This window comes from Lathamus discolor, chromosome 1, assembly GCF_037157495.1.
Source record: "Lathamus discolor isolate bLatDis1 chromosome 1, bLatDis1.hap1, whole genome shotgun sequence".
NCBI lineage: Eukaryota > Metazoa > Chordata > Aves > Psittaciformes > Psittacidae > Lathamus > Lathamus discolor.
Genome location: NC_088884.1, coordinates 59,440,602 through 59,584,780, shown reverse-complemented (window position 1 = coordinate 59,584,780; position 144,179 = coordinate 59,440,602). Strand labels below are relative to the sequence as shown.

Genomic DNA, 144,179 nt, shown 5'->3' with positions numbered 1-144,179 from the left:
AAGCTTAGAGGTCTAAGTTGCGAATTTTCTCCTGAAGATGAAAAGGACACCAATAGATTGTATCTGTCTAAGGAACTTCCACTTTTGTGTGCTCATAGTTGGAAAGTTTAGCTGAAGACTCTTAGGACAACTGGCCCGGAGTTTTCCCAGCCTGATTAGTCGATCATATCTACTCCTCTTTGACCCATTAATAATGATCAAATGAAGGTAAGCCTGACTTTTGCAGTGGGGAGAAGTCAAGCCATGTGATGAAAGCAATCACAGGAGGGTTGCAGTAAGGATGTGGTAGACCAATTAGGACTGGGTTTCCTGGTGGAAGATCTGCAAGCATATGTGATCTCATGTCTTGAGCTATGGTCTAGAATATGCACAAGCAGGTTAGAATGGACAGGTGAGGTCCTGGGACAGTATCTGTTCTTGCAGGATGTATTTGCAGTGACTCAGCTTCCACCAGAGTCTCTCCTGAATGACATATTCATTCTGGTGCCAGGGTTTAGTCTTCCAGAGTGAAACTAGAACTGAGATTTTGTAGTCATTATTAATAGCAAGAATGCTAACATTAGCTACCTAAACACATAATAATAGCAAGGAAGAATGTAATCTTCCTATATGTCTTCCCTTTTAAATTTCAATAGGACATGGTATTCTGCCTTTTCATTAGATGTGAGGAAAGCATACCATACCCCACCCAAGACATGGCTGTATTTAGCTCTGCTGAATGTGTAAAGATTTTTATCAGTTCCTTATGAACTTCATTAAGATGCTGAGGCATCTTATTGTTACTGTTTGTGAAAGCCTGTTGAAATCCTGTAAGGAAAGACAATACAGAGCAGTGTTAATTTGCCACATTTGAAATGATTTTGCTAAACTTAGAGAAAACTGCGTCAGTTTTGTTTTATTTTTTGTCATTTGCCTGTTTAGTATTTATTCTTTCTACATTTCAGAAGAGTATTGTGATTGAATTTTACCTATAAACTCATATTTTCTTTGGAAATGACTTTTTTTTTTTTTTTTTTTTTTTTTTTTTTTAAAGCAGGAGAAAGTATCCAGAATCTTTTTGGCTTTAATTTTTTGTTTGTTTTCTAGCAGCTCTTATAAGAAGAGCTACATTAACAAATCATTTGGCTAGTCTGTTTGTGCTGGCTATGTCACATCACTTGTACAGCTCTGACAAATCTCTGACCACTAACATACATACAGTTCCTCTAGTATAATTTCTTCTTATCTGTACTCCTAGATAATTTTGTTCATATGAAGCACATTATTTAAATTGTAAACAGTGGTATACCTGAAGCAACAAATGGCTTTGCATTTATTAAAACTGGGAAAAATTTCTAGCAGAAAGGGTGGGTTCATGGATTCCCTTCTTCCTATTCTTTCCTTGCCCTCTGTAAAATCGTTATGGATTCGAGTGGCAAAAGCTACTGGAGACCCTGGGGAGATGCTGAGGAGGTGGCCTCTTCTGAATGCTGCATTGCTGTGATCAGACTTCTCCCAGAGCCAGAGGCTGGTCAGTATGAAGGTGTCTCCATTATCTACAAGGTACTGCATACAGTGCACCGTCATGTCCACAACACTGGAGCAGAGAGAAGTGTTCACACTGGAGAGAAGCCATGAAGACTGAGAAGTGGCATGAGGCAGCAGCTCTAAGGAGAAAGTGGAAACATTCAGCTGAAGTTTCTGCAAAAGAAAAGCTGTGCTGCAAATCATTACTACCCCACCTGAGAGAGATGGACGTGTTCACTTTTTGGAACACCTCACCAAGAAGTACCCATCTCTACAGCAGAGACAGGTATTTCAAAGAGAAAACTAGCCTCTGAGCCACAAAAAAACCAAAAAAAAAAAAAACATGAGCATTCACCAAAGGTGAAAAGGTATTTCCACACCAGAGAAGGATGAAAAAATAATGGATTTTCTCACGAGCAGTGGAGGCATGCTAGTGTCACTGTTAAAACATGAAGCACTACAGCTTCTGACTTCCTCTTTTGTCTTGTGGAAAGTACTCCAGCTGCAGCCACAAGCTGGGAGACAAACAAAATTCATAGAGCTTGCAGTATAGGCAAGGCTTAATTGGGCTTTGGGGAAAAAAAACTTCTGAATAATTTTTGTTTCAAGAAAATCAAAACTTACGAATGACAAACTTCTTCAAAGTTTATAGACTTTACATCTTCTTCCATTTTCGTGGATATTCAAAACCAGAGCATTTTACAATAAGTTTTTTTGTACCATCATAACTAAGAATCACAACGTGCTACTCTCAGATTCTTCATCAGAGGATAACAAAGCATTTTATGCTTGAAACCAGTGTAACTACTTGGGTTAGAAATAGGCAACTCTCCAGGCTCCAACACAATAGTAACGAGCTGGGAAGATTATGGGTATGTCCAGCACCCTGGCCCAGGGCTCTACACAGCGTTACAAGTCAGAAAGAATTTTGCTCCGTTTTTGTCTCTGGGCACTGGTTCCTTGTGTGATGGAAGGCTGAAATAGGAACTGCATCTATGTGTTTGATCTATAGTGACAGTTGTGGGTAGCTGTGACACTTATGGGCAGTTGCTTATGCCCCAGTCACAGCAGGCATTCACAGCTCTGTAGTTCTTCAGTATCTGATCCTTGTACCTTCATTCTTCTTTTTCTCTTCATTGCTTTCTAATGGTTAGATTGAGCTGAATGTATATTTCACGGATTGCAATAAGCAATAAGGTTAAACTGAATATATATTTCATGGATTATAATATTTTTATTTCTGCCTGTATACATAACTGAAAAATAAGATTTTGGAGATACTTGCTCATCCATTAGCATACTGTGTCCAGCACAGACCTCTTTGCTACTCTTCCCTGATAAGCAAGCCACCAATGCCACTTTAGTCATAATGCTCTTACAGGCAACAAGGTATATTTGTTCCTTTTCATCAAACAATCTGCAATACTGGTCAGCTTCCTAGAAGAGGTCAGTCTAAAGCTTTCTAAAATAAGGTCATTAAAACTACTAGTTTAGTTTTGTTCTAGCCTTGTGACTGACAATGCCTTAGGGGTGAGAGGACTTGACTTATTTCCAACATCCTAGAAAATACTACCCGAAAGCTGTCCATCTCTCTGTCTTGAAAAACTTTGTTGATTGGCAATTACATCATGTAGGCTATGTAGCTGCTTTGTCCGCAATGAAGGAGCACTGTAGTAGTCACGGTCACTCCAATTCCTGTTTCCCAGACATCTGAGAAAAAAAGTAGAGTAATGAAATCACTTGGTCAGTTTTCAATGGAAAAGAACATCTCTGCTTTGTGCAGAGGTCTGCTGGAGACATTATTTAGTTGGCCCGCATTTCCCCCACTTGTCTTTTTCTCCAGGATCTTGAATCATGATTTGCTTCTCAGGATAAACTCTTCAACTTTAGGAACACTCTAGGATGTCAAGAGTTATCAGTGCTTTGTCTTCCACAGCTCCTTTATATGATTTTTGCCTTGTTTGTTCAATTTGTTTCAAAGAGTCCAAGTATTCTTGAAAGACAAATAGGCATTTTGACCTACTAGCATGACATCCTGGGCATGAACTTCTGAAAATCTGCATTATAAATGATTCATTCTGACTCCTGCTATGAAAATGGCATATAACTGGCTTATTTAAGGGCATCAGATAAAACTTATCTTATACCTGTACAACTGTGATATTTCTGTGCTGCGTGTAGCTAACAGTAAGGAAGCGGAAATGCTCTTAAGCAGTGCATTGACAGCTCAAGAGTATACATCAAAGGCACCCGGTAGGAGATGGCTTTTATAAAATCCCTGTGCTAATTTACAATAGCCGCTCCTTTCCTCGAATCACATCTTTGACATACTAGTCAAACTTTGGGTGTACAACTTTTTTACAGATACCCCTTTGTTATTTTGACTGGCTCTTTTGACATCAGTGATCTACATGTATAATCTGCTCTCCCCTGTGAGAGATGTCCCCTCTCACTGAAGTCTTCTTCTTTAGCTTCTGATGAAATGGTCTTGCCACTACTTCATTGCTATTACTAAGGGTTGTGTTTATTTAAACTAATTATATCAGAAAACCTTCATCTAGGGGTTGCTTCAGTCATCACACACATTTAAGAGACTCTGGAGATGTTGTCAGATAATTCACAAACTCCAGTGGTCCCTAACTGATTTAGTATCATTAAGTATTGAGAACTGTTCTGCAGTTTTTAAGCTGGAGGGGGAGGAAGAGGGGCTAAAACATAACATGTAAAAGTGAGCCAGAGTGGCTTTGTTATACATTTTGTTGCAATTTTACCGCTTCAGTTTCTGGTTAGCTCTCCTGGCTCTTCTGTGGGAGAAGTGGTACTATGATCATGACCTTTTGTAGTTTCTGCTCCTTTTTCCTGTGTTTTTCGACAAGAATGTGATAAATCATGATGCTGATATCTGTGAGACCTATTAACAGATCTTCCTGGCAACTCTTGATAGTCTTCTGCTGACAATTTGATCTCTAAAAACACTTTCAACCATCTGCATGTACCGAGTGCAGTCCAGATTTGATGATATAACACTTTTTGGCATGAACTCTTGGCAATATTCTGGTTTGAGGCGAGTTATGCAATACTCCTTTGACTTTTAGGAAAGAGTAACTCAGAGTTGATTGATCTTTGCAGAGGTGAAGCTTTCTGATGCCTCAATATCTAATATGCTGTTAACGTTGGCCATAGCACTTTGGGAATACTTCTAATTATTTCACTGGCCTTATTACTCCCATTACTTACTTCTTTGCATGTAGTTGTTATTTTCAGCAGCAGCTGTTTAACCGTCTGAATCATTTTATCCCAGCTGAAATGTATTTGGAATCTATCTTCTTTATGCAAAAACATCCTGATAATCTTTCAGCAACTCTTGCAAGGATGTGACAACGCATGGTCTGTTGAGGGCACATGTTTTGGTTTTGCTTGTGCATCCGTTCTATGACTCATTTGTGCCAGTTTCAGTGCCACCAAATTAAAGAGTTCACTTACTTCAGCTGTCATCGCTAACTTCTGTGTTGTAAGCACCGAGTGAAATCTCAGCCTCTTTTCCAGGTAGCTTGCTTGCAATTTGAAAGGCTGTAGGAATACTGTGAACACGCAGCCTCATTATTTTAGCTCGGTTTGACTGGGATACATTTAGTTTTCTTCTTTTGCATTTTGCTGGGAAGTTTGCAGCTTGATGTGACTACACCTGTATTTTCAGCATCCTGCTTGTTTGCATGCTGCTTTGTCATTTCAGCTGGTGTGTATCTCCTGTTGTAGTGGTTTAAACCCTGTTGGCAAGTCAGCCACACAGTCTACTCCCCCTCCCCTCCTTTCTTCCCTCCCCCCGCTTCTGGAGGGATGGGGAGGAGAATCAAAAGAATGTAACTCCCACGGGTTGAGATAAGAGCAGTCCAGTAACTAAGGCATTACACAAATCACTGCTGCTACCACCAACAATAATAATGATAAGGGAGATAACAAGGGAAGAGAATACAATACCACCTGCCAACCAAGCCCAATCGAGCAGTGAGTGCCCTTCCGGGTAACTCCCAGTTACATCCTGGGCATGACGTGCTGTGGTATGGAATACCCCTTTGGCTAGCTTGGGTCAGGTGTCCTGTCTTTGCTCCCTCCCAGCTTCCCCTCCTCTGGCAGAGCATGAGACTCACAAAGTCCTTGGTCTGTCTAAACATTTGAGCAGTAACTAAAAACATCGGTGTTATCAGCGCTGTTCCCAGGCCAAAAGTCAAAACCACAGCACTGCACCAGCTACTAAGAAGGAGAAAAAAATGACTGCTACTGCTAAATCCAGGATATCTGTGCATCATTAGAATGGGCTGAAGGAACAAACAGTTTTACCATCTCTGCCATTGTTAACTATTTTTGGAAAATTCCTTCGATATGCTTCATGTAGTTAAAGGTTTTTTTGCGAAGCAGTAATCAGTGATGTGCTTTGGTTGAGGGGTGTGCGATGGGAAAGTCGTTCTGCCTTTTTCTAATTTACTGCAAAGCTTTACAGCTAAGAGCAACTGCAGAAACCATCTATTTCTAATATTTAACATATCCAAGAGCTCATTCTCTCAGCCACTTTCTATCTTAGCATGGTTTGGTAAGCACAAAAAGTTTGGAAAATAGTATTGTTTAAAGTTATAATTTGCTGAAATACTAGTTCAAATATAAGTGATAAAACATTTGTTAAACTTCAGAAACATTTTATGTGAAATTGAGCCTTTGAAGACTGTTTTAGGGAAGTCAAAACAGGAAGTTAGAATTACTGAGTATTTTGCAATATTAGCTATGATGCATTGTTTGTTAATAGCGAGAGTAATAAATCGTATTTGTTTACGAAAGCTTGGTGGCTTTCCAGATCTCATGAGCTGTGGGGCTCTGTAATTTGCTTAAATTTTCACTGTAGTAGTTTAGATTTGACTTTCAGTTCTGCTACAATGAATACCTTTATGCAAGCAGAGTAATAGAAGACTTTCTTCTCAGCATGTAGTGGGAAGAAAATTTGTCAGAAGGCAAAGTCTGCTGTACTTAAATGCTGAGGCATCAAGAAAATAATTCCTCATGGAAGCTCCTATTTGCTGGGTTACACTGCTCATAACCTTCCAGCCTGTCGTGTTCAAACCCAGTTATCCCCAGGAAATGAGTTTGCATTTTGTTTTTCCATGCAATATAGGAAGGAAAGGGAGGGTTGGATGTGGAGAATCCTGAGCTTGCTGAGGTGAATTGAGCATTAAATCCTCAGTAGTTCTGAATTTCAGCTAAACAAGTGTTTTTGCTTGTTTCACTTTACAAGTTGGTTTTTTTTAAAGCACTTCAGGTTTTCCGGTACATGTAAGTCCCAGGGCTGGAGGAACTGCTTCATGGGTGTGATCTACACTCAAGACTTTGTAAAAGTCTGCAAATTCAAAGACATTCTATGTCTGTTTAATACTTAGAAAGCATTAGTAATCAGTTTGCTACTGGTTTTATAAAGGAGCCATTTCAAGCTCGTGTTTATGAATATATAACGTAAAAAGGAGAAAATGTTATGTCAGCTCATTTGTAATAACAGACATAACTAGATTTGCAGGTTTACAGGTGTGAAATTTTTACATTGCTTCAGTGCCTTCTCTTAATTCTGTGATCCTGGATCCATGCAGCGGAAGTGGATCAATCCACAGTAGGCCTGTAGGGAAATGCAGTTGTACCTCTATTCTTTCAAAATTAACATAGCAGAGGAAGAGAAGAGCTGCTCAAATGCCCAGTGCTGTCAGTGTAAAAACACCCCTTGATAAGATTTGGAATTTCTCTCTTTTCTGAGCAGGAAGTTTTCTTCTTAGTTTAAAAATATATTCCTTCCTTTACAGCATGCAGTCCTACATCAAGCAAAAAGCACGAGAAAACACTAGACTAGTTAGATGCAGCAAAAGAGAGATTTTGTAGACATCAGGAGGTTGAGAACTATAATGAACATTTTTGGGACAGCATTTTTGTTTCTCCTAATTTGATTAATTTTGGCTGCAAGTACTTGAAACGTGGAAGACAGTATGTAACGAGATCCATCTGTCTAGTTTGAGAAAACATAACTTCCCAAAGAGCAATCAGATTGTTTGTGAGATTGTACTTCGCTTTTTGGAGGATGTCCTTATATGTCTAGTAGAGAGGGGAAGTAGGAAGAAGGATGGAAGGACAGACGTGGTATGTTCAATAGAACAATCAGCCTTCTTCATCCTATAAGCCACATGTCAAAACTCTTCATATGGCTAACATCCCTAGGACCTGTGCCATGGACCTGCAGAAGTATGCCTAGGAGTAATGCACAGGCGGGCAATAGAGACAGCTCACAGATCATCCTCTGTGGAAGGGGGACAGACGTGCTGTCCAAATAGCTTCCCATTTTTTTCTTCTTCATTCATTTTGTTTTCTTATTTGTATTGTTTTCATCTAAATACTGGTAACTAGTTTCTCCCTTTTCAGGCTTTTCCCAGCCATCCTGACTACTCCAGAAAACTGTTGTGAAAGATAGATAGATAGATACATATCAGCAGTACTAATCTGTCCCTAGTTTTTCCATCTGAACCCTAGATCCTCAATATGTAGCCTGCAACATTTGTCTGTACACAACAATAGCCATTTCAGCTGGCTGGAGTTGGGACCAATGAACTGAAGCATCAAAGTTTGCTTGCCTTAGAACAGTGGATTTTTTGAAACCTGAACAATCAGAAACTCAGAAGCATAAGCACATTTACCAAGTAAAATCATTAGCTGGTGTCATTTCAGAAATAAGTTTCCATAAACACACCAAAAAGTTGATTCTTCTGCCTCAAGGGGCATGAGCAGGTAGGTATTTTCCATTTCATTCTATCTTTGCTTTGGTGCTCAGAAGTCTCACCAGTGATGGGAGAAAGGAAATCCACAATAAAAAAGTCTGTGATTTCAAAGAACTAATACTATAAAAGCTGGATTGTTTAGGAGAGGTGAATGAGTTGCATGGTGGGAAGTGGTTTCACACAAGTCTCTCAAGACTGGTGACAGAAAGAGACATAATGTCTCCACAAAAAGTCCCATGCTCTTGTTTCAGGACTATGGTAAATGTTCGTATGCTTCTGAGTTGCTGAATCTTGTCCCTCTTCCATTCATTTCCTGGTAGAGTCAACAACCATTTCTTCAGGACTGTGTTTGATGGCTGTTTACTGAGCCAAGAATAACTGAGGTTTTCTCACTTGGTTTTTGACTGCTAAATAGGAGGTATCATCTTGAAACTATCTCAGTTTTCTGATTTCAGCAGTACTGTTTTTAGATGTTTTTGATATAACTAGCTCAGCTACACTGCAATTATCCAACTGCATTGTTGATTTAGTTAAAAGAGTTATGATTAGATAAACTCTGAAAAGATGCTATCATGAATTGGAGCAGGAGTAGTGAAGCCAATATTTTGCATGAAATAAATGTCACTTTTATTAGCCAGGTAAATACTTTTAAATTAAGCAGAAGCATATACTGCAAGAGTCTGGTTTCTTCAGGTGTCTGATTTATACTAAGAAAACAGAATTGATTTTGTATTTTGGACTTTCCAAAATCACATTGAGAGGTGGTGAGGGTGTGGCATGGCCTATGCTGCACTCAGCCCCCCACACCAGGCTCCCCTCAGGGTCAGTCCTCTGGCCTGTACCCATTAATGACTTTGGTCATCATTTTAAGATAGTAGCGAGCGAGTGCACCCTAGGCAAGAGCCCATGACCCCCACAGTGGGGCCAAGAGCACTTTTCTGGTGTGGGAGCATCCTTTCTGGGAGTGACATAGCCTTGGAGAAGGTTCCCCAGGTGGGAAGCCATCAGCCCTCACCACCACAAAAGGACACCCATAGGCCAGCAGATGCTGTCACGGGGCAGAGTTCAGAAGGATCCCACTAGTGTTGGGGGATCCCACCAGGTACGACACCCCCAGTGGCTTCACTATGTTTTCACTACCTGCTGTCCCAGAGTTGTGACCAGGACATGTGGTGAGAGAAGGCTCACACTATGAGCCAGAGAAAGACGGAGGAAGAGGGAAGATGGGAAAGCTGTCTGGGAAAGCTGTGTCGCTCTCCTTGCGGCCACCACTGCTATCACACAACACATGCACATGGACCTCCCTGAGCATGAGGCCAAAGGCACCAGGGCAACCCTGTATCACTCCCTGGCCTACTTCTTGCAGCTGGGCTGCAACATAGAATCGTAGGATAAATTGGGGTTGGAAAGGACCTTAAGATCATTTAGTTCCAACCCCCTGCCATGGGCGGGGACACCTCACACTAAACCATGCCACCCTGGCCTTGAACACTGCCAGGGATGGAGCATTCACCAATTCTTTGGGCACCTACCCATGGGAGACAGAATACGGGCATGTCCCTGCCATGTCTCCCCTCCAGCTCCAGATGGGGACAGAGACATTGCCCAGGAATGGCTCTCAATACCCATTGCTGCCTCAAGGCCATTTTAACAATATATAATATACTGTATATATTATTATGCAGTAATTGCCAGTTTATAGCTGGTCATATTTTTGTATGTGTATCACATGCATAGTAAGTTGTATTATTCTTAGTGTGCAGTTACTCATTGTATTCTGACAGCATGCTTGTTCGGGTACCTGCAAGCTAGACACTGTCCTGGAATTTGTTATGAACAACGTGCATCTGACTTCAATGCTATGCAAGGACAGGTCTTCCCCTGAGGAAGAGTTAACAGCGTTAGAATGAAAGGAAAATGGACTTCAATTTATGGAGCAAATAAGTCTGCAAATACTGTTTGATTCTTTTTGAAATCAGGTTAGCTGAACAGTGGTGTAGAATTGTTTGTCCAGATCATAAGACACACGTGGGAGTGCATAGAAAAAGAATGGGACTGCATGCACTATAAGCACTTTTTGCATTTTAAGAACTGTTGTTCAGAAATTTGCAAACACAAGAACAGGTTTTTTATTGTGGATTGCTCTGTTACTAAAAGTGATGATCTTTACCATCAAAAATAATATTTTGTCTTTATAGTAATAGAGTCACTACATATCTATCTAGCGATAGATATATCACTAGATAGTCTAGATATCACTAGATAGAGACTCAAACTTTTCTAATCAGAGCTCTGATATTATTTTCTCATCTTTTTAGTACATTTCCAGTCTAAATAGCATAACTATCCATTTACTTCTGATATTCAGTAAATAAAACTACCCTGAAATGAATGACACTGGGCGAATTTGTATTGAGATTGAGTTTTTTCATAATGTGCCACCTGGTCTGAACTACCACCATGTTCATGGGAATGAAAGGGCTTCCCCAGCCACAGTCAGTAATGCCAGGCCACTTCATTGCATCACTTCAGAATGAGGGAAATTTGGAAAAGGACTTGAACAGTGAGTCCTATTTTACCTTGCTGAAAAAAGATAGCCACACCTTGGCGAGAATGGCCCTTGCATGGTGACCCAGAGTGGCAGCCATCCAACACCAAGCTGTTCCAGTGCCTGCTTCTCACTCTAGCAGTAGATGGGCTTGGAAAGAGTGGGGTCCTGCTAGCCTACTTCTTTGGGCACAGCTCCTTAGCACTTCCTGACCATTAGGAAAACAGCTGTATGTTTGTGTCACTGCCAAAAGCAGCTCAAATTCAAAAGTCAGACTGCCTTCAGCTCTGCACATCTTGAGAAGTAAAACTGGGGCAGTAGGAGGGAAAAGGAGGAAGGCGGAAAATGTAAAAGCACAAGCATATATGACAAAATGAAATGGCCTGGAGTAATATGATACTTCACACTGGAGCTGGGCATCAGGGGAGTGAAGAAACATTCCTCTTCATCATTAGGTACCTCGGTGTCCATGAGCTAGGATACACCACTATTCATGACCAAGCCACATGGTCCAAGGCCTCATCCTAAAGACCTTCTCATACCACCTCAGTGGGACTGAGAAAGAGGGACTGGAGCTCCTGGGACTTTGTGTGGGCCAGTCTATATAAAGCAAAGGGCTGTACCATACTAAAGGAAGCCATCAATACCTGCGTCAGGCTAAGAGTGCAATGCTTAGCACTTAGTCTACCCTAATCTTGAGACGAGCAGTCATGTATTTGGTTGTGTGGGGTGAGACATTCAAAGCATTTCCTTCCCTGGTTTTATTATAATGCTGTCACATCCTCTTCTCTTCCTCCAAACATTTGCACTGGTTCTCTGTGCAGCTAGGCAGCTCTGCTGAGGTTTGTACCCTGACTGATTCACAGTGCTCTTGCCCTGGCTCTGCTGTAGGGCAAAGTCGCCTGTCCTCTGTTTGAGTTGTGGGTGGACATGGTTTAGGAGCAACCTGAAAGTAACTCAGCTGATGTGTTGGGCTCTTGCCATGTACTAAGAGTATTCACCTCCCTGTGTAGCAATCAGAGCTCAAAGCTGAGGTCTCAGGCTTGATATGGCCATGAAGCCAGGTTTGCTGGGGCCATGGCTGGGAGGTATTTCAAACACCAGAGCTTGGCAGTACTCTAGGTCCCAAGGGCAGTGTCATCAGTGCATGCTGGGCCAAGGGAAGATGATCCTCAGACAAGGACAAGGTCTGACACTGGCAGGGCAGTAATAACGAAGAAAAGACCTTAGAAGAGTCTGGAGAACCACAGTCTGTCCATGATGGCATTCAGCCTGGGGTAGCAACCAATTTGAGATGCTGCCTTGGTTTCCTCTATAGCATGGCAGTTGCCTCACAGTATGGCAGATTGTGCCCTGAATTCCCTTAAAGGTGAAAAATCAAAGCTGGGTAGGATACTGGCATATTTCAGAGATAACAAAAAGGCCTTAAGAGAACAACATAAGCACTTGGCACAGATGAAGAAACTCATCTCAGTGACACCAGATTTTTGTAGAAAATTGATCAATTTAGTTAATTTTGGTTTGAAGTCTGGTGATAGTGCACAGAATGGGACAGATTATACCTCCATCCCTGGAGAAAATATTATGGGATTGTTTTATTTTTGCTCTTTTTGTTGATGTTTGATAGCAAACAGTTCCTTTTGATTGCTCTCAGCTAGTCTTTCATTTGCTTAACTATGACAGGCTGTGACTGTCATGCCTATTTCTTTTCCTCTGCAGCAAGCAGAGTCTTGTAGCTCCCTGGTACTCTGCAGTCCCTTATATTTGTTCAGCAGCATTAGCTATCACATTCAGCAGCTGTGGGTTTTTTTCTGACACTGGAAGGGTTTTTAAAATGTCCAAGACCTCATGCCATAAACCTGTAGGGTTTTCCCTACTGGCTATATTGTTTCGGTGTTACATCCTAGAGACAGCTATAATACCTTAGTTGCCAGAGGCAAGGTTTTCACAATGAGACAGGCTGGCATGAGCTTGAACTTTACACACTATGAGATCAAAAATGGGTTTAGGCTGTTGCAGAAGGTACCTCCATAAAATTGTAATGACAATAGCCCATATTTCTGTCTTGAGCACTAGCACTTGTTTTTCTTATGTTTACATTGAAATAGCTTGTGCAAGTGAGTTATCCCAAGGCAAATACAGCTAAGACAATCCTGGTTTTATTCAATACTGCTTCCAGAAAAGCAGAATCAAGGCAGAGGCACAGACTGATGTCAAAGACTTGTCCTATATCAGAGTGAGGCAATGGTCTTGCCAAGATGGGAAGGAGAATCTCACCTGATAATTCTCTGTGATCTCCATTACTCCTGAACCCTCTAAACCATCACACAAAGTGACAAAAGAAGCCATGGCAAGAGCCAAACTATGCCACATATTTATGCTCAACCTTCTGTTCCTTTCAGTTTGGTATTGAGCAAGGACAAGCTCAATAAGCATTTAAAAGCATACGCATGTTCCAGATCCTTGTTTTATACTTAAAGAAAATCCAGAAAGAATTTAGCATTCCAGTAGGTCTTTCAGTCTACAACGACTGTCACTTCCCGAGTCTTTGTTGTAATATTTCCACTTCTAGACAGAAAGCAGTTCTTAACCCATGAACAGTTTATTCATCTTTCCCTGGAAAACACTTTTAATCCCATTACAATCCTATTAGGCATTTCAGTGGAGTGGTACCTTCAGCAATGTGTTTGCTGAGTTTGTTTTGTAAATGGTTTGAGCTCTGTGACCTGATCTTTCTGACATCCTTTTTCAAGTATGTTTAATGTTCCTAGGAGTAAAATTATTCCTCTTCACTGGCGTTCTCATTCGTTTGCTTTTTCCCAATTTGCTGAAACACTTCAGTCTGCACCAAAGATTTGATCTTCTTACTTCAGTGCTCTATTTTCACATTTAAGGGTGGCTGCAACTATTTTGGTCAAATATAGACAGTAAAAAATCTTGGGGAAAATCTCAGCATTCGTCACCATTGAACAACAATGTTTTTTTCAGGTATATACCCTCCTTCCCTTTACTTTCAGTTATCCTTTGACTTTTCCTGAAACGACAGGCTTTGTCATCCACTGTTTCACTAACTGTCCCCAGAATGAGAACCAGCCGAGAAGCTTAGATCTCAGCAGCTGAGGTAAAGGAGATCATAGCTCCTCAAGGTACTAGATAGGAAAAATGTGGTGTCTAGGACAGAATCACAAAGTCAGGACCACTAAAAAAAATCAGGGAGGTCAGACTTGAGTATACAGATTGAATCACCAGAATCACACCTGATGGCTGAAGATAAACAGACCTAGGTCTTGAATGAAAGACCTTCCCTCAAAATCTTTGGACCCAGGGCATTAGCTGGGAAACTTGACAAATGCCACACCACACAAATAAAATCTGTTGAATCAGTATTGTGCTGCTCTGGTAAAAAGGAAATGGGACTCCTTGACTGCCTACCTTCAGATGGGAAAAATATATCTAATCCTGAGTCATCTAATGATACACATCCGCTTTTGTCACAGCCAAGTATCTTTGGCTGCTTTGCATCTGAGTTACTTGCATTATCAGTATCAATTCATTTGGTACTTCTCATGGCTTTTGCTTACAAAAACAAAACACTCAACATTTCAGTGACTGATAAATTGTTGTTTGAATTTTGGTATAAAAATAACAACTGGAATTGAACAAAACTTTGAATTAGAATTTCAATGAGCAAAAAAAAATGGGTAACCCTTTTGACAAGAAGTCAAATACTTTTGCTTACTATCCCTGCTGCTCCCTTTAGTTTCAATTAGCTTGCAATCCAAATCTTTTTATGCAATTCCATATGTATGGCAAGATCCCATAATAAGAGGTCTCAGGCTTCTCTTTCCACTCACCTGGACCTCAACCCACAGAATGGCTTCCTGGCTTGACCTTAGTCCTGCCTTGTCTCTGTGGATCTGCCATTGGAGATATTCCTGGGAGAGATGGACTAGCAAAATAGGAGTGAGCAGCACTGAAGAAACAGCTCACGCCACCAGACCTTGGATCAGGTCTCAATACCGAGTGATGCTTGATAGCCCAGGCTGTAGAGCATTTCCCACAGGTAGAGCTGGGAAAGAAAACTTGATCACAGCAGCTGTCTCTCCAGAGAAAAGAGCTCTGGGACACAGCTGTACTTGAGAAATTAACTGTTGTGCATCAGCCTGCTTGGTCTCTCTGGGGGCATGAGGGATAGGACTGGCTCCTGAATAAAACATGAAATCAACAGAACTAGAATGTTTAGTTTAACTTCCCCAGATCTCTGGATGAGACTTGAGCCAGTATTGTATTAGGGATACTTTAAAACCTGATCTGCAGCTGTTGCCTCTAATGAAGTGCTGGCAAAAAGCCTGTATAAGTGTACTAAGAGAACATCTCAAAAAACTTAATCTGCAATTGACTTTCCTTCAGGGGATGTATTTAAACAATGACTTTTGCAAGTTTTCAAACAATTTATCCAGAAAAGAATGACCAGAGGTGTTAAGGGTGATTAGATGCCAGACATCCCAGAGGCAATAAAGCAAATATAAATTGGGTATATAACCCCTACTTATCTCCTACAAACTCTCCAGCTGATAGCACTGTGTTCTAGCCAGCTTGTGTTCTCTTTCTGCAACTGATTCCTACCTTTGTATAGGGAAAGGCTCTGGAGAATCAGTCAATGTGATACTCCTGATGTTTATGCAGAGTGATGGATTTGTCAGGTGTTTTCACTGTTATAGCTTCGTCTTGCTCCCTTCCCACATCTATTTCTGCTCCAGCCAGCTCTGCTGAGTACTGCTGACTAACTCTTATATGGGTGATTCAGAAGAACTCATTCTGGTTCAATATTTCACTGTGTAATTATAGGGTACCAGAGTTGTTATTAATGCTGGTACAACGCAAAGATACTATCTTCATTTTCCATATGTTCTGTCAGAACAAATGTTATTGCTTCAAGTGACATTTCCGTACCAACTCATGCAAATGTAGCTGTTTTCTCCTGCTACTGCTGTTCATTTTTACCTTCCAAATAACTGTTTACACTTTAGAAGATGACGTGAATCCATCTGTGTTTGCAACCATGTGTCTGGTAGAAGTCAGCTGTATGCATTATGTGAGACCATGGGAGTCAAGAAAAGCAGTAAAAACATCAGCCACCACACTGTCTTAATGATGACAGACATCTAATTTGATGTTTAGCCAAATACTTGTTCCAACATTTTTGGAAGGAAGTGCCAATGATTGCCAGAGAGCTCCTCGGAAAGGCAGAATGCTTCATCCAGCCAAATGCTGGGGACGTTTGATTACTTGCTGTAAATATGCAACTAAAGGGAGTGCTAAAGGAGGTAAGTGAAATGAACAAAAGGATGAGGCAGAACCACAGCTTTCACACTTGTGCTGCATTACAGGACTCTAAATTTGGCACCAGTAGAGTCCAGATTTTCTTCTCCTTTCCTCTAGGCAGAAGTCTATTTTCATTTAATAGGGCTATAACTGATTCCTCACTGATTCTCCATTCCTCATTTTCTCCAAGTTGAGTCAGGCATCTTGCTCACCCCTTGCATTCCATTCATGATCCAAGTGTTGTGTTTCTTTTGGCTTTTGTCTTAGGCTTACTGAGCTTATGGCCAAACTTTCAGTTCTAGCATCTTTGTTCTGTGCTTCCAAACAGAGGTAGGGTAAATTATTTTTAGCCGACATTTCCTTTACACAATACAAAGTAACATTCACAACTTCACCAGGGCACTACATCCCACCGGCTGACTCTCAACACTTTCAACAGCCTGATTGTCTTCACTAAGCATCCAGAAACTGCAAAACATTTAAGGTAAAAATAAGGATTTGAGGTCTCTTGGCTATCTATCACTAGTCAAAATGCAATGCATCAGGTTTAGCCTCAGAGCATCTCGTATATATTCTACAGCCTTTTCATATTGCCATGGTGGTTCTAGAAGTTCTGATATTCACAGCCAACTTCCTTTCATGGATGCAGACACAGGAAAGATGTGTCAGTGATAATCTCATGTACTTGGTGCGATCACAGCTACACTGACATACACTGTATGCTACTCATACCTCACTATGTCCATATTATGCAGTATCATCATTGTGTGGCATGCAGGCAGACAACTCATTCAAAATTCATCTGAATTTCAGCCAAGACAGTAAAATTGAATTTCTTATGGATACTTGTCACCAGAGTTGCTTTTTTCTCATAGGTGGGTTTTTTCGGTTTTGGTTGTTTGGGTTTCTTTTGGAAGAAAAGAGGATGAAGTCTCTTTGTCTTCTTCAGAGCTCTAATTTTGGGCAGCCAGAAATCTTCCAGAGCATATCAACAATGACCAGTGCAAAGTGAAGTAGTGTAAGTCACAGTTTAGTTAATCATGCGGAATTTATCAGGTACACATGGTTGTTCATTGTTAGGTGCTTCTCTGCTTATTTTGAGACTGTCCTGATATGAACTCTTAGAAAAATCAGTTTGAAAATAGACAGACATTTCTAGAAAGGCTTTAAATAAAAGACAATATCTGCATATATTACATGCAAGTCAGTCATAAAACAGGTGTAGCAATTAACTTTTAATTCACATCCTTGAAAATGGACTGAACACATAATTCTGCATTTCATTTTATAGATGAATGATGAAGAAATTAAACCTCAATGATATAGATTTGTTACAACCGTTATTTCTGCAACCCAAAGCAGGGTATTGGTCTTCATTGGTGTATTTGCTAGGTGTGCTATAGCTCAGAGTATCAGCCTGCTGAAGGCTGGTTTTGGTCACAGACTGCAGTATAACAAAAAGCCTTCAGAATATGTGTATCAGCAAGTATATGCATACAGGTACCCCTATTCACCGTAACCCCTGCCAAATCAAGTTTGTGTACAATATACCTCCTTTCTTTTTGGAGAGCACATTGTATGAAATCCAGATTTCATATAGAATTTCATCCCAAGCAGGGAGCAGAAGACTTTCTTCATTTTGTAGAAAGTCCTTTCTTTTGTGATTCTTGAAAGCTTTGTATCAGCAAGTGTTATTGTTGCTGTTATAATGTAGATCATACCTAGATTTCATTTATCTCAAATACTTGCCTCTCTTCAGATAAGTAGGCATACCCTCACGTCATCTAAATATTCCAAAGGGATGAACAATGCAACCTTTCAAGCCAATCAAAGTCAGCGCTCCCATTCACAATCACATTTCTTCTTTGCTTTTCTCAGTTTGTTTTTTGCCTACTCTAACGACAAACAGCTCAGGTGAAGAATGCATTTACTTAGCAGAGTTTGGAGGAGCCCTGCATGAAGTGATGTAGGTCTCCTAAAAATATATCTTGCTTGTTTCATCTGCAAATCTTTCTAAAAGAGGCAAGTTGGAAATGGGGCAGCCTCAGAGAGAATTCCTGTGAATACAGGAAAAAGCAAAAAGCTGGCACATGTAAAAGACCAGTAAGTGTAGCAAAGATTTAGGAATGTCACTTGCCATATGTACTTGCCAAGTAAAGAAACTCAGTGAAGTGCTTCAGCCTTGTTAACTATGGGGTTTTTTTAGGACAAATACCTTTACTGTCTTCTCTTCTGGTACATTTGTGTTTTCAGCCATGTCAATTTTTTTTCTTTAGAAAACGATTCATTAAGCCCATTGCCCTCACTGATTACTTGTCTTCTTCCCTAGCAGAAACAAATGCAGGTAACTGTGGAGCAAACAACAATTATTTCACTGAAATATAGTTAGAATTTCTACTCTGGCTGCAGATGCTTTCAGGTCTTGTGGCCAAGCAGAATAGCCTACTCTTTTACAAGAGGATGGATCAAAAGTCCTCAGTATTTTTCAAGTTCACAGCTAGTACTTATATAACCTACAGCTGCTTCTCCTATTTATTTTTTTGTCAGTCTGTGAAAAGCATGCTGCCCTCAGACTAGCAGAAGATAAAAACCTAGCAAACCTGTCCTGTCCATGCAATGTGATTCTTTCTGAAGCCAAGAAGATGTAAAGATTACACGTTACGAATCCCAGCCAGGAATGTGTCTTCATCTTGCGCCCAGAATTCCCTGATGAGCTGAAGATATTGCTTCTTGGTAACGTTAGGCTCATGTTTGCCCTAGGAATATTTCTGAATGAGCCTGGCCCTCCCTGTACTGTTCATTCAGGCAAGGCTCCAGGCCTGCCCCAGTCATCCCCTTCCCTAACAGTTCTTCCCATTTATTTTTCTGACATGCTTTCTGTGTTCTTCCCCCTGAACTCCCCATTATTGTTCTATTTTTGCATGTGTGTTAGTGTGATGCCTATGCAGCTTTCTTCCGCTGTAAGCCTAATTAAATCTAATTGCATTGCTTGGATAGCCTTCTACAGAGTTTTTTCTGCAACATCCCATTTGGTTTAGCTCAAATATTTACTAAATGTGCACATGCCTTTCTTAAAGCATGTCAAATGAAACAGAGTCTAAGCTATATAAAGCAAGTGTGGTTCTAGCATGTTCATCTTAATAGTGGATAACATGGAGTAAAATGGAACTCCATAGCTGCTCCGTCTTCAACCTCTCCTTAGCTAGAAATTGTAAATGCAGGTAAACACTGCAATTCTGGTATGGTTGTCAGGGTTTTTTACTGTGTAAGGATTCACATACTCCTGAAGGGAGGTGGGGGATATGATGAAGTGAGAGAAAAAGCCCTTCACTGTTCAGAAGGTGAAGGTTAAGGGATTGCAAGTGCTGGAGCAAGGTGAGAGCTCAGTTAATGCTACAGGACATGGAACAAGCTCCAGGAGAGCTGCTACCCTCAGTGCATCGCTTTACTTATGGGGAGAGGCTTATGCAGAGTGTTCACCATCCATTTGGGGCCTGGACAATGCCCTGCTGGATTTATGAACTTACTAGTATCTCTATTAGTAATCTTAATCTTTGAACTAAGATAATGGTTGTTATGCTAAGGTACAATGAATAGTTTAAACTGGTTTGATGTTCTTGCTTGTATGTTTTACAGCGACAAGGTGCATGCAGTAGGTACGATGTTAATGTTAATCCAAATTATCTAGCTGACCAGAGCAAGGGGTGGAGTATATAATAAATAGATTTATGTTCAGATTGTGCACACCCACCCCTAGAAAGAAGAAAAGGTCTTAAATGTTGGCACTCCTTTTTCCCCCTCAGTGAATTACATGAATTAATGATCTGAAATTTTTGTTAGTAGGCAATAGTTTGAATGAAATAAATAAAAATTCCCTGAGTTGAGACTTTTGCCTGTGACTTCTTTGAAGGACCAGGTATACTTAAGTGAAATGAGCTGTCAAAGGGTCACAAGAAAAGCTTTGTGTAGGAGACCCTGGCTATCCAGGGGACCTAGGTCCAAACTAAAGAACACACAAGAGAGCAAAGAAGTCGGGGCAAGGATGTTTACTGGACTTACTATTTTATTTAGACCATTTCTTGTATTCCTTGGCTACAGTCTAGAAACGCAGTAGTCTTGTGAGATTCACATGACATTTCTGTGTATGAGACTATGTGACTGCATGCATATGTTTACACCTATAACACATCCAGAAAGTTAATTGTAAGCCAAACAAATCACATCCCAGTCATGTGTTTGGGGTTGGAGTGTGCTTAGGTCACTGCAGAGTGGGGACCTGGGAGGTGATGTCAATGCAGTAGTTCCCTAATTGGTCACCATTCATACTGGTGTGATATGTTAAAAAAAGACAAATGTCTTTTGTTTGGCTCTGAACTCTTTTAGCTTCCAATCAATGCATCTTGCAGTACTATTTGCTACTAGCTTAACCATCCTTCTGGTATCACAAGTCTTTTCTGTATGGAGCTTGTTAGGAGATCACTATCAGGTCTCCTCAAGCGTTTATCTTGTGTGATGGAATGAAGGCAGGCTTTCCAGCCTTTAAGCCATCCATCTTATCCTTACACCTTTTTTTTTGACATTTCTAAAATATGGACACTGGCAGATAATCTGCTGCCATGTAATCTGGAAAGGGAAGAGTCAAGACACACTGACCACAGAATCACAGAATCACAGAATCCCTTGGGTTGGAAGGGACCTCAAAAGATCATCTAGTCCAACCCCCCTGCAAGAGCAGGGTAACCTACAGTACATCACACAGGAACTTGTCCAGGCGGGCCTTGAATATCTCCAGTGTAGGAGACTCCACAACCCCCCTGGGCAACCTGTTCCAGGGCTCTGTCACTCTTACAGTAAAGAAGTTCTTCCTGATGTTAACGTGGAACTTCCTATGCTCCAGTTTACACCCATTGCCCCTTGTCCTATCACTGGATATCACTGAAAAAAGCCTAGCTCCATCATCCTGACACCTACCCTTTACATATTTGTAAACATTGATGAGGTCACCCCTCAGTCTCCTCTTTTGCAAGCTAAAGAGACCCAGCTCCCTCAGCCTCCCCTCATAAGGGAGATGTTCCACTCCCCTAATCATCTTTGTGGCTCTGCGCTGGACTCCTTCAAGCAATTCCCTGTCCTTCTTGAACAGAGGGGCCCAGAACTGGACGCAATATTCCAGATGCGGCCTCACCAAGGCTGAGTAGAGGGGGAGGAGAACCTCTCTTGGCCTACTAACCACTCCCTTTCTAATGCACCCTAAGATGCCATTTGCCTTCTTGGCCGCAAGAGCACATTGCTGGCTCATGGTCATCCTCCTATCCACCAGGACCCCCAGGTCCCTTTCCCCTTCACTACTTTCCAGCAGGTCAACCCCCAACCTGTACTGGTACATGGGGTTGTTCTTCCCCAGATGCAAGACTCTACACTTGCCCTTGTTAAATTTCATCAAGTTTCTCCCCGCCCAACTCTCCAGCCTGTCCAGGTCTCGCTGAATGGCAGCACAGTCCTCTGGTGTGTCAGCCACTCCTCCCAGTTTTGTGTCATCAGCAAACTTGCTGAGGGTGCACTCAGTTCCCTCATCCAGGTCATTGATGAAAATATTAAACAGCACTGGTCCCAGCACCGACCCCTGAGGGACTCCACTAGTCACAGACCTCCAGCTAGATTCTGCGCCATTGACCACAACTCTCTGCCTTCTTCCTTTCAACCAGTTCTCGATCCACCTCACTACTTGATCGTCAAGCCCACACTTCTTTAGCTTATCTATGAGGATGCTGTGGGAGACAGTATCAAATGCCTTACTGAAATCAAGAAAAACTACATCTACCGCTCTACCATCATCCCTCCACCTAGTCATTTCCTCATAGAAGGCTATAAGGTTGGTCATACATGACTTCCCCCTCATAAAACCATGTTGGCTGTTCTTAATGACCCCCTCGTCCTTGATATGCCTAGTGATGGAGTCAAGAATAAGTTGTTCCATCACCTTTCCAGGGATGGAGGTAAGGCTGACCGGTCTATAATTACCCGGGTCCTCCTTCTTGCCCTTCTTATAGATTGGTGTGACCTTTGCCATCCGCCAATCCTCAGGCACCTCGCCCGTTTCCCACGACTTACCAAAGATGATGGAAAGTGGCCTAGCAATGACCTCCGCCAGCTCCCTCAGCACCCGTGGGTGCATTCTATCTGGACCCATCGATTTACAGATGTCCAGATTGCATAGCTGATCCCTAACCCAATCCTCATCTACCAAAGCAAACTCCTCCTTTGTCCTGACTCCTTCTGGGGCTATAGAAATCCGGGGCCCTCGGCGAGAGTCTGCAGGAGTAAAGACAGAGGCAAAGAAGGCATTCAGCACCTCTGCCTTCTTTATATCCTCTGTCTCCAGGGCACCCACTTCGTTCAGCAGTGGGCCTATATTGCCTCTTGTGTTTGTTTTATTTGCTATGTATTTGAAGAAGCCCTTTCTATTGTCTTTAACCCGACTAGCAAGATTGAGTTCCAAGGAGGCCTTAGCTGTCCTAATTGCCTCCCTACATCCTCTAACAACTGTCCTATATTCCTCCCAAGAGGCCAGCCCCTCCTTACATAGTCCATAGATTCTCCTTTTCCACTTGAGTTTGCCCAGCAGCTCCTTGTTTAACCACGCCGGTCTCCTAGATCCCTTACTTGATTTCCTACTCAGTGGGACGCTCCGATCCTGAGCTTGGAAGAAGCGGTCCTTGAATGCTAACCAACTATCTTGAGCCCCTTTACCGCCTAGTACACTTTCCCATGAGACTTCCCTTAGCAGTTGACTGAAGAGGCCAAAGTTGGCCCTTCGGAAATCCAGAACTGTGGCTTTGCTAGGTATTCTATTCCTCCCACACAGGATCCTAAACTCCACCATCTCATGGTCACTGCAGCCAAGGCTGCCATTGACCGTCACCACTTCGACCAAACCTTCCTTGTTGGCGAGTACTAAATCTAGCAGCGCTGCTCCCCTAGTTGGTACGTCCACCATTTGCATTAAGAAATTATCATCTTTGAGCCTTTTCATTTTTTGCCATTGAATTTGTCTTTTTCTTTCACATGGGAATCTGGGTAATTGGATAATACCAGATTTAGGCTAGAAATATCCATGGTTCTTAGATTTATTTGTGTCTCTGTGTGATACAATGCAGATACGTTTTTCTAAGAACATTTTTGATAGTGGATAGGTTCTTCCTCCAAATGCTAGGACCTATCTGTATCTATTCAGTGTCGTGAAAGATCCTGGTCCTTCACAGAACTTTAGTTAGATGGTTTTGGGAAAGGCTAACCAAATCACCTGCTTTTGGTATTAAACCTCAATGCTTTGAATCATCCTTTTCCCCCACCAGTAAATCTAGCTTCTGTTATTCACTAGCTACACAGGCAGCATAAGCATTATTCTGAAAATGAGGAACTTAAGCTAAACGCTTGAAGAAGCTGGTGAGAATTTTCCCTTTGGCTATATCTGCATGGCATGGTGCAGTGCTGCATAGATATTCTTATTTCCATGCAGAGTCCCATTGAAGTCAGTGGTTCTGTATTTACAGACTGTTTGCAGCATCAGGTCCTCAGTTTTGTTTGTTAAAATGTATGCATAAGGCACTGTATAGACAAATTCATAGATAAGACACTTCAGCCTAGGCTGAAGCAAGATTGATATTTTTGATATGAGCATAATGATGCAGCTACAGTTCACTCTTCTGAATTCTTCTACATTTACACATTTCTGTCAGTATGACCTAGAACAGAAACACACTGAAGTGACTGCAGAGCACGAAAATATTACAGATATATGTCAAATAACACATTTCTATCGCAAAGATTTAATACATTACCTGGTGTGTATTTAGGGGAAGAACGCACTGTGGTATTGTGATATAAGGCCTATCCCATTGAAGTTAAATTGCTGGGGGAAAGAAGAAAGGAATTGAGAATGCAGAATTAAAATTAGCTGTTGTGGAGCTCTTTCGAGCTGGAATGTGTATCAGCAATATGATACCTGGAGCATAGAATTTCTGTGATCTGCCTTGTTGAAGGAGAGGAGCTTCATCCAAAATATCTCTCATGAATGTCACAAAAGTCACATTTACTATTCTGGTATATTGTCATAGATGTGTCTTAGATGCAAAAATTATATTTGATCTCTCTACTTTCTCTGCAGATTCACTGTAGTGGGAGTAGGATCAGGCTTTCGTTAGATATTTTGTTCTGCACTCTGTCTATCTGTCTGCACCTCCCTCTCTTGTGCTCTCTTTTATCTTTCTGAGCAATTTTCTCTCTTCCTGCAGGGGTGATTGAAATGATCCTTTGAAGCAACCAGCTTTGACATTTAGAAAAAAAAAAGAATCAAAAATGAAAGAATGCTCTAATTAGGCAAAACATCAGCTAAAGCTCAAGCAAAAATTTAAGATTCTGATAAGTCCTTTCATGTATGCTTAAACTTCACTGGTTAGCAGAGGGGCTCATTAGAGGGTGCTTCCAGAAAGTCCAGATGATCAAGCAGAGAGACCCATGAGTGTCCAAGACTGTGTGTAGCAAAATTAAATATTCACCACCCTTCACATAACACATTGTGACCTACGGCCCAAGCAACTCAGGAAAAGAGAAACCTCCTGTTTACACTGGGGCTATAAAACACTGTTCCAAAAGTGAAAAGGGGCTCAGAAGGGTGTGTATATTCTCCACTGTTGGTTTCACTGAGAACTGAGCCCTCTGGGTCCAGGCGCTTGCACACGTGTGTGCTTAATTGTACCTGTGTGATTTAGCAAATATACGGCAAGATTTAGAAAAACATCTTAGCAAGGCCATGGTCCTTTGTTCTTCCACAGTGTTGTCCCCATTGTAGTTACACCGTATGCTGAGAAAGTTCTGAGAGTAAAGCTTTACCTTATATCCTCATATCTTATGACCTCCTGATATAAAAAGCTGAATTTGGATGCTGTGAGAGCTGAGGCTGGCACTTCTGCACACAGAGCACCCACAGGTCATTGTTTCAGCTGTAATGCCATTGTTAGGATAGCGGTTGCTTTTGTTGTGAAAAGGGCACACACGATATAATGAGCTGTTCTGAGCTTAACCTCAGAGACTTTCAGCAAAGCAGGGCTGGGGAGGATGTTGGGAGCCAGCGGGTTCAGCCTCTCGGTGCCTCAGCCAGCCAGTTCACAGAATCCACTTCGTAACAGTAGTGAGATAAATACAGCTTAAAAATGAATAATTGTGGCATGCCCACACACCGCCCTTTGAAAAGCTGTTTAAGTGGAATGATATAAATCGTTCACATTGTTTTACTCACTTTCCTTTTCTTTTTTTGCTGAGCAAGGAATATTTTTCTGCAGTGAGGTTGCGTGCTGCTGAGGTTTTTCCCAAAGCTTTTTCAACTCATTTAGTGTTGTCGGGTGAAAATGCTGAGGAACAAGACTGGTGGAACTCAAAGAAGCCTCTGGTCTCAGCTTCCCTGACTTTTGGGTATGCCCAGTTTCCATCATGGCTGATTTTCATTTAGTTATGGAGGTTTTAGCTCCGGGCCTGCAGACAATTGAATGCCTCCTTAAAAGTACCACCACAGGTCCTCCCATTGGAAAACTGCACACCCACAGAAGGCAAAATGGATGAAATGGGCACAGTGGCAGGAGGAAGGTCACAGCACTTAGTCAGGACTGGGAGTTTATTGCCTGCATTAATAACATTCTAGCGTGTGTATGTGGAACTGCTTCTATATGCTTTGCATTTATCATGGCGGTGCTCCAGAGATTTTCATAGCATAGTTAAGAGTTGACAAAGAGGTGGATGCCTGGGTGGGAATTATTTCCTCATGCACAAGAGAAGTATAGTAAAAAAAAAAAAAAAAAAGGGTAAAAGAAAAAGAAAAAAGTGCTTTTTGGAAAACATGGGCTCAGAAGTACTAAAATCTTGAACTGTTGGCAGAACAAGGAAGAGCCTGTTCTTTACTCCTTCAGTCATCAGGCTTTTGTTGACAACTACTTTGGCATGTATAATACACACACACAGACACACACACACACACACAACATTGGACCATATATTTATGCAACCTCCTGAAAAAAAAACAGAAGAATGTGCTGGTGTTTGCTTCTGCAGCCTTCTCTTAGTGTCCAACGTGACAGAAAATAACATTTAATAGAATAAGTCTTGTATTTCTTTACATTTATATACACGTATTTTAGTTTTATATCACCCTCTGAGAACGCTTACTGGCAACAGATATGGTGATACCATTTCAAAGTTGTCTCCCCTGATAGCTTCAATCAGATCTGACAAGGAGTCTGTTCCCAACAGATATTTGTTGGGGCTTCTTGGCTAAAGAATCTTCCCAATCTTTTGACAAATTCAGTGTCTCAACACTGTGAATCTCACACCCACCACCCCCAAAGTACTGTCAAAGCAAGTGGTTTTCTTTAGAAATGTCCTCTTTCCAAGTTTTGCTTGCTGAATGTTCCTCTTCAGATTTACGAAGTCTAGCTTGTGGGAGGATCTGATGACGTCTTCACTTTTTATCTTCATCTGCCTCATATCCGTTGCCCCACAGACTTGAGGACTGATTCCTCACTGCATGTGCCCCTCTAGCCTGCCTGTGTGTACTAAAGAGGCTGGAAAGCAAGTTTCTCAGTGCTGGTCCTTAGAGCAGGTCCCTTGAGCTGAAGCACCTGTGGTGCTACCACAAGCAAAGGCCAGAAAGGCAAGTCGTGTCACCAGATCACCTAGCACAGTTCAAAGAGTAACAAATATTGATTACCATCTGCTGACTAACAGTGACAGCTATTCATTATGAACAGTATCTGTTTTTCTTGCTCTTGCTTCATAGATTATCTCCCTGTAAGAAGAGACCTCTGGAAGGAGAAGGGATGCTCTTTCCCTTAGGCAGCAATTTAATCTGCCCAAGGGAAGGAGACATCTGGATTATGAGGTGGATCAGAGGGAGCAGCAGCAAGGCTTTAGCAAGGCAGCAATTTGCAGCACAGCAAGGAAGCGAGAGAGCACTGAGAGATGCAGCAAGCACACTTTGAGCTCCATGTCTATGTAGAGAAAACTCCTTAGAGATCTGAGGAGACTCAGCAGATAGTTGCAACCCACCAATAAACTCCAAATGGTATCTTGAGAGCAAAGGACTGACTTTCTAGGGTACAATGGGCAGCGAGAGATTTATTTATATTTATTTATACTTATTTAAACAAATATATATATTTGTTTATACTTATATTTATTTGTTTCAAACTACTTCTCTGTCTTACTTTCTTACCTAGTCACTTGGCATTTTCTGATCTAACAGGTTTTTGGTCTAATAAAGACTGTCTTTTTCTAAACCTTAATGCCTTCTAGGTTGTTGCTGAGCTTCCTGTGAAAGAAAAGATCTTGAGATTCGTATCAATCCTTGGACTACTCTGAGATTCTATCACTCAATATGGTGGTTTTCATGGGATGAGTTAGTGATCTGGCCTGATTTCAGTTGAATCACATAGTAGTAAATGACACTTTGTTCTCATGTTACCAGACTTGACAGAAAATCCTGAGACTGAATCATCAGATCACCCTGAAGATAAGGTGCTTTTCCATTCACTGTGACTGGTCTCTGCAGATCTGCTCTGAAGTGCACGATTAGGCTGCCTCTGCCTGGCTGCAGGGACTTCACCTTTGCAGAATAGTGGATGTTTCAATTACCTGCTGCACATCTCTACCACTGAGAAACTGACTTCCAAATATGTATCTTCAAGTTTTGTAATGCTTTGCAGTAGGTTATGCTTTCCTTTGTCCTGGGGGTAGAGGGCACTGGCAGGGGCCTGGACTAGTGGTCAGATGAAGTGTGTAATGGAAAAATAACACTGCCTTGTGTGGCTTTTTTTCTGCCCACCTCTGTTCAGCTGGCACACCTTGGGGCAGGAGCTGTCTGACCCTGCGTAATTGTAAGATGCACCTTGATGGTTTTGCTCTGCACTGAGGCTGCTGGAAGATGCCCTGAAGAGGAAAAAGGAGCAATTCTTTCCTCTGACTTTGTTAGATCAGGTGTACTGCTGTTGTGCTGCCCAAGGTGGGCCAGGTGTATGCATTAGCCATACTGTCTCTTTCAGATACCCACCAGCACATCAACCCTGCACAGCAGAATTGAATGTTAAACCTCTCCAAAAGCTGGTTCAGCAGTGCTGTTCTCCCGTTCTCCACAGCTCCCTATGGACTGAAAATGCCTAATCTGGGTTTAGGCTTAAGCTTTGGCAAAGGCAGTGGAAAATTTCCTGGGGAGGAGCAAGTTCTTTTCTGCCCAAAATTCACAAACATGCAGGTGTATATTAAGTCCACACTGTCCATGTGAGAAAGAAGCACATTAAAAAGAAAATAGGTACCTCCCACAGGAAAAAGAAACATCATCAGTGTGCAGCTGAACTTGAAAAATTGTTACACGATATCACTCTGAAACTCTTGAGTAGGTTTGTAGCTGGTCTAACTAGTCTTTTACATCATGGAATCTTCCCCTACGTATTATTCATTAAACAAAGGTATTTATTAGAGCAGAAACTGCAGCACATGGCATAGATAACATCTCTAGTGCAAGGGGAAAAAAGATCTAATCATTCTCTAGAACACACCTTGCTTTTGTGTGAATGGCTGGTAATGCTCCTTCAGTGGCAGGGACAACGTATTCCTGAGCAGCACGTGGAGGATTTACACTGTCAGAGCAGTTGGGAGCCAGCAAATGCCCTACTACCCTACTACTGCTTCCTCCCACCTCATTCATCTATGACTCTTGCTTTTAGTATGCTTTTCTACCTTGTTTTCCTGTGTTCCATGCAGTGAGATTCCAGCTGCTCCTAAGGGGCAGCCTTCTGAATTGGTGCCTTTTGCTCTTTTTTGTCTGTGTGTGCTTATGAGAGTCTCCAATCTTAAGGGGTCCACCCAAAGGTACAAGCAAAAAAAGCCATCCTGCTGGCAAGTGGGCTTACATTTGGCACGTGGGAGGCTGTAGAGTCGCTTGGAAGGCTTTACAGTTGCGCAGCTAAAAGAAGACTGAAAATCCCAGTTTAGATGAAAGCAGAAAGGATTATTATACTTGCACCCATGTGTGTTTTGACTGCCTGCTAAGGGCTGAATTGGAGCAAAGTCCTTCTCCAAATGAACTGAATTACACAGGGAGTGTTAATCATTCTGGTGGCATACAAGCCTTTTCCAGTTACTTGCATAGGTTGTTCATCTTTGTGTATTGATAAGTGGTTTTCTCTTGAACTGGAACTGTCTCTCTTCAAGGTTTCAACAATAAAAACTCCTTGGTGACTGCACACTGCTCCATGATCAAGGATATTTCTCTTTCTGCAGAGCTGTTCTTTGGAAATGTGATGTTTTGACAAGTGAGCTGAGTTGCTTGTGATAAAAAAGCTCTTCTTTAAATGCAGGAACACTACATACCTACGTCTGTACCTATCTACGTAGATATGCCACTTGACCTTTGAAAATATAAAGGTCATCAGACTTTGGATCTTGACTGAGTAGCAAACTACCTTCTGACATTGTTCTATATAATTCCAAAAGTCTTCAGCCATTCCACAAAAGAGATAATGCTCATGAATGGCTGGATTTTTCTCAGTCTGCCTCTATTGCTCTTCCACCCAAGGTGAGTCATATAAAGGCACCTGTAATGACACCTCACTGCCTTATTCAGCCAGTAGAGGCCAGCAGCTTAAACCCAAACTCCTAACCCACAAATAGATAAGGTAAGCTACAGTTGCTGCTGCAAGCATTAGCCGAAGTATAAAGAGAAGGAGCGGATCTAAACAGTCCTGGGCAGACAGTCATTGTGCAATGTATCTGGATACATTAAAAGAGATCAAACACTTCTTTATTTGGAAACAGCAGAGGCTGTGCAAAGACAAATATGATAATGCTGTTGGAGGCTTACTGAAATTTCAGATCTTTTTATGGTAATGTTTCTGAAAGAGCTGCTAGAACAGTGGGCATCAGGGAGCAAATACGTATGAATTAGAATTTTATTACTTTTAATCTAGCATCAGATTTGTCATGTCATTTATTAAAGTCATTTTGGTATATATATTTTAAAGAAGATATTATTATTCCCTACGGCATTACTAGTATGCTGCTATTAATATTTAAAATCTGTTACATAGGACTACTGTGAGTTTGATCTTCACGGTATCAAAAACACTACTTAAAAAAGAAAACAGACCCTCTTAAGGAAGAACCTCAGAAGTGCAATAAACAAATTGTTTAAACACACCCGAAAACACGAAGTGAAAAACATTAAAATGAAAATATTTTTGTAAAACCCCCAAATCACTGTAAATGATACGTACATGCTCTTTAGCCAAATAGTTTTTCTTGAAGTCTCTGTATCATTTCATACTTGCTTCTGAGTGTCTCGTTGTCCTGGGAAATTTGTGGTAATTACGTACCATCTCTTCTTTGACAAAGACCATTAGCACTTAACAAACTTTTAATGATATGAGGTGTAAGAATCACTTGTGCAGTCAGGGAAACACAGCCAGCACTGGCATGGTGTGTGGTAATCGCTCAGTAGCAAGGTAAGTGTGATACATGGCATCATGGTAATGGAAGGAGTAGCTGAATTTGATCCAGTGATGAAATAAACAGTGGTCCCAACTTACTGATCACCTAAAATCCTAGAAAGGATGTCCAGAGATATCCTGTAACCTCGTTCCCTTCTGGACCAGAGCGAGTTACTGATTCAGAAGCATGACAGCAGCAAACCACCTGCAGCATTACCTGCAGTACCTGCAGCAAAAATGTGCAGACAGTTCAATAGCTTCTTGGACAGATTCCCTTTGCTGGCAGATATCATATGCTAGGGATGGAAGTCATCACTGTGCAGTTCCCTGATGTCCAACAGGAAGTTCACTGGGCAAAAGCCTGTTTCTTTGCCCACTTCATAGCAAATGATTCACACTGAACAGAATAATTCCAAAGAAAAGACAGAGACAGGTCCTCCCTCAAGCATCCAAAGTCACAATTGTAGTCTTACTCCTACAGAAGCTGTGGAAGACCCATTTGCAAATTCAACAGTTGAAGCAAAGCAGGAACCTGGGTCCCTGACATCCTGGACAAGTGTTTTCAGTGTATCATGTATTCTCAGGGTAGCCTCACTAATTTTGATCAGAAGTTTCAGTCTGGATTTGAGATTCTTTCCCAACAAAAGCTTTATTCATAAATTACCCAATCCTTGTTAGCAAGATAAGATAAAAAAAGGAGCAAGGTAGTGTCTCTCTTTTCCCTCTGTGGTTCATAGCCATCTCCTATCTGGGATGGGGGATTTGGGACTGCCAGCTCCTGCCAGACTTCACCCAAGTGTGTGTTTAAGCAATGCTAAGTGTACAAAAGCAGAGATCCCAGCCAGTAGCTCTGCAGAGCACTGGAGTACCACTACCAGTAATTGTGCTCAGGGCTGACATTGCACTGAACTGCTTCATCAAAGATGCTCTTTTTCGAAGTGTTAGCTGAACTGTGGTTAATTTTCTTTCTCTGCTGACTCTCAAGGTGAAACTTCTGGTTTATTTCATATATGCTCCGATGTTGGCCCAAACAACTCCAAACCAAAATATGGTTCTAATGTTCAAACCCATTTGTTTATGCGGAGTCCTTGGTGGCAGCCATCTGCCCGTGTCCTTACATTTAACTTAGCAGAACACTTCGAAATATCTTGAGATCAGAAAGTTCTTGAACCACTGAGAAGCACTATGAGATGGGATGTAGGATGTCTAAGATACATATCAGTGATGCATTGCTGATTTGCTACATGCCCTTCAGCAACTCACACCCGGTTTTACATCTGTTTTGGTGTAAGCACGCTTAAATGTATTTTAGTGTTTTACCTATTGCAGCAATTTTGCCAAATAGCTATCAGTGCCTCAACAGAATGCTTGAGAGAGCTAATTAATGTTAGTGAAGCATTTGGTATTCTTGCATAAAAGACACTGCAAAAACCCGAATTATTATCCCTTATGCTGTAAATCAGATTTCACTCCATTCCTAAATACTTGCTTTATCTAAGGCTGATAGCAAAAACTAACAAGCTCATAAAAAAAAAGGGAAGATGGAGTTGCCTGAGGGTAGCCTTAACCAGAGAAGATCTTTCCTTTTCAGATGAAAAAGACATCTACACTGAACAATTTCACTAGCCAAAGCAACAATAAAGAAAAGGCTACCTGCTAAGTTAAATAGGTAATAATTACTCTGGAGCTAGAGAAGGGGTGTGAGAAGAAGGCCAAGACAAGCATCCCACTTCTGCGCTGCTTAGGCTAGGAAGGAGGTCAAACTCATATGGCTCCATTAAAAATCAGAAGTTAAGAGGTCTTTATCCCTTGCTGTCCCATAGCTGAGACAGTTATTTAATCACCTCCTTGTGCCTTGGTTGCTTAGGTAGGTTTCCTTTTCCACTCTTTGCAACTGTATTGTTGTGCTACGAGCCTTATCTGAAATGATGTGATTATGGTTCATTTTCACTTCCCCTGACCTTCCCATCCTCAGCTTCTCTGACAACAAACCCTTGTGTAATTTGAGGAGATACAACAGCAGGGACATGTAAAACAAGTGTGCACACAAAGCCCGTAACTGTGAGCAATAAAGTAAATCCGGCCTCGTATTAATTTTAACCAGCTGGTGAAAACTGAGCTTTGTTCATGCTCTTACTTCATTGTTTAGAAAAATGGTTGGCGAGGCACTGTTCTTGCAGATGGAGGGGAATGTCTGCCTTCAGTAATATCTGTGGAATGAAGTTGCCTGGAGTGGGCATGCTACGGCTTAACTGAGGACACTCTCTGGCAGTCCTACACATCGACAGTGTGAGCTGGTAGTTTTCCACAGCCTTTACACAGTATCAGGACACCAACCTTTTTTCCATTAACTCATCCTTTCTGCAGCTCTGTGGTTTCCTGTGCTTGTTCTAGTGCGAATTTCCTTCCATCCACAAGTCTGCTGTACAGCTTTTACTTCATGAGGCAAGAGGTTTGCCCTTGTTTTGACAACTGTGAATTGCTGAGGGCACAAAAAAAAAAATGCTAACAGCAAACACCCTACATTTCGCAAAGGCCTACATATTCTTTCTGCTACCAGAGCTGAGACTTCTAAAAAACGTGCCACCTCGGCATACTAGGCACTAGGAAATGTCTGCTTAAAATTCACTTTACCAATCTCCTGTCTCTTTTGGCAGCCTGAGGATATGAGCACCAGAGTCTCCAACAACACATGGGTGACCATGTCGCTAGCAGACCTGTCTCAGAGCTTGGCAGTCCAGCTCAGTGCGGCTTTTATAGATGCTCTTGCCATTGCCTCAGCCTTTACTGCTGCCACTCAGGCTGCTCCAGTGATTAACATGAATGGCAGCAGTGGCCATGCTCCTGGCAGATATTCCAGTTGACTTTTACTATCCAATTAAGTCTTCTTGGTGACATCACCAGGGGAGGAATAAGGAACTCATGAACCTGGTGGTCTAACTTGAAAGCTGCTGCTGTCTCTCTCCACATCTTAGGCTACTTGTGTGTGCTGCTGCTGCTCTTTTAGTCATCTAGTACAGGAAAACAAGGTGAGATGGAAGTTAGATACAGTCTTGTCAGTAGGACAGCCCCAAGGACCTGGCCCCTCCTGTGAGGTTTAATTACCTTGCTGCTATTGCGCAGGTCCCCTCAGGCAGAGAAACCTCCTACTGTGGCTGTACAAACTCCTGCCCCCCTTGACAGCCCATCAAGAGCGCATCTGCACATGCAAGGCAGCAGTTTGGGCTTCGGCAGTGTGAGCGTGTCCTGCCTGCTCTTGTGTGCAGCCTGCTAGCAACGCTGTCTCTATAAGGAGGTGAAGAGCAGCGAGGGGATCCTCCTGCATTACCACCCAGCCGGCTGGCTCCACGCACTTCCTGCTTTGCTGGAAGCGCAATTTTGGACAGCGATACAAAAGTGACTCTGAGAAGGGAGGAACTGAAATATAGAGAATAGGGCTGAGCTGCCTTTTGATTTGGTTTTGCTGCTTTCCTGAGCATGCATTGGTTGATCGTTTCTAGTTTTATCCAGGTGCTGAAGAGGGCTTGCTTTCTCTCTGGTTGTGTCCTTTAAGAAAGGGGAAAAAATTAAGAATTGGTTCCTATGTACTGATACAGTTATGCTGCCTATATATACTGTATATAACTGCACCTGGGCTGACTAGTTCTAACACTTCTAGTCTGCTTCTTGAGGTACTTATATTGGTATTGAACTGATGGGGAGCAATAAAATTATGCTTTTTCCGAACCTTTGCTGTCTTCATGTTAGAACTGTGACCAGGGTAGCTATGCTGTCCTAAACTCTGCCCATCATCTGTACTCACACTAGTAAAACTTGTACTTAGGCAGATTAGACCTTAGTAGGAAGATGCTGTTAGTGACGTGGTTCTTTTTCTGAAACAACTGGATGCTGTTGGCTGCTAGCAAAGGATCTGAGCATATTCTGACTGACGTTACTCCGTCTGGCACTGAGAGTGATTTGAATCCTTCGGTAATTTTTGACTTTTGTGAAATAAATATTTCTCACACCAAGATGCCATATTGGGGTAGTATTTCACCTACCCAGAGTACTCCCAAATCAACAGTGCAAAACAAGTCTCTGATCCCTTAAGACGTGCTAGTTTTGACAGAAGTCAGGTGGCCCCTGGCAGGATGCAGAGAGGTTGCTCGTTGGATGAGGCTTAAACCTGGCAGTAATTGTTAAAATCATTGTAAATATCAATTCTCTCATTTTTACTTGCTAGGGAGAATGAGTTTTTTAAAGCAAAGCTTCAGAAAACTTCCAGAGGGAGAGCAACCTGTGTGGTTTTGCTTTGTTAAATAAACAAACGAACATATTTAATCATAGAATCATAGAATAGTTAGGGTTGGAAAGGACCTCAAGATCATCTAGTTCCAACCCCCCTGCCATGGGCAGGGACACCTCACACTAAACCATCCCACACAAGGCTTCATCCAACCTGGCCTTGAACACTGCCACTCACAACATCCCTGGGCAACCCATTCCAGCGTCTCACCACCCTAACAGGAAAGAATTTCCTCCTTATATCCAATCTAAACTTCCCCTGTTTAAGTTTTAACCCATTACCCCTTGTCCTGTCACTACAGTTCCTGACGAAGAGTCCCTCCCCAGCATCCCTATAGGCCCCCTTCAGATACTGGAAGGCTGCTATGAGGTCTCCACGCAGCCTTCTCTTCTCCACCTGAACAGCCCCAACTTCCTCAGCCTATCTTCATACAGGAGATGCTCCAGTCCCCTGATCATCCTCGTGGCCCTCCTCTGGACTTGTTCCAGCAGTTCCATGTCCTTTTTATGCTGAGGACACCAGAACTGCACACAATACTCCAGGTGAGGTCTCATGAGAGCAGAGTAGAGGGGCAGGATCACCTCCTTCGACCTGTTGGTCACGCTCCTTTTGATGCAGCCCAGGATACGGTTGGCTTTCTGGGCTCCGAGCGCACACTGAAGCCGGCTCATGTTCATTTTCTCATTGACCAGCACCCCCAAGTCCTTCTCTGCAGGGCCGCTCTGAATCTCTTCTCTGCCCAAGCTGTAGCTGTGCCTGGGATTGCTCCGACCCAGGTGTAGGACCTTGCACTTGGCATGGTTGAACTTCATAAGGCTGGCATCAGCCCACCTCACAAGCGTGTCAAGGTCCCTCTGGATGGCATCCCTTCCCTCCAGCATATCAACCGGACCACACAGCTTGGTGTCATCAGCAAACTTGCTGAGGGCACACTCAGTCCCACTGTCCATGTGGGATTTTTGATACATTGTTTCTGATGACAGCTTCAAATAGAGTTCCTACTAAAAAAGCATCACTTAATAATGATTCTGTAACACTTCTGGATCAAAGACCCAACTCAGGTTCCTTTGCGTGTTAATTAACTGTGTTTTAATCATGTGGTTCAGATTTTCTAAAATGGAGGTAACTTGGAAGAAAACAGAGATGAAAATGTCTCTTCCACGGGCTTCAGTTTGTCCTAGAGACCTGTTGTTTGAAAAAAATGCCAGTAATGGAGAAGAATCTGCTTCCCAGTCCTCAGATTAACTCTTATTTGCATTCAGGGACAAGCGGGGACATTCTTTTCATTCTCTCACTGCAAGTTTAGAAAGGCAAAGGTGTCTTCCGCAGATTTCTGGGTTAGTTAAGGTGATAAGAAATCATGGTTTGCTTCTGTGCAGGAGTATAGTTGTATAGATTACATGACTCTGGGACTATTTGTCATGAACTTGGCTGTTTCACCATTTAATTGCAAAACTCACCATTGAATTCCGTCACTGGCTATAAATGCCCAATGACAACTCATGCACTGTTGTCTTTGCAGTCAGAAAACAGGCTGGTATACTGGAAAATGGTATACTTTATTAACAGCTTTAAAGTGTAACCATTTGCCCTGAACAGTGCAAAGGACTTGTTTGCATGATCCTTACTTTTCCTCTATTATATTCCTCCACCTAGTGATACCATTCAAAGTCATTATAGTCTGAACACAAACCGGATCAAGTCAATCTACAAAGTCACTGATGTCCAACTTCCTCTGAAATGGGAAGAAATGAAGTGTGAACCCCTTCTGAGATCAGAAGACCATGTACTTTGAAGCCTAGGGTGCTGTGACGTGATGTTGTGGCATTAGCACCCCAACACAGCCATCATTCGAGTCTGCTTCTTGGCACCATCGTTCCTGCAGATAGAAATCCAAAGCAGTGTGCCTGCCAGATACCCCAGATGAGCTGCAATTTGATGTGGCTGAAAGTCGTGGTGAAACTGCTTTGTATAAAACTTCCTTTGGTTTAGATCCCTGCAGGGTGCTCTTTAAATCCCATAACTCAGATCACAACTACTAGCTACAGACCAGGCAAAACCACAAGTTTTGACGGATACGTAGCCACAAAGCAAACATAAACCTGCCAGCGTTGTGCTGCTGTCCCTGCCAGGGACTACACGCTTCACACCACCCTGGCCTGGGACCTCGTTACGTGCGAGTGCTTATGGCACAAGGCCTGGTGCGTCCCCTTGTGCTTCCAGCTCCTCCCGCACCGGAGCGCCTGGAGCAGCACCGGCTCTCCTCGAGAAATGACACCTCCGCTTGACACAGGTGGAAGGGCTCACCTGCACTCCTGCCTCCACCTGCACCTTTCCCTTCTCTGCCCGCACTCTGCTCCCCGATTCCTTCCCCTCCCTCAGCCGCACCCCAGCACCTCGCTGGTGCAGGGAGGGGGCTCGCCAGCCGGGCTGCAGCCGCGCTGAGCGCCCCGGGGGCTGAACGACTAACCTCGGTTTGGAGCTACCACGCACCGCCCGCTGCTCCCGTACCAGCCACCGCTGGCCAAGACCCGCTCCCTGCCGGGGGGGCCCCTGCCCACAGAGCCGCAGCGGGAAGGGGCTGCCCATCAGCACACCGGCGTGTGACTGGGCGCGTTCGGGGTGTCTGAGGTCCTGCTCTCCCCATGGCTCCCTCCCTCCCGGCAGCGAGGCGGGCGGCACCCCCCGCCCCAGCCCCGCTCGCCCCGCCCGGTCCCGCCCCGCCGGAGCGGCTCCCGCGGCCGCGCATTGTGCACCGCGCCGCTGCCCCGGGCGGCAGTGCCGGCATCGGCTGCTGTCCGCCGCGGAGCAGCCGGGCGCCCCATCCCACCACCCTCCCCAGCCTCTGGCTCCCCCCGGCCCTGCTGCGCCGGCCGGGGCTGCAAACGGTGAGTGGGGGGCGGCGGGGACCGGGCGCCTCAGCCCGGGGCTCGCCCCTAAAGCTGGGGGAAGGGAAGGCAGGTCTGCCCCTGTGTCCCCGTCCCCCGCGGCTGCAGGGGGGTGCTGTGGCAGAGGCTGGGGGGCGGCTCCAGGGACTCCTTTTGTCCCCCGAGGGCTGGGCGGCGGAGGGGGTTAGTGAGAGGGGCGAGTCCGCAGGGACACGGTCCGAGGGGGCTCCGGCTTTGTCTTTTCCTGCGAAGTGCGATGAAATAGCAGCTTTCGTAGCTGTTTAGGGGTTCTCTGTTAATTCTAAACCTCGGGGTAGCAGTTTCTGCACCCTGGGGGAATGTGAAATCAGCGTTCGTGCAGACACTCATCTCCTTTTTTTACAGTCTGAAATAGCTATCTCAGGTAACTGGAGTTGACTCTAAATGTGATTCCTGTGGGTTGACTGCTCTAAGCCTTATTCACGCAAGTAAGATCTATGTGCATGAGTAAGATAATTTTTTTTGCAGAATGATTTTGCATGTTTCCACCCTGAAGTGCATAATCTCTCGTGGCTTTGGCAGAAGATGGGCTTGTCCGTATCAATGTGCGTGTGTGCAGTCGCTGTGAATTTTGGCAGCTCGTAAGTGATCATTGGTAAAGGTCCGGTGTCTTCCCTTTCTTCAAGAATACATGAAGTGGGATGTGTGCCAGTGTTTTAATACTGTAGAAGCAGCAAGAGTCTCTCTTAGAGAAAAGATCGAGGAAATGATTTAGCTTTTGCGATGGTCGTCATTTCTAGCCAGCATACTTTTAAGCATTTAACTTTAAATTACAGGAAACAGACAGGTTTTGTCTTTACCAGGATGTTGATTAATGATGCAAAGATAGGTCTGACACCAAATTTTGATGCTTCATGTAAAATAACCACTTTTCCTTCTGTCTTCCATATCTATTAGCTTTTAGGAAAAAGGTGACTGTTAGGTGATGATTAGGCAGCTTTCTTACAATTTGAATAAAAAGTTCAATATAAGCCAGCTATAGAAAAATGGACATGCTTGGCATGGAGGGCATAGCTGGATGTGGAGCTGTAGTACTGCCTAGCAAAACTGTTCTTTGTTCATAACTTCTCTCATAGCCAAATCATGGCGTCTCTAAAACTTAGTTCTGGGAGTCACATGAATACTGCATATAACTATAGTTAGTCTATGGTAGACTATTCATTTATGACTTGCTGCAAAACATGTATTGACAAGGATTTCATATTTATGATGCTCACCATTGACCAAATGACTTAATGCTTCATCTTTCTTTTTCTCATTAATAACCTAATTAGGGGAAGACTCTGGAAGGAATATGGAATTGAGACACATTCCCAGTGGACTTGCAGTGAAAAAGGCACTGCAAAGTAGGCAGTGTAAGAGGAATATCCAGAAGTGCTCATCACCCAAGGCAGAGCCACATTTTGGACACTCTTAGCTTGTGTTTAGGCTCCAGAGTAAATTGCTCGATTTTCAGGTCTTTCTTTTCAGTTCTCAGACTTTTATAACCACAGCTCTTTGGGGGACCTTGAGGGAAATGTGTCTGTGAAAGCCAGGTTCTGAGCCTTCAACGCTTAAGAAAATCAAGCCCTGAGCACTTCAGAAAACCTGATCCTTGGGTTACAGTCATCCCTCTCCCTATTTCCATTATAGAGGCTCTTTTAATTTTTACAGCAGATAGAATTATAGCTGTAAAATGTAGCCACAATAAAGCAAGCCAGTAAAATTACTTTCATTAGGTATTTTTTTCAATGTAGGATCCAGTGGGGTTAATGAACAGCTCCATAAATACGTATGATAAAATGCAAGATTGGTGATAGAACTGTAAGGGGCGCTTAATCTTTAGACAAACATAATAGGTAATGGCTAAAAATAGTATTTCCTCTTTCAACAATAGAGTTAAATATTGTAATGGATATTAACTGCAACAAGGTAGATTGGTCTAGAGCTAGAGCCTTTGACCATTTATACCTGCTGAACTCCTGGCCTATTTCTTTATTTTCCTTTAGGGTATCACTCGTGCATGTGTTTTTGACAGTAAACCACAAATGCAAACCAAAAAGCTATTCTTTAAAGGGAAAATTAGAGCACAGTTGCACTGTAATTCCTTGAATGTATCCTGATCTTCCGTAGCTTGGTGCAAGCTGCTGAGCTGTGTTCAGGTTGTGCCTAGATTTACACAAGGGGTTGGTCTCGCATGTGGGCAAGAGCATCTGTGCACTAGAAAGAAAAGAATTAGGTCTGGTTCTGATCCTTTAACAGTGTTTGAAGTGTTTCAACATCACTGCTAGATAAATGCTTTCATATTAAGGTCAACGAAGATTTTGCCTCTCTGAAAGCCCTGATCGTGGCCTCTTAAGGAGCTGTTGAATTATAAGAGCTGGTAATTATTTGTCTGCCTACATCTGTGGCTCTGGACTCATTGACACTGAGCACAAAGGAGAGAAGAAAATGACAAATGCTTGTCCAGAAGCACATCCTCTTGGTGGCAGTTGCTTTCCCCCTGGTTTATTAAGGCAAGACTGGCAAGTCTGGGGTGTGGAGAAGACAGTGGTTAATTAACTAGTGCACATCTAGCCCTTAGAAGGTGGAAAATATTGTATGGGGATCATTTGAATTAAGTGCTGTTACTCCCTGCTATTAAAGAAATTACTTGCCTGCTCTACTCAAGTTGGAGTCGTAGGCAATTTTAAAGCATTATTTAAACTATAGCTTAGGTCTGTTTAAGCAGAAGGGCTAGGGAAAGTCTTAGGAAGAAATAAGAAGTAAAGATTTTCTTGTTTAAGTCTTTTAGGGTTGGGTGTTTTTTTGGTGGTTGAAAAATCTGTGTATATGAGAGGGAGGAAAAAGGAGTCGAATGGAGCCGAGCAAGAAGCTGTGGTGTGAGGTAAAATTCTGATACTGTTCTCTTGTGCCACCCTGCAAATACATTTGCATTTAAAATTTCCAGGCGAGCCAAACTGTAGGACCAGTGCAGAATGCTAAACAAAACCTGACAGCTAGCTCAGGAAACTCCACATAATGATGCCGGGCATTCCCTTGCTTGGACAACTGCCTTGAAGATTATTTCTTGTAATGATTATGGATCTGAAACAAAGACAGGTGCAGCAAAGAAAAGAAACATTGGTTTCATTCCAAGCTGTTTTCACTTGAAAGTTGTTTACTTTTTGTCGCATTACTCGGTGACTGCTGGAAGACACGCAGGAACTGTAAACCCCAAATCCTTCCTGCCCATCAGCTAGCCACAATATACTCCTTTGTGTCACTTAGGCTGAAATTCAATCTGCTCAGGAGGCTGATGAGTCCTTCGGGGTGCAGTTGTGGTCTGAAAGATATTGGGTATCACCACAGCGTACCCTTTATGCTGCTTTTTCAAGCAGACAAAGCAGCAGCTCCTTTGGGGAACTTGGTGATGCATGTCCTTTCCAAGAATAAAATGTATATATGCTCAGTGATGGTGTGATGTAGAAGCCAGGATGATCACAACCGAGGAAGGAACGTGAAAGGCATCAGAAGAGCTCAGTGGGTTTTACCTTTCCATCTGCTTAATGATACCTACACTTGGGTCTGGTTTAGGTTTAGTTCTCGCTGCCATCTTTAAACCTCATAATTCACAGCATTAAGTGAGGTGCAAGCCTGTTAGCACTGACATTTGAGCTGAATTTCTGGGCTTTGATACTTGAATGGAACCAAAATTAGGAAAAAATATTCAGCCATAGTTCAAACAACAGTAAGGGCCACTGAAGTTGACAGCACAACACTGGTAGGGTGCAGAGAGCAGAACCAATATTCAAGGAGCGTCTGGACGATGGTCTTGGTTGTATGGTTTAGGTTGTCCTGAGAGAGGCAGGAAGCTGGACTTGATGATCTATATGGGTCCCTTCCAACTTGATATATTCTATGATTATGATATATTCGATGTATAGAACTTGGCTGTCTGCAGTTACTGGCAATGAACTGTCCCTCTGCAGACAGACTTGACAGTGCAGAACAGTCTGAGGAGCCTGAGGGATGGAAACGGGAGAATAAAATGAATGATAAGTTAATGTGTGCACTGGGTGTGAAAGAGCATGTGCAGGATCAAAGACTGGAACAAATCAAGGGCCTGTGTTCAGGTATTGCTGCTGCAGTGAAGCAGTGAAACAAGGCAGCTCAGTTATCTGTGATAGCCTGGTTATGCATGCAAGAATAACAGGCTTTGCATGTGCAGCATGGATGCGTCTGATTCCCTGGCTTTGCCTTTGAAAGTTTGAGAAGGAAGGGAGAGCCATTTAAGAGAGCAAAGGGGGTGATTTCTGAGGAGTGATTAAAAATGCTTAGTATAGATATCCAAGAAGCAAAGATACCAACAATTTCAGGTGGGAGATACTCGAGAGATAATCACTTAGCATTTGCAAGAGCATGCAACTATAAACTTAGTGGGCTGCAAAAGAGAAGGTAACTTGAACATCAAAAAAAGCTTCCTGATGTAATGAAGCTAAAGAATCTTCCACGGAAAAATGTTGGTAGCATTGCTGGTTGGGGGGTTGTACAGCTCATAGAGAGCTCCGGACAATGTTCGGTAAGGCTGGCAGCTCAGGGTCACATCTCCTCTGGCTGAACAGTGCCTGGTGATTAGGGTGGAGGTTTTGGAGACAAGGCTCTTTAGCTAGCAGGCCAGCTCTTCTGCTGGTAATCAACTTCTCAACAACCCTGTGTGGTCTGCCAGAAGGGACAGAGTCATCCTTTACTAGCTTGGATAAGATGCCTGTAGGGAGGGTGATGGACTGGTTGAATTTGTAGATCTTATTCCATTTTTAGCATGTGATCCAGGAAATACATGTATACTTGTCTTGCTGGCGACTGTCATGCATGCAGTTATGCTGTAAAACAAATGCTGTAGGATCTTGTATGCCTTTCTGATCATGCAGCGAGGGAGGATGGGATGAGGGAAGTGATGGAAGATGCTTTCCTGTGGTGAACACAGCAGGTCGGGCTACAAATACTGCTCAGTTTACGTTGATTCTGTTCATTTGAGTCTTTGGACTCATGTTGAATCCTCCTCTTCAGGAAAAGCTAGAAAGCAGCAGGCTTGGAGTGTTTTCCTGCTTTAAGTTCCAGCCATTATTGGCAAAAATTAATGTTCTTTGACAGTAGTTACCTTTTCCTTTGCTGACTCCTGTAGTAGACACAACATTGCATACTTGCCAAGATGTGAAGAGCAACTTCAAAAGTGTGTGCAGCTCTGCTGAAGTGGTAGGTGATGGACAAAGAGATTAGAAGGGCCGAGGGCCGTGATTCAGAATGCACCACAGTCGGAACCTGCTGCTTTGGATCAGCTCCAACAGTTCCTCAGTCCAAGAGCTCGTGTTTGCTTATGTTTAGATTTAATCAATTTCTTTGGGATTAAGGTATTTTTTTAGAATGTGGTTCCAAGAATACGAAGAGGTTGCAATTTTGAACTTAATTAGTTTTATGGTGTTACTGTCTACTCATGATACTGTGTTCCTCTCTTCAGATATAAGGTGGGTCAGTTTATGAGGCGTCTGATTAAAGAGACCACTGAATAGTATGATGTATAATAGTACAATAACGTACCTCTCCCGGGTGGTTGGATGGTTTAGTATATAATTTTTCCTGTACTGGATTTCTTGTTGTTTCCCAGAATAAGCCAGAGTTTATATAAATTAGATGTACTTTTACTGCAGAACAGGTGGAGTTATAAGTGCTCCAACATGGTGGTATGTTGTTGCTGGATAAGGAGGAATATTTTTATTCTGATTCATAGTGGCTGCTTTAAAAATTGGAGATGGTTTGACTGTCTTCAGCAGGAATGGTTTATTGGAAGGCAGGCAGAGAAAACATTGTCAAATGTTTGTAACACTGGCTTAAGGATGACTCTCCTTTAATTAAGTGTACCGAGTCCAAAATTGCCTCATCTGGTGACTTGGTACCAGTTTTTTACTTCCTGCATTGTCCATTTGAAGTGGAAAGTCGGAAGAAAAGAAACTATGAAATTTTGTTGTCTTGGTTGCAAAGGAAATCAGAAAGCTGAGAGAAGTAAAGCGTTCTTCCAGCTTGAATGTGCTCATCCAGCCCCTCTGTAAGCCAGTACTGCTGGTTTTCTTTTCACCACTGTATTAATTTTTCTTTCTGTAAAATATTCTGTTAAAGTTCTCTCCAGAAGAATGGAGGCTACTTCTTTTGCTCTGATTAAACACTTATATCCTGATCCAGAGAAATTCAACGAGCAAACTGGTTAAATTTGGTAATGTTCATTTATTCTAACGAGTGAGTAAACTTCACAACCAACCGTCCCTGTAAAAGGAACACACACTGTTATCTGCACTGATTCATAGGTATGGTTTGTAATATCAATTACTTTTTAAAGTGCAGGCACTATGGATTACATAAAGAGAGTCTTGATTCGCTCCTGACTGCTCCACTGGTGGTTACCGTGACTTTGTGGTCATGGTTTCGCTTGTTTGTCTTGCTGTTCTTGCGGTGGGGTTTTGTGGCTTATTTGTTTTGTTTTGTTTAAATTTATTTCCACTTTTGCTCTGGAGGGTGAGGCAAAGGCCTCTGTCAGCACGTTATTGGATTTAACAGATGATTTGGTTGGCTTGGCATAACAAAACCTCTACTCCTAAATAAAGTGTTGTTCCTAGTATAAATTATCCTGTACTGTATCCTATCAGTGAGGTCTGAATCAGCCCATTTCAAAGTGCCAGGAAAAACACATTCTTGTGGTAATTCTGGCATCCCTGAAGATAGAAAGTATTGGAAAATTTGAGAAAGATCTTGTTCTCCATAAAATATCCAAACCAGAAGCAGCTTGGAAAGTTCAGATAAGTCAGATGTTGGCCCAGACTTGGGAGATTTGCTTGCATGGATCAAATTTGGCATTGCAGCATGCTTCCCGGATTAATTCTGCAATGTGTAATTCCAGCATGAGTCGATTCTCCATTTTATTCTGCATGACTTTTGTGCATTTATCATTATTAAACAATTTCCTGGAGATACTCAGGCTTAAGTATGTGTTTGTATGACTACCAGAATTGTCTGTGGTTATACGGACAGGACAGAAGATATTAATGCAGGTTGGGGAATAATTTTTTGCCATATACAGCACTGTGTAGACCTTGTTACAGCCATCATGGATTTCTCAAAATTTACCAGATTTAATTTGAAGCATGGTCCCTGCCAGGAACAAGACACAAGGTTTATATTTGGCATACTCATGTATAGTAAATTCCTCTTTCTTTTTCTGTTTTTAGGGCCGAGTTTTAAACATTGGCTATAAACTACTGGCATCATCCCTTTTTACTCTTTTGCTGGGAAAAAGCATCCAAAAGAATATTTATTAGCCGATTTAAATTCAATTAACTTCATTTCCCTTTCATGGAGTTCTTAACAATGTTCAGTGAGAGACGCAACTGGATTGCAGAGCTGTTCTTTCCCCCTGAATACACTGAGGCCTGGAATTCCCATGAAGGTTTTTTTGATCATTCACATTTTAATCCTGGCCCTCAAATTATTCTGTAGTGTATGGAAAGTCCTGTAGGTGCTAATTCTGGAAGCTTTTGTCATTCTTGCTTAACAAATAGTTCCCTCGTTTAACTGCCTTAGTATTGTTTGTTTATTGGTCATTTTATTAATTTTTTTGCCTTTAAACCCTCGGTTTGAGGACAAACGCAAACCTAAGTCCTTGGCCTGCACAGTAACTTTTTCTTTTTATGACTAAATGAGGGAGATTCCTCCTAACTGGTCTGTACTTGGACATCTCCGGACTGTCAGTTGCCACTTTAGCAGCATTTAGATATCCTAGAAAGTAAATCTCCAGCTTATGGAAAACATTTTAAAACTGAGCACCACTGTTGCAAAAACAAGCCTCCTGCTTGTTGGAAGCTGTAAAAATATGAGTTTGTAAAGCGTCCTTATCATCTGTGTGCTGAGGCAAAAATGTGTTACTCTTTCTTCTTTGCCTTGCTTTTTCCTTTCATTCAAGCAAATGGGCTGATTAATGGTTAGGCTTAATGTGCCCCTCCTATTGTCTGTCTTGTTGCTTGCCACCTTTCAACAGCTTCTCTATTCAGTTTTAAATAACAGGAGAAGAAAAACGCTACTAAAAATTAAGATACTCTATTACTGTGTAATCCTGTGAAGAGGGATGTTCTGCTTCTTTCAGAAGTGGTTAAACTAGAAAGGTTCCTTGCTCACCCTTAAATCTGTGATGGCAATAAGAATGGTAAAAGCGCACTGAAAATGACAAATCATTGCACTGCTGAGTGCAAACTGTTCATTGTATGTGGAGCACTCTGTACCCTGGGAAGACTACAGCCTGGAGTGTGATCCTCTAGGCAGCAGCGGTTCAAAGGCAGAGATGTCAGGGATGTTAACTGAGCTAGGTTCTTTTCTAAGTATTGCTTGGCTTTCTTTTGGTTTTCCATACAGGTACGTATACGTACAGATACATATATAGATACAGCTGCAGACACACCATGTTTAACAGACCAAGCATGAAGGCTGACCTACTCTTAAAACAGCAAGCACCACTATGAAGGTGTCAAAGTGTGTCCTCCCTAGTGCCCTGTGTAACCTTATTTGGGGAATTAAATGGAGTAGGACTCCTACAAAGATACTGTATATCTAGATTAAGCCTTTCTGGTACTGACGCACCTGGTCAAAAAAGTGTCTGGGGCTTGCCATCCTTTTGAGCCAGGAGAAAGCATATCGAGACAGGCCCTGGTCAGCTTCTGTGGGGTGATAATGTCACCAGAAGGTACTCTGAAGGATGGTTGTGGCTTTACGCTGCTAGGACATACCCTTGAATACTCCTTGTTTCATGCTTTTACAGGGGAATACTACATAGTCATGAAGACCAGTAAAACAGCTGACACATCTATTTGGATTCCTGCTCTTTCAACCTGAGCTTTCCAATGTCTGGTGCTGAAGAGCTCAGAATAGCTTTTTATCCACGAGTCCTACTGAGCAATATTTACATAACTTGGGGCAGGATCCCCTGTCATTTAGTCTTTGGGTATGACCCAATGCTCTATCACTGTATGATCTCATGTGAAGTCTAGAGGTGTGTTCGAGATGGTATGATTAGGACAACTCTTCCTGGAAGTGTATGGGGAGCTTAGGCAACTACTGGTACTGCTTTGGCTAGCCCCCGCAGCTCCATGCATGCATTGAGAGATCACAGGTATAAGGAAATAAAAGCTTAAATTCCCCCCTGCTTTTTTTCTTTTTTTAACTCCTGCGTCTGCTGTGTTGAGCAGTCTTCTGCCTGCCTCTACAAATGATGCACTGGTGGAGCACATTTATTAAACTGACAGATTAGAGAACAGGAAATAACAGTGGATTTAATGGCATTTGAAGACAGTGCTGACCTCTGAGGAGCACAGCATGGTGTGCTGGAATAAAACTGAAGGATGGTGTCCTTGGTCAGTGCGTCCAAAGTCATTTAAGAGCCATTCACTTTGCTTACTTTTTAAAAACACTTTGTTGTTGAAAACACTTTTTGCTGACTTTACAGCAAAGCCCCTATCTTCCTACTTTGGAAACAAAGAACAAAACCTTTAGCATGCTAGTGATGCAGGTCCCCCATAGACCAACACTCGGTTAAGTTTTCAGTTTATCATGGTTTTTTGTTTACCAAGAGGAAGTCGAATGGATTGTGGCACTTTGGGTGGTGGGAGAAGGTGTCTGGGAATGGTGAGTCCAGTGCTGTTGCAAACAAATATGAGTGCTCACAGCTTGCTTTGTAGCTGATGAGCGGGGCTTACACTGTTTTGTAAGAGAGTTAGGTGAATTCTGGGAGAGCGTTCGGGTAACAAATCCAAGCGCAGCATTTAAGTGAACAAGTGCAGAAAAGTCGAGTAATGCCCATGCATTTAGAGCAGCTAAATGCAATTAATTTTGCGTTCAGTTTTTAGTTATGAATCCTGTCTATAAGCAGCACCGTGTGCCCTCTTCCTTGGCGCTTTTCCATGCAAGCAGTGCTTTTCCTGTGCTGTAGCTGATGCCTGCAGCACTGACAGCCAAGTCCTGGTGCTGTCCTATTTCCCATCTTTCCCTCTTCCCCACCTCCACCAATTACTTCTTGGTTTCTTCTATTTAAGAACTGTAAATTGCTGCACTAAATCTATTACTCTCTGTGGTTATGTTTCTGTTGCTGATTTTACTTACTGGAACTGTGCAACAGCCTTAAAGATAAGACCTTGTGAATCAGGATACTCAGTCATGTTGGGGTCTCCTAGTTTCTACTAAGTAGAAGAGCAGGTACTGCAGGCTTGAAAATATACAGCGGAAATACCTACTGTAGCCTCTATGCATGGAATAACTTCAGGGGAGGATGCTGGTACCTAAGTGGAAGATGGACATTTGGCAGAGCACAGCTTCATGGAGCTGTGACCTCGTGCCTTGTCCCAAGCTGCAAGTCTGTGCAACAGGGGACAGTGGCAGCAGGGAATGAGGACAGGAGAGAAACAAGCTTCCAGTTTTCTCCTGATCTTCCCAGGAAAATCTGAGCCTCATGAAGTCACCCTGAAGCCAAAGCAGTTAAAAAGCTCACCACATCAACCCACCTCCCCTGCTGGAGAGCAGAAATGTGGTCTTCATTTCAGTTAAATCTTGTCCAGGCCCTTTGTATTTGGCCCTTAGGATGATATTCCAGCTGTTTATTTTAAAAAGCTGGTCTGGTTAATGCCTTCCTGGGGGGGAAAAGCCTTCCTTTTACAGGGGGTACCAAGCCTGGAGAGCCCTCTGGCTCCATAGAGGACATTGATATTCCAATAAAAACAAGCAGAGCCTTTATATAATCCAAAATCCCTGTTTCCAGTGTGTTTGAAGGCTGACTGCTGCAACATCTTATTTGCTGTGCTCTCGTGGCTCCCTGGCAGTGCTCTCCACTGTCGCATTTCATTGTATGTTTTCGGTGAGCACAAAGGCATCTGTGTTAATCTCTCATTTTCCAGGCGATTCAGTGTTCTCTTGAGCCGCTGGCCTCCTCCTCAGCCTCTTTCCCAAGGTGGCAGTTAAATTTGGTAGAAACGAGGAACAAATCTGTATAAGGGGGATAGACCCAGGTTTTCAAGTCTTGAAAATTACTGTGGAAGGAAACCCAAGTGGGCCTTAGCCCTTCTTAATTTCTGTTTATTTTTTTAATAGAAAGTCAGATCCGGCCCAGCAGAACCTGTAGACTTCTGGTCAATTCCCACTAATTAGAAAGGCAGCAAATTATATCAGCTGTTGAAAGTCTGCCTGCAGACTGCTCCATCACTGAAGAAAATAAGCATGGAGGGGTTTGAGGAGAGGGGAGCTTTCTCTTGTCTCTGATTTTTGTTTTTCACTTTTGAGAGCTATTTGTGTGTGTTTTTTGGTTGGGTTTTTTTTCTTTTTGTCTTTTTTTGAGCATCACTGTCATGTTGGAAACTAACTTACTAGAAGCTAACCTGGCCTTTAATTAGTGGATGAGAGCTACCAAACGTCATCTGAAGAACATTGTGACAAAACCAAGACATTCCTGGTGTACATATAAGGCAAATTGAAGGAAAAAGCCCCAGGATTTTACAGCAGCCATATATATTAATAGTAGGCTTTCAACCTTTTCCGAGGCTTCCGAATTAATTTGGAGACAGGGAAGTAATTTTTTAATTACCTTTAAATAGAGCGCTGAGGAGTGAAAAAATCTGTGTTGATTCTGCATAGGGAAGGGAGCACCAACAACCCAGACCGTCTTTCCCTGGGGACTGTTCTTGTCAGTGAGGTCTTCAGTATTCAGATGCATACAGACTTGATGTGAAAGAAATGGAGTCCAACAGCCTTTTGTGGTGTCTTGTAAAGCTTTTTACTCCCTCAGCATTTGAAAATGAAGAGAAATGAGGAGGAATCTTGGGGTTTGTTTTTGTCTGGCATGCTGCTGTGAGATTATGTGGAAACGCTTTCACTGCTCTTTAGTTACCCATGAATGATTGTGCCTAGAACATGTCCCAAGAGAACATATGCTTCTGCTCTTGCTTCTGTTTAATTATCCTTTTCTGTGCTGCCTTCCCACAGCACCTACCTCAGTCAGAGGCTCCAGAGTTTGGGAACAATGCAAAAAAACCCCAACAAATACAAATTAAAAATCTTTAAATACAGCTACTTTTACGCTACTTTGTAGAGGCCTAGGAGCCTGCTTGATAACGCTTGGAGGAAAAATTGTCCTACTATAGTTAATTTTCATTAAGGTGCAATTGCCCTTGAAGCTCAGGGAGACTTTCCCCTGAATAAAATGTCTGAGAAACGATGCTTAGGCTTGTGCAGTCTCAAGCAGCTCTCAGCTTTGGGGTTTGGTTCTTGGGGGTTTCCGTCTCTTTATTCACTTTGTGTCTGAACTCCTGGCAACTTTCCAGTATTGTTCTCCAACCTGCTGTGAAGGAGTGTCAGAGCAGTGCTCTCCTGCCGCTAATTCAGCAGAGATTGAGTGATAGCATTTGGTAAAGGTTAGAGAAGCCAGCTGAAGGTAGGTTCCAAGTCACCCACCCGCTCACGTGCCTCAGCTTGTGGTTTCTTCCTATTGTATGTGCCTGTTTCTTACTCTCTTCTTTTCTACCAAAACTAGCCATTGCTCTTCAGGATGTTTCTTCTGAATCAACTTTTTCTTCTTCTTTATATTTTTCTTTTTTTTTTTTTTTTTGGTTGCATAAGTGGAATAAGTGATGCTCCAGTGTAAATACTGTGGCCCTGGCAAAAGTCTCTCTCTCTCCCTTTGTTATAAAAGCTATATAGCTGGTTGTGTCTCTGTATAATGCAGAACAGTGACAAACAAGACTCCAGGGAAATTTCTCATCAACACACTTACCAGCCAGTACTGCCCCCCAGCACAGACTGAACAAGCTCCACAGTATGCCCTGATACCCAGTTATTGCCTAACTTTAGCTATTGTAATGTCATAAGATTTCTCAAAGTTTGGTTTCATGTGTAGCAAGATCTGGTTGGGTTGTGCTGCTGGATCTGAAATCTAAATAATCTTGCCCTTCAACTGCTTGTGATACTGGATCTCCAGTGCTTTCTCTGCTTTCATGGAAGCTTCAAAATTCTCCAAGTGTATCATCTTTTGTTGAGGAAGCGGTTTTGTTCAGGTTTAAATGACTCCTGCTTGCATAGGGTTGTTACCTGCTAACAAAAAGGTGGAAATAGTGTTTGAAAAGTTCGTAGGCTTGTGTTCTCCTTGCACCAGAAGGAAATTGCATTGGGGCTTTTGCTGAATGACTGTGATAAAGCCCAGCAAAAATGCTGCATTGCCATCCACTTTGCAAACAGCTGTTTCCAGTTGAAATATGGAGAGGCACCCTTTGTCCCAGCTGTTTGATACAGCTTGTGCCACTCTGCCAGCAGTTAGTTGTGCTTGTGTCTGCTTAACAGAACAGACCATGGGAGCTCTCCAGGCAGAGACCTCAGGTTAAACTGGGAATAGGGGATGCTTAAATCAGGATGGCTGTCTTAGTGCTGGTGGCTGCTCCTCCTCTGTCGCAGGCAGGAGGGATCCCTGAGCTGGCAACTGCTTTAACACTCTCACTTGCATCCACAAAGGGATCTGTTTGCACAGTGTGACAGTATCTAAGAAGAAGCTTAGACTAGTTTAAATAAATCCATTTAACACCAGTGCAGCAACCATGTTTTGGCAGAACCAGAGTGTTCCTGTGAGCCTGGATAACATGTTAGTTTTGACTTTAAATTGCCCAGTATTGTTTTTTCTAGCAGCTCTTTTCCTCTGCTCTGCCTGGTGAGAGGCTAACACTTAGCGTTTTCATTTGAGTGGGTTTTTTGTTCACCTGTCTTGGTACATGCTCCCAAAGCTCAGGGAGAGCAGTGCAGGTAGCAGGCTGCCTTTGGTCTCTCAGCAGGTGGTAACTCTTCCTTTGCTGGATACAAACTCATCCATCCATTCATTTGCAAAATCCTCAACAGTCATGGAAATTTCGGGAGGAGTGAAGACATGACAGTGAAAGTCCCTCAGGATGAGGTGGCAAATTAAAATGGAGAAAACACCACCACCTAGGCTGAAAAGGGTCATATTTTAAAAAGTTTAAAGTTCTGTAGAAATTGAACCCAGCTGGGGACTAGTTGGGTAGTTCAGGAAAACTCATTGCTTTTAACAAACAGAGGAGAATGGAGGGGAGCTTTTAGGTTTTCCTTTTGTATTGATGCATCAGGGTTCTTTTCCTTTTCCCCCTCCTCCTCCTCCTTTTTTGTAATATGGATGTTTCTTTCAGGTTCAGCTGATACCAGTTTAGCCCTCAGGATGGTACTGAGGCTTTCATGTTTGTATGCTCACAATAGTGGCAAGTTGGGACAAAGCAGTGCCATGATGTTTGATGGAGTGACATTGTATTCTGGCTGTAGAATGAGTAACGCTAGACTTTTAGTGATACCAATGCTGTTGCAGTTATTTAATCATGATTGTACTTCAGCAACTTAAGCACCTTATTAGCAGAACCACTATATTAGACTTTGAATAAGTACACTTAAAATGCATATATATTTATACATGTTCTAAGTTAATAACAAATAAGAGGTCTGCGAAGAACTCCTTGGAATGAGAAGACAGCTAGAGCCAGCTCCAGTGAGAATGCTACAGCCTCCTTCAGCAAAATTGAAGGAGGCTGTAGTATCCTTCAGGCTGGCTCAGGCTGGATTTTTCTCTGATTAGCTACCAGCCATCCTGCAGGAACAGCTTCCAAACAATTTTCTCCTCAGCTGATAGGCAGGGTTTTCTTCCATGATTTCTTTGCATCTTGTGAGCCAAACCAGCATCACACCTGCCGTGTGGGTGCATCCGCCGGCTTTGCCGGTGCCAGACCAGCTGCGCAGCAGCAGTTGCCATCTGTCAGGAGTGAGGACAGATTGCTAGTACAGAGACTCAGGAAGTAATTAGAAGGCAAATTTAATTTGCTGTTAGAGCACGTGGAGGTCCAAGTAGCTCTCCCTTCCCCTGCTGAAAGAATCCGGGGCTTTGGAGGCAGGGAAGGAAGGAAAAATGATAGGAGGGAAATACAGGGAGGAAAGAATTGAGCTGCATTCTCACCATCTGTCCACTTGGACTTGTGCAGCTGCTCTGCCACTGACAGGTTGCTGTCTTTTCACCCAGCGCAGACAGCCAAATGACTTGCATCGTGAACACAAATCACTGAAGGTTAATGCTAGTATATAGCCTGGTCAAAATAAACTGTACCATGAGGCAGAGCACCTAGCTGCTCAAAAACCTTAGCTGTCCTCTCTGTCTCCTCATTTCTCCTTTCTCTCCACAGAAGATTTTCCCAGAATTTGGAAGCCAAACATAATTTCAGTACACATGCCTTTTCTGGTTCAATCCCATGCCTCTGAATGCAGCACCATTAGTTTTGGAACATTAAAAGGTTGTGTAGAAGCAAAGGGTAATGACCAGTTGGAGCTATAGCAGGAGTACTTCTGTGCTTATAATTAGTTAAGGATGTGCTTAAATGCTTCATTAGCTTAGGGCTTCCATCTGCTACCTGAGGCTGCACAGTTTCTGACAGTCCCATCTCCAGGGGCATGTGGAAGATGCTCTGCTTTTATTTGTGAAGAATATATTTTTGCATCAATAGCTTTGGATGTGGAAAACAGACAAACATGAACTTAGGGGTAGAACAATCTCAAAACTAAACAGCAGTATCAAGGGTGTAGTGTGCTTTTCTGAATGGCTTTAGGTATCTTTCTTGGCATCTCAGACCTCTCTTGAGCACCCAACTGAGTTGTTCCCTCAGGGCAAGGTTCATAGAGTCCACCACTTCAGGAGCCACAGGCTCTTCGCATGGTCTCGTAACAACCTGGGTTCTGATCAGTGGCTGTTGAGATCAATAGAAAACTACCTTGTGTATCCAATATAATAAAATCCAGCACAACACTGGTTTTTGTTTTTCTGTCCTCATTACTAATGATCCTAGAGATTTTCCAGAGATAGACACTGGCAAGCGTCCCTTCCTGAGCCTGAAGGACCATTCAGGCAGTTGTTAATCCCTAAGTATAAGTCTGCACTTGAGGCATTCCTGAAAAATTGGATATTGTTCAGAGGCTCAAGGTGTATCTCACAACTATTCAGAGAGTTGATGATGGGATGTCAGTTTTTACATGCCTAGTTTTTGCACTGTAGGACTTTATTTATGGCAGGAGTGCCAAAAAGACAGCTGAGTTGAATCAAAGTGCTCTTTTGTGATGGTCCTGTAATTGCGGCTACTTCTATTTACCTCTTCTTTTTTGAAGTTAGTTTATTTTCCACAAAACCATTCCTTACTTACTGCCTCCAGCACACCAAGTCCTGACATTGCTGCACAGTCAACCTAGCCTCTGGCTGGTTTCAGTGATGGAGGATTGATGGAGCCATGAACATGCCAACATCTGTTTAAGCCAGACATTTACATCTCCCTGAACTTTGGCAGCTGAGAGATCAGAGACCTGGTCTGTCTTCTCTGAACAGTACTTTATCCTCTGTTATCCAGGCATATCGTCCTCACTAGAGAGGAGTCAAAAACTTTTATATCTTTTCCCCTTTTATTCTCAGAGGGTTCAGGCAGTAGTACCTGCTTTAAGAATGGCAGCAGATGTTAGGCAGTGGAGCCGTATTCTCGTGTTACAGAGTTTCCTCAGGAAGCTTTTGACTAAGCAGCTGCTGTCTCATGCGTAGTGAGAAGCTGAGTCTGAGTGTAGTAGAAACGTCAAAGGAAATATGAGAAGTCACTGCCTCCAGCTATTTGCTACCTTTCTTCAAAATCTGCAAGGCTGGTAGAGCAGAAAGTATCTCTGTATTGCATCTGGCAGCTTGACCGGAACGTCACCCTCCTTGGCAGCAGAGCTGACACCACCGGATTTTGCACAGAAAGAGAGCATAACTTCTCCCCTCTGCCAGCTTCCCTTTGGTAGAGCAGGAGAAGGGGCAAAAGGGGTAGTATAGTTATAATTTCTTTCATTTCTCTCTGCAGATTTGGAAACCGTCTGTAATGAGCTTAGGATGAGCTGCCCACTTACTGTTCTTACTGTTTAATTTTTTCCCCTTTTCCCTCATGTTATGAAATGCAAGTGGCAATTACTTTTGTTTTCAGGATGCATGACTGCAGAGTGCTACCCATGTAAGGACTGGACTCTCTTCATTTTTTCCCTTTTTTTAACTCCCTGCAGTCACAGTGATTCTGTAAATGGAGAATTGTTTCACATTCTTTTTGCCCGACTGACGCCACCCAACCAAAAGTTTCTTCTGCAGCCAGAGCCTTGTGAGCATCTCTTCCAAAGCTCCACTACAGGTCTTTGCATATGTCTCTGATCTGGTGCCAATGCTGGCATTGTTACGCTTAGTTGTCCTTGCTGCGGCCATGAGTAACCCCAGCTCTGCTCTAAAAATACAGAATTCTGAGTGGGTTTTTTGCTCTGGTGTATTCTGGAAGGTGCTGACCCCAAAAAGCACGGTGGTTTGAGTGGAGATGTCCACCTTAATGTTGGCGGGCCTTGGAGCATGTTCAAACTCTACAGATTTGTGAAAGGAGACAGATGAAGTTGCCAGGGGGGCTTGCGGGTTGTGACCTTGTCATTCCTTTTTGCCATGCAGACTTTAAATTCTTGCTGCACTAGAATAACTTTTGGCTCGGCTCTGCTGTCAGATGCCTCTCTCCCCTTCTTCTGTTGCTTCTTCCAGAGCTTGCTTATTGCTGTCTGTGCCAGGAGCGATGGATCAGATGAGAAGGGTGTGATTTGTTTCTCTAAGATGGCTATGAGTCTCAGTTGCCCAGGATCCATCAGTCTGTTAATCTTTCCATAGAGGGTTGCTGCTGTTCTTAATAGGAAGCTAAGGTTCACAGCAGATGTTTTTCACATAGGCTTCAGAAGCTGCCTTAAATGTGGTCAGGCACTTCTGCAGACAGAGGCTGAGCACTGGTCTTGGAGAGGGGCCGGGGTGAGGATGGCTGTGGGTAGGACCTCCCTGCAATGTAGGACTTACTTATAAATAGGAGAACAAATTGAAATGTTCCCTATTTGTTTTTCCACCTCCCACAGTTCTTGGGGATGAGGAAGGAGGCCAGTGAGAAATGTTGGCATTTTAGTGAGAAGCAAAGGCAGCTGAAGGGAAAGGCCTCTTATTTTGTTATTATTATATTTTTGGGAAATGCTGCTGCAGATATAGTGCCAGGCTGCTGTACAAAAGATCCTGTCTGGGTTTGCTCTGTTTTCAAATACAGAAGTAAAGCTGTTGACAGTCCCTGTCCATGAGATTGCCAGAAGTGACTAAGCCAGCAAAGGAGACCCAGCAGGTGCTGAAGTGAAATTCTTCCGAAATGCCCTCATTTACACTCACTGCATCCTTTCCCAGTAAAAGCCTTCAAATGCTGCTTCAAAAATTCGTAAGTTTGAGTGCTTTAATGGAAGCAAAGGAAAGACTTTTCTGTTTTGTCCTGAAAGAGCCTGTAGCAAGTTCAAAGAGAACTTTAAGTATTTAGTTATGCTGCGTTTGCCTACCCAAGAACTTTTCTCCCTGAGTTACCTGAAGCTTCATTTTTTTAATTGAAATCACTGTAGGATGTTGACTTTTATGTGAGGCCTGTAAATGAGCAACCTGTAAAACCAAGGCACTAATATATCAAATATGAATTTAGCTGGAGATGATGCAAGTTATGAATAGGATTTTCCAGTCTTTGCCTGCTGAAATAATCTGTGTGCCATTTGGTCTACTGATCCTTACATATAGGATTTGGTCTGTGGGAAATAAAGAATGGGAGAAGTTTAAAATACGAATAATTGGAGTTTAGGTTGTGGAGAAAGTCATGATCTGAGATAAGAGGGGAGATCTTTTGGTGCTTTTAGACTATGTTAAACTTGTAATTAGCCTCTTAAAGTTACATGTTTGGTTTTGGAAGGTTCTAGCTTTTTCCCTGTCTCCATGGAGTTAAATTTGACACCTTTTAATGCAGAGCTTTCTGTAAGTTTTGCATCCAACTTCTTTTAAGAGTAACACCAAGGATTTTCAGGAGAAATTACCGCCTTTAGGTTTCTATCTTTGTAAGTTTATGTCCCCAGAGATATAAAAGCAGATTAAATGTCACTATTGCAGCAGAAAAGAAACAGCAATACATGAAACAGAAACAGACTGTCAGGAAAAAAATCAGCTATGAGAAGTCAGCATTAAAAACAATCTTCTTATTTGTCTGAGGTACAATGTTACCCCAAGCAAAGTTAACAGGGGTTTTCCTATCCGTTTCTGTAGACAGAATTTATCAGGATTCATCCTTTGGTTATAATTTCATTTAAAGTATGAGCTTTAATTTGATTAAAGTGAAATATCTTTTTAAATGAGGAAGATCAGGGTCGTACAACCCAGAAGACATACTGCCATCTTTTTATCTCGGGCAAAACAAAAAGAAGAAAAAAATGTTTTAAATCTGCAAATCTTTCACAGGTCTGAAAGAAGAGTGAACCAAGGTGCTTGGGAAGCCAGGTGTAATATAGGCTTAAGCCCATGGTTTTGCTTGTTGGGACGAGTTGTAGAATGGCTTTTTAAATGGCTGGGGAAGGGAAGGCCAAAAGTTCAAAAGGCCATTTACTTCATAGGCTGAAATAAGGCTAGCCTGCCCAAAGGAAAATCTACACATATGTAACTCAAGGAATAAAGCTAAGAATACAGATGGTGCATTTTTCATTGATGTCTTCTCACGTCATTCTTCCCATGCACTTTTTTCCACACTTCTGGTTGATTGAGCTGAGCTAGCAAAACTCAGAAAGTAGTGATGAAGCCTTTGCAATTTCCAGCCATCAGCGTGCTTCTCAGTCATAGCAGTCCCAAATTAAAACCTTCCGGTAGAAAAAGGTCCATAATGGTGCTGCTGTGGGTTTTTACGCGGCAGATCTTGATCCCGTCAGCCTGACGGGCTGATAGCAGTTTAATTGCAATCACCATTTCCAGCCACTGTGTTGATTCTTGGCTTGTACCTCAGTAGACTGCAGTCACTGAAATGATACAGTTTATTTGCTGGCCACTCACAGCTGAATTGAAAGACCTGCAGTAATACCCAAAATTAGAGTCCTGTGACTGATTTCTCTGGCCATAGCTGTCTGAGCTGTAGGTTTAAGTGGAGCAACTGTGTCAGTTCCAGTGAAATACTGATTTACAACAGCTTTCATTGTCAGTCCTGAGGAATAACTGTCATTCTCTTCCCTGAGCAAGCTCATGCTGCATGAGAAATGAATTTCATCCACACTCACAAATATTTTTAAAGTACAGCCACTTAGAAAAAGAGGGCAGTTGCATTAATGTATTATTTATAACACACTTGCAATGCATGATCCTGCAATTTACCCTAGATTTCTGAGTAGGCTCTTGCATTTGGACAACTGGCCTTTCTGCCAGAAGTGACATTTTGGTTTTGAACAAATTCCAAAATACCTGTTTTTAAAAGCAGCATCACCAGCCATGCTACACCTTTCCCTCCTCTGCCTCACATGCAGAATTTGGAAGGCACATTGCCCTGCAGCTCAGAGCAGTTTGAGCTGAATCTGAATTTCTGGCAGCTTTGGAGTCCAAAAACTTGTGGAGTCATGTTTCTTTCTATGATGGTGAGGAGGTCTCTAAAGCTGCAACATGACTGTTATGTCTGCAGAAGTATTTTGGGTTGTTCACAGTGATTCTCCTCATAGACTTGTATTGCTGCTTTCCCTATTGATGAGGTGGAGGGATGGGTAAGTAGTATGTGCCTGAGAAAATGGTAAAGCAGTTCTGAAATTCTGTCTCTGGGAAATGCCTGATTTAAAGTATGGTATCAATATTGTATAACAAAAGGCTATATGACTTCTTGATTCGCTTTACCTGCTGAAATAACATACTGATTGCTCAGCTGGTATGAGGTAAATGCTTAAGTACAGTCTCCTGGAACTTCTGGACAACAGCATCATGGGTTGGGTTGTTTTTTTTTATTTTCAGGCATTCTCTTTTTTTCCTTTCCCCTATGAATAGTTTAAGATACACAGGATATTAGATGAAAGCAAGGTAAATGTCATTCAGAAGTTTTTTAAAAAATAATTTATAATTCATTCGTGCATTGTTGAAATAACTGAGCTTTGATCATCAGAGTTATGTCAATTTAAGTAAAAAAGACAGTGGAGATTTATTATGAAGTAACCCACTTAAATCCTGAAGAATAGCACTGTGATGTTAAACAGGGGAAGTTTAGACTGGATGTAAGGAGGAAATCCTTTCCTGTGAGGGTGGTGAGACGCTGGAATCAGTTGCCCAGGGAGGCTGTGAGTGCTCCATCCCTGGCAGTGTTCAGGGCCAGGTTGGATGAAGCCTTGTGTGGGATGGTTTAGTGAGAGGTGTCCCTGCCCATGGCAGGGGGGTTGGAACTAGATGATCTTGAGGTCCTTTCCAACCCTAACTATTCTATGATTCTATGTTGGTTTATTGTTCCAGCTAATCAAATTATCACAAGTTATAGGCAAAATGGAGGTTGTTTTTATTTTTCATCTGCTAGCATAGAAATGTCAAAGCTTGATCTCTAAGCAAAACACTGTTTTCATACCCATAATCTTTTGAGAACCAAATAGCTATTATTACATTTTCTGCTCATAATATCTGTCTAAAATCAGTGGGACTTCTCATATACTTTACATTAGAAGATTAAGAATCTTCTTCAGTGTGCCTTTTAAACAGGGAGGGGGAAAAGGCCAGAATTCATTACAAGTCCTATTATTTTAGATACGTACTCTAATAGTATCCACATCTAGCTGAGCTTTTAGAAGACCTCAGTGTGCTGGCCACTCAGGCAGTTTTGGCAGACACTTTTAATATAAACCCAGCTGTATCAGGAAAGCTGTATTCTGATACTGCTTGCTTTGCTTAGAGCAGTTTTTCACATAGGAGTACAACATCTAGCTGTGTCCACAGGAGTTTTTCTTGGTATATCCAGTGTCCTGTGCTCATATCCTGTGGTTTTGCTATACATCCCTCACTTCACATTTCGTCATGTGTCATCTGCAAGATGCACGTGTCACTGAAAAGGTTGCTTTCCCTGCCTTGTGCTCAAAATACCAGTTCGTGGCTGTGTAGCCTACAAGCTGCAGGTAATTTCTCCCATTCTGCAGGCTGCCTGCTGAGCTGCTTATGTGTGCACTTCTTAACGCATTGCAGTCAAAATGCACTGACTTCGCACCACACTGTTATTTAAACTAACACCTCTGACTTTGACTAAAATAAGTGGTAACAGAATGAAGCTAACACCCGTAGAGCAGACAAAAGGTGGGAGTAAAAGGGGATTATTTAGTTCTGTCAAACACAGGAAAGATTAACCTTGAAATGTGTATTTTTAAACACATGTAGTTATTTACATCCTCGCAAAGTGGGTATGAAATGCCACAAAACAAAAGCAAGAGCAGTTCGTACCCAGGATAAACTGAGCCCAAAAGGACATCTATATATTCCTACTTAAATTTAGCAGTGTGTTAGAGCTAGTACTAATGACTCTGCAAAGTGCAAGGCATGAAGAACCGTTCTTAGAATGCGGATGCAAATGTGTGTGAATACCACTGTGTGTCTGTCTGTATGTGTGTATGTATGTGTTTTCCTAATACTGTTTTATATTTATTGACAAGTGATTAAAAAAAATTAAAATCTTCAAATTATGAAGACATTTATATTGGGGTTCGAAGTCACATAAGTTCTGTGCTGCACCAAGATATCCACTCTGGGGTTGTTTATTGTGTTAATAGCCACCTCATAGAGGCACTTCAAGAGCTGATCAGACAATGATATTATGACCATCATTTGAAGATGAAGAAAAAATTTCCAGTATTTGTAAATTATGCATTTCAGAATTTTCTGAGCCTTAGAGGACAGCTGCTCTCCAAAGGTCATCACTGCAAATCATGCAGCATATTTAAAACCTTTTTCTGTCACCTCTTTAGTGCTGAACACAGAATTGCCTTCACTGTGTCTGCTCATGGAAACTCTCTTAGACTCTTTAGTGGTAAGTGTAGCTCTTGGTGTTGGTGTTGCTTCCCCCCAAAGAAAATAAAACAGAAAAGGGAAAAGTTCAAGAAGAAATATTTAATTCTGTCAGTGATGAGATAGAGCAGCATTTATTATTGTGCTTATTTTACTTCTGTGTGTGTCATGTACGGGCTTATTAGTTCACTCTTAAGAAACAATTGCTAGAATAGCAATATTTGCAATACTACTTTTTGTTCATCTTCTGTTACAGAGGTGCTTTATTTGCAAGGGCTGGCTTTTTTCAACCAAATTGTATCGCCTGTCAAGAATGTTCACGTGACTCTTGGAAACCTGGTGCAAAATCTTCCCTATTTGCTATTCAGCCTTGTTTTCTTCTCCCTGTAGCAGGTAAGCACATGTTTCTGCAATGCTATTTGCAAGTGGAAAATGTGTCCAATTTCAAATACCTCGTGAGTTCATTCTGTTGGACTCAGTAGGATTAACATCACTCTTCCAAAATTTTCCGCAGAACCTACTGTATTTTCTGCCATAGAAAAATATCTGAGTAACAATGCAGTATTTTGGGAATTTTAACATCAGCTCATGTCAGTCTACGTCCTCTAGCTTTAGTGCAGCTTAAAAAATGGTATGCGGGAACTTTCAGCTGTGAATCTATTTACAGCTGAATCAGGGTTGTACGCATGCAATGTAGAAAATTGCTTGAATTTCTGCTCTCTGAGAGGAGTCTCTAAATAACTTTATGTCCTTGGGGATAAAAAAAAAAAAAAAAAGCCCTGAAGCAGGGAGCCAGAATGGGTGATGGGTGTTACCTATCATGGCAACCTTAAGGTGAATGAGAGGATTCAGATAGTGTTCACCAAGATCTTAGGCGGGCAACCACTGCAGAAACAGATTAATCTACCCTGGCTGACAGTGTATTGAAGCATATGAGGAATTCTCAAATGACCTACATATGATTGATGTGTATGTGGGTGTGGCAAGAAGTGGCACTGGACAGCTGAGTGGTAGTAGTATCTTACACGGCTGCAGCTATTTCTGCTGAGGTGCTTGGCCCAACCTTCTAGAGTTCCTCCTCAATATTCATTGCTAGAGCTGGATCCACATTTGAGATTCAGGGATTTTAGGAAGGAGGAGATTTATACAGATTCCTTGAAATCACTTTCAGTAAATGCTAGTCATTAAAGGAGAGTGTGTATGGGGTTGTGTGTGTGCATTTATGTGAAAGGAAAGTAAATGTGCTTAATCTGTCTTTGATGTTGTTTGGTTTTCCTTTTAACATCGTGGCATGTAGTAGCTCTTTTTCAAAGCAACTTAGAAATTTTCTCAGAAGACAATTGCCAATTTCCTCTTCTAAAAGAGTTTTCTTTCTGAACATACTAAGATATGTTCAGATTTTCTCTTAAAATTTATGTACTTTATCAGTAAGCTGCAGAATTTAACCTCTGCTATGGCTTCATTTTATTTTTTCCTGTGTTTTTTAAGCAAGTACATTTTTCTAAAGGGTTTGCTGTTGAAAACTTCTGTTTTGATTTATGTGGCAGTAACACATGCTTTGTTCCCAATTTGTAGTAAATGGTAAATGATGGCGATACTTAGGCCATGCTGCTTCATTGCAGTGGTAGCTGGATTTTGCTTACAGTGGTTACTTAGTTTCATCTCAGGCTGCAGGGGGAAATGGTTCCTTATAATCTACAGCTCCCACTGGGGCCTCACACCATAACCCGATGCAAGGCTGGGACCTCCAGCAGAATTTAGCTTGTTTTGTAAACTGGGCACAGATGTTTGAAAGTGAGATAAATCATTTTCACTTGCACTGCAGTCTTTCGATGATTTCTAGAGTGTTGTTAGCTACTGCTTCTCTGGATTCCCTGAGAAGTGAGTTAGTGGTATCAGTAGCAGAGAAGGGAGCATTGTAAAATGGGAACTTGATAATTCCAAGTCATGAAGAGAGTACGGGTACGGGCATCGCTTTTCTCTGTATAAGCAATTCCTCTGAAAAAGTTGAGGGGAGAATCTGCATATAATTTAGGAAATCCCTACTACCTCTGCCCATGTTATTTCAAGCATGCACAGAAAATTTCAGCTTCAGAACCTTCCCTAAAACAAATACTCACACCTGCTGTTAACTAAGTTAGTCTACCAACTAATCTGTTACCAAACATGAGTTCTGTCAGCAGCAGCTCCAAATACAGCTGCTAGGAGGATTCAGCCATTGCCTGTAGAACTAAAAGCTGCTCTAATGCTCCACTGGAATACTTTAAAAATTCACTGTGAACACTCTCTTAAACTTTTTATTCTTGGTATTCTAAATAATTGCCCCTCAGAGTAAACAGAGACACATGTGAACGCCTTCTGTTTCTAGCAAAGCACTTAAAAACTATCCCACTGTAAACTAGTTGTAGATTACTATGTAATCTGTAACCTTACTATGATGGATAGTCAGATCAGATTTCCCACCGCACAAGGAGGCTAAACAGTAGGCCTTGAGGAACTTGCCACCACACTGACTGTGTGTTTGCTGACTGAAAATACTAATGAATGAAATGAAAGAATGCTGCCTGGTTGCTCCTAACCCAGCATTTTATAGCCGCTTGGGTTTTTTCATTGCAAAAGCCATAACTTGCTGGTAATATAATAGACTTTAAGTTATGTTTACGGTTTTATTGTATTCAAATTTTATATTCCAATGATGTGCATATTTTCACAGTTACATTTATTATTTGCTCTTCACTGTGGTATTATATAGTTTAAAGGTCTTAGGAGTTTAGTCCTACTCTCGCAGGGACCATAGAAAACACATCTTGAAGGTTTCAGCTCCCCATTAGTTTACATCTGCAGGCCACAGCCTTTGTAAATGATTGGACACAGGTTTTACTTCCTGGAGGTATCCCCTGTTAGTCCATGGAAATGTCACAGGTTTCAAATCCAGCACATACAGAAACCTTGGCATGGCAGGGGCCTAATCAGAATCAGCAAAATAATATATTTGCTACACTTACAGGGAGACAGAAGTCAGTAGGAGAGTGTTGAGATAATAAAGGAGGTTAGCGATGTTTACTGTGTCACAGCTGGTAAGCACTCAGTCTTTTCCTAATTAGCATTACAGAAGTTCCTGGCAAAGATGTAACTCTTTGCTCCCTTTTTAGTCCTCCAATACAGATTATTTTTATTTATTGTTTAATTCTCCTTGTCCACTGTTGCAGTGGGTGTTACTGTCAGCTCATCTCTTCCCTAAAACTTCAGCTGATTCCCTTGCCAGAAGATGCTCTTAGCCAGCAAATCTGATTTGCCTTTCTGTTGAGGCTGTCCCATGAATGCTGTGAACTTTGTCCATTTCTCTTTCCTTTTCCGACAATGCCTTTGGTCATCAGCAGACTCTCCTAGAAATACTCCTTATTTAATATCTCCCTACTTGAAATATCAACTGAGCTTGTAAACCAAAGATAGCTCCCAGAGGTCTCTTCATCTAGGGTCAGAGCATGTACTTGAGGAAATGAAACATTCATTAGTTGGATGCCAGATTATTTACATTTGTATCATGATCAATAAGGCAATCAGAGACTGGGGATGACATTCATCTCATCTAATTTTAGATATTTGCAGCTTGGAATACCATATCCATATCTGAACTACTTACATTATGTTCTCTTTATAGTCAGTAGAGAGAACAGGCACATTCCCAGCATGACTTTCGTGATCAGGTTTAAATATCTCTTACAGGATGTGATGAAGTGCACCCTGAATGTGCCCAGGTTTCTCCAGCAACTGCAGAATAAGGTCCAGATTTTCCTGTACATCTCTGCTTGTGAGATGTATATATCCTGCTCCTGATGTCCACTATCTTAATTCTAAGATATGTTTCTAAGATTTTCTAAGATACCTTGTATCTAGGTACCTAGTAGGTAGTGCTGCATGAGCTTAAAAATGGAAGGCCAAGCTAAACTGAACTTTAGCACAAGAGTGTCTTAATTGCAGCTTCCAGTTTGGACCTCCCAGGTCACTGTGCTGCTACTATAGTTTTGGGGTTTTTTAAGCACTACTGGGTACCAGAAATAGAGTTGGAAAGCCTTTTGCCTTTAAAAAAATTACTTCAAAACATTTGAACCAAGAAGATTTTCTGTTGAAAGCATTAGGAAGGAAGCAATATACTACAGTAAACAAACGCTGAAACTTTCCTTTTTATTCCAGCAGAATAAGTTTAGATGTGTTTTTTTATATGAGACACTAAATTCTTGTACTAAACAAAGCAAGGAAACTCAAATGGAGTTAATGAACCAAAAACCTGGATTCAAAAGGCCATTTATCTTTATGCCAGTCTGAGTCAAAAGTTCAGTTCTGGATACACTCCTTCCTCAAAGTGTTCAAATCTGGATCCAGAACTTTCTGTTAAAGCCCAATCTCTAAAACAGATGGCTAATAAAACTAACATAATGACACACACATATATATACACGCATCTCTCCTTTTTAACATGCGGAGAATCAGCTGGAGGGCAAGATTGGTTTAGATCTATTTTATGTATAAAGTGATTCAACTCTCTCTTCCCTGTCCTCCGTCCTCCTCCTTTCTCCCAGTCTGGCCAAATGTTTGTGCTGGCTCCTACTGTTGCATAGCCAAAAACTGCAGAAAAGAAAATTATTTGGTTTTCTTTCGTGGGTTTGGGGTTTTTTTCCTTAGCAGAAAGGTAAAAGTTCTAGTTTATTTCCCTCCCCCACCTTGATGCAAACAAATGGCATCCAGCGTGCTCTTGTGCATTTTTTAATTGTACCCAGCTGTGATCACAGTCCCACAGAATATATTTTTGTGGTTTCTTTTCTTTTGCTACACTTCACTGGTGATTCACAACCTAGAAGGGATTCACCCCTTTTAGGAGGAAGAGAATTCACTGGTTTCATGACCTTTTATTTCTGTAGTAGAAATGGGTGAACTCATTTGGAATAAATACAAACCAAGCCAAAACATTACACAGGATGAAGTTAATTCTAAATCTGACCTTTGAGAGGCTTGGAGGGAGGAAGAAAAGAAAAAAGGTTGTGTGTCTCTCATCTTTTCACTGGTGCCTACAATTTGCAAGCACCAAAATGTCTCAGCAGGGGCACAGGCTTTATGGATGTGTGGCCTGATAAAAAGCAGAACAGTGGCAAAACTGGAAGACTCCCAGGGCTATGCCCACTTCTCAGGAACACCCCAAGACTGTGGGTCCACTGTGGTGGGGGAGCTCCTGCATCTGCCTGGGAATGAGCAGGTACCCTGGATGGTTTGAAGCTGTTGGGATGCTGTGATGCTCCAACCCACCTCATCACCACAGCTTGTGGTGGCTGGGACTCAAAAGAGCAGGAAACATTAGAAACAGCACTTAGAAATATCATGCTGTTTTGCCCCCCATTTCATGCTGGGCTGTGGAGAACTGAGCAAAAGTGTAAGGCAAGGAAGTTCCATTTGCCTGACACGAGTGTGTCCTGCTGCAAGCATCTCCTGCCAGGGAAGGGTAGTGGCCTAAGGCTTTTGTCCCCCTTTAAACGGGTGACAAACCACTGCTCCTGCAAGCTGCCTGAGGGACCAGGGGACCAGGGATGGACCCTGCCTGCTTCATTGCCCTGCTGCTGTGGCCTCTTTCATGCCATCTGGAAAACCGAAAGTTTTACATCTTATCTTTTATATCTTATCTTTTTTTATATCTTATCTTTATATCTTATCTTTTATAAAAATCCCACACATGATGGACCGCACCTTCAGTTCTAGGGCCCCCAACACAAGAAGGACAGGCCCTACTGGAGTGAGTCCAGAGGAGGCCATGAAGATGATCAGAGGGGTGGAGCACCTCTCACAGAAACAGGCTGAGAGAGCTGGGCTTGTTCAGACTGGAGAAGAGAAGGCTCTGGCGAGACCTTGTAACAGCCTTCCAGTACCTAAAGGGTGACAACAAGAAATGTGGAGAGGGACTTTTTACAAGGAGATGTAGTGACAGGACAAGGGGGAATAGCTTTAAACTGACAGAGGGGAGATTTAGATAAGATATTAGGAAAATACTCTTTTCTGTGAGCACGGTGAGACACTGGCCCAGGTTGCCCAGAGAAGCTGTGGCTGCCCCATTGCTGGCACTGTTCAAGGCCAGGTTGGATGGGGCTTTGAGAAATCTGGTCTAGCGGAAGGTGTCCCTGCCCATGGCAGGGGGTTGGAACTGAATGATCTTTAAGGTCCCTTCCAACCCAAACCACCCAGTGACTGCTGTTTGCAGGAGTTGTTTCAGTCAGGGGCGGCCGGGTCTCAGCTGACACCTCGGCTGCCATTTTGTGCGTCCTTCCCTGAGACCGCCGCGGCCGGCAGGGGGCGCAGCAGCGGCCGGCACTGCGCGGTGTCGGTTCCCTGTTCCTCTGGCGACACCGCTTCCTTGGCAGCGTCTGCTCAGGTCGGCCGCGGTAACTTGCATCCCGCCCGAAGGAGGCGTAACAAGTCGTGAGGGGCTCTGTCAGCAAGTTAAAATCTGGCTGAAACCAACGTGCCTGGGAGCATGCCTTCACTATGGTGCATTTGTGTGTGTTTTACATGGCTGTTTTCAAGGCTTCCGCCCCACACACCCTGAGGGGGGACACCCAAGCCCAACCCAGCCTGGCTGGCCTCCTAGGTATCCTCATTACCTCACGTCTTCAGACCCTCAGGTATCATCAGGGTGAAACCTGGCATGTGGCTCAGATGGGCATGAAATAAATGCCAGAACCTATAATAAATGCTCGGAACAATGTACATATATTCTGGCTGCTCCAGCCAACGAACCGGCTTCAATTGGAGGTCATCTCAGATGCCTGTATACAAACGCCCGTAGCATGGGGAACAAACAAGAGGAATTAGAGATGTGTGCACGTCTACGGGGGTATGATATAATAGGCATCACAGAAACATGGTGGGATGGCTCCTATGACTGGAGTGTTGGAATGGAAAGTTACAGGCTCTTTAGAAAGGACAGGCCTGGCAGGCGGGGAGGGGGAGTTGCCCTTTATGTTAGGGATAGGCTGGAGAGTATGGAACTCTGTCTGGGGGCAGGTGAGCAGTTTACAGAGAGTTTGTGGGTCAGGGTTAAAGGGAAAACAGCCGTGGGAGACATTACTGTGGGGATCTGTTACAGGCCGCCTGATCAAGAGGAACCTGTGGATGAAGCACTCTACAGACAGATAGGAAAAGCCTCACGCTCGCAGGCCCTTGTTCTCATGGGGGATTTCAACCACCCTGACATCTGTTGGAACGATGGCACTGCACGGCACAAGCAATCCAGGAGGTTCCTCGATTGTGTGGAAGACAACTTCCTTCTGCAAGTAATGGAGGAGCCGACAAGGAGAGGTGCCATGCTTGACCTTGTGCTCACCAACAGGGAAGGGCTTGTTGAGAATGTGGTGCTCCAGGGCAGCCTTGGATGCAGCGATCACGAGATGGTCGAATTTGAGATCCCCAGGACAGTGAGAAGAGCGTGCAGCAAGCTCACTGCCCTGGACTTCAAGAGAGCAGACTTTGGCCTCTTCAGGAGCCTGCTTAGTAAGGTTCCATGGGATACAGCCCTGGAGGGCAGGGGGGCCCAAGATTGTTGGTTGGTATTCAAGGATCACCTGCTACAAGCTCAGGAGTGCTGCATCCCAACTAGAAGGAAGTGCAGCAGGAGGTCCAGGAGACCTCCTTGGATGGATAAGGAGCTGCTGAGGAAAATTCAAAGGAAGAAAGAGGCTTATAAAAAATGGAAACAAGGACAGGCGGCCTGGGTAGAGTAGAGGGATGTTGTCTGGGAAGCTAGGGACCAGGTTAGGAAGGCTAAGGCCCCGTTAGAATTAAACCTAGCCAGGGATGTTAAGGATAACAGGAAGGGATTCTACAGGTACGTAGCAAACAAAAAACAGACTAGGGATGAAATAGGCCCCCTGAGGAAGCTTTCGGGAGAACTGGCTACATAGGATTTGGAGAAGGCTGAGGTTCTGAATGACTTCTTTGCCTCCGTCTTCACTGGCAAAGGCTCTGACTGCACCACCCAGTTCTTAGAAGGTAGATGCAGGGACTGTGAGAATGAAGACCTTGGGCCCACTGTAGGAGAGCATCTGGTTCAAGACCATCTTAAAAATCTGAACGCACACAAGTCTGTGGGACCTGATGGAATCCATCTGCGGGTCCTGAAGGAGCTGGCGAATGAAGTTGCTAAGCCACTGGCCATCATATTTGAAAAATCATGGCAGTCAGGTGAAGTTCCTGACGACTGGAAAAAGGGAAATATAACCCCCATTTTCAAAAAGGGGAAAATAGAAGACCCGGGGAATTACAGACCAGTCAGTCTCACCTCTGTGCCTGGCAAAACCTTGGAGCACATTCTCCTGGACAACATGCTAAGGCACATGAAGAACAACAAGGTGCTTGGTGACAGCCAGCATGGCTTCACTAAGGGTGAATCTGACCCTTAGTGGGCCTATCTGGTGGCCTTCTATGATGGGGCTACAAAATTGATGGACAAGGGTAAAGCAGTTGATGTCATCTACCTGGACTTGTGCAAAGCGTTTGACACTGTTCCACACGACATCCTTGTCTCTAAATTGGAGAGATATCAATTTGATGGATGGACCACTCAGTGGATAAAGAACTGGCTGGATGGCCGCACACAAAGAGTTGTGGTCAATGGCTCTAAGTCCGGCTGGAGACCGGTAACGAGTGGTGTCCCTCAGGGATCGGTGTTGGGATCGGTCTTGTTTAACATCTTCAACGCTGACATGGACAGTGGGATTTAGTGCACCCTCAGCAAGATTGCCGATGACACCAAGCTGTGTGGTCCGGTTGATATGCTGGAGGGAAGGGATGCCATCCAGAGGGACCTTGACACGCTTGTAAGGTGGGCTGATGCCAACCTTATGAAGTTTAACTATGCCAAGTGCAAGGTCCTACACGTGGGTCGGAGCAATCCCAGGCACAGCTACAGGTTGGGCAAAGAAGAGATTCAGAGGAGCCCTGCAGAGAAGGACTTGGGGGTGCTGGTCGATGAGAAAATGAACATGAGCCGGCAGTGTGCGCTCGCAGCCCAGAAAGCCAACTGTATCCTGGGCTGCATCAAAAGGAGCGTGACCAGCAGGTCGAAGGAGGTGATCCTGCCCCTCTACTCTGCTCTTGTGAGACCTCACCTGGAGTATTGTGTGCAGTTCTGGTGTCCTCAACATAAAAAGGACATGGAACTGCTGGAACAAGTCCAGAGGAGGGCCATGAGGATGATCGGGGGACTGGAGCACCTCCCGTATGAAGACAGGCTGAGGAAGTTGGAGCTGTTCAGCCTGGAGAAGAGAAGGCTGCGTGGAGACCTAATAGCAGCCTTCCAGTACCTGAAGGGGGCCTATAGGGATGCTGGGGAGGGACACTTCGTCAGGGACTGTAGTGACAGGACAAGGGGTAATGGGTTAAAACTTAAACAGGGGAAGTTTAGATTGGATATAAGGAAGAAATTCTTTCCTGTTAGGGTGGTGAAACACTGGAATCGGTTGCCCAGGAAGGTTGAGTGCTCCATCCCTGGAGTTGTTCAAGGGCCAGGTTTGACGAAGCCTTGTGTGGGATGGTTTAGTGTGAGGTGTCCCTGCCCATGGCAGGGGGGTTGGAACTAGATGATCTTGAGGTCCTTTCCAACCCTAACTATTCTATGATTCTATGAAAACTAGCTGGCTGACACAAATAAGTTTGTCAGATTCTAAGGGTCAGGCTGAGCAAAGGCTGCAGGTTCTCTGTGAGGCTGAGCTTTGTGCATCCTCCTGTGATTCTCCCCTCAGCGGTCACCCTGCCTCACTGTGAAAACATCCAGCTGGTGAAGTTTGGTGCCAACCTATTCATACAGACTAAAGAATCTTAAAAGGACTTGGGACAGATTTGAGCAGGGAGCTCAGAACAGTTCAAGCTTCCCTGCTCACAAGAGGTTTGACATAAATTTTTTTCCCAGTGGTGTTTCCCGAATGGAGTATTCTCTGCAGTGAGTGATTCAAGCAAGTGCTGGCTGCAAGCCTGGGTCTAGCTGGCCTACAGCTTTCTCTATGAAGGAGCCGTGCATCCTAGAAACAGGGTCCATGACTTTTGGTACTGAGATCCCAGTGGTCCAGCAGAGCATCTGGGAGTGTTGCTCGAGATGATTCCTTCAACCATTCGGCTTTGGAGTGGGAGAGCTCAGTCTGCATGGGCTTTCAAACTGCTGGCCCGAGAGCAGCAAACCTGCAAGACCATGGATGGCTCATGGTGTTCGATGCCATGAAGCCTAAAACTGAAACCTTTATTGTCCCAGCAGTTTTCTGAGGATGGGCGTGGAAGAATTTTAGTTTTCCTTACATGTAGAGAATTTGAAGTATTCTGCAATACAGCCTGAGTTTGGAGAACAGATCATTTGAAATGACTAAAGGAAAGCCTGGTGAGCAAGAAAGCTGGAGCAGCAGGACTCATCAGGAAAGGAAAACAGTAAAGATACCACAAAGCCACTGAAGATGCACAAACCTGCTGAATGATATCTGTTCTTCCACCACATCTCTCAGTAGCTTGAGGAGGCTGTTGTTTATGCTGACTTGGAGAGGGAGGAGTACCTCCACTAGTTACGTCGTTGTTGCTACCTTGTGGTGGAAAGAAAATGTTTTCTGGAAGGAAATGTAATGGAATTTGCCTGACCTCCTTGATAACGAGGCATTCCTTCCAGGTGATAACTCCAGTGGTGATGTCATGTTGATGTCTTATTGAAGATTGAGACTGGCTAATGAGCTGGAGTGAGAACGAAGGTTTTTCAAACCTTGCTGTGGAGTCTAAATAATTCCAGCACTCTGCCCTTCTAGATAAGTTATTTCCCAGAGCATCTTGAGAAAATATTGGCACGATACGTACTGTGAAGTCATAACACCAGACCTGCTGACCTGGTGAAGATCGAAAGGTACAAGTGTAAAATAATTTGTGTGATGAAGTCTTTTTTTATCCTTGCTGTTTCCATTTCCTGGTATCTCACTCTGCAGGGAGTGTCTCAGCATGTGTGTATGAAAAGATGGCAAAAGGTCCCCACTTTTACATTCCTAACGAAAGTTCCACCATGCTGAACGCTACAGAGTCCAACTACGCCATTAGATGTTGCAATTTTGTATTATCTTTAAAATCTCTCTGGCAGCTTTTCCATTCAGAAAATTACCCTTCTGATACAAAGGGAGAATGATAAATTTTCTGAAAAAATCCATTTGTAGTGAAGGCCAGGCTTTTGTGGCTTTTACAATACTATAAGATTTGTGCCAGAGAACTCTAGCACCATTTGAAGTAACAGCAGCATAGTACCACCAGAGTGAAGGATCCCCCAGATTTGCAGAGCTGTCCCTTGCATTGCATTTTTCAGTACTGAAGTGACCTCCCTGACTTATACAGAGGAGGTGGCAGCAATCTCAAGCCATCGTTCATGTTTCCAGCCATGCTTACATTCTTAGAGAGAACATCACACAAGTAATATGCTGGGTTTGAGAGTGAAGTCAGGATATCACTCGTAACTAACAGCTGGCCACCAGTGCAGTTTATTAGAAACTCAAGGTAGTTACCAAAGTGGATTCTTTATCTTGGTGACCTTCCAAGGCAATCAAAGCCTTCTTGGAAGACCTTGAATCAGAAATGTTTGGATGTAAGAAAAATAGCATTGTGCAGAACACAATTCTGATCTCCCAGGGTTCACAGAGTTGGAAGGCACTGTACCATATATAACTGTAGAAGACAGCACTGAGATACTGTAGATGCTGTATCAAGGTCATGGTGTACTAGGATCCAATTAAAATTATGCAAGATAGGCAATTTAGGAAAGAATTCACATATTGCTCAGGAAGGAAAAAAATTGTATGTGTTATGAGCTCAGTTACTTTGTAAGATTAATTTTCCACTATCTCATGATCTTGCAATAAGAGCACAAAGCATTTTAAATGCTTGATTTGCTTATTGATCAGAACTCTTGAGACCTTACTTTCTAAATCACAGTTATAGGTTTGACTTCCATTTAACAGCAAAGGTGTGGTCTTGGAGTATACGCTGGTTGCAGTGCGTTGTGAATTCGGTGAGTAGCCAACAGTGAAACCTGCAACAGGCATGTCTGGTGCTCAGAAACGCACCTCCTTCCCTGGAAGTAATGTGAATGGAAGGTGGTAATGCTGCAGGTCCTATAATACAGAGCACTGATCATCTCCTACTCCAACATAACCATCATGCTTATTCAGATTACTGCACTATCTTTAATTCCCAGAACCTGTAAAGAGATAATGAGGAATGATACTGCAAGCTAGGGGAAATGCCAGTTGATGGAAAGCTTGATGTTTCAGATGGGGGTGTAACCAGCCTATTCCCATCCTAATTCTCTCCTAATTTCAAGGACTCTTTTACCTGTATACTGTATTTTAAGAACTGCTTATATCGTTATGATCTATAGACCAAAACCTGCTGCTCGCAAAGGGGACAGTATTTCATGTATGCTTTGAGCTAAGGTTTCCTTACAAGTATTGCTAGATTTATGACCTGTATTAGATTAGGCTGGTGCCTGGGGAGTTATTCTGAGCTTGGGGACCTGTTTTGCTAGTTGGAATACAAACACCAAGTAGAAAGGGTAAAGAAGAGCTCACAGTCCAAACAGCAAGACAAAGACTTGATTCCCTTATAGACAGCCGAAGAGTGGTTTGCAAACACTGCTAGCACCAGCATTTTGATCTCCTTTTTCTTTTTCCTTTCCCTTTCCTTTATATTTAAAAACTTTGCCTGAGGAAGAATTCGCTGCCCAAGAAAAACAAAAAAGGAAAAGGGAGCAGAAGAGCAAAGGGCAATGGAGGAGCAGGAAGGGAGCAAGGTGGGGAGACTGGGAAGCTCAAGCAGCCAGTGAATAGATAAGAAGTGTCATCCATCAAAAAACTGTAAAAAGAAACTAGACACAGATGGTTGCTGCAGACTGCATGGTCCTTTTGGTCAGATACTCGCTTCTGTTTCTGCTGAGAAAGGCTCCTAGGCATATTCATGCTGCTCTGCCTCTCACCAAACAGCACTGGGAAGGGAAGGTCCAGGAAATTGGCCTGATCCTCTACAGCTTGCAGTGATTATGGGTGTCCATGTTTGGTGCAAGAAAGCATTATCTCCAAGGCAGGCAGTGGAATTGCAGCAGCCATGGCTGCCTGCGGATCAGGTCTGAAACTTTGTAGAATGGGCTGCACTTGCCGGTGGTACTACAGGAATGGTGAGGGGGACAGAGCATTCCTTTCTAGTGGTAGTCAAAGGACTCTTCTTAGGTGTAACCTGCTGCTTGCTTGGGAAGGAGATACTATCTTGAGCATTTCTTCTTTTTGACAATATAAAAGAAAAACCTCATGTGGAGAGTCATACATGCAGTTGAAGGAGAAGAAAGCCCAGCTCTGTCTAAAGGGAGGCACCATGGTCATGCAGACACAGGGTGCAGAGGTACAGGAAGTACACAGGAGTTGTTTCAGAGGTTGGGGAGATGGCCTAGTAAGCCCAGGTCCCTTCCTGTAAATCGGTGCTTGGCCACAGTGAGGGCAGAAATAAAGCAAAGGACTAGCAAAACCAAGGTTGTCGTGTGACCAGCCTCGATAAACAACAGCCAGAAACTGTCATTGAGAGTGGCTTTATCTCCAGAGGTTGCAGACAGTCAGTGGGATGGAGGGGGAAGGGTGCAAATAGTGCCTGTTTCATGCTTTCTTTATTCTCTTTATTCTTTGTTTTCTGATGATAAAGGAGCTCTATGTAGATATTGTAGCAAAGGAATTGGTGAGTCATAAGGTTTGCAACTTCAGTTCCCCCTCTGCTCTTTCTGTTTTTTTCCTGATAGTTGCATCTCCTTTCTTTTTGCCTTGCCCCTCCTCTGCTGGCGCAGCAGGACGTGCTGTGCCTTTAAGAAGTGTAGTTTTTCAGAAGACTAATTCCTGAGCTTTGGCATGTGTCGAGGCATGCCCTAAGTTTTGTGGAGTGGTTTATGAAAAACTGAAGTGCATTTGTCGAAGGAGGTTTTTAACTCCTTTCTGACATAGTTACACTTTACTTCTTTGCTTGCAGAGCTCTCACCATTCAGCATTTCCACAGGGACTTCTGCTCTCTTTTCCAAAAGGGGAGGGGAGATGAAGTGAAGTAGCGGGCCTTTTTTTATTATTCCTTTAATTAAAATTTATATTTCTTGAGTTATTTTTTTACACAGCAAAACTCTGGTGAGTGAAGCTGAGATGGCAAATTCTCTAGCTGATTATACCCTCCCACTGGCACCAATAATGCTGCAGTGTTAACCTGTCACTGCAGTAGCAGCACGATGTAGCCAAAGACAAATTGACCTGTAGCAGTCACAGCAATGGCAGTTTTATTACAAATTTTATATATTGTGAATTTCTTAATGTTCTCATTCTTGAACAATACTTTTTGCTTCCTTTTGCCCCATTTCCCCCCTTTCCCCACTTATCACAGTCAGAAAGAAACTTGTAAGAAGACAATATGATTGTACTGTCAAAATTAACATAGCATTATGTAGATAAAATACAGGGTGTTGGTTTGTTGTTGTTTTGGGTTTGGTTGTTTTGGGGTGGTGGTTTGTTTTTTTGTTTTTTTTTTTAGCAAATCTCATTCTTTTGAAACCAAGTATATGCTTGGGGAGGTCTGCCTGGATTTTTCTGAGATTTGCTAGGAGCAGCAACATGATTTTTAAACCACAACTCCCAGTGAGAACGTGGCAGGCATTACCAGCATACCAGGAGGTAACTATGGAATTACCTATGGCGATTATTTTAAAAGCCGTGTTTGCTATGAGGTCCTGGACCTGTGTGCTTATGTTTTCATGTAATAACAGCATAAATCCTCTTGGGCTGTCAGCCTATATTCGTGTACCTGTACTTTGGTTTAGGCCTCAAGATAGCAAGTAAGTCTAGGTGAACAGAATTCCCCTCTGTCTCCTGCACCGTGGCAGCTCCGGGACTTACCATGCAGTCACCCGCAGGATGTGGGCCCCACAGATGAAAGAATGGTGTCTAGTAGAGACAGGCCTGCTTTTATGAGGAAAGATGTTGAAGGGAAAGGGAGGGAGCAGGAGCTAGGGCTGGATGTGCCTTCCACACTGAGATGGTTGTGTGGCTTTGATTAAATCACTTAACCTTTGAGCTGCAGGTTTCGAGTTAGTGAAACAGTGGTATTAGCACCGTGTATGGCATGCTGGGATTAAATGAATTAACGTAACAGTACTTTACAGTCTCAGCTCTGTAAACGTGCTGAATGCAGCTTTTCTATTTAAGAACCTTGTAGTGCTCATTATTGAGCCTACAGGAGGGCCCCCACCAATCCCCTGTCCTCCCCTCCCTCCCAATTAGTTCGGTCAGTGCTCTTATTCCCTCTCCATGACCAATAGTGAGCAATCTCTGTGCTTAGCCTCTCGATCCTGAAGCAGTGCTGTATTGCGACAACTCTCTTCACAAGTGGCTGCTGAGGAGTGGCTGCACTGCAAGCCCTGGTGAGGAGCTTTGTCTTCTGCATCACCCTGCAGCTGTCCTGGCCCAAGGTGTTTCTGGCTACCCAATCCCTGCCGCATCCCCTCAGTAATGTTCTGGAAAAGGAGGCAGAGGTCCTGGAATCTCTTGACATCTCTGCTGTCTGCTCATGGGGTGGCCTGAGCAAGTCACATTGCCTTTCTCTTCTTCACTGTTACCGCTGAAGTGTGGATCGTATCTTTTACCTTCATACCCAAGAGCTGCTCAAACTGAATTAATGAATGCTGTGAAGTCAGGGATGCCCATGGATGCACAGCACAATGTAAATGTGAAGTATCACTCTGTAATTATGGATAGAGGTAAACCTTGTTGAAAATTATTTTATCATAAATCAACATTTGATTAGGTGGAATCATAGGAAGAAAGAAGAAATGTAGAGAAAGCCTGTTCTTTCTTACCTCAATCTAAAATTTTTCAGGAAGCTGGAATGCTGCCTCTCCCACGTGTTTCGTTCATGTGTCGACTCTGAATCTAGTACTGGTTGCTAGATTGATGGAGTGGCATAAAAATAGTCTGATTTCTAAAGGTGTAATATTTCAACGTACAGATGGAAAGAGGTCTTTTTTTTTTTTTTTCTTTCATCTTTAGGGATTTGGCATTGTATGAGGAAGTGAAGTACTGCTTTTTGCAGCTGTTGTCTGGCATAGCCAAGGTTGATACAGCAGCTCATTGGGTTCAGTCAAGTAGCTAGTGGAGGATTTTAGGAAAAAAAAGTGGATAAAATATTATTACATAGCTGCTGACATACTGATATCATAAGGGTATGGTTTGTACCATCTCTGGTGCTGCTGAGAGATCAAGGAGTTAAAAATTCCAAGGTTTTAATCCAGTATAATAATATTTTGTGAGATCTCAATAATATTTTGTGAGTTCGCAGTAACTAAGAAGCAGAGAAGCAACTGAGCTAGCTGGAAAATGAAGCTAGATGGAATTATATTGCCACAGGTTTATCTAGCTAGTTGTTTCACTTAACAGGCTAGACACACGTTTATCTGAGCGCTCAGCAGAAGCTCAGACCCAGTTGTGCTCCCTTGCTCTCCTTGGCTGTATTATCCTCAGAAATGGAGTGCCCTTCATCCGATTTGAACAAAGCAGTGTTCTGCTGTATCTATTTTTGGGTACTGATTTGTATGCTGTAGAAGCTGTCTCATTCCTTAGAATACAGCCATATATTGTTGTGTTTGTTTTCCTTTTGCTGCTGTGTACATAGTGGATTGTTGTTCATTTGTTTGAGGGATTTAAACATCTGGAAGAGACTGGGGATAGCGATGTCTTTGTGCATAGGTTAGATGTGGAGCTGCAGGTCCCTTCCAAAGTGAAGTAGTATCTATGTGTTATCTACTGTGATGCTTATTTGTGTATTTGAGAGTTTTGATGTGGGAAGGACTATCAATATAATGCTAATCCAAGGGGCTGGGTAAAACTACTACTGCTGAAGGTTAAAATGCATCCAGTTCCTACGTAGTTCTGCAGCTGGTTCTAGTGGAGGTAATACCAATTATAAATTTTGGAAGTAAATATTTATATGCAGTAAATTTAGGTGGATTTGGGTGAGTAGTGAGAGGAATCAGTTTTCGCTAAGATGTGTCAGTAAATGATGCACATAGGGCACATAGGGCAGATCTTGCTGTGAGAAATTCGGTTCTCCTGTGATGTAAGCTTTGCCATATTATTTAGACACAAACAAATGCAATTATAGCCTGAGTCTAGATAATAGGTGATCAGAGATGAAAACAATAAGTAGAAAGTGGGGGAAAAAAAGAAGGTGTAAGTTCTTCTGTATTGCAGCCCCCTTTCCAGTGAGTGCAAGGTTACTCTGCAGGGAGCCCTTGTAGCTTTTAATTTCCAGACCAATGAAGTAGCAACAGAAGAGCAGTTCTCATGCTCTGGCTCAGTCTATTGCAAACAATTGTTTCTGAGAAAGCTAATCGCTGTTTTGTTGCATTACATCCCAGCAGATGAGCCAGACAATCCTGAATTTAAAACAGAACCACAAGTGAGTGACAGTGAGCTAAGCATGGGCTAGAGTCTTGTAGCAGCATATCCTTCAGCTCCAGTGCTGCAGTCAGAGAGAGAGAGATTTTTCCTTTGATGATAAGACACCTGGGGCTTTTGTAGAAACCAAGTATGCCCAGAGTTGTGCAGCTGTTATCTTGATTTAAAAATAAAAAGGCAGAGAAAGACAAAGTGTCTGGCTCTTCTGTGCATCACCAAAAATTCCTCAAAATGCCGAAACCCAAACCAGCGCTTTTCATTCTGCATTTGTGTCACTTGCGAATACTTCCCACCTCGTGGCTTATGTGACACTTCCAGCGGAAGCAGGCTCTCAGGCGAGCCGTGAGGCTGTGCTGAGTGCGTACAGGAGATCGGGAGTGCGGGAGTGTGCCTATGTATATGTATGAGTGAGGGAGCGAGAGCGCGTGTGTGCAGTGTCGTAACGTGGCAGGGCACAAGCAGTTATGAAACTTTCCAATAGTCTCAGTGCGTCAGTATTGGTTGCTTGGGTGTTGGGTTGTTTTTTTTTTTCCTGTCCGTTGCCCTCCAGTTTCATTTCTGAGTGTAGAGAGAGGGAGGGAAAGGGCAAAAAATGCTCGCAGAGCCCCTCACGCTGCTGGAGGAACCGAGCAGTTCCCACGACAGGTGGAGCACGCTGCCGCGGCTCTGAGCAAGATTCCCAGGTCATGTTGCCCGGGGACAGGGGGAGGGCAAGCCCTTGCACTTGGGGCAGCTGCAGTTGCAAGGGGCCCCTTCCAAGTGCTGCAGCAGCAGCCAGAAGTTTGACTTTTATTTTTTGAAAGGACTGGAGAAATTATTAACCACAGTTGATGACGTCAGAGTTGATCTGATTAAAGGTTTGTTTTCTTGCTGGCAGAGGTGTGCTCCGTAGAGACTGGTTCTCTCTTCTTTTTTTTTTAAGTTTCTTTTTTGAACAGCAAACGGAGGGAACTGCTCGCACTGCTGCCACTGCTGCTGCTCCAGCTGCGTGTGTGTGTGTGTAAACAGGATGGTGTATCTGTAGCTGCCACGCGCAAACACACATTTGACCATGAGGACTCTTCGCAGGTTGAAGTTCATGAGTTCGCCCAGCCTCAGTGATCTGGGCAAGAGAGAGCAGGCAGCCTTGGATGAGCGGGGGACTCAGCAGCGACGGGCCTGCTCCAACGCTACCTGGAACAGGTAAGGTCTCACACGATGTGCCAACTCCCCTGAAGCCTCTCCGTGATTATTTAGGCTGCCTTGCCCCCAGCTCGGCAAGGTTACAGTATGTCGGGCTTTGCATTTGCATGTTCCACGTATCAGAGTTTGCGTTCAAGTAAAAGACGGGAGCGGCTTTTCTCCCCATTTCTGTTAACCTTCCTCTTCAAGGCTGATATCAGAGAGCCCTTCCTGCAGATGGCTCAGCCTGCTCCTCCTTGTGATGGAGAAGGACTTATTTCAAAGGGCCCTGCTACAAATAGTTTTTGTGTCTATCTAAATACTCTCATTCGAGGTTGATTTGGTTTATTTTAGTTATTAAAGGTTTAAATATACACAACTATTAAATTACATTATCTGCATAACTATATATATTGCTTGTTGTTGATACAGATATGACAAAGTCTATTCAATCTTCTCACGTTAATACAAATATATGTGTGTATGTATGTGCGCACGTAAGCACACACACTTTGGACAGAGAGAAATAAGCCCTGATTGTTTCCTTTATTGTGTTTATACATTTGAATTTTATTACTGTTTGACAAAAAAAAACCAACATGCAAACATTTTCTTGTTTTGTCACTTAGCACAGATACTCAGAAAGCATCTTAATGACCGTTTGGTGACACTCTTAAAGATGAGTCTGAGTCGTTAGGTATTATATTCTTATGTCCTTTTTGAAAATCAAATGTCATCTCCCCTTGATCATAGCTCGGAAAGTGCCATTTGCAATGTTTTATAGTTGTATGGTTGTAGAGTAGTAGGAAGAAAACCACCAGTGACCTATAGACACATTTGTTACAGATATTTCAGTTTTGAGGGGAAAATATAGAATTATAAAATAATCACCTGTCTGTCCCTCTCACCACTCAATTTGTGGTTTTATGTTTTCATTATGAATTAGTTGTTGAATGCGGGCAGCACACCAAGCACTGGAACTGTGTACTGGTCACAAAAGAGACTTGGTTTCTGCTCAAATATCATGCAGTTTGTATGACCTGGAGTTGCACCTGAGATCTGGATGGTGGTGCTAATTAAAGGCTAGACTGGGCCACCTTGGCTCTTGCCAGTTGTTACTTCACTTGGTCAGTAGTCCTATGGAAAGCAACAGAGAGTAAGATATTCCACAGTGTGAACCAAGGTGACAAAATACAGTTCCCAAAGCCTTTTTGTGATGGTGTGCTGACAGGTTTTATTTGCATGGATTAGCATTTCCAGGTCTTGCTTGTGGGGAGGGAGCTGTGGAGACAGATGTGAATGGAGAGCCGGTCACTTACCAGGCCTGATGGGAGAGGGGAGAAATACAGGCAGTCAAACCAGAGGGTTTTCCTAAGTGAGCTGGAGTAAGGGTTTTACTTTTTACTTGGACAGGTCAGGTATAGCTCTGGCTAGACACAGTTGACTGTTACTGAGATAGACATCTGCAAGTTTCATCCAAATGATTAGACAACTCTCCTGTTGCCTGTTTCTGGTATAGGTGTCTGCAAGTCATCCTGTCACTGCTCTGTATGAACTCAGGCCTAACTGTGCTTTCCTGCCACGGGTTGCCTTTTGCCTGTGCAGGGATCGCCGGGCCATCCCTGCTGTTTGGTGGCATGGGCCTTCAAGATATCTTGGGAGTGCTGGCAGGGCAGGCTGGTGCTCCCTGCAGTGGCAAGTCAAGTGGACATTGTGTACTTTGGCACTAACTGTTGCTTAAAGCTATGGCGAGGATAGCAGATTACAAGCAACATGCACTGCATGGGCGAAGGCCTTTTATTACTTATTTGAGAGTGCAAGCTTTGTCCTGAGTGGAAGAGAGAGTAAGGGTAATTTTTTCAGGCACAAAAAGGCCTGTATCCTCTACTGGTTTTAAGAAACTCAGATATTCTACAGTCTGTAAAACTGGAGCTTATCTTTGGGAAAGCCGGGGCTTAAGTGATGTTGGATTAGTTGTATTAAGAAGTTATCCACTGTAGCTCCTGCCTATCACCAGAGCATGCCTATCTTGACATGTGTAACAGGGTCTGATCTTGAGGGGAGTCAGTATTCAGCTCTCCTGGTGAGACCACAGTGTCAGTGTTGGAAACTGAGCGTCTAAACTTTGATTCACCAGAAATCTCTGGTGTGTTTTGGAAATCTTGGGCTGTGGAAGGTTTTTTATTTTCACCCTGCAAAATTAAAGCTTCCCAAGAGAGGACTAGCGTACTGTGCTTTGGTTAATGGGAACATTTGTTCTTCCAAATTAAAGGATTGCCTGTGCTGTTTCATTCTGTGCAATATCAAGCGCAAGAGCTTTCTGATCAAGGAAGTCGAGATGCATCAGCAGAGCTTTTCCCTCTCACCAAGCCTAGCTGTTCTATATTTGAATGTCTGCTGATTTCTTGCCTAATGTTAGCAGCTGTGCCTGGGTGTGGCGTGTGTGTATCTGCTTTTGAAAGAGGCTTTGAACCAAATTCACCAAAACTGATGTGGGGAGAGTTAAAGCACAACCACTTGGCAGGCCCTGCCCCACATAAGACTGCTGATCCCATGCTCAAATGTGAGGTTGAGTGAGGATGAGCAAGGATGCTGCCTCTGCCCTGATGGAGACTGTGCTGGAACACTGCAGAGACAGAGTTTTGCTCTGGTGGGGTCTTCTCTAAGATAGCAGCTCTGCCACTGTGGGCTTTGTCTGAGGAGGATGGGATGTGCAGCTCCCCTTCTGCAGTTGGTTTGTGTGTGGCTGCAGTCTGACTGCCAAGCAGTGTCCTCTCCATCACCTCTGCTCTGCTCAGACCACTCTCAACCCTCAGACTGTTTATAGCAGAGGATGCCTGCTGCTTTCTGATAGCAGGGGAGCACAGACTGCAGGGGCTTAATCGCAGGGATCAGTGTGAAAGAGGCATGTAGCACTCAGTACTAGCAAGGAAGGTCTCTTTCTTCCTGATTCCTTTACTTCACCTCCAAACTAAATTGCTGTGAAACTTCTTGACACTGTTAGATCAAAAGGAAATCAGTGCTGAGCTGCTGTCTGCTACTATGCAAATTAGAGTTTATATCACAGCTTTTTCTGAGGTTGCTTTCCCATGAACCCCGAAAGATCTGTACAGCAACACACCAGCAGAGCGCATTAACTAGCAACCAACAGCAACATAGTGGAACAATACAGTTTCGTTACAGCTCACAGAATTTGCATTGGATTAAAATAGCTTAGATTTTTTCACTAGTATTGTCTTCAATTCCTTTTCTCTCTCTCTCCCCCCCCCCCCCCCCCCCCCGCCTTTTCTGCTTCAGGCAAAAAATGAGGGCTGAATGCTGACTAAACCAATTGGACTGAGAAACCCAGGGCTTTTAATCTTGAGCTTGTAAGCCAGGGGGGCCCTTCTCAGGGCAAATAAAATCCATCATAAGGTTTTCATTCTGACTGAACTAGCACAGAATGCCTAATCAGGAGCTGATACTGTCTGAGTTGTGCTGTGCAAAGCCTCTAGTCAAAGGCACTTGCATCCTCTTTGCTGTAAGAAAGTGGGGAAAATTCACAGAAACATGGAGTAGGAAATAGCAAAGAAAAGGTGAAGAAAACACAGATGAGATGCCTGTGACATTAGTGAGATCAGCAGGAAATCCAAGGAGGCATATGGATTTATGGTTTGGGCTAATTTTTACAATGTTGTAATAAGCACAACAACTTTCTGTAAAGTAAGTTTTACAGTCGTGGGAGCCACATTTCATCTTCTAATTAAAAATGAATGTTTCTTTAGATCACAGGGAGGGTTTTCTAGTGGAAAAAACATTCCAGACCAGAATATTTGTCAGTGATTTCTACTTGGAAATTTTCTTTCTTCCAATATTTAGTGTTTATTTAGATGATCTTAAAGGTCTTCCAACCTAGTTGATTCTATGATTCTAAATATTTTGAAGTACTTCTGCCTGTGTCAGGATCACATTCTTTTTCCTAACCCTTAATTTGGCTGTCTTTTCAGAAAATTTGGCTGTATGTGTGCATGGGGAGCAGACAGAGCTGAGCTGTTGGAGGGTGAAGGAGATTTACCAGCCAGTCAAGCCACCACGGCACCATGGAACATGTCAGCCTCGACTGCAGTAATAGGAAGTGGTGGTGGTGTTGGAGAATTACTGCTCCCCATAGCCCTCCAGACATATTCGTACTTGCTTGAATGCAGGTATAATTGAAAGCCAAAATCTCCTTAGTCTTACGCTCTGTAGATACACTAACTCTGAGTAACACCTCAGGGAAGTCCCTTTACCTGTCTTTCTCAACTTCTTCATATGCAAGAGTAGTGTTTATAGTTGGTGAAGTTAGTGAACTAATTCCTCTCAAACTCTTTGAAGATGGGAGTTTTGCAGACCAGCTTATTTTCACTTGTATGATCCAGTGCATAATTACAGTTTATCCCTCATTGTAGATTGCTTTACCTTGGGTAGAAACTTCAGAAACATAGTGATCTAGCAGCTGCAAGCTGATTTTGAAAGGGTCAGGGCCTCATGGAAAGCCTGTGGAGTTGCAGCTGGACCAAAGCTGTGCTGGAAATGGTCTCTTCCCTATTGTATTAAGCTAATTTAGAAAAATGAGACTTTATTCTGGAACAAGAGTGCCTTCAAGGATGTTTTCGTGCAAGTATATCAGGTTAATTATTGTTAATTAGCTATTCCCGTAACTGTTCAGTGGAAATGAGGCCTAAGTCACTTAGTCCCTTTTGAAAATGAGAATGTTGCCTTTAACTACCCGGTACTTGCAGGGTGTGACTATTCACACAACATTGTTTTTGCTCATGGACTTCACCTGGAGTTCTGGAAAGGGGAGAATTTACAAACAGTAAATAAAAACCACCATGATATTTTTGCCCATGTTGTTTGCATACAAATGTAGTACATGTTTTAGAGAACCTACATTACCTGTGTGTTGTGCACAAATGGAAATGTGGGCTGCTCCTCCTGCTTTGCCAGGAAATGCTGAGCTGGGAGGACCATAGCCATGGTCAAAGCAAACCAGAAGGTCAGGATTCAGACAGAGACTTGTGAGCTCAACTTTTTAGTTGTTCCTCAGCTCTGTGAACAAACTGATTCTGACCTGGCAGAAAACGCTGTTTTATTCACAACAGTTTTTCCTTCTTGGCTTCTTAAAAAAGTCAGTGAAGAACTGGGATGGGTGGTACTTTAGTGCTAGAGGGAGCCAGCTTCCCACCCACGGAAGGCAGTGGTGTCCAGATGTACAATTAGACACTCAAGAGGAATGTGTGTTTTGGTGGTATTGAGCTAAATCGGCAGTGGTTTTCTATTATGCAAAAATCAGAATAATAACTCTCACCTTCCTTGTCTTGGTGTTCATGCTGTTAGGTTGGTTGGGAGTGCCGTCAGTGAGCATCCAACTTTGTGCTCAGGGAATTTACATCTCCCAGATCCCTTAATGCTGAAGCAAAGAGTGTGGAAGGTCTGCACTGGGTATGCTGGAGTTCCATCCCCCATGTTTCAGGTAGCTGAATAGTAAATCCTGGAGCAACCACCTCCTTTGGAGTATCGGGCAAATCTATAATGAATGGCCAAAGAGGTGAAGTTTCTTAGGCTGCTAGATTGATTTTTGTTGCTCTGAGTGCCTTCTTGGTTGTAGGTAGTTTTCTTCTGTCAATCTGTGGACACTGTGGGATGGATAAATTCAACACATTGCTGGAGCTGCCTGACATTTTGTCTTAATTCTAAAGGCAACCGCCCCCCAAAAAAACCCTAGTGTCTGCAGTTTTCCAATCCTGATTTCCCTTCCTACAGCCAGCCTGCTTTAGTCATGCTGTCTCTTCCCTGCCTACCCAGTGACCTGTGGAAGCTTCCTCAAAGGCTTCCTTCTGCCCTGCTGCTGGTCTATCAAAGTATCTTCTTCCAGCTACAGTCTACAGACCAAGAGTGACTTGTGGCATAGTTTTTTATGGAAAGCTGCCTGCACAATATATCTTTTGCTTGAACTCAGGTTAAATAATACCTCCATAGCAGCTTACCTTATTCATACCAGTTGAGGAGCTGGCTAATGAACTGGTTCTGTGCTTTCAAGAGATACCATAATCCTGCAACTGGGAAGTTTGCATTTTCTTGCAGTGTGAAGGGGGCTGTGTCTTGTTTCAAAGGTGCACTGCTCAGGTGCTCATTTCTTCCCAGTGCGCCATGTTCCAGCATAAGATACTGGGGGGAGAAACAATAGAAACTGCTCATTTTCTTAAGCAGGAGAAAGTGCAGTACTGCAGGAGTAGGAGGTTACATCTGCGCTTCTGTGGAAGACATGTCTGTTGGTACAATACAGCAAACCCTGGCCATACAGTGTAAGGTCTGGTCTTGAGTGGAGACTGGAACCTTGTTCAGTACTAAGCATGGGCAATTCAGGAACTGATTTGGGAGGAGTGTTTCTTTTGGGCTTTTTTTTTTTTTTTTTTTGTCTCCTCTGAAATGCTGTGTTCACGTACAAACATTTACACACAGCAGTTACAGGGAAGTTGTTCAGCATAGTATCAGTGCATGAGTGCACCCATTATTAACTTTCATGTTGTAAAAGAGTTACAGAGGGGAGTTTACAAGGCATTTTTAGTTCAGGTTAACTATTAAAATAAAAGTTTAATTACACACATTATTGACTTAAGCCTCAGTGAAGGCTGGTCACAGGCACAAATAAAGCCAATCCACCCACCTCAAGCATCTTGCAGGACTTCTGTGTGCAAGCAGCAGCTCAGATTTTCTTTACACCAAAAGGTTTTACCTTTCTGACTAAACCCTTTTAAACAATCGCTCATTATAGTAACCATAGCATTACTTTGACTTAAGTAAGGGTTGGGTTTGTTTTTTTTCATTAGCTTAAGGTAACTAGGAAGATTTAATCTAGTTTTTTATTACCCTGACACCAGCTTATGCCACTGATGCATTCCGGTTATTCCAATTCCTCTTTGTTGCCTCTTCAGCAGGTGTGGAGGGCCAGATTACAGTGGCATTCGCATATCACCTGCAGCCTGGGACTGCATGCCTGCACCCTGCATGCAAGCGCTGCTGTCTGCAATGGGAAGGAAAGACAGGCGGTCAATATAGTGGAGCCAAGACTTGTTTTCCAGACGAGGAAGTTGTCCCTCACTACAAGGGAGATCCCAGGCAGATTAAAAGATCACCATTTGGATGTTTTATGTAGGTGCAGTTCTACTGCACACTCAATAACTTAAATGCTCACAACCTGTCCCCTTCATTCTTGTTAAAAAAGCTTGCTCTCTTACTTCTTCGAGGAATAATAATGGTCCTGTTAAGTTGGAAAGAGAAAACCTCCCCCTTGTTTAGAAAGGAGTGCCACAGAGAAGGAGAGATAGCACACTGGCTTTTAGGAGAGATATTTAGTCATTCTTTTCTGTGGAAGGCTGGCAGGGAACATTGCAAAGTTCATTTCCGAACCAGAAGAGCGTGTAAAGACTGCTTGTTTTATTCACTACATTAATCGTACTTCACATATTACTCATAATACTAAAATACCAAAATCACTTCACCATATACCAGAGACATTTAGCTGCCAATTTTCAAATAATCGTAAATTGAGTGTGTCTGTTTGAACCAGCCAAAATAAGCTGGGTTAGATCACGAATGTATGTATGCCTGAGTATGGGGGTGTGGGGGGAAATAGGGACCGCCATGGCAGAAGGAATGCTTAACACCTTGGAAATGTTGTCAAGGGAGCAAAAAAGAAGATAATGGTTCCTATTTTTATCTGCTTGTGTATTTCTCCTCAGCAGGTCATATCCTTCACCTGCCACTTTTAATTTCCTTTTTCCACAGATGAATGTGACTGAGCTTGTCTAACAGTGCATCTCTTTGCTCTTCAGCATTGTTGTGTGCCTGCATTTCACATCTCTCAGTGCATAGCCTCAGGTTTACCTTCCAGCCCAGTCTTCTGCTCCCAGCAAGCATTGAAAGGAGCTGTCTTACTGTGGACCTGGGAAGGTTTAATGTGGGCACCTGAGGTTCCCAGGCACACTCCACTGCTGCCTGGCATAGTGCCTGCAGTGACATCGCCTTGCAGTGGGAGCAGCTGCTTGTGGCTGGATCAGGCTTCCTCCCTCTGGAGACCTTATAAACAGATGCCACCTTTAGCTCTTCTTCACAAGACTGGGCAACCCCAAATCCTGGTATCTCCAGGATGGGCAAATCTGGTCCCTGTTTTTCTTTCCATTGCTCCAAAGTTGGTTGCTGCTTCATTGCACTATACTCCAGTGCAGTGTGAGCAGAGGGAGGTCAGATGCAAAGCTCAGAAAAAAGACACTGTGGAGTCACTGGTAAAACCACATCCCCAGGAGGGATATGCATGCTGTAGCTTCTCATTCTTGGAAGATCTTTTCAGTAGATGTTCTAGGGGTGGCATTTAATTCAGTGGCTCCTAAATACATCTCCCCAAGTGTCCCTGAGGCTTGTTGTTGCTGTTCCTTGCTACTGTGGAGTACAGGCTGGGAGGAGGCATGAAGAATAAGAGACACGCAGAATGAGAAATGGCACAGAGCAGGAAGACTTCTTCCCTGTGTTTTTGTAATATGCCTTAAGATGTCATCTCCTCTTCTCAGCTGCAACCTTGAACGGGGAGAGCCACATGCCAAAAATGTGTATTTTCCCTTTGCAGATAGGATTGTGAAGGAAGAAGGAAAAACAGCGACAATGATAGCATGTAATACTGCTATTGGTAATCACACTCACTGTTATGATTTTCATGAATACATCTTAAAATACCCTTTAGTGATCAGTGCCATCATCTTTATTTTATACATGGGGTAACTGAGTCAGACAGAAATGAAATAACTTGCTGTCACTGCCAGCAGTGGGAATGGTTAATTTAGTAAAGGCTGTCATATTGGAAATTGAGTAGCAGTAGTATGAACAGTAGAGTGGATGAAGGCTGTGTATTATCATTGGGAAGCTAAAGCATCTGTATGCATGTTGAATAAAGGCTGAGCTTATCCTGCAGTATGTTCTTGGTCACTGAAAGATGCTCCTTTATGCCAGCTGAAACCTTAAAGACCTTAATGGTTTTGGAACTTCCATTCCATAGTTAAATGTGGTAGAAGTTCCCAGGCAGTTCCAAGAGTGAAGGAATGGCGATGGGCTGACAGATGGAGGGGCCACATGAATCTTCTTTTGTTTTGGAGTCAAAGCTGTGAGGCTATGAAAGGTGGCACTGTGTTGGGGAAGGGCAGTAAGACTTCTGCTCCCTTCTACTAATGCTGGAAACAGGTTTGGTCTCACCTTTCACTGGAATTTTACCACTGTCCTCAGACCTAAGCTTAGTGATTTAGGCTGGTGTGTCATCACATTAATTGTGTCAGGTGTATTTCAGGAGCATTTCAGAGCTTCATCTTGAAGCACATGCTCACTTGGAGGAGCACGTGCACTTTGAGGTGCAGCCTTGTTTAGTTCACAGGACTGGTAAGCATCCCTGTTAAGCATGTGGATTGCCAGATACCTAGAATACCTTGAAGACTTTTGCCATTGAGCATCCTTGAATTTACAGGGCTGGTGACCATGTGCCCCAGAAACAGGCAGTGTTGGGTATGTGACTTTCTGTTGAGCTAGATAATTTTGTGGTTTCAGTTCTGTCTTTGGTTGCATCTGATTGCAGAAGAAAGTCATCACCTCTAAGCAACTTCTGCTTGCAGAACAGTTAAAAATGGCATTGAAAATGAAAAGGGAACATTTTTGTAGGACAGATGGTTGGTCTATGCTGAGCATATCGCTGCCTCTCTTGCTGTTTGAGTTAGAAACTCTAGACTTGTTCTTTTAGCACAGCCTTGGTTTTCCTTTCCTTTAGCTGAAGTAAAAGTGTGCATCTTTGAAAAACGAGTTCGTGGTGATAGGAATCAGTCTTTGTAACCAATTATTCATTCTCTTTTGTTTCATTTTTGAAAGTAAATGAGAGATTGGTTAAATTGACTTAAAATTCATAATTGTCCAGTGTTTCTTGTATTATTCTTTTTTTAAGAACTAACCATTCTTGAGATTGCGTTCTGGTAAAATTGATTCTGTATTGTGGGTTAAACTTCAGGTATAGTGTCTAGCCTGGATAAATGCTGCTTTGTTGATAAAGAAATCACGTAACCATAGCTCAGACAAATATATGCCAACAACTGCAGGAATATCATCACCGATCTCATAGTGAAGATGTTACTTTTATCTGTAGTGAGCCACAGGGACAAAAATAAATTTTAGAATACTTCACATATACTCAACATAAAATATGTATAAGAAGTTTACTTAATATGCTTAAAGTACCTAAAATAAATAAATAAGCTTAAGTTTTTTGAATTAGCTGTTTTCAGATGTGCAGCTATTGAAGTTGGAACAAATCAAAAAGAACTGATTTTCAGAGATGCCATCTATTTTCTAGGCAGTAATTCCCTTTAAGGCATCTGAGATGGGGTACCAGCAGTCATCTATGACTTTTAAAAGGTCTTGAAGTGCCTAGGCAGAGACGTTAGACGTATTGTGGAAGTAATACCCTTCTAAAATGTGATCGAGTGCTAATGATTCCCCATGTCCTCTTTCAGTATCCACAATGGAGTAATATCGGTGTTCCAGCGTAAGGGTCTCCCAGACCATGAACTTTACAACCTCAATGAAGGAGTCAGGTAAGAGACTTGCCTTTACACAAGGTGTCTTTAGCCATTGTGCACAAAACTGTCTGCTGGCACTTGCACTAGAAAGCTCCTACAGCAGTATTACAGCGTTTTTTTTCCCAGTGGTAGTTTCGAGCAGTATTGTCAATCTGGCCTCAGTGCATAATTGTTGCTGATGTGTATGTCAACACCTCCTTGCATAGTGGGAGCAGAGGTCCTCCTTCTTCAAGAGAGATACTCAGATGTGAGGAGGATGGATTGTTTCAGTCAGTCTTGACATACCAGATTGAAATTAAGGAAATGAAAATGGGGACCCCTTTAGTAATGCAGACCTATTCTGTGACAACAGCGTTGCCCTTTCCATAGGTGTCAGGTCTAGCTCTGAAGTCCTTCCCTTTCATGTACAAAGGATGTAAATCCTGGTGGTACCTAACATCTAGCTGCTTCTTCTGCACAAGCTGAATATGCTGTAAATGTTATAAAGCCGTCTTCTCAACACAGTGACCTTAGTAACACAGATTCCTACTTCTTTCTCATACTGTGATGATACCATTTGCAACAGACTAAATAGGAGTGAGATGCATAATGGGAACTCCTCGTCCTGAAAAAGTAAACTGAAAAAAACCCAAAACCAAACCATCCAACCAACCAACAAAAAAAAAAAAACCACCCACCCCCCAAAAAAACCCCAAGAGAGAAGCTGGAAATCCTACCATTCCAATTATTTACATTATAATTGTAAAGATAAGCTTACCAAGAGATAAACTGATATCTGGATTTACAGCACTTCACTTTTTACTACGTTTTCTAGCACTTGCTGTTGCTTACTAAACCCTCTCTCCTTGACAAGGGCAACGTGTAGCAGATTTCGTTTTACAAATTTGGCCCAACGCCCAACACCGTAGAATAAAGGTAGGAAAGAAGATGCACTTCCAAAAGACAGACAGCTTGTTACCTTCCTAGCTGTCTTCAGATAAGAGCCTCAGTGATTCCCTTTCCCTTACTGCTTATTCCCACTCAATCCATCTTCCAGAGTCTGAAAATATCCACAGAATATCCAGTTATTCTGGGATTATCTCTTCCTGTTTGGTTCTCAGTCTGGAATAGCTGGCCCAGTCTGGTTCCTTTGTTTGTGGAAATATCCAGGCGAATGACATTTAGTCTGTGATTTCTCTTTTTCCTGCTCTGTCTTTTTGAAATTAAAAGAAACTTATTCTCCAGCTATTTCTTGCTTCTCTGGGGAGAAAGTGACATATAAAGAATAGCTTTCCTAGGATGGCTGTCAGTTAGCATGATCCATCAATCATTTCAAGTTAGTTATTGGAATAATAGTTAATCATTGTTACTGGAAGTGCAGTTAGGATTCTTTAGCTTTAATCTGAATGACAAAAAAAGATGGTTCTGGGCTGAAATTTCCTGGCCCAATGCATTTGCCTCAGGATGCTCATCTGCTGGTGAGGGACAGAAGAGGAAAAATTATCTGCTGATGTGACAGAGACAAATAGTCTTGTATGAACCAACAAACAGAAGACAGACATTACAAATAGACTTATTTTTTTTCCATTTTATGATGGGCTTTGCTTCCACATAATAGACCTGTTTCTTTTTGGTAGGGTAAGGATAACACTGCTTTGTTGTTACCTCAGCTGATCACTCACTTTGGGGGGAATATCTGGTGACTTTTACCTGAGCTGATGGACAAAATGCTGTGAAATCTAGACTGAGCTAGCAAGCTGCTGTCATAAATGAGGCACCAGCAGCATAACTGTCCTGGGATGAGTGTTTGGAGAGATGCAGCATGGCTTTCAGGACTGGTTCTTTTCTACTGATGCTTTGAGGTTGTTCCCTCTTGTGTCCAACTTGGCCTGAACAGCCTTCTAATTTATTGTCAAAAGCTGTCTACCCTCTCAGAGACAATTCTGAGTTTGTTTTTGTGTTCTCGTGTGTGTCCTGCTTGCTTCATTCATAGAAAAGTTAAGCTGAGAAAACTGCGAGTGAGCAAACAGGATGCAACAGCCAAAAGATCTGTCTGCGAATGAGAGCATGGTAGTGGCATTTTTTAAGCATGCCTGTTCACATGCCCAGCCATGGCCTCTTGCCAGAAGCTACTGCATTCACAGAATCACAGAATCACAGAATCCCAAGGGTTGGAAGGGACCTAAAAAGATCATCTAGTCCAACCCCCCCGCAAGAGCAGGGTAACCTACAGTACATCACACAGGAACTTGTCCAGGCGGGCCTTGAATATCTCCAGTGTAGGAGACTCCACAACCCCCCTGGGCAACCTGTTCCAGTGCTCTGTCACTCTTACAGTAAAGAAGTTCTTCCTGATGTTAACGTGGAACTTCCTATGTTCCAGTTTACACCCATTGCCCCTTGTCCTATCACTGGATATCACTGAAAAAAGCCTAGCTCCATCATCCTGACACCTACCCTTCACATATTTGTAAACATTGATGAGGTCACCCCTCAGTCTCCTCTTCTCCAAGCTAAAGAGACCCAGCTCCCTCAGCCTCTCCTCATAAGGGAGATGTTCCACTCCCTTAATCATCTTTGTGGCTCTGCGCTGGACTCCTTCAAGCAATTCCCTGTCCTTCTTGAACAGAGGGGCCCAGAACTGGACGCAATATTCCAGATGCGGCCTCACCAAGGCTGAGTAGAGGGGGAGGAGAACCTCTCTTGACCTACTAACCACTCCCTTTCTAATGCATCCTAAGATGCCATTTGCCTTCTTGGCCACAAGAGCACATTGCTGGCTCATGGTCATCCTCCTATCCACCAGGACCCCCAGGTCCCTTTCCCCTTCACTACTTTCCAGCAGGTCAACCCCCAACCTGTACTGGTACATGGGGTTGTTCTTCCCCAGATGCAAGACTCTACACTTGCCCTTGTTAAATTTCATCAAGTTTCTCCCCGCCCAACTCTCCAGCCTGTCCAGGTCTCGCTGAATGGCAGCACAGTCCTCTGGTGTGTCAGCCACTCCTCCCAGTTTTGTGTCATCAGCAAACTTGCTGAGGGTGCACTCAGTTCCCTCATCCAGGTCATTGATGAAAATATTAAACAGCACCGGTCCCAGCACCGACCCCTGGGGAACTCCACTAGTCACAGACCTCCAGCTAGATTCTGCGCCATTGACCACAACTCTCTGCCTTCTTCCTTTCAACCAGTTCTCGATCCACCTCACTACTTGACCGTCAAGCCCACACTTCCTTAGCTTATCTATGAGGATGCTGTGGGAGACAGTATCAAATGCCTTACTGAAATCAAGAAAAACTACATCTACCGCTCTACCATCATCCCTCCACCTAGTCACTTCCTCATAGAAGGCTATAAGGTTGGTCATACATGACTTCCCCCTCATAAAACCATGTTGGCTGTTCTTAATGACCCCCTCATCCTTGATATGCCTAGTGATGGAGTCAAGAATAAGTTGTTCCATCATCTTTCCAGGGATGGAGGTAAGGCTGACCGGTCTATAATTACCCGGGTCCTCCTTCTTGCCCTTCTTATAGATTGGTGTGACCTTTGCCATCCGCCAATCCTCAGGCACCTCGCCCGTTTCCCACGACTTACCAAAGATGATGGAAAGTGGCCTAGCAATGACCTCCGCCAGCTCCCTCAGCACCCGTGGGTGCATTCCATCCGGACCCATCGATTTACAGATGTCCAGTTTGCATAGCTGATCCCTAACCCAATCCTCATCTACCAAAGCAAACTCCTCCTTTGTCCTGACTCCTGGGGCTACAGAAATCCGGGGCCCTCGGGGAGAGTCTGCAGGAGTAAAGACAGAGGCAAAGAAGGCATTCAGCACCTCTGCCTTCTTTATATCCTCTGTCTCCAGGGTACCCACTTCGTTCAGCAGTGGGCCTATATTGCCTCTTGTTTTAGTTTTATTTGCTATGTATTTGAAGAAGCCCTTTCTATTGTCTTTAACCCGACTAGCAAGATTGAGTTCCAAGGAGGCCTTAGCTGTCCTAATTGCCTCCCTACATCCTCTAACAACTGTCCTATATTCCTCCCAAGCGGCCAGCCCCTCCTTCCATAATCCATAGATTCTCCTTTTCCACTTGAGTTTGCCCAGCAGCTCCTTGTTTAACCACGCCGGTCTCCTAGATCCCTTACTTGACTTCCTACTCATTGGGACGCTCCGATCCTGAGCTTGGAAGAAGCGGTCCTTGAATGCTAACCAACTATCTTGAGCCCCTTTACCGCCTAGTACACTTTCCCATGAGACTTCCCTTAGCAGTTGACTGAAGAGGCCAAAGTTGGCCCTTCGGAAATCCAGAACTGTGGCTTTGCTAGGTATTCTATTCCTCCCACACAGGATCCTAAACTCCACCATCTCATGGTCACTGCAGCCAAGGCTGCCATTGACCGTCACCACTTCGACCAAACCCTCCTTGTTGGCGAGCACTAAATCTAGCAGCGCTGCTCCCCTAGTTGGTACGTCCACCATTTGCATTAAGAAATTATCATCAATGCACTCGAGGAACCTCCTAGACTGTGAATGACTGGCTGTGTGAGTCTTCCAGCAAATATCGGGGTAATTAAAGTCCCCCACGACGACTAAGGCATGTAGTCGCGAGGCTACTTCCAGTTGCCTGTAGAAAGCCTCATCAACTCCTTCGTCCTGATCTGGAGGTCTGTAATAGACCCCCACAACTGTATCACCCGTGCCAGTCAGCCCCTTGATTCGTACCCACAGACATTCCACTTGCTCCTCATCTGACCCCGGACAGAACTCAATACATTCTAGTTGCTCTCTCACGTAAAGAGCAACTCCACCACCTCGCTTCGCTGACCTATCTTTCCTAAAAAGGACATAGCCATCCATGACCACATTCCAGTCATGTGAACTGTCCCACCATGTCTCTGTAATCGCCACTAGATCATAACCTTTAGCCCGCACACAGACTTCTAACTCCTCCTGTTTATTCCCCATGCTGCGTGCATTGGTGTACAGGCATTTCAGGGAGCCAGTCCTAGTACGCTTTTTCCCCTGCGGGACAGGGTCTAAAGAGCTATCCTTTCCCACAAGTGAAACAAGAGATTGATAGTCCTCCTTAGCCCGCCATCCGTCAATCCCTAGCATGTTCCTCTTGGGCTTGTCCCCAACAGGCCCAGTTAAATCCCCTCCCCCCTTCCTAACTAGTTTAAAGCCCTGTCAATAAGCCCTGCTAACTCCTGCCCCAAAACCCTTTTTCTTCTCTGGGACTGGTGTATCCCGCCTGTCACCAGCAAACCAGGTGTCCCATACAGCAGCCCGTGACTGAAAAACCCAAACCCCTGCCTTTGGCACCAGTCACGTAGCCATACATTAACCTGCAGAGTCTTCTTATATATCCCTTCACCCTCGCTTGCAACAGGTATGGAGGCAAACACCACTTGCGCTCCAGACCCTTTAACCAGCCGTCCCAGGGCCCTGTAGTCTCTCTTCATTGCCCTTACGTTCCTCGTAATAATTTCGTCACTGCCAACCTGAAAAACCAGCAGTGGGTAGTAGTCAGACAGCTGCACCAGTTCAGAGAGTTTCTTTTTAACATCTCTAATCCGAGCCCCAGGCAGGCAGCAGACCTCCCTGTGGGGTGGATCCGGTCGACAAATGGGCCCTTCTGTTCCCCTCAGAAGGGAGTCACCCACCACAATTACTCTTCTTTTCTTCTTGGTTGGGGAAGTTCTGAGGTATGTGGGTGAGTGACTAGCCCTGGGTGACTCACTAGATAGATTTGCCTCACCATCTCCATTCACCTGGCCCTGAATTTCCAAGACCTCGTACCTGTTATTCAAGGGCAACTGGGAGGGAGGAAGGGATTGTGAGGGTTTTCGCTTACCTCTCCGAGGAGGAACCTCCCTCCATCCATCCTTGTCCATTAAGCTCTCTCCTTCTGTCTGATGGTAGGAGGGAAGGGGATCCATAGCTTGTTGAACCACTTCCCTCTGCCCTTGCCTTAGGGTGTGGTTCCACCAATCTATTTCACTTTCACACTCTCTAATGGCTCTCAACCTTTCTACCTCCTCCCTCAGTTCAGCCACCTGCCTGAGCAGGTCATTTATTTGCTCACAGCGAACACAAGCAGTGTCACTGGCTCCCTCCAATACAAGTGCCAGGCTCAGGCATTCGCTGCAGCCAGAGACCTGCACAGCTGCATGTCTGCAGGAAGGCTCAGTCTGGATACCCACATTAGTACTCACTACAGCTTTCGATCGTGTTGTAACCATGATCTATCTGGTCAATCAATCCGTCTACGTCCCTCAGCACTCCTTCCCCCTCCTGTACTCCAGGCGAGTCCTCTCGATGAGGCGGTTGGAACGCTCCCCTGCCCACTCGCCTGCCCGCGCGAACAGCCGCGCAAACTGCCTCGACTCTCTGCCTCGACGCTCTCTGTTTGCCGGCTCTGTTCGCCGCGCTCCTGGTCGCCGCGCTCCCTGGGAAGGTTTTTTAGCCACTCCCAGCTGGTGCCACTCCTCCTGGCTCCGCCCCCTGTGAGTCAGCCCCTCGCGGGAGCTGAGCTTCCGAGCCCTGGGCAAGTCCTGTTGAGGACTTGAGGCTCCCTCCTCAGTGGCTCTTGTCGCTCTGAGGTGAGGCTCCTGGACGCTGATCTCTCCCCTCTCCGCTCCGGTGTTGCAGGCGTCCTCTCTCAAGCTACTCACCCTGGTGTTTGCTTCATTTTATTGCCAATCACAGTCAATAACATTTTAGGGCCTCCTGACTATTTGCATACAAAGCCCTTTTGCCTCACTTAAATTCAGCTCAAAACAGAACTAAGAAATACTGATTTGACACAAGCCAAAAATATCTGGCTTACTGGTATTGTTATTTAATTCAAAATAACTTTCTTTGGGTTAGTGTTATTATTGAATACAAAAATACCTGATTCATAAACATGACCTCAGAATTGGAACAAGTGTATTTTGCCTTATGATTGCCTTAGATGCATTTTCCCCACAAGTACATAAATGCAAAGAAACAAATAGCCATTATTTCCGCTAGGCAGAATTTGAGTGCAGAAGCATTCAGGTAAGCAGTTAGTAACTTTTCCAACAGTTACAGGACTAAAAGAAGTTATTTTATTTTACCTCTTTAATTACAGCATATTCTTGGATACTTTCATAATTAAACCATGAATATCCAAGTTCACTCACAGACCAAGTGTAAATATTTAAACAGCTTAAACCTGCAATATTTGCACATCATCATTTTGACTCAGGAATGTCACGTATATTCAACTATTGCATGTCACATATGTGCAAACAAATATGTATAACTTCCTTTTCTGAACGCACATCTCGAGGCTTTGGACCCTGGTTGTGTATGCACTAATTATTTAAGAAAACATCAGTGGGTACAAATCTGTACAATACCATTTACTTTTCTAGGTTTGACTCTCAAAAGCTGCCACTCATGTACACCAACGCCTTTTGATACCATTTGCACTCTTCTGGCATTAGAAAGTGGCCTTAAATATGGAGTTTCTTAGCTCTCAGAAGCCTTATTACCAAAAAAACAGTGTGTGATTTGTGTCTCTCTCATATTACTGTAGCTCCTGAATAACTGCTAAAGCTAATGAAGTATAGCGAAGTGATGAGGAGATACTCCAGTAACTGGGAGTATCACCAGTGTATGGCCTGTACCTTTCTTCTTATGAGCCCTTACTAGGTGATTTAATAGGGGATTGATTCAAAAGTCATGTAATAAAAATCTATATGCATATACTTACTGTTCAGTGTTTCTCTTGGTGCATGTGATTGTAATTGTATAGGAATTGTATAATGTTTTTTCCTTTTTCATTTCATGTACCTTATGTCATTTCAAAGTGTTTATTTACACCACTTGTAAATCAAGGAAGAAAAAGAAGGATAGGGAAACACAGTGGAAGCCGGATGTCCTGTATTAAAGCTAATACATATTTATAGCTGCCTCTTTTGAGTTTCAGGATACTGATTTGATGCAAACAAAACACATTTTTGTGGCATTTCCTCTCTCGCAGCAAGAGTTCAAATCTAGTAAAATCGCTTGTTTGCATTTGCTTCATTTAACTTTTTTTAACAGATATTATACAGTGTTAGACTTTCTATTCTGAGTAATGTTGCAAGAGTTAATTTCAAAATGAACCAAAGAAGCAGCAGCAGGAGGTTACAGAAAGCTCAGGAGCTATTTTATCATATTTTATGTGAATTTATATTATCATCTTAATTTATGTAGTTATTAAACTTCAGGCAAAGACCTGATACCAATGACAGGAAAGCTTCATAAGAGCCCTTGACTGGCTTCAAAACCAGATGTGCTTGAAGTGAAGTCTTCTATCTGATCAGGGATCTCATTTAGGTTTAATCAGATTTTTACCTGGATTTTATCATGATGCCAATGTATCTATGGTTATTCAGTAATCTGAATGATCCGCGATCTGACAGGTGACAACCTAGCTGATTTTTGTTGAGAGAAATTTTGCAAGGTTGAAAAAAACAAAATTACAAGCAGTGTCTTGGATCCTGTTTTGTTGTGGATCTCTTTTTTAAATGAATCTGAAATGAATCTGGGTGCAGAGAACATTAAACACCAGTGCTCTGATGTGGCCTGAGGGCCTCACTATTTCACTAGAAATTAATTAAGTAGCATGAAGTATCTGTGTTACTAGGGATTCACAAAGCAGGACACATTAATTGTGCTGTCAGTTCTTCCTCTACCCTGTAAATAGAGATGCTAATGTAGTTGAGTACTGGTTGGTGTGATGCAGTCCAGTGCATATAATTAGCTACAAGGGGGTTGTTTAGTTCACTCACAGTTGAAAAAATGTAAATGTGGTGGGATTTTATCAGAGGACTAGTTATTGGGCAAGTAGAACATAATTTTGTATTTCCTGCCATAAGTACCAGAAATTATCAGTAAAACCTAAAATATGAAAAGAGAAGGTATTTGCAAATTGCCTGTTCAAGAGAATGAGGAATCTGGGACTAGACTTCAATGAGTTGCTAGCTTGAGGAGAGGGTAGAAGATTAAGCAAAACCTGTCAGCATAAAGTATCAGGATTTTTTTGAATCAGTGGCACAAAGAGATAGATATACAGGAATAAATTGTCTTTATCATAGGAAAATTCAAAACTGCAAAAAAACCTTTCTTGTGATTTTAACCCTAAAAATAGTTATTATTCATGTTCAAAGTGAGAAAAACCTTCATCGCCATTGCTTGTGATCCAGAAAAAAAATCACACCACTTGGACAGTAAATTTTTACTTCGAGTGAGTGTTCCACAATTTGTCTGCAGCATTCTTGTACACGTTGATGTACTCTTAAGGCTTTAAGACTGTAACAGTGTTTGGGGGAAGTGAGTTTTAACCCCTGTCAAGGGTTTGTCAGTGAGTAACACTGAAGATGGAGTCTCTGGGCACTGCAGGGGTTGTCCTCTCCCATATGTTGCAAGAGCAGGCCAAGGCGCCTAGCCATGCAATGCCCATTCGTGGAGAGATCTATGGCTAAAGCCTGAGCTGGCTTTGAAAATTTTGCTCCGTATATAGTTTGTCTCTAGCTAAAAAGAATTTTGATGCTTAGGAACATCTGAAAAACTCCTTCCTTTTGTTTATTTTCTATTTCATTTATGCCTGGAGTGTTTACATAGGGTGCTATGAGGTCAGTATAGATAAATAAATAAGATACTGTATTTCAGCCTCCTAAAGATTGACCTTCTTCTCTTTTCCCTGAACTTTCAGAAGATCTCAAGAGGCTGTGCTAGCATGTGGTGCTAAAAACATCAGATCCAGCTCCTGCAGACTTTTTCATGAAGCGTATGGATATGCTGGACTAACTAAACCACATGTATTTATTTACTACTTAAAAAACTTGATTAGTTATTTGTTAAAGACATAACCCAAAGAGATAGATGATAACATGCTACTGAAACTATAACTTACATAACTACCCTAAGTGAAGTAGGTATTTGGATTTTTAAGTTGAATTTGATATCACTCTTCATGAGACCTGAGGTGATCACAGAGTCAGGTTTTCAAAGGAGCTCCAGGCCAGATTTTCATGTGTTTAGAAAACCCAGCTGGGACTACACTTCTATAAGGTCCAAGCTCTCATTTATGCATCTATATAGCAACCTGAGTGCAGAGAAGTATATCTAGGATCCAATGTCTGAGACATACATACAGCTTTTTAGCAATGTGTAGTGAATTTTACCTGGATACAAACACTGGGCTTGAGAATCAGATTGAATTCTTTTTCAAATTTGAGGGTTGTTCGTGGGAATTTTTTTGCTTGTGAGTTTGGTTTGCTCACTGAGTTTGCTTTGTAGGTTTTAGTGTAAAGGAGTCATAAAAGGCAGAACTAATCTGTTAAATTCCTACCTGCTTTTTGACTGAAAGTGAATGAAACTTAAGCTGTTCTGAGTCTCCTGAACGGAAAATCATGACCCTTTCAATGGAAACTGGCCAAGTTCCACACCCGCAACAAAACCCACAGAATTGTCATCCTACTTTGGGTTTCTCTCTAAATATTTTGACACAGTTCTTTTTTTCAGCCTCAAGCAGGCCAGGGATGTTTTGGCTTTGAACATGCCAGCCAAGTCACGTGCTCAGTTTTTGGCCTAGACCCACAGATGGGCAGAAAGCACCAGGAGTTCTCCCACGTCTGCAATGCCAGGCACCACTGAAACCCTAGAACAGCAGGAAAACAATTCCAGCATTTGTAAAAGGATTAGATGTAGGAGGGAAAGCATCTACTTTTCGTCAAATCTTAATTTCTTTCATATGTATTTGTGGAACTGAGCCATCTAAAAGCACAGCAGATGTTTTTGAACACACAGAATGCTGGTTGCGAGTCTTGGTATTGTTGAACCTGTTTGCTCTATTTGTAGTTAGGCATTGTTGACAGGCTCTGTGTTCATATGAAAATATTTTGATATTAGTGACCTCACCTTTTCCATGCAGTGCATAGCTAATACAATTTGCCAATTACGCAGAACCTTTTCTTATTCTTTTAATACAGGCAATTATTGAAAACAGAACTGGGATCCTTCTTCACTGAATATCTACAGGTAGACATGTGTCTTCTTTAATTTAAATCAGATTTCCTATTACGCTACTAAGAAAAATCATTTCACCCACTCTAAATGCTGATCTGGAGATCCTTGAAATCATTCAGAGATGTCCACCAACTTCTCTGTGTTGTGTTATTTATGGACTAATGAGATTTGAATTTTATATATATATATGTGTATCTAGTTAGATAGTGGAAGCCCAAACCATGGAATAGATTTGTGCAGTCATTGTATTGCTGTATGACATTGCTGTCTTTCAGTAGACTTTCAGACATTTTCTTTTAGCTTAAAATTGTAAGTTCTTGAGTAAATCAGTGAAGTTCCTTGTAGTATAGTTAATAGGAAAGACATTTAGCAGTAAGTACATGCCATCTGTTGAAGCAGTATTTTTCTGCTTCTCTAAGACAGCGCATGCTTTGTAGGTAAGCCACTTGAAGTCTGAGAAGCACTTTGTACTGCACAGAATGCGTACTGTATCCTGAAATCAGTAGGTGATTGTATCAGTGTTTGACAAGTGTCCCAAGTGATTTAAGCAAGATGGACACAAGAGGAGTCCTTTGATGAGTGATCATTAAAACAAAAGACCCCCTTCACTGTCAAAAGTTAAGAAAGAACAAAATGTGTAATGTGATGGCTGTAGGGAAGTACAGAATTGAGTAAAGGTAGTCTGTATTTTATTTTACAGAATCAGCTGCTCACAAAAGGCATGGTGATCCTAAGGGACAAGATCCGGTTTTATGAAGGTAACTTGTTTTTTGGCATGGCTACCTATATCTGTTACAGGAGTTTCAGCAAATGCATTTTGGAGGTAGTGTGATGCGTTCCACTATCTTCCTGGGACTATGGATTAGTTTGTATCATTTTGTTCCTGCAGTTTTTTGTGTCCTGCCTTGGTGTTCCCATTGATTTTCATCAAGGATTGGTGACTGCCTAGAGGAGCAGAAAGAAAGTGAAGGAAAGATTAACTGCAGCATGGACACTTCCTTCTCCTTCAGTTATAGCCTCCTCAATATTAAGGAAAAGTGGAAAAATAGACCGAGATTTCTTAATAAACAAAAACCTACGCACTAAGATCCCAGTTAGTTGAAGTGCCCGGCTATGTCCAAAATAATGTTGTAGGTTGTTTTAAGAGTTACTCTGGTTTCACGTGTACATAATGGGGTCAGACAGGTCAAGGAGCCATTTGTCTGTCTGCACCTTCTGTAAGTGTCACCTTATGGAAGTAAACATCAAGGAGAGGGCTGAAGCACCTCTCTTACGAAGGCAGGCTGAGAGAGTTGGTCTTGTTCAGCCTGAAAAAGAGAAGGCTCCTGGGAGACCTTATGACAATATAAGGTCTTCCAATACCTAAAGGGGGCCTACAAGAAATCAGGAGAGGGACTTTTTACAAGGACATGTAGGGATAGGACAAGGCAGAATTGCTTTAAACTGGCAGAGGGGAGATTTAGGTTAGATATTAGGAAAAAATTCTTTACTGTGAGGGTGGTGAGGCCCTGGCACAGGTTGCCCAGAGAAGCTGTGGCTGCCCCCTTCCTGGAAGCATCTAAGGCCAGGCTGGATGGGGCTTTGAGCAACCTGGCCTAGTCGAAGTTGTCCCTGCCCATGGCAGGGGGATTGGAACTGAATGATCTTGAAGGTCCCTTCCAACCAAAACCATTCTATGATAACCTCCACCCAAAGTGTCATTTTACAGTCACCCTCATTTCATGTCTTATGCTATTGTGTGGCATTTAGATGTGCTCTTAAATATGCTCTTTTGTCCTAGATGTAGGCATACAAGTTGCACCAAGGGGGGTTTAGATTGGATATTAGGAAAAATTTCTTCACCAGAAAGGTTGTCAAGCACTGGAACAAGCTGCCTAGGGAAGTGGTTGAGTCACCATCCCTGGAGGTATGTAAAAGATGTGTAGATGTGGCACTTAGGGACCTGGTTTAATAGTGGACTTGACAGTGCTGGATTAACAATTGGATTCATTGATCTTAAAGGTCTTTTCCACCCTAAATGATTTTTTGATTCTATACATCATCAAAGGAGGAAATGGTTTTGGAATATCTTGAAGAATTGTTGCTATGTAAACAGCCTGAATATCTCTGGGGAGTCTTGAGGCGGTTTTAAAGAAGTGCATCTTTTCTTTTCCAAAGCTGCAGTCATAATACCACTTAGTCTAAATGTGCTGTTTAAGCAGTATGTTTATCCTGGAGACAACTATTTCCATTAGTTTCAGCTCTCTATAAATTCTAGATGTGACCTTTCATCACTGACAGTACAGTTGGTCAGATTAAGATGGTGCTATGGGGCACAGGTTTTCTGGTTAGAAGACAGTAGCCCTAAACACCCCAAAAAGACAACAAGTTTCACATTAAAAGAATACCCCCAAAGGGTACACATACTTTAGCTGAACACAGAATTCTTCCATTATATAAAATACCAGCTTGGAGAGCATATGGGGAGCTATAAGGATGTCAAAGTCTTCATAGCTGCTCTGTATAAATCACAAAGGAAGTTGGGTTTAAAGTATCAAATCAGCAAATTAGATGTGGAGACCTACCAAAGTCCAACCCATTTTTCTTTTGGTTTTACTAGTTTGAAAATCAAAAATGTACTATCTCTAAGGTTTGAGATCAAAGCTGAGATGAAAAACTGAAATATGAGACCACTAAATAGCTTTCAAATGTAGGAGCATGCTCAGCAAATAAAAAAGATTCAGCAAGCTGTTATGTTCATTTTGGGTTTTAATTTATTATAACATTTTGTGGTTGCCCCTTAAAATATGGTCAGAAATCCTGGTAAGGTGACAATTAAACCAGTCATGTTTTTTCCATGTCCACCCTCAGAAATGTGAGCTCACTAAAACTGGCAAGTTTCAGGAGGGTAGCTGTAATGTAGGAATCTCATTCAGAGGCAGAGGTCTTTCTGACAGACAGCTGTTTGGTAACTTGCCTGGGGAGCTGTGGATGGATGTGAGTTTCCAGGGCTGAATTTGGGGTTCTTTGCAGAAGAGGCAGCAGCACTGCAGAGTCCATCCTGTAGTCAGTGACTCCATGGCTCCCAAAACACCCAAGACAAAGTTGGGAGCACAGAAATTTGGGGAGCTTCCATCCTGAGCAGGGCTCCCTTTCTGGGTCAGCCGCAGCAGCAGTCCTGCACTCAAATCTCAGGTTGTCCCACACCCCAGGGTTTGAGTTTCCCTAGCCGGTTGGTGTTGTAGTTTTCAAAAGTGAAAAGTGATCACTTCAGAGCACTCTTTAGAGGGGTTTTGTCCTGTAGTGGGTTTCGAAACAATGATTTTTTTTATTCTTATATTTCTTACAGGAGTCTCAGTTAGCTTTTAGAAGCACTGTGAAAAGTACTGCATTTATTTTATGTCATACAAAATTGACTATATCATGCATCATTGAAATGAGCATTTAAAGTAACTCAGCTTCCTAAAATCTGGCAAATGCTTCTGGTAAATGTAGGGATCTTTGCCTGATGGGAAACCAAACATATCCTTGAATGGAAGTGAAAGTCACATTCCTCCGTGTGAAAGATGTTCATCATCAACAAACCACAGGAATTCTTCCAGAGCCCCCTGTAAAAGGCCTGCCTGGCAAAGGCAGTTCACCCTGCAGCCTTTCTGAGCCACTGTACAGAAATCCATCACTTCACAAAGCAAGCTGGCCACAAGATAAAAGGAATGTACGATAGTAAATGCATGTTTGTCTCAACAGGGTAATTTGATTTCATGCAATTCTAGCAGCAAGATTTGAAAATGACTGATGTTCAGCACCCACATCTAGAGCCAGATTTGTAAGGGCTTAGCTTCCACTTAACCTTAGCTTGTGGGTAACTAGCATATTTAACTCTTTTTAAAACTCTGCCCTCAAGGCATAGAGGGATTTGGCTTCTCATTCATGATCAGATTTACCTCTTTGGAACACCTTCATATTTCAGGCACCTGTATATGGAGGTTATAATGCAACAGCATTGTCATGGTTTAACCCCAGCTGGCAACTAAGCACATCACAGCCACTCACTCACTCTCTCCTGGTGGTCTGGGGGAAAGACTTGGAAAGGTAAAAGTGAGAAAAGACAGTTTATTAGGTAAAGCAAAAGCTGTGCATGCAAGCAAAGCAAACCAAGAAATTCATTCATCACTTCGTATCACAGGCAGGTGTTCAGCCATCCCCAGGACAGCAAGGCTCCATCATGCGTAACAGTTACTTGGGAAGGCAAATGCCATCACTCTGAATGTCCCCCCCCCCGCCCTTTCTCCCTCTTTCCCGAGGTTTGTATGCTGAGCATGATGTGATATGGTCTGGGATATCCCTTGGGTCAGCTGGGGTCAGCTGTCCTGGCTTTGTCCCCTCACAGCTTCTTGTGCACCCCCAGCCTGCTTGCTGATGGGGTGAGAAGCAGAAAAAAAGCCTTGGCTCTCTGCAAACACTGCTGGGCTATAACTGAAACATCCTTGTGTTATCAACGCTGTTTCCAGCACAAACACAAAACACAGCCCCATACAAGCAACTACGAAGAAAATTAACTCTATCCCAGCCAAAACTGGTACAGGTTGTTGTTGTTGTTGATCATTATTATTATTATTGTTGTTGTTGTTGTTATTGTTATTGTTATTTATTACTGCTACAGCTGCTAGGAAATTTTGGACCAGATTCCTTTCTGTGTTTCACTGGAATTAATGCAAGACAAATTTAGGAAAGAATTGAAACCAAGAACACCCTTTTCAATCTTGTGCACAAGTGTGTAAGACAGAGAGAACTCCTGCCTGGTGGTACAGAAACAAAGACCTTGGCGTGGTTCACATACCGGCAGCTGCAGTATAGCATGGTGATCCACATTTGTCACTGAAAGCACTTAAAGTCATTAACCCAGGAATAATTCAGGAGTTGCAGATGGGCCAGAGCTGGTGCTATTTGTCATGTACTTAAAAATGCAGGGAGATCAAGTATCCCATAATAAAGATTGGCACTTGGCTAACTTTGAGTAGGAGATGCTTTCATGCATAGTTTCTTTGTGATATGTGTGTAATTCTGGGCAAAATGTTCCTTGGCTGAGTCCCCAAGTAATGCTGTAATACAGAAATTAAGAATAGTATCTGATTCTGACACCAATAGTAATATTGATTGCTTGCTATTGAATTTGCTTCCTGATAAGCCATATTGTCTTCTATGAATGCCTCATAATCATTGATGCATATATCTCCATAATACTTGCTGGTGGAGGTGCAGTGGCATTGCTCTCCATTCACAGTTGGATTGGGGACACAGTGATGCTAAAGAGCTTGCCCAAGGTCACACAGGCTATTCTGGGGAACAGAGATTTGAAGCCAGCATCCAGATTTTGACGGCATTCTTTGAAAGTTACAGTAAAAAATAGAGCCGCAATACACCATTTTTTCCCATCGATCTTGGGTGAGATTTTCTGTGTAACCAGAGATACAGGGAAGTTAAGGGGTTGATTTGAGGGGTTGCTTTGTGGAGCATCTCCACAGAGTGGTTTGCTCTGCTGCCTTGCCACTTGGAGGACAGAGGGGAGAGTGGTGAGGTAGGGATTTTTCTGCAGGAATGCTTCCATGTTTAACCTGCTGTGTCCTCCTCCTACTGCTCTCCTTGTCCACAACTGCAAGAAGAGGAGGAGGAGGCAACCTGGGCTATTACCGTTTGTTCTTCATACTCAGAAAATTTGAGTAAGCACTAACCTGAAAGTCTTTGAGTTTACTGAGAACATCAGATGTGTCACCTGAAAAGACACAAATACTGAATGATCTGATACACAAAAGGAATACTATTTCCATACTGCTAATAGTAGCTGTTACATGATTCATCTTTGTGTATAGTAGCATATTCACATTGTTTCCTACATGTCTTAATCGTTGCAGTTACTTATTGCAACATAAATAGTTCACTGTTTTGTTTTGTGTTTTTGCAGGGCAGAAACTACTGGATACCTTAGCTGAAACCTGGGACTTTTTCTTCAGTGATGTCCTGCCCATGCTTCAGGCTATTTTCTATCCTGTGCAGGTGAAAAATCATTCTGTTACTATAGAATCTTGAAAAACTGGAAAAAGCAACCTTACTGGTTCATCAACAGATTGATGCAATCCTTAACTTTCTCTCCTTGGGCCAGCCTCCCAGTGCAGCTGTTCTGTATAGTCATGTCATGCAAATAAGTTACTTATGCAAACAGGTTTGAAGTGCTTGTGTGAAAAAGATGAAGGGGAAATTTGAAAACCAAAGTGGACTGCAGAGAGGATGGTGATTCCTTCTGCCAACTGACACTAAAGGTCGAAAAAGGTTATGAATGATAAGGTCTAATATGCACACTGTGAAGTAAGTGGAGCTGTGTTGACTTAAATATCTGCATATGAATTTGTACTGGAAGAATCTCCATTTTTGAAAAGGAATTGTATTTCCTTTGTAACTGCACAGCAATAGTCAGTGGAGTAAGACCAATTTACATGAGCACAGAATTTGACCCTGGTAATTTTAGATCCACAATAGGTACTTGATGTGATTCGGATGAAGGATCAATCCTTTAATTTAGTGATGGCCATAGAGTGTTGTTTGTTACTTAAATCCCAAGGAAATCCTTGTACCAGACAAGTGCAAGTGACCTTCTGGAGTTGCTCCTATATGCCTAAGGATTTTAGTAGGAGCTTGATGCCTAAACATATTTGAGGAAACTTCAGAAACCTTCTCGCATTTTTCTGAGTGGACTTTATGCCTAAAATGATTGTGCCAATGTTAATGGTATTGCCATTTGCAGATAATACAGGGATAAATTCAGTGGAAAAGCTTCAGCTTTACACAGAATTTGATTCTGAAAGGTAAGAACTCTAAAAACAGGCAGGACTACTTCACCCATTGATTCGTGTCTTACTAACAGAAACTTTAAAAATGATAGAAATAAGATAGCATTAGAACACAATGGGAGATTTTGTGTTCCACATAATTCAAATGTAAGGCGTTTGAACACCTAGAGATATAGGTAGGCTCTCAGCCTGGTTTTCCAAAGCACTTGACTAAATTAGAACTCAGATGTTTCTGAAAAATGTATCAAATACTCCTTTTCACTGTTGTGTTCCTGAAGCCTTTGAAAATAATTTAGCAACACAAGTCTCCTCACCTTTGAGATGGAAAGAATTGCTAGAATTTTCAAAGGAGCCTAGAGAGTGTAAGAACCTTAAATCCCATGCAATTTAAATAGATCTGGGTGCCTGATGTTCTGAGGTTAATTCCAAGAGCCCAGCTGGTGCTCTTGTGAATTTAGTTCATTAGAAATTGAAGCAAATTTGTGGCCTTCAGTATAAATTGCTAACAAAGTGAAAAGGAATGGGTGAGGTAGAGTGGAATTGGGTCAGGCTTCTGTATTCCAAACTAAGATAAGTCAATACTAGCTGCGTACCAGACCTTCCGGAAGTGCTAATATTTGGCTGGCAGCACTCATAACTGCAGGCAAGAATAAACCATGTATATTCCATGAATATACCATGTATATACCAAGAATGTACCAATAAAGTACAGCCATATATACCCAAGTAAAAAACCTTGATGCAAGACACAGGAACAGTTTTACAGCCCTTCATAAGGCATGCAATGTTAATCTCTGCAGGCAGACCTAGCATTGTATTCTTCAGGTGAGATTTTCTTCAATGAGAATGTATTCCTGCAAAAAGATGTCTTTGAAAATGCATCACGAAACTTTAGCTCTGCGCGTGCCTTATAGTGAAGTGTTCCAGACTGTAGAGAAAAGGGGGATCCATAGGTGGGCTGAGTTGGGATTCCCATTGTAATTTGAAGACAGTAACTGGACAGTACTAAAAATCTTGAGAAGCAATAGAAATTCTCTTTTTCAACCCTGCTTTAAATAAAACAACCAAGCAAAAAAACCAACCCCCAAACCAAGCATATATGATACTTTTCATTATTGTTAAAGTAAAAATATTCATATCTATCCTGTGCTCAGATATGATCCCCCACACTGCACCCTGCCATTTTCACACACAGTCAGGCTCAGTCATTGTGTGCAACTTTCATTACTGCCAAATCAAATTCACTGTTCAGACTTGTGGGCTGCTCTGTGTCCTTTGTATGTTTCCTTTGTTTTTCCTTTAGGTTTACCATTCTTGTAATTCCTCGGAAGTGGAGGAAGGAGTTTTGACAGTGGATATTGAAACTCATTTTCACGCTGCTCATAATCTGTCTTGCTTTGTTTCTGTTTCTAAGGGGAAGGAGCCCTCGGTTCGGCAGCTGGCTCTTCTGCACTTTAGGAATATAATTACCCTCAACATTAAGTTGGAAGATGCATTATCACGTTCTCGGGCCAGAGTTCCACCTTCTATTATTCAGATGCTGTTAATACTCCAGGTAAATTGGCTACTTTTCTCAGTCTGTTTTCTTTGTCTTTTTGTACCATATTGCTGAAGCAGTCTCTGATTTTGCTCATTCATTGAACACTTCTTACACAGAATTACAGAGCTTTTGTGCAATTAACTGTGGTCCTGATTCCCAAAAGTAGAGACAGCAGAGGTTCAGATCTCACGCCTTAAGATCCAGAGGGCCTGAGAGTAAAGACTTGTTTTGAAACTTGGGCCTTGAAATACAAAGTTTTGCAAGCAGATCAGTGTATGTGGTAATAATGTGACTTACATTAAATGTTGTGTGTTATTGCATTAGCAGTTCTGGATCTGAACTTTCACATCTGGAGTAGGCAGTTTATGGTTGAATCATGGTCATATTTGGTCACTAGAACCAAATTCTGTCAAAACTGTTGATACAAAACCATTGAGACCAGATACTGTTATTTGTCTTCAGTATTAGATTATTTGGGTTTTTTTCAGTAGTAGTAGTGAGGAGAAACAAAATGGGGAGGTGCAAGCCTGTTAGCACTGACATTTGAGCTGAATTTCTGGGCTTTGATACTTGAATGGAACCAAAATTAGGAAAAAATATTCAGCCATAGTTCAAACAACAGTAAGGGCCACTGAAGTTGACAGCACAACACTGGTAGGGTGCAGAGAGCAGAACCGATATTCAAGGAGCGTCATGGCGATGGTCTTGGTTGTATGGTTTAGGTTGTCCTGAGAGAGGCAGGGAGTTACGACTTGATGATCCATATGGGTCCCTTCCAACTTGATATATTCTATGATTATGATATACTCTATGTATAGAACTTGGGTGTCTGCAGTTACTGGCAATGAACTGTCCCTCTGCAGACAGATTTGACAGTGCAGAACAATCTGAGGAGCCTGAGGGATGGAAACGGGAAGATAAAATGACTGATAAGTTAATGTGTGTACTGGGTGTGAAAGAGCACGTGCAGGGTCAAAGACTGGAATTCCAGACAAAAAGCAAGTTTAAGATTTTTTTGCTTAATTAAAGAAAAGCATGAGTTTGTGTTGAGGAGAAGAAAGGCTGAGGTGGAAAGAAGGGAGAAAGTCAGAAGCAGATTCTTTGGGGGTGAGGAAGTTGAGATTTTCTTGGCTGGTGATTTTTTTAATAAACAATTTGATTTACAGCAAAAAAAAGGATATAGTTTCTCACATTTAAAATGTTTCTTTGCTCTACATTTCCATATGAATTAGTTCTGTGTTTGAAATTGTTTTAAATAACAGGATAATCTGAAGGTCAATGATGTAAATAGAGCAAGGAGTAAGATTCTCTTTTCTGGGTGAAGAAATGGTATTTCACCCCTGCTATCACAGTGTACTTTTTGGAGAGTGTATAATGCTGTGTTGAACCTAGTTTTCTCAGAAAAAGATTATATGATAGGTCTGCCATCTTGCCCCATGTCTCACTTCTCCCTAGCCTCCGTCTTGCCAAATGCTTCTTGAAACTGCTGGCCAGCTGTGGCACAATGACAGTAGTATCAGAGATATTAAGATTCCTAGGAGCTTCATGGAAATTAGTATCTGGAGAGAGGAGAGGAGCCTCAGGGTAAAACTGAAGTATGGTTTTAACTGCATAATGAGACATCAAAGAATTCACATAATTGAACTGTGAACCCAGCTGTGTTAATAGACACCAGAGACTCCACATGAGAGAGCACCATCACGAAAAACTTAATCACAGGAGGGTTGTCTATCAGGCCTCATCCCTTCTTAGATGCATTCTAAACCAGGCTTCAGCAGGGTCATTACTAACAGATCTGCAGGCTTTTTTTGTGGTTTCTTCATTAGAGAGTCTGTTGGCTATGGGCAGGATCCGGCTTCAAATGAATTCAGTGGTGAGCTGGGAACTGAATAACATCCTGATTTAGAAAGTTCATAGGAGGTGATATGGAGTCATTTGCCAGGATCAGTGCTACAAGAAACTGTTGCTTTGCAAATCTGCTTTCTTCAACAACCAGAAGTGTTAACAAGATGGATGCCTGTTTAGGGTAAAAGACCAAATCCATTCTCATTGCAAATATGCTGATGGAAATCAATAATGAAGTGAAAGGGAGTTTGCCCCTGGATGTTTATTTCTGCATACGTTACCTACATGTGGTGGGGGTGGTGAAAGCCTTTTCTTGGCAATAACTCTGCCAAACTTGTGGTTTAAAATCTAATGGAAATTACAAGAAAAGGTCAAAAGAAGATCTGAGAATTAGCTGTTTACACGCTGAGCAGTGTTAGTCAATAATTGGATTTCAGAGCAAAGGCTTTTTCCCAGGCTCAAATGTCACATTAAACAAAAGCAAGTTTTATAGATTTATGGCGTAATAATGGAATTTTCTTGTCTTAGTTTAACTGAACATGTGAATAGGGCTGGAAAAGAGATGACAATTCAGCTGTCCAAGAGCGTATGGTGGAATTATATGTGGGGACTTTCCAGACTGGGAGATGGTGTCTCAGCATGGGCATTGTCTGATCCCTGTTTCTGTCTACCCTGTGTATCTCTTCCGTTAGAATCTCACTGACACTGGATTGGACTCCTGTGGCTAGAAGATGAGTCTTGTGATGCTGACCCTGGACCAAGTATTGAACTTGGTGCTAACTTGAACTATTTTTGTCCTGAACAGCCTCGTGCATCTGTGTTACCTAATTAGGGAGTAGGCCATGTTCTTCAAGACAGCAGCTGTAATGTCAGCTGAAGGTCACAGGTTGACAAAGGCCCATTCTGACATGCACCAGTCTGTCCTGTTAGACTGAATTAAAGTGGCAGAGATTTGGTAACTAATGCAGGGTGCATCTGGTATTGCTTATGTTTTAGCTTGTTGTAGTGTACAGGAAAAGATCTGTCAGTTTGTCAGGTAAAGACAATTTCCTTATGGAGTGGAAAGGAAGCTTTTTTTAAGAGGAAATGGAAGCTGCAGCAATCCTTGGACTTTAAATTCAGGGGGTAGTTGCTGATTTGGCAAAGCTCGGAAAGCACACATTTTACCTGAGCTTGTGTTAGCTTCACTGGCTTCAGCACGTGAGCAGTTTCATTGACTCCTGTGAAGTTACTGACCTATTGCAAGCTGCACACATTCCTTGCTTGCTCAGCAGGCTGCACACTGTGAAGGAGAATAAAACAGTCCGTGCCGAAGACGACCTGAATAGAAGGGCCTGAACTTCGTTGTTTGGGTGATTTTTTTTCCTTCTTTGTATCGTTTTTTGTTGTCCATAGTAAACGGGCCAGCATAGCCTGACCCGATTACAATGCACAAACTGAAATGTTAATCTTTTGTGGCAGCTTTATAGGCAACATAAGCTGAAGTGCCTTCAGGATATTCCTGTTTTAAGTTGCAGGGTCTTCAAGAGCAGAGTCATGGCTGAGTAAAGTAAAAGAATTATAGAATCATAGAATGGTCTGGTTTGGAAAGTACCTTAAGATCATCTAGTTCCAACTCCCTTGCCGTGGGCAAGGACTCCTCACCCTACACCACGTTGCCCAAGGCTCTAGCTAGAGCTCACATAACTACGCCAAGTAGTTGGTCTTGCTTTGATGACCTTTCTCTTTGGGTGAAATTAAGAAGTTGAGGGAGAAGGATAAACGGAAGTAGAGACTGCAAAAGAATTTTCTCCTTTGTGCTTTTGCGAACCAAAGAGAGCAAAACTACCACTAGAGGGTAAACAATCGGACTTACTTCCCAAAGGGTGTTGTCAAAGATGACCCTTGCCACTGAAACTGGAACATCTTTTCTCCAGGTATCTCTCCTGAGGTCTGAGAATACTGGAGGAGAAGCATTGGAGAGTGTTTATCTGTATCTTTCAGTTACCATCAGGTTTATTTGCATTCACAGAATCTCTCTGGGTAACCCGTGGTATTTAAAAACCCTAGAAGAGCACAGCATAGTATCTTTCGTGCTGAGGGATGAGGCCTCACTAAACATAAGCTCTGAAGAGAAAAATAAAACCTGTGGTTTCCTTTTTGGCTTCTCTGAGCTTCGTTTGAAATCCCTTGTCTGTTGTTTTTCTCTGTAAAAGAAGACAAAATAAATACATAAAACTGCACAGTGGGACCGATTTGTAATCTCTGAAAAATTCCTAAATATAAGTTCAGCTCCTTGCACTTTAAAGGGCTGGAAAAACACATCACAAGAGCTGAAAGCAAAATCCAGACTTCTAGTTTTCCTCTCAGCAGCCACATAGCAAACTGAAGACAGTGTAGTGGTTAAAAACAAAACACCCTTTGCTATGAGAAAACTGCAGGGTCCTGCCTGTGGAAAACAGATTTGCCATAACACTACAATATGTGTCAGCTGGGGTCAAATTTTTATAGCCATAGGCTTTTGAATTTGGTGGTTGCTTTTGAGAGGTTGTCTTCTTAAGTCTGAAGCGCAGGTTGAACAAAGCAGTGTGGGCCTGATGTTTTAACATGCTTTTAATTTCTCTTTACCTTTTTCTGAATTCCTGGTTTATAAGACAAAGTAGAAACCAATAAATGTATTTCAAAATACATTTAAAAATTAAAAAAAAAAAAAAATAAATCCCCATAAACCACATGCACTTCCCTTGGGTTGTGCATGAATGTGTTTTCTTCCTTCCTGGTGAGAGGGTGGCTTGTCTGTGTCATTTGCATCAGCCCCAAAAGCACATAAGGAGTCAGATAGGAAATCTTAAAGCTGGGACACTGGCTGACACAAAAAGAAGAGTCTTTCATTGCTTTGTGTTGACATACATAAAACTGAGAATCTGGTCCTCAAGATTTACGCCTTAAGAGTATTTTGTAGAAACAACACTCGCTTCTAAGCAATATCCTCTCTCTTCATCTGCCTTAGTACCATCAAGTATCAGTCTCTACCAGCAAGTGGAGTTTGCAATAATTAAATTGACACAGGTTTGTTATCCTGGAATGAATTTGTATTGCCACAATTTTTAATAAGGCATAACACTCATTTGTTGTAAGAAAAAAGAATTTTTTGAAAGACAATCTTGACCTTTTTGCTTCTGAGTACTCATCATATTTGATTTTTAATTTCTTCATATGGTTTTCATTGTTGTGCTAGTTTTCTGGTGCTGGGAATCATTTCTGCATGGAGGCAGCAAAAATCCTAGAACTATTTCATGTACATTGTGGGGTATTGCCTCGAGCAGGTTAGGATGTGCTGTGTTAATGAGTATGAGACAAGAAGCTGGGAACTGACCAGAATGTTCAAAACAGTGACAGCAGCGTTAGTCAGAATGCAATGCAGGGGAGCAAGTACCAACCGTCGGCTGGCACTTTGGTTGGCCAGTGGTGCCAGGCAGGAGTGCTAAATACACTATTTGTACTAACCGAAGTAGTAACTGACTTGCTTGATTGTCAGTCAAGAGTAATACCCCTGCCATAGCTGGGGACCCTGATGTAAGTGGTAAGAATGTGAGTCAGTGACAGTTGGTGGCTATCCGTTTTCCATTTACACGCTGTAGGCTTATAGTTAAGGAGGGAAACCACATCAGAGTTATTTTCCCTCTGTAATGCTTTTAGCTTTGCTTCCACTTGGCACTTATTTTATGGCTCACCAGAAGTGTGTTTTCTCTAGGGGCAGTGATGGGGGGGGAAGTGTGCTTGCTCTTAACCATTTTGTAAGCCTGATTGACAGGGGCTTTATTAGTATTAGTTCCAACATTTCTGCACCACAGAGGTTGAAAGATCTGCACTCATGTGGATCCTGTTTGTAACTAGGGCCATTGAAGTCCATTGTCATGTGAAAACAGATTTCATTTTGAAATCAGGTATTCTCCAAAACTAGCTCTCATCATATTTGCCAACACTGTGTGTTGCCATTTCTGTAATCTTAAGCAGTGGGAAAACAAGAAAGCAATATAAAAATGCTGTGGTTGTTTTGCTTTGTTACATATGAACCAGTCTCATGAACACTGTGGTGTAGTAATTCAAACGTGTGCCTTATCCCTCCTTTTTAACAGAAAGACAGTGTTCAGTGGAACATGATCATAATTTTGTCCATGTCAAACACAATAATTTTAGAAGGCAGTTTGCATTGTGCAAACTCCTTTTGGGCATACATTAATACTGCATTTTATGAGTACCTCACTTTAAGTATGAAGGATACCAAAGGTATGGCTTCAGATGGAGTTGGTCAAACACTGCAGCAGTTGTCTAGTCTGCCCTGACTTATGATCCATCACGTCCCCCGCAGTTACTGCCAGTTTGCTGTTTTGCACTTTGGTAGGTGAGAAGTGCTTACTTGTCCTCCTTCAAATTACTTACCTTGGGGCTAGAGTGGGCATGCATGGAGTTCTGGTGTAGCTGCTGCCTGTGGCACCTGAGATTACCTTAGCCCATAATAATTTACTTGTGCAACCTAAGTGTAAGTTGTTTCAGCTCAAGTCAGTTAGATGCATGTTGAACCTCAGCTAAACCAGGTTATCTATACTAAAATATATGTCTGTCTCCTGGAATTGGCCTATTAAAACCACTATAAGTTCATTGGTAGGCAAATCCTTAAAAAAACAGAGTTAAATCAGTAAAATAGTTCTTAACTTGAATTAGAATGTCCCTGCAGAACTTGTGATTTTATCAAGTAAGAGGGGAAGGTTTTAACTTAATTGCATTAATTTGTACAAATGTCTTTTGTGGACCCATTGGAGCCAGTAGACTAAAACTGGCATAAAAGATAGCTTAGAAATTTTGACTATTGAAAAACTCTGAGCAGGAAAGGTTCCCACGGTGCAAGAATCCTTTGAGGCATGGTGCTTTAATACTGTAATTCATGGGTTGTCTACAGGGGGAACATAAGAAAGTTAATCTAAGCTACCTTTTAAAGAAGATTAATTAAACCTCATTAAAACTCTGTATGGACACTCATTCTGAGAATTAAAGGGGTAGGAAGGGAGACAAATTAATGACACTTCAGTTCTACATCAGAGGCCTAAGTACAATTTATCTAAACAGCTTTCTCTTCTTAATTTAGTGAATATAATTTCATTTTCCTGAGTGTCCCCAGGTAGACAAAGCCACAGGGGAATTGTGGCTGTTTAGTTGCCCAGGGCTTTACAGGATGGGATCCCAAGAGGGGGCAGTCACTTCTTGGCTGTCATATCCGAGCACAGACCTGGGAGCCATCCCAGGTGCCACCAGCACCCTGGGTGGTATCTATGAGCTATGGCAGTGATGGTACCCAGCACAAAAGGGGAGGACCTTTTGCTCTTTGTGAATGAGTTGTGTCCATGCAGGTAGCCAGGTGAGCCGATTCTGTGGTTGGGGTCACTGGTGCAGCACCTCCTGTTCTTCCTGCTGGGTTTCACCTGTCCCTGCTCACAAGAAGAAAAACACAAATAATGTCCAACAGAAAGACTGCAGGGTTCTTTATAGTGTTGCATACATGGGCTTCCCAGTGGTTTTTCGGAGACAAGTCAACATCACTTTCCAGTCGGATCTGTACTGAGCTGCAGCTGGGAATGGAGTGGTTTCGGTAGTCCCCTGTGCAGGTACCACCCTGCCTGCGTCTTCTTACTGCCTAGAGCTTTTTGGCTGAGCACACAGCTAGCAGAGAAACTTCCCACTAGGAGATTTCAGAGGCAGCCCATGTGCTTGTTCTGCTCCTTGAGCCCTTGTAGCAGACACAGGGCTCCAAAGTGCTCACTGCATTTTAAACACCAGTGCTTGCTGGTAGCACAGCTTCTTCCATCATCTTGCAGGCTGCTGTGTCACCTTTTACCTTCCCATACATTACCTTCTGATTCTTTTCCCCTCCCAGCATCATCTTCTCATGGGACAAAAGGGAAGAAGGCAGAGAAGCTAGTAACTGGCAGCAGCATGTTAGTCACATGGAGGACTAACTGTGCCACTGGCCTCTTAGTCTCAGCTGACAAGTATTGCTCAGTGATGTCCCAACTGCAGAGTCCTCCTGGAAGCAGTGATGACCTGAGCTAGTTACGGAGATGTGGGCAGCAGCTGTTGGAAATGCAAATGCTGTGAAGCTCCGTTTGCCATCCGGGCAGTGGGAGCTGGAACTGGTTGCATTCTCTGGCAGGCAGCCAGCTGCCCATCTGGTTTGGGGACAGACGAGGGCACAGCCAGAGGTGCTTTCCCTAGAAAGGAGGTGTCCCCCAGCAGCAGGCACTGAGTGGTGTGCCCACATTGGTGTGAATGGCAACTTCGTGGAAGAGTCCCCTGTAATTAGAGAGGAGCGAAACGAATTATTTCCTGTATAAACTGTTTGTAAGCAGCTCTGGCAGCTGTTTGCTTTCAGTCAGGAATGATTTCTCCTGGGGTTTGGTGCTTGCCTGTTTCTCTGTCTATACTACAGAATTTTATTATTATGGAAAGATGTGTTCCTATTTAAGCTGACAGGGCAATTAAAACAAGTTACATAAAATGCCCTAGCCTCTGCCTTCTCCCCAGAAGGTGCACTGAGAAGGGAAAGAATTGTGAAAAGTACAGCACCTTCTGCTCTGTAGTGCCACCCAAGCCCACCCCAAGCCATTCCTCTCCTGGTCTGTGGTTGCTAGTGGCAGAACCAGGAGCCCACAGGGACAGCATGTACCATGCTCATGGCATGGGGACTTGTGCAAGGGACTTTGTGGTTTATTTCTTCCAAAAATAAAAAGGCTGTGTGTTTCAGTCTGGAAAAGACAGGGGGGTGATTGAATGAGTCTCTCGGAGGCATCCTTTCTCCCGTGGTGAGTGGACAGGGTTAACTGTCTTCTATCAGTAAATTCACAGACTTAGCCTTAGCTCTGCTGCAGCTGCAGAAGAAACAACCATGTGGCACAGTGATATATGACACATACTGTGAAATTCATTAGCTTGTCACTACCCAATTATTACAAGCAATTAAAAGGTAAACAGTTAATCATGTGACAGAGCAGGATTCAGATTACTTTATTTGATTTAAACTGTTATCTGTTGGCAGCCTTCTGTTTCTGGTGAGCTACCGGGTGGTTGCAGCAAAACTTCTGCAGCGCAAGGTGACAGCGATGTGACAGGTCATGACTGCAAGTCAGCTGTGTGGGTAGTCATGCCGAGCATCCCCAGAACATCATGGTTTTGCTGTGAGAGAACCAGCTGGCCATGGTGGTGTGGTTTTGTTGAGAAACAACCATCCATCAGGAGGGTGAGAGCTGTGGTGGGCAAGCCGTGGGTGCAGCGAGGGGAGGGGACCACTGCTCATGTGCTCTTCACAATGGATCCAAAGGCCTCTGGTTTTAAGTCATTAGGCAGGGGATTGCTGTGCTCTTGATTCAAATGCAAAGCAAAAAGCAAGCATGCTGTAATCAAGCAGATGCTGCTGGCAAGAGGAAAAGCCGTTGTTTAGCCTGGCTGGAACCTGTCAGAAAGGTATTTTGCAAAATACAGCTGCTGGAGTGGCTCTCATGTAAAACCAATTACATTTCTTCTCCTTGAGGAGCTGAGAGCTGTCAGCTGCTTCTGTTGCTGGCCACCGTGTATCTCCTAGCCTCCCTTCTTTCTAGTGTGGGTAGACAAGAGCCTTCATGCACTGTGCACTGTATAAACACAATGAAAATATAGTCTCTGTTTATAGTTCATGTAGCTTGATGCCAGAGGTGGTAGATGTATCTGGACAGACAAATAAGGAGCAGGAGGAAACAGGACAAACATGCTAAAAGTGCTTTTATGACATATAATATGTTGTTTGCCTTAGTGGTCTTGGTGTCCTCTAGAGACAGTGTGTTCCTTCTTGCCCTCTTGTAGGTTGCCTGTTGGGCTTCAAGAAAAAAAAAAAATAAATCCTTTATTCCTCCTGTATCATTCATGAGCCTTTCTTGTGGTTTCCTTGTTTAAATGAAGAGAATAAAACCTTGGAAGAAGCATTGGGGTATTTCCACTGTTTCTCAAAATGTCTGAATGGCATGAGGACAGATGTTTAGGCAGTATGAAGCTAATGTAGGTGTAGTAAAGCCTGTGTATAGTAGAGGAGGAATTGCATAGTAGTTTTGCCTGGAAAGCTCTAGAACATGGTTACATATGTGGCTGTGTTGTTAACATTTAAAACAGAACCAAGGAGAAGGCTTGCTCTGAGGAGCTGGCTGTGTAATATTCTGTGAATTAGATTAAAGCACCAGCAGCACTGAGGAGAAAAAAAAGGGACTTTCATTGCAGCATTAGAGTCATATCAACAAGAGGTAGGTCAGGGCATCTGCTGGTTTCAACCACACAGGTTTCCATTACGTAAAGACCTACCACAGTTGTTCCACGACTTGCTGAATGCTGCTGAATTTTGCCAGAGCATGGAGTTGCCAGAGTGCATGTCCCTAGTGGGTGGTAGGGACGAAGGAGGGAAGGGCTGTCCTTCAGAGCCACTCCTGCGATCATATCCCTAATCTGTGTGCTGTTTGCAACTGGGGAGTACTCTGCTCAGTGCTCTCTGCCTGCAAACTCAAATTTTGTATGCTTGTATTTCTTTGTTTCTTTTTATCCACTACACACTGGTTTGCTGAGAGAGGGTTTCTGCTCTAGATCCAGTCACTTTCCAAGTATTCTAAATTGGCAAAGACATTTTTATTGAAATCATTCTGTAGAAATGTGTTGCTTTCAGCAAAGCTTTTGCTGCAAGCCAGGAGGGCTCACTCAGGCACCTGGTCTCCAAAACTTAGGTGATGTGGGATTGATGGACGCTCTACCTCCTTGTGCAAGAGAATTACTATGAAGCACTGCTCATTTTCCAGTTACCCTGGTGGGTTACTTGTGCCTACACAAGCAGCAGGCTGAGGGCAAGCAGCTGTGCTGAGAGTTTGGTTGCCTGAGCCATTGTTTGGTGTCTGAGCCATGCACCTTCTTAAGCCGGGAGAAATAGGTGATCTGGAGGTATCTGCTGCTTTCTGGCTCAGGGGGATGAGTTGTTGGTGATGAAAATGGTGTTGCTGCCAGAAATAGCAAATACTTTAAAAATCCAGAAGGCAGAGTTGACACATCTGCTCAGTCTATTCAAGGGTGTTTCAGAAAAGAAGAAAACTCATGGAGTAGATTCAGTCACCTGTAAAGGATGAGGCAGCAAGGAGGATGCTGAGGGATGAATTTTTATTACTGATTTAAAAGGGGAGTGTGGCTGTGAAAGGCAGTATCAGAAATCCTCACAATTAGGCAACAACAGTAAAGTTAACGTCTGCAGCTCTTCAAGAGCCTTTCTTGAATGTCTCCTCCAAAGAGCCTGGATGCACTGAGGGAGGGCTCTGCCATCCCTTTTTCTGTATGAGTACCCACCTGAAAACAGATGCAAGAAGGATTTTCTTGTAATAAATGTTAATAAATGTTAAATGAGAAAACACTCAGAGCCAAGAGTAGGTCAAAGGCATTCAAATGCTCAGAGTTAAAAGTCATCAATTCCCCAGCAAGGTTAGATGAGCTTAATGTGTATAGATCAGCAAGAACTTCAGGAGGGAGCCTAAAAGGAAATGAGAAGCTTTATTCTCTTGGACATTAAACATCACATCTAATTATTTGGTAACTCACAGGGTGATCTCTGCATGGGGCTGCACAAGCACTTTTGTGCACGTGTGTGCTTGCCTGTGAGTGCAATGTGGCAGTGGTAAAGCATTTGTAAATGCAGATAAACTAACTCCAGGTCAAATTTATTCCATAAACTGCTCTTCAGAGACACTTACCTCTGCATAGATTCATTTGGTGGGTTGTTTCAAAGTCATTTTACCTTATTTGACTGAGATGATTGCAGCTCTCATCTGTGAGATGAGACTCCCCAGGGGAGTCACTTAGCTGGGAAGCAGACAACCTCTAGCCCTAAAACTATGAAAGACAAAAGTGCATGCCATTATTTTGTAGGATCTTTATTAGCAAACTGGCTGTTCAGCTTCTGCAGGATCCTAAGCACAGTACTTAAGTCCTCAAAGGGACTTCCTTACTTTTAATCATTTCATATCTTACTTATCTTCGGTCTTCATCTTCTGCTTTGTCTTTTGCATTTAAAATGTCTAGTAACAGTTTAAAGGGATATAATATACTGGATTTCTGTGGGTCACGGGAAGACTAGCCTGTTCGTAGTCTTTGATCCTTTCTGGAAAGAAAAATCCTATTGCTATCTTTCTGCAGCCAAGCCATTTGAAAAACTCTCTCACCAGCTGAACACAAACTGTGTCTGGGTGTTTTGTCTTTCTTATCTTTTGTCTGTGTCTCAGTGCCACCAGTGAAAGGAAGAGAGAGACATTGCAGCTTCTCACGCTGACATTGACATAACTTGGCACTTGCACGAGATTAAAGTGAATATGACAAGATCTTTATTTCTGAGGCAGTCACAAGGATCTGAAGTGCTGACTTCTGTCAATATGGCAATGGCAAGCTTCTCTGCCTCTCCCTCCGGTGAACGTTGTTGCTATGAGAAAAACAAGAAGCAGAGATGAGACAAGACATGATTTAACCCTTCAGATATTCTAGGCTTTACCAGTGCGCCAGCAGCTTAGGATAAAATAAAGAGAGGAAAATATATTGTGAGGCAACACTACCGAGGGCTCATAACAATACAGCCATGAACTGTGCAGCTACATCTGTCCTTACTATGCAAAAAGGATACCGGTGCCTAGGAGTGGACATGTAATGTATAGGGCACAGCTTCCTGTGGTTCTAAACCAGTATAAAACTGTTAACATAACAGGGATTATTCTGCCTAAAAGCAATTGAGAATTTGACGTACAAGTCCCACTTCTCACATTTCCTCCCACTGTGAGATATACCTGTTTGTGGACACACATAATGCAGTCTTAGAGGTTTACTGAAAATGAGTCCATTACGAATTCTTAGCCTCCTCCATTGGACTGAGACTGCCCTCTGATAGGGGAAACTGCTTTCTTCCAGCTTGTTCCAGTCTGCAAAGATGTGTCCTCTATTTCCCCCCAACTCAGGCACATTTTCTCATTCTGCTTTGGACTGCTGCAGAGAAACCCTCCACAGGAAAGAGGGCACAAGTAGTTTAAGCAGATCAGGTTCAGCTTAGTCAACACTTGCCTGAACAAAACAAAATCTCATCCCTGCTTGAAGCAGGCTTGATTCTGTTTTGATTCTGTTTCCTAAAGGTTAAAAAAATGACCCAAGTTGTCTGCTTGGAATGAAAGTGGTCTGAATCACCAGGGAAACCCAGGAGGAAGTACCTGAAATAGTCTGTCCTGGCAAACACAGACAAGTGGGCTAGAAGCAGGAGCAGGAAGAATAAACTTTCAGTCCTTGACCCCTTTCTGCTCCCAGTTACTTTGTTGGAGGGTGTTTCTTTTGACCCAGATGTCTCTTCAAAATGGACTGACTGATCTTGTAGTCTCTCTTAGTGAGCTGCCAGAGTTTACTCATTTTTATGGGACTTTAAGCTCTCAGTTGGAGAGCCCTCCAGAAATGCTGAGCCTCATTGAAGCTAGTAGAAGAGTGTGGGCTAACAATCATAGAATCGTAGAATAGTTAGGGTTGGAAAGGACCTCAAGATCATCTAGTTCCAACCCCCTGCCATGGGCAGGGACACCTCACACTAAACCATCCCACACAAGGCTTCGTCCAACCCAGCCTTGAACACCGCCAGGGATGGAGCATTCACGACTTCCCTGGCCAACCCATTCCAGTGTCTCACCACCCTAACAGTAAAGAATTTCCTCCTTATATCCAATCTAAACTTCCCCTGTTTAAGTTTTAACCCGTTACCCCTTGTCCTGTCACTACAGTCCCTGACGAAGAGTCCCTCCCCAGCATCCCTATAGGCCCCCTTCAGATACTGGAAGGCTGCTATGAGGTCTCCACGCAGCCTTCTCTTCTCCAGGCTGAACAGCCCCAACTTTCTCAGCCTATCTTCATACAGGAAGTGCTCCAGTCCCCTGATCCTCCTTGTGGCCCTCCTCTGGACTTGTTCCAGCAGTTCCATGTCCTTTTTATGTTGAGGACACCAGAACTGCACACAATATTCCAAGTGAGGTCTCATGAGAGCAGAGGAGAGGGGCAGGATTACCTCCTTCGAGCTGCTGATTGCACTCCTTTTGATGCAGCCCAGGATGCGGTTGGCTTTCTGGGCTATGAGCGCACACTGAAGCCGGCTCATGTTCATTTTCTCATTGACCAGCACCCCCAAGTCCTTCTCTGCAGGGCCGCTCTGAATCTCTTCTCTGCCCAATCTGTAGCCATGCCTGGGATTGCTCCGACCCAGGTGTAGGACCTTGCACTTGTCATGGTTGAACTTCATAAGGCTGGCATCAGCCCACCTCACAAGCGTGTCAAGGTCCCTCTGGATGGCATCCCTTCCCTCCAGCATATCAACCGGACCACACAGCTTGGTGTCATCAGCAAACTTGCTGAGGGCGCACTCAATCCCACTGTCTATGTCAGCGACAAAGATGTTGAACAAGACCGGTCTCAACACTGATCCCTGAGGGACACCACTCGTTACTGGTCTCCAGCCAGACATTGAGCCATTGATCACAACTCTTTGTGTGCTCTTGTTGTAAAAAAGGCTAATGATACCCTGGTCTGCGTTAAACAAGAGAGGTGATCTTTCCCCTCAGTACTCTTGAGGTCACATGTGCGTCCAGTTCTGAGCTCCTCAGTACAAGACATGGATACGCCAGAGAGAGACCAACAAAGGAGCATGAAGATGATAAAGGGACAGGAGTATCTCTTATGAGAGAGCTGGGACTGTTCAGCCTGGAGAAGGCTCAGGGGGATCTTATCAATCCAACAAATGCCTGAAACAGGAATATAAAGATGAAGCTAAGCTCTTCTCAGTGGTGCTCAGCAACAGGACCAGAAGCAATTGGTACAAAATAAATACAGGAGGATGTGTCTGAACATAAGGCAACACAGTCTTACTGTGAGGGTGACTGAGCACTGGCACAAGTTGCCCAGAGAGGTGGAGGCATCTCCATGCTTGTTGACATTCAGAAACCACCTGGACATGGTTCTGGGCAACTGCTCTGGGTGGCTCTGCTTGAGCAGCAGGGTTGGACCAGGTGACTCCAGAGGTCCCTTCCAACCTCAGCCATTCTGTCATACTGTGAACATCAGGATTTCATCAATATACATGGAAAAATTCTTCACTCTCTCCATGGACCTGTTTTCACACCGTTTCCACCCTTGCTGGTTTGGGCTGGACTGCCAGCTGATGCCAGTCAACATAGTAAACTGCAATTAGCATTCAGAGTTAAGCTGAATAATTGTTGCTAACAGTTTGGTCCTTCTCTGTCAGACAGCAGAAAGGTTCAGCATTGCACTCACCTGGAAGGCTGCAACTACGTAAGAAAAGCAGTTAGTAAAAGTACCAAAGAAATCTATCTCCTCCCCTGTTCAGAGAGCTCAGTAGTTATTTTGGTTCTTTATTTCTGGAAGCTAGTTATGCTATCAATTATTGACCATCTTCATCTTGTTGGTTGAATAATTTCTAGCACATATTGTTTATGCTTAAGGGCTACTGCAAAGTCCCATGCACAAAGTTTTTACATCATTCTTTGCCAGAAGCACAAATGTATTCTACAGGAAAGCCCACGCTGAGCGTGCCTTATTTCTTCTTTTTGTCTGTGCACTTCTCCTGCTATCACTGTTAGCAAGAAAATGTTGAATTTAGTTAACGTTTGGTCTGACACTGCACAGATGATTCTGTGCAGTGGGTTACCATTGGTGTCAAGATTGCAAAGGCTGAGAAGAATCTGTTATCACATCTGATACCTCCACAAGTTTACTCTGCTGCCCTACAAGTGTAATCATTTGTATAATACTGGGGATTTGCTTTGCAGGGCTAACTCCCAGGAAACAGTTGGGCAGTTAGGGGTGAGAGGGCCCAATATCTCTACCTATTTGGGCTTCCTGATTTTGTCTTGGAGCTCAGGGGATTCCTGCAGGGGTTATGAAAGCAAGATCTTTGAGTTCTTCAATAGAGTGTTGTGCATGTCAGCTGGAGTAAATGCGAGTGGGAGACTCCCACAATGTTGCTCCATGGTGCAGTAAGAGCAGCAGCTCTAAACAGCACTGTGGTCTCTTCCAAAGCATGAGGCTGTGTGGATTTGGTCAATGAAAGTGCCACAGTGGTGTAGAGAAAACAAAACTTTTACACACCTGAGGACCACCCCTGAAACCTTTCCTCAACCAAGCAAACGGTAACATAACTTCACTGCCTTAGGTTTGTGTTTGAGCATTGCAATATCAGTAAAGATTAGATGGTTAGCTATTAGATATTAAGTGTGTGCAAAGCACGATGAAGGCATGCAGACCTCAGTCCAGAATATGCACATGTATCAAAACCAGGAGCACATGCTGTGCTACTAGTGGTGCACATGGCAAGGACTGGTAGCCCATTTGTCTTCAATTCCACCCCACAGTGATCTGCCTGCCCTGTGACCAGGTTGCTCTGTGTCGCTCAGGTTTTGGAAGGCTAGATGTGATGCAGTGAAAGGTGTTACATGCATCAAAATGGGATAGTGATGGCCTGTAAGGACACTGTCTTCCAAATCTTTTACAGGCAAGGCTGCTGCTATCTCTTTGACTAAAATAAGAAGTAGATCTTGCTGTTTATGTGGTCACCAGGGTGTGCACTTGCCAATTCTCCACCAGCAGTGTTGGCTGAATTATGTGTGTTTTCACTATAGATATTATTCTGTGTCTGCCTTGTGGTATGTCTTGTGACTTTTAATTTCAGTTTTCCCTGGGAGTAGCTGGGCAGCTGTTATTATCTAGTGTTTGTTAGTTTAACACCACTGCATGTGTGTTTCTTTCAGATGTATTGATTTGACCTATTGTCAGTTAAAGAAAGAAATGTGGTTCTTAATGCATTTTCCTTTCCTCCAAGGAATCTGCTGCTTTTAAGCAGAAAGTAGTTATATTTCTTAGCTGTTTTCCTCTGTGGCTAAGACAGGGCAGTACATGAGGCCAGGACCTCATTTACATTTGGGTCTGACCCTGTAAACTCTTCTGGCAGCGTGTTTCCTTTCACATAGCACTAGGTCAGGACTGCTTCAACAGGTGGTAGGTCACACCTTTTTGATGGTAGACTAGGGTGGAGGCCAGCCATGAGGGGATGCCCCAGCAGACTGAGGTCCAGGGAGTGTTATTTGGCCATGAGTTGTATACAGCCGCTTTCTGTCCCATGGGCAGAGAACTTCGCTCTTCTTGGCCATCAGGTCACCAAGTGTAGTCATTGCTGAAATGACTCAACTAAATAATCCAGAAGTCTGGATTTTACTCCTTTCCTCCCTGAGTCTAGAGGTTGGTAACACAGGATCTAGCTCATGGCTGTTCCTGCTTGGTGTCCCCTGTGATAGAGCTACTCCCATGTAAAGCACCAAGACATGCTGTACCTCCCTCAGTGCCATGTCCACTCCTGGCAGGGTGCTGGGCTTGGGTCCTGCTTCCTTTGCCCACCCTGACCTCAGAGAAGAGAGATTTTGTTTATGTTTTATCTTATTCACATTCTATTATATTTTATTTTTCATTTAAAAGCCATCCAGCAGTTTGTCAGTTGAAATAGAAGGCAGTCTTGTGTACCAATACTCACTCATGTAAACATGCTGATCAGCTGAAGCATCAATGCTAAAGTTGAGTGCTATGTCATTTGATCAATGACCAGTGTATACTTCAGCACACCTACATTTGCAGGTGGGCATTTAGTAGTTCCCACAGTTACATCCAGTTGTTAGGTACACTTAAAAATGGGAGATATCTTTTGATGTGTAATTTATTAGGTAAATGGTCCTATAATACTCTGTGATAAAGAAGCAAGTGGACTGTGTGATAGCACCATTTCTAGATGTTACTCGTGGTAACCTAGTAATGACATTAGTCATAACTGTAAACTGTAGAGGACCTACAACCTTTTCTAAGTACTCAGCAAAATGCTAAGTTACTGCTGGTCAGTTAAAAGCAGTTTGGTGTTTAATAGAAGTTTATGATTATTTTCAGATGGATGACTGGGGAGTTATCTGGGGCAACTTGCAGTTGTCTCAGCAGAATCAAAGCAGCCTGTGGTAAAGATGAATACAGGGAGGCTTATACAGCAGAGGAGCTCAGCATATGATGGAGAGCTTGCACAAGGCCTGAAAGAGGAGATTGGGATGGATGTGGGGTATTATGAAACAGCAGATGTCAAAGGGACAAAGCAGAAGGTTGAAACAAAAGGAGTCAGGCATGAGAGAGTGATGGCCATATGGAAATCCAGCTATGAAACCAAAGTAGAATAACATGAGCCAAGCATCAACAGAAAGCAGGTAGGTAGCAAAAAGAACAGCCAGCAGCTATGTTTATTTCTAGCCTTTTGGCCTGTGTGAGACATCACCCTTGAAGTGTGCCTGATAGCCAGAGGACGTGACAGCTTTAGCTGTAGCTCTTTTGTATCCAACTGTTGTGATTTATGTGCTCAGTTCTCTGGTCTGGTGCCTTGCCTGCCATCAAGAGGGTGATGCATTTCAGGATTTTTTTTGGTAAATAATTTTTAAGTCAATGTAACCCACCAGTTCCCAAGATTTCAAGACAGTTGGGTGCAGTGGTGAATGTACCATTGTTATGCTGGCCACTCTTCCCACTTGGGAAGAAAAATTCATCTTTGTTCTACTTAGTGCTGTGCTAGGAAGCACTCGTGAGCAGGCTGTAATTCGCAGAGCAGTGGGACAGAAAATGAAGCAACCTGCTCAGTGGCCCAAGAGCAGACTCTGTTTCTGGGGCTGTATTTTGTTATTGATCTCCCTGGGCAGGCTGTTAACAGCGGGGATTTGCCACTGAAACAGCAAGGGTTTGCCACCTCTTTGCTCCCTAGTGCAGGTGAAAAGGAGATGCTCAGCTTTGCATCCAGTTTTTGGGGTGAGAAGCAAGAGGCATAAGCAGCAAATGATACACAAGCTCCCTTTCTGCCACATGCCAGAGTTTCATGAGCCAGGTGTTTTCCATAAGATGTCCTACATCTGCTCACAAGAGCATGGGAAGCCTCTGAGTCCTAATTGAGCTGCACTGCCTAATAACATACCAGACCAGCAGCAGTCTAAACAGTTTTCTGTGGTGTGACTGTCTTTGGGGGTTGCTTCATGTCTGGGTTTTTTTACCAGAGCCTGAGGAAGTGAAGTAGCCAACACCAGGTGAAAAGTGGTAGAAGGCAGATGATTAATTTCTGCACTCCTTTGCAACTCACAGTCTGAATTCCTTTCCGATGGGCTGGGCTCAGTGCAGCCCAGTTTGTGGTCATTTCAGAGCATTTGTCTGGAAATGCTGATACTATCCGGTTACATTCTAGGTGTCTTCTTTTTTCTTTTTTTTTTTTTTTTAACCACAAATTAAGGGACTCTAGTTATGGTAATGAATAAAAAGACAGAGCTGGAGCCTTGGTGGCCATGTAGCAATGCCAGTCTCATTGCAGAGGGACAGAGGCAAGCAGGCAGGCTTGCATCTTACCCCGAGTTGGATTGATGGCAGTTCTACCTGCCACTGTCACTGTTCACTCTCTGTAAAGAGAAGAGGGTGTTAAAAAATGATATAATAGGATATAGAAATCAAGGGTTATGACTTTGGTTGTTTCATTGCCATGGTAAAACAAAGGAAGGACATTTGATACTTCTTTTTTTTTAACATTTTTTTATTTCTTTCTTAAGAAAAGTTGTGGCAAATGTTACCAAAATAATTTCAGTTTCTGTCAGATTTGCAAGTCATGTACCCTGTGCTTAGATACAATGTTGATAATGGCTTAATAGTATCTTTTGTTAAAATATATGTTCATTAAAAAATGGTCAAAACGATTCATCTTTGTTGTACAGCATTCAAAAGGCTAGGGAGATAAATAACTACCCTTAGCCTCAGGGAAGGTTTAATGTTGTGCTTAAGGAGGACTCTTCAAGTCCTTAAATGCCTGTTTAGAGTGGCCTTCGCTTTAGGACCATTTTGAAGCTTAGAGAAGTTCTATATCTTGAAAAAGGAGCCTGTGGCCTTATGTGGGGTTACAGAAACCCCAGCTATTCTTCTGAACACATTTGTTTATTTTCAGTGCCAAAAGACAAATGTATTCTTTCCTCTGTGCTTTTACAAGAAGCCTTGTGCCCTTTAAAAACTCAGTAGGAAGGAGGTTGTGGTTAACTGACTTAATTAACAGGGATGGAAACCTGAGTGGTTCAGTGTGTCCATTCTTGCTGGAATGACTTACAGTTTTGACTCATGGGGTTTTGTTCCCAAACACAAGGAATGTTTGTTCCAGCAACATTCTTGAGTGCAGTAATAGGGGGTTTGCATGTGGTTGGTGCCACAGTGCAGCAGACGGAACAGTAACTTCACAGAGTAGTTACCTCAATAACCTGTACTCTTTAGGGTATAAGGCCCTTCTGAGAGTGTGTACAGATTTGTGTATCAAAAATAGTAGTGTATAGGGTCCTTTTAATGCTCTGAGACTACTACATACAATTCTGTTTCTATATGATTTAATTACAGGTTAATGAAGTAAAGGACTTGGATAACGTTACATGCAGAAATAACCTTTCTCTGCTCTTGATGCTGAGCATAGACCTTTTCCATTTGCAATGGTATTCACATATTCAGGACTGAAATCACCGTTATCCATGCCCTGAGAGTAGGGCGGACTCTTGTCATAATGTTACATTATAATCCTTCCAAAGATAATGAGGTGACTGTTGTTGCATTTCAAAACAGTATGACCAAGATGAGCATTTGATCCAGCAGCTACATTCCTCCAGAAGTACTAAGGTACTTGCAGCTATTTGATATTGAGCTATTTTGTCCCTCAATTGAGAAATAAATAGGTCAGGCAAGGCCTTTGAAAGGAATTTAATAGATACATCTCATACTTGCAGAGAAGCATGAAACTCTACTGCTAAAATGCAATTGGGTTCATGAAAGGTCACAGTTATCTTTTAAAGTAAGATTTTTGCATGTCTGAAGAGTAAATATTGAATTAAAGGTAAGGTTAGAGTCTGTTTTACTGATAATATTACAAGTTTTCTTCTTTCCTCCAGATTATGATATAGCTTCGTGCAAGCTAAGCAGCCAGCCTGCTAGGTATGACTTTTGCTTTATTGCTGTATAGTGACATGCCAAACTAGTCAGGCATCAAGTAGTAAGTATGTGAAGAACCATGAGCTGCCACAATAACAAGAAAATACTTTTTATTATTTTATTGGTGGCTTTTAAGTCCTGCCATCAGTTTTTCAGAAACTATTGTATGACATGGATAACAATCACAAGTTGGCTATACAATGAAGCTAATTTGCCTATATAAGCACAATCACAAATTTGAGAAAGGGTCTAAAAAGGACTCCATATATCTTTAAATATATATAGATAACCATGTAGACAGATGCACAGATATCTATACATGTATATCTATACATATTTACACATAGATATATGAAGCATTTATAACCATACTTTGCTTCATACTAAACTTCCACCAGAAGTGCCTTCCACTGAATGTGGTGTCACATGAACAAGTGATTTTACATACGGCACAATGCATGGGGTGGAAACCTCTGGTGGAGAGAAAAGTTTAAATGCACCCTTGGAGCTGACAGCTAAAGCAAACAAAAAGCTTCCCCCACCCTCTTACAACTGGTCTGCTTTAAGAAGGTGTTCATCCTTGCCCTTGAAGCTCCTTGCCTGCTTCAGCCCTATATGGTGCTAAATTACAGTACCCTCTGAAGTGAGGTTTGCATGCTGCTCTGGTAACAAGAATTGGCAGGTCAGTCACCATTTCAGACACTTGCTGTTCCTCATGCCCCACTACTAGTTGGTTCAGAGGTGCCAGTGCCACAGCAAGCCCCTGCTCTGGCCACCCTTCAGCTGCACCAAGGGCAGCCCAGCCATGCCTGGGTTTCACTAAAGAAGTGAAATTGGAAGAATTGCTGAATTGTAAAGCCCCTCATTCTCAATAGGGTTGTGAGGCACCCCTGACCTTGTTACTACCTTTGGTATATCTCAGCTAACCTGTTGTGAGCTGATGTGTGAACCTGCAGCTACCTTCTTCCTGGTCCATGATCTTAAGAGCTCATGAAGAGGAGCAGGGGCTGCCTTACACCCTATGACCCAACCTTTGACAGCCTACAGCCCAGACACCTGGGTCAGGACATTTCCCAGACATGTCATGTTAACACAGCTGCAGCAAGGACCAGCTCGCTCTAGGTCAGGGGACATTTGGCTTTGTGAGTGGCATGCAGTGATGGTGCTACTCTGGCCCTGAGCAGGGGCTGCAGCCAGGCAGAGGTGGCCCCAGCTTACTTCTGACCTTGCTCTGAGACACTCCTCTGGGCCACTTCCACTGGAGTAATTAATAAATAAGTGATGGTGTCGTTGTGTGGAATGGTTTAGGTCTGGAAAGCTGAGAAAGTCCTTGCTGACTATCGGGATGTACTTCTATTTGGTTAAATAGAGGCCTGGAGGATGTTTGTCATTGAATAACACAGCAGAAAGGAATGCAGGAAAAACACTTACAAGTTCAGGACATGGTCTGCAGCTTGTTACAGTCCTGCTCTCACAGGAGCTCCACACTGAGAAAATGGTTTAAGGGAGCTGTCCCATTGGGCTCCTGCAGGAAGGCCTGGAACAATGGCCAACACAGGAAGGATATCACAGGTGGATACAGCACATCTGTGCCAAGGTGCAATGGCTGAAGAGAAGTCACCATGGCTCCAGCGAACACCAGATGTTTTATGACTTTTCAGTATGTTTTGAAAAGCATTCCATGGATGATCGCAGAGCTGAGGAATAAGACTAATGGCAGACTGTGTTAATACTTGGAGCTTTATGTAGTAAAGGTGGTGTTTTGTAGCCTCTTCACTTTGAAGGTGGGAACTGAAAGAGGCTGAAGTGAAAAGTGGGGTGGAGATTAGCTCTACTCTTGGGAGACCAGGATTGAAGGTTTAGGGCAAGGCTGAAGAAAAAGCTGATGCAAGTGGTTAGGGAGTTGGGATTTTGAGAGAATAAGATGTTCCTCAGGAGCACTGAGCCAATAGGCTCTCCAGGCACAGCAACTGCAGGTCAACAGTGGTGGGGACAAGGCAAATCTATGCCCTGTGATGGGAGTGTTGCAGCACCTGAACCTTGGGGTCAAGTTTTCAACCTGTAAGCTCACCCCAGGAGCCTTCCCCAACCCAACAGAGCTGCTGAAAGCCTCCATGTATTCCTGCTAGAGCATCAGTCAATGCAGAAAACAGCTTGGGCTTTTGAAGCATTTCATCAGAGAAGCAAGATTGTGTACCAGAACAGATAAGTCACAGGCAAGAGGGAAACCAAAAGAACTTTTCAGGCATGTAAGGCTGATAGGAAATCAGCCTTACGACTGGGCAAGGACACATTTATCACTCATACACTGTCGTAGTTCTGCTAGTGGTAAAAGTCATTTTATGGGCAGCGTGGTACTGGTGACTTACAGGGTTTCATTCTCCACAGCTGATATTTAGTTATCCTATTTCACATCAAAAATACTTTAATGTCAGAAAAGTAAATAAAACCTTACCAAGAAGTGTAAGCATGAACAATGCTAAATATCACTGGCTTTTGCCACTACTATTATGTATCACATTTAGGAGACTAATTCCAGATGTAATTGGTATGGGAGCCTGGAGCAGATGGCCTAACACACTGGCCTTTGCCAGTGGGTTATGAGCTTGATGCAATCATGAATATGTAGTAAGGTAGCAGGCATGTCACCCTTCTGAGGGCCGAAAAGATCTTGGCTAAATCCCAGCAAGACATGAGGGAAACCCCAGGAGCAGATTTCAACATGATAAAAATTGAGACCCTTCCTTCTGTTACTTAAAACATTTTCTCTGATATAGGACAACAATGACTTGGAAATAATATATGCATCTTTACTAAGGGTTCTGAATTATTCCTGTGTTATTTCTGTCTGATATAAATTGGTTGAATAGCTATGGGATCATTTTGCTGTTACTTTGGTGTTTGCAAGCTTTCAGATTCACTGCATATGCCCTTGTGTTTGTATTTATATTTGTGATTCTCCCAAAGTTTTGTGGGACATAGCACATCTCCAAGGATTGTTATTCATTATTTAAAACCCACTGAACTGAAATCCAAATTTCATCCATTCACTGCTGGCCATTATTTATTTTCCATTCATAAACTTACATCAAGTAGCACCAGGCAGCATTCAGGCATCGCAGCAGCCAGGAGGTGAAGTAAGCCATTCACAAACATGTTGCAGGCTGATAGTCGCCCGCAGACAGTGGCTGGTGAATCATACTGAGCAGTGAATACACCCTGAACATCAGGATCCTTTCACATGCTGAAGGAACTGTTGCAATTTTACTCATCTGATATGCACATTGCTCTGTGGAGGCTTTCATCCCAGCTTGCTTCTTTTTACAATAATTCAGGGATGTATTATGAAATCTGGAATTCTGCTAAATTCAAGCAAACTTCTTGCTGAGTATGACATTTAGGATCTTAATTCTGAAAGAAGATATGTCAAATATATGCCTACATAGCAACACTCTAAAATGTGAATTTACATGGGATTGCAAGAAGAATCCTACACATGAGTAATACAGGGCTGTCCTGAGACAATGCAGAAGCATGCACACTGCAGCTGTAAATGTGGAAGGGGGACTACAGCTCCACAGGGTTTTCCTGTCACCTCTGCAGCCTTGTAAGCCCATTTGTGTGTGGAAGTGCGGAGTTAACAGCTAAGGACAAAAGATGTTGCCTGTGGGTGAATCTTACCATGATAATTATAATGTGATTTTTGCCTCGATAATGGCAAGTGCCAGGGAGGAGGTGAGGAAAGAGAGACAAACCTCTTCACTATAAATATTTCTTGCTGAAAATATCGTGGAAGAAACATTTCCGGGTGTCTCAGAGCAACAGTGTTGGTGTTGCTTAGATGGCAGTGACACCCTGTGGTACCAGCCGCTAGTGCAGCCCTCGGCGGTGGTTTCTTCAAGAAGTCGTCCTGAACAAAAAAAGCACCGGGGATGTTTTCAATTCATCTTCACAGACCCCATGCTCCTTCCCCCCTGAGTGCCTTTGCACTAAGCAGGATGTACCTTTCTGCATTTAAATGCCCTGGAAGTAGCTACTGCCTCTTTCTGAGCATTTGTGTAGTGCCTGCATGGTGAGTCTCTCTGTTTTGACTCATCTCTTGCCTTTACAGTAGGAGGAATCAGCTGTAGTAACAAACCATTATCACATCACAGTTCACCTTTGCTATACAATTCAGTGAAAATGTTTGCTGCCATTCCATTTGCCCTGCTGAGCAATGAATGCTGATGGTTGGAGTGGACGGTGCTCATCTGGGTATTTTCTCTCTTCCAGGGGGTTCACGAGTCAAAAGGTGTGACTGAAGATTATTTGAAACTGGAATCCCTAATCCAGAAAGTCGTTTCTCCTTACTTGGGCACATACGGTCTGTATTCCAGTGATGGACCCTTCACACACTCTTCCTGTATTTTGGGTAAGAATAACAGAGGTTTGATTTGACACAGCACAGGGGGCTTCACCAAAACACTGGTCCACACAAAGCCAGGGCCCACACAAGTGGAGACTGCCAGTAATAACTCAGTATGGTCAGGCTCCTTATCTAAGGTCATGCTCTATGCAATGTACAAAGCCACAGTGGAACTTTACAGAGGCAGAAAATGAAAACGGATCATCATAACAGTGCTCATAAATGAATCTGATTCTGGAGTGTGTTTAGCATTTCCTTTTAGCGAGAGAGCTTTAACACAGGATGCTTTATGAACAGTGAGAGGAAGAAGCAAGAAGCCATTTCTATAGAGTGCTGAGTAGTACTTGTTCATTAGTGCTCAAAAATCATGCAAGACTGTTTAAAACAGGAAATAGAGTAGGAATTTGTCTTAGAGAAGACTAACAGATAAGGCTTCAAACATGTAAAAGCTTTCTCCAGAGCAGAAGGTAATAAACCGTTCTTCAACCCACTGAAGATAAAAACAACAAAGTGGACCACACATAGCAGGGGAAATTCAGATTACATGGAAGGAAAAATCTCTAATGCCACATAAACCACCTCTGGAGGCTGTTAAATCTTCACTGCTCTGTATAGATATCACGTACATAGGCATCTGTAAGGAGCAAGGTGGGGAAACATGGTCCTGCCTGGTGGCAGAAGCTGAGTGATGGACCCTCTTGAGTCCCTTCCGGCTTATTTTCTGTGATTCTTTGAGCTCTGAAGCATTCAGCGAAGGCAAGATTTGATGAAGATGAAGGTTTTTTGAATATCCCATGTAGTAATTCAATCTGTTGAAAATGCAAGGGGATACTACCAGCATAAATCAAAAAGGAAATACGGTAGTCCCTGAGTAATTCAGTATAAATACTGAGATGTCCTGCTTGAATAGAGAAAACAGAGGGGAAAATAAGTTCAATTGTGTGTTTCCTGCGCAGTCAATTTAATCTGTTTGCTTGTCAGAAATGGTCAATAAGGTAGATGATTTTCCCTTGAAACTGAGTGGAAAAATGGTTGTATTGCATTAGGTGTTAAAGAAACAAATCAGTTTTACATGAGTAAATAGAAGCCAATTATTCATGGAAAATGGCTCAGGATTACTACTTTGTATTCATTGCTGGCCATTAAAAGGCCCCATGCATTTAAAAGGAACCCTAAATTGATGTTTTCAGAATACAAGCTTTTGTAAGTTAGGGCAGAAAAAATACACTCAAAAAAAGCATAAAACCCCAGTGAAATTTATTGTTAGAAAATATGTGTAATATTACATGACTGTGTAGTGCCTAAGTCTGCTGCATTTAAACTAGCGCACCTTGTTCTGTCCCACTATTTTGGTAGAATGATTTAAAGCCGTGACATACCATCCTTGGGACTGGTGAGGTCACTGACCTCTTTTCTTCCCTGCCTGGCCAGCACACCCAGCCTTTCTGTCCACTCAGGCCTTGGTGTGAGCAAAAAAGCCAGTGTTCCTGTGGCAGGGCAGCCCCAGGGAACCTTTTCTGTTTGCCAGGTCAAACTCCTAACAAAGAAAAAGTCCAAAAAGTGAACTTGGCTCAGTTGATTTCACTACTTTGGCAGACACGACTGCAAAATACAATCTTAAATTCAGAAACTGGTGGGTTTAGTAGTACAGCATATAATTGGAATTTGTGTCAAATTTATACATAATTTTAGAGGAGTCTGTCATTTGTAAAGGAAATAGTGTGGTTTTCAGCCTGACTTAAAGCAGGCAATTTATATGTAGTGGCAGTGGTTGACTTTCAGAGTGTAATTAGGTTCTTTTCTCTAGCCATGCCCCTTTCATGGGGATGGCAAAGTGTGAATAGCAGGAAGAAAGCTTCAAAAGTGAGACCTATTATTCACACCGCTTTTTTCTGTAGTACAAGTGAGTCTGAGCACTGAGGTCGGCAGTGAGTTTGCATGATGGTCATTTTGATGTAGCTGCTGGAGAGCACTCCAGCCCTGAACCACCGGTGGAGGATCTCCGTGCTGACTTGCTGCCACCTGCTGCTCATTCTTTGGAAAGAGCCCACTTGGTTAACAGCAGTAGTCGTACAGTCACTGCCGCATTAAGTGCAGGTTTGCTCCCCAAAAAACGTTTCTATGGGCACTGCCTTCCAGTTAATGTTTCCGAACACTCTTGGTGCTCTCTCCTTCTGTGGTCTCTGAATGATGCTTTGAATCTAAGTTCTTTAGTAAAAATGCCTGTATTAATCCTTGTGCCCTAGATTTGAAGACACCTGATTTTCCTGCGGAGGTAGAAAAGTTAAAATTTCAGGTATTAGAAATTAGTGATGACCTTCACAGCCTGAACAAGAACAGAACTGCACTTTCTGTTCTTGCCTCAAGAAAGTATTTGCAATTTTATATCAGGTCTCCCGCAATATTTACTGGTTTACTCCAGCTGCTGAAGTTGTATGAATATAAGGAAATCTCAGCTATTATTTGTAAAGACAGGTTTGGGGTCTTCAATATGCTAAAGAAATCTAGGAAATCTGAAGCCCATTGATCTACTAAGCTAACAAAATGTATTCCCTTATAAAGGGGTCTGTCATACAGGAAAAGATCAGGGGTATGACTTTTTAACACTTGTAATTATTAGTACCATGATAACAGGTGACTTCGAAGATCTTACTCTGGATCTTCCTCTGTTCACAGAAAAGCGGTTCTTCAGGCGTTCAAAATCGGGTGACATCCTTGCCAAGAACCCTGTGGTGCGATCGAAAAGCTACAACAATCCACTGCTGACACCAGTGGCTGAGTATGAAACTGAGGGCATGGCTGCCAATGGAACAGGTATCCGAAGGCACTCTGTTTCGGAAATGACCTCCTGCCTAGAGCTCCAGGGGTACTCCAACCTCACCACCATCATGGACAACGGTTCCAAGAGCTCCATGACAGCCACGAAAAGCTCGCTGTCAGGAGACCAGGAGAGGCCCAGCACCGGGTCAGTGCAATGCTCTAGCAAACTCAGCACAGCTGAGCAACAGAAAGGACTCTTCCACTCAATGGATGACCCACATAGGTCTTTTGAGCTGGACAGGGACCCTTCCTTGATTCCAGTTCCCTCTTCCAGCCCTGAGAACATAGTGGATCAGATTTTGGAGTCAATTGACTCTGATTCTGAAGGCATTTTTATTGATTTTGGCCGAGGCTGCTCCAATTCATCAGCGTACAATGTGGATGTGAGCAGACAGAGCATCATGTGAAGGACATTAGGAGACAAACCTTGGAGTTTAATATAATACATGAAAGTTACTAGCACATTGAGTCGGACTATGGGCAAGCTATGTATGTCTAGGGCAGAACCTCTGTTGTAGGTCATCACATCTGTACTGAAGTACACAGACACAAGCTTACAGCAGGCAGGAATTTGCTGCAAGGGGGAAGAAACTCCAGTGCCATTTCTCCCTGTCTCCATCACTTTGCAGTTGGATTTCCTGTTGTCTTTATAAACGTAGGGGTTCAGAAGCTGACAAGTGTCTGGTGAAATGCTATTAGTACAGCTGGCAGTGTTTGTTCAGTAAAACAGCCTAGCAAATAGCTGTGTTCACTTTTAATTTTCTCAAGAGATTTCCTGTAGACGGCAGGTTGTTCTCTGAACTGTAACACCTCAGCCAAAGTAAAAACATATCCTTTTAAAAAAAACAAAAAAAGCCCAGAGTCTGTGGGCCTTCGTGCCACAGAATCTGGTGATAAAGAAGCCTATTTTAATCTGGTACATCTTGTATGCACTCCTTTGCCCAATGGTGAGTTAAGATTTCTTGAAGAAAGGCAAATAAACAGGAATGTGCTACCTGATGTCACGCGATGCCTCATGTCTCATGTTCTGTTTCACAGCCAATACCTTCTGTCTGTGGGAGAGTTGTCTTGAAACTGGCTTTTAAGACCATGTTAATTTGCTCTGAATGTGGCACTTCAAAGAAATCTGTGCACTGTTAACTCCTGGAACGTCCATTGTATGGAGCAATTCCAGCAGAATTCAACTTGTTTCCTAAATAAATAAAAATGTGGCCTCTTGGTGTAAATTCTCATTATATATTTATATTCTTAAAGAAATACAATAATGCATATGTTTTCAATTATGTATTAATATTTGGGGATTGTGAACCTTGGAGCTCTTCTCTTACTGAGCGCTCTCAGCTCTTTTATTCTCCCCCACAGTAATATGCTGTTGTAAGAGCTGTGTCAATGGTTTTTACCTGGGTAAAGTAGAAATCCTGATGCATTATAGATTTTTGATCGGATGGTTTTCCAGTGAATAAAGAGCTCCTTCAGATCACTCCATCCCAGGCATCTCCTGTGGAGGAAAGAGTCTGGTGGTAACTCCTGAGCTGCTCAGCAGAGACTCATCATCAGTTCAGTCTGGCCGCAGCTGGCGCTTAGTTCATATGCTCAAGGACTCTCCAGCTTTGCTCCACACTTGCACTGCTGACCCCGGCATTTGCTAAACTCTTCCCCAGGCTTTGATTACATTTCTAGGCTCAGGGCCCCACTTCTGATACTTGATTTCCTTTGGCCTCGCTACCTGATCTTTCGGAAAGTGTTAGCTCAATCTTTTGCAACCACCCTACTTCACTGCTGCAGATTTCAGCTTCCATAGAGATGTGCAGGCTCCCCATAACACAGAGATTTGAGAACCACAGAAGCCAGCTGAGGAAGGAGCCCCATAAATGAGGCAGGGGTTTAGTGTCTGCTTCGTTTCTTTGTGTTTGGCATGTTCAGCTGGGCAGCCTCCCCTACAGGTAGGCGCATAAGTTAGGTCATATTTCATAGTTTCCTTCAGACAGAGATAATTGCTTCTATGTTCCAACAGTCTCAAACCTAACACTCAGGAAACACTCTTGTATGAGACCATTGGATATGGGGCAAAGTCAGTGTGGAGGGACTTAACAGCAACTGGCAAAAACACAGGTGCAGCAGAACATGCCCTCAGGAAGAGCAGCTTTGAATGCCTGCATGGCATCCCTTAAGTGGGCTCTTTAGGGTCAAAGCTCAAGGAGCAGAAAAATCTTCTGTAATCATTCAGGAGCAACAGCAGCAACAGCAGCATATGAACCGTTCAAAAGATACCAACCAAGGTCCAGGACTACATTGGAGAGGGGCAGAAAACCAAATCAAACCTAGCTCTGCCTCACCCCGCCCACAGAACTGTGACTACCAGCTATGATAGGCTTGAATGAGTATTTAAGGAAGTTGGGTTCAGACCTGTTAGGATTCATTACATGATGTTGAGATGTTCTGTGAGGGCTGCTGAGCTGAAGTAAAAGGCTTGTATTTTCGGGGATAAAGAGGCTTTAAATTGGCTTAAAGTAAGTAAACCTGATAATGGTGTAATGGAGCAGGCTGAGATCTGCCCTTGCTGTGGTTTACAGCTTGCTGAACTAATCTTGTCTTTGCTGGCAAATGTGGTATCACAAGTGTTTTGTCTGCTATGCTAAAGTTCCCATACTGGGGTAATGCTAAGGAAGGAGCAAATGCATTCCAGCTTAGGGGTTGCAGCTGCAGTTTCAGGGGTCTTTTTTCATTAAAGAAAACATTATTATCTTGGTGGGGTTGCTTATGAAGAGCCTAAAATTCTGAAGTGAAGAGTCAAGTTCCTTACTACAATGGTGATAGGGTGATATTTTGTCTCTCCTTCAAGTTTATATTAAAATATGTAGGCAGATACAACCGTAAATTGAAAAACTGGGTGTGACGGTCTAGCTCATCCCTGTGAAAGCCACCATCTCCATTGTCCTCAGAGATGATGCTTCTCATCAGCTTCTTCCCCAAGAAGTAGCATGACTTGGGGCAATGTGTTCTTTCTAGGCAGATGCAAGTATAGCTGTGCTTTACCTCTGGGCTTTGAGGTATGTCTGGTTTGTAGCTGCAAGAGCTCATGTGTGTGAATGTGCAAGGTGTGGAGTGGTGTAATCCGACCTGGCCCTGGGAGGACCAATCATGCGAGTGATGCTGAGCCAGGAGTGTGCAGGCAACCAAAGCCCAGTGTTCAGTGACTTTAAATGCTGCACAGATGTGAGACTACCCTGATTTGTGATTCTTCTACTAGTAATCCCAATGCAGATAGGTCACAGATGTGGTGGTCTAAGAGGCAAATCATGAGGCCATTGCAAATTAAATATGTGGATCAAAGAAGAGTCCAGGTTCTTGCCAAAATATATTTATGAAGTGATGGCTTTCAGCTTTCAAATGCTGCTACATGAAGTGTCCCAATGCACCAGTGGTACTCAAGCTTTGTCCCTAAGGGGAATTCTCTTTATGCCAGTTGTTCCTCTCCACCCTTTCTTTGTTATGATAAACTGTGGCATTTTGTATTCTAATCCAAAAAAAAAAAAAAATCAAAAGCTCTCTGCAATTTTCCTGGTTGGGATGGCTTCCAAAATCCTACGAGAGATAATACAGAGCAACAGATAGCACTGAAAGCTCCTGTCATATGGCACTGCAGGGTGAGCATTATGCAAGCAAAAGGAACTGGGAGACTAACCTAATGAACAGCTGCTGAGCTCTGTGTAATGCAGCTCCCTGGAGCACAACTGGAGATAACGGAATAATTGGCTGCAAATAGTGCTGCCCAAATACAGGGCTTTTTTTTCCTAAGAAATGGGGAAAATGACTTTACATTATTCAATTAGCTCCTGGCAGGCTGGTTTTGGTAGTGCTTTTGACTAAAACAAATGCACAAGCCCATACCATCTGAAGCACTAAGCTGTGGTGACAGAGACTGTGGGCTGTGTTCTCCTAGGGCCACCATATTGACATGTGACAATACGAAAATATTGGATACCTCTCAAGTTCTGGTTAGAGATGCATGGATTACCTCTTTATTAGGAAAATATGCTGTGAGAACACCTTGGAAATAAAGATGTCAGAAAGCTCTTAGTGGTTTTTTTGAGCTCTGGTCTGCAGAGGTGTGACTGTCATTCCAGAACTTTTCTCAAAGTACCAAAATTTGGGAGCGAAAACCCAGTTATCAGTTGAGCTGGCACTGCTGCAAATAACATATGCAGCTATCTTAATGATACAGAAATCCTTGCTAACATGCTCTCCAGGAGAATAAAATGCAAGGTTTACAATTGGAGTCTTTTTTGCACAAAGGAAAATCTGCTTCTAAAAGGGGAATAAATGTATTTTGTCTCGAAGAGCTTTCTAACATCCCTTTCTCTTCACATGCTGTGGTATCAACAGCAGCACATTGCTTTGCTGAGTGGTTTGGAAATTCCTAGACTACTCTTCCTGTACAAAGGGAAGAGATGGTGCTTGGGGCTGGAAGAGCAGACCAGCATCTTGAGCCGGGCACAGGGTGGAAAGTGCCAAGAAAGCAGCAGTGCCATTGTGTCCCCTAAAATCCAACTCGGATTAGAGCTGCTTTAGTGTGAGGTGTCCCTGCCCATGGCAGGGGGGCTGGAACTAGATGATCTTGAGGTCCTTTCCAACCCTAACTATTCTATGATTCTAAGACACTTTACCTTAACTGGCAGCAGGCTTCAGGAAACCACAGACCACCTGGGTTTTTTGGGCTGCTGTGGCTCACTTGCCAGCCTACCCTTCCCAGGAGGGTGATGAGGAGAAGAGCTGCCAGGGAACAGCTGCTGTAGTCATCCAATGGGGCTCCTCGTCCCTATGTATGGCCTGAAGGACCTTAGGCTCTTGTTTGTTTTCTGGCAAAATCAGACAGAATAGTTATCTCTGAGGGATGGAGATTATACCAACTGATTGAACTCCTCAAGCTACTGAGAGGAGGCCCAGACAGTGGTTCAGATGTTTTTTATGGTCCCAGGATACCGCAAACAAGTGGACATGAACTCTCCCAGACGCTGTATGTTGGCCTAGTCGCTCCATCAAAACTGATGTTTAAACTCACTGGTTTCATCAGAGTCAAGCTAATGCATCATCTCCCTGAATCATATATCTGGTTTAAAGCTGCTGCTTTCTCCTGTGCATCACCCTCAGAAGCCACTTTTTGGGGTGGTCAGCAGAAATGAGCTTGCTTTGACTGAGTATCTTAATGTCATAATTACACTGGCATTTTAATATTCTTCAGGCAAGTAACTTGACTGGTAATTAAATAATGAAAATAGCTCATTCTTTCACAAAGGGTGCACCCCTCAGGTCTTCTGTTGCATGACTGGATTAGCAAGTTGGCTGCTCGCCTGCTTCTAGCAGCATTGCCTACCGGAGAGGGGAACTGCCAGGATGCCCTGCCAAAGCCAGAGGAGAGAGGGAAGGGAAAACTGGGTGTGTGAACAGCCATGGGACTGCTGGGGTAATAACCTGCCAGAGGTTTTTGCTAGTTACCTTTGTATAATTAGGTATTGGAGGCTAAAGTTGCATTTCTGTTACTGAGGGTTTGTGTCAGCATTTTCACCTTCAGGTTGCTAACTGTTTCAGAATATATTTAGTTCCTAATTATTCCGTGACTTATAAAGTAAGTCCTAGCCCTCTGAACTCTGGGTTTGGAAATCAGGATTTGAAGGGAGTTCTTAGGGTACTGTTGTCTTCACAGTGAAGATCAGTCTTAGGAGCAGGTTGGTGCGCTGTAACTCAGAAACTGAGATGGCTTAATTCCATGTCCTCCACAGGCTTTTTGCATAGATTTAAGTCACTTAATAGCTCTATACCTCTTCAGAACATGGGGATAATGTTCTTATCTGTCTTTCCTACGTTTTAAATTGCCGAGTGGATTGTCTGTTGCTTGAAGGTTTTGTGATAAAGCATGCATGACAAGAGGAGAGGAGGCAGTGTATTACAGAATGACTGAACAAATATTGGCAACACAACCCTAATTCCTGTGTATTTAACTTTGTTGCAATCATATTCTTTTAATTTAGCTGCATCACTCATTTAGGTCTATACATGATAATTAATTCTTATTTACGATCCATTCCCTATCTGCCTACATGCCTTGTTTGGCTTTTCTCCTCAGCAGCAATCTTTGCTCACATGTTTACAGTGACACTGGGCTGTTTCTTTAGCTGATGTTACCTCTAATACTCTGTGAGCTCTGAGCACCTTGTGGGGTTTTTCCCCTCAGCCTTTGTTACTTGGTTCTTATCAGCATCAAGCTTCTTACTGCCCATTAGTCTAAATATTTTAGATCCCTCTGAAATGCTTCATGTTCTGTCCTGAATATACTTAGTAATCCCCAGGAGCAAATATCTCTCCTTCATACTTCATCCATCTCTTTCAATCAAAAAACTGGAAGGTATTAGGCTTGATTTCCAAAG

The 144,179-nt window shown here is 42.9% G+C and overlaps 1 protein-coding gene across 6 annotated transcripts; it reads left to right on the top strand.

Annotated features, from left to right (window-relative positions):
* Window positions 1-37,732: 37,732 nt before the first annotated feature.
* PRR5 (proline rich 5) lies at window positions 37,733-138,980 on the top strand. 6 transcript variants are annotated; one of them, XM_065672944.1, is made up of 10 exons: window positions 37,797-37,880; window positions 61,121-61,257; window positions 79,452-79,565; window positions 90,107-90,187; window positions 101,159-101,207; window positions 101,896-101,953; window positions 107,137-107,228; window positions 109,434-109,574; window positions 134,802-134,940; window positions 137,611-138,980. In XM_065672944.1, the coding sequence occupies exons 3-10, from the start codon at window positions 79,462-79,464 to the stop codon at window positions 138,159-138,161; spliced, it is 1,215 nt and encodes a 404-aa protein (XP_065529016.1). In that variant the 5' UTR covers window positions 37,797-37,880; window positions 61,121-61,257; window positions 79,452-79,461; the 3' UTR covers window positions 138,162-138,980. The 6 variants fall into 6 exon arrangements, with proteins under 6 accessions (XP_065529034.1, XP_065529016.1, XP_065529019.1 ...); XM_065672962.1 differs by lacking the exon at window positions 61,121-61,257 and having other exon boundaries at window positions 37,733-37,880; XM_065672947.1 differs by lacking the exons at window positions 37,797-37,880; window positions 61,121-61,257 and adding an exon at window positions 78,945-79,240.
* Window positions 138,981-144,179: the final 5,199 nt, after the last annotated feature.

What these genes read in the sequence shown, in the direction of transcription:
- PRR5 (XM_065672937.1), top strand. Translation starts at nt 79,435, where the DNA reads ATGAGGACTCTTCGCAGGTTGAAGTTCATGAGTTCGCCCAGCCTCAGT. An exon ending in TCTTCACTGAATATCTACAG is followed by an intron (nt 101,208 to 101,895) that starts GTAGACATGTGT and finishes TTTATTTTACAG; the next exon opens with AATCAGCTGCTCACAAAAGG. An exon ending in CAAGATCCGGTTTTATGAAG is followed by an intron (nt 101,954 to 107,136) that starts GTAACTTGTTTT and finishes GTGTTTTTGCAG; the next exon opens with GGCAGAAACTACTGGATACC.